The sequence below is a fragment of the Cibotium barometz genome, chromosome 38 (assembly GCF_041138505.1).
Source record: "Cibotium barometz isolate CiBa-2024 chromosome 38, ASM4113850v1, whole genome shotgun sequence".
In the NCBI taxonomy this organism is placed as follows: Eukaryota; Viridiplantae; Streptophyta; class Polypodiopsida; order Cyatheales; family Cibotiaceae; genus Cibotium; species Cibotium barometz.
This window is the reverse complement of record NC_141083.1, coordinates 22,463,067-22,594,362: the sequence shown is the minus strand read 5'-3', so window position 1 is coordinate 22,594,362 and position 131,296 is coordinate 22,463,067. Positions and strand designations below refer to the sequence as shown.

General features: G+C 43.3%; 1 protein-coding gene across 3 annotated transcripts; it reads right to left on the bottom strand.

Moving 5' to 3' along the window:
• Nucleotides 1-29,636: 29,636 nt before the first annotated feature.
• On the bottom strand, nucleotides 29,637-85,447 carry LOC147616489 (DNA repair protein RadA-like protein). 3 transcript variants are annotated; one of them, XM_086777563.1, is made up of 16 exons: nucleotides 84,669-85,447; nucleotides 73,932-73,987; nucleotides 73,688-73,746; nucleotides 73,213-73,284; nucleotides 72,335-72,418; nucleotides 42,201-42,308; nucleotides 33,557-33,619; nucleotides 33,384-33,464; nucleotides 33,211-33,276; nucleotides 32,950-33,105; nucleotides 31,644-31,727; nucleotides 31,279-31,317; nucleotides 30,905-30,987; nucleotides 30,671-30,743; nucleotides 30,353-30,563; nucleotides 29,637-30,180 (listed from the first exon to the last, which is right to left on the bottom strand). In XM_086777563.1, the coding sequence occupies exons 1-15, from the start codon at nucleotides 85,376-85,378 to the stop codon at nucleotides 30,357-30,359; spliced, it is 1,941 nt and encodes a 646-aa protein (XP_086633689.1). In that variant the 5' UTR covers nucleotides 85,379-85,447; the 3' UTR covers nucleotides 29,637-30,180; nucleotides 30,353-30,356. The 3 variants fall into 3 exon arrangements, with proteins under 3 accessions (XP_086633689.1, XP_086633688.1, XP_086633690.1); XM_086777562.1 differs by having other exon boundaries at nucleotides 29,637-30,563; nucleotides 84,669-85,446; XM_086777564.1 differs by having other exon boundaries at nucleotides 29,637-30,563; nucleotides 73,221-73,284; nucleotides 84,669-85,379.
• Between the last annotated feature and the right edge of the window lie 45,849 nt (nucleotides 85,448-131,296).

The window sequence follows — 131,296 nt, the reverse complement described above, 5'->3', positions numbered from 1 at the left end:
TGTAACCGCTCTCCGCGATTGAACTGAAAAACAAAAATACTTGTGGAACCCAATCACCTTAAGCTAAAGTTTCCCCAAGAAGACCATCTAGCAACATGGCTAGCCTTGTTAGTGGACAGCGAGCTAGTTTCATCTTGAAATATATGGACCTCATTAGGCCACTTGCCCCTTATACCTTCCACAATGACCATTACTTTGGTAAATAATTCCCAATCCATGACCATCGATTTTCTAAGGCGGAGTTTACTATTGGATCTAAGCCTGCATTGTGCAAGTTTTATATGACTCTCTTGCATGTATGATGAGAGAGAGCATCATCCTTGAAAGGAGATGGATTGCATCGTCAACTAGCGAAGAAGGACTGCATTACTCAAGCTCCCCTTTAGAATGGTTACCATACCTTTGGTGTGAGCAAGGTCACATTGTACCTATCAACATCCCAAGCCTTCTCCTCCTTCACATATAAGAGGCCACCACCTCAAATAATCTCTAACACTACATAACACTCTCGCCTAGTGCATGCCCCCTCCAACTCTATGGAAAAATAAAAGCTCTGGCAATAGAGACGAAGACCACCCCCAAAACCTTAACTTCATCAACTCTTCAGGGAAGGAGGTCACCAACAAGAAGGAATGGGTACCCAAGAGTACTATGGCTAGCTAGGGAAAGTATGATGCTCATATAAAGACCTCGCAACAACCACCATTTAACCCAAAGTCTCACCATAAAGTAGAAATCTTCCAAGCGAGAGTCCCTTGCAACAGAGTTCTATCCAAACCCTGAGCCCCGTTAGATCCTTGTCAAGCTATTAGAAGCCTAGAGGTAACATGTCCATTTGGGTCCTAAGAACCTTGCAATCTCAGTACAAAATATAAAGCCAAAAAGATGAAAATGATAGCCTTTGTACGTAGTACCACCCCAATGCTCGATACTTCATTAGATCTCAACTAAATTGCTAGAAGCACAAGGATTCTATGAGGAAAAACCCGCACATCAAAGAAACTCATGCCCCAAACCTCGATAAAAAATCGCCCTTGATGAGAACCTCAAAACCAAGTGGGTGTGGAGGCCTGTGGAGGCCCAAGGCCCTACCTCACCACCCCCAAAGTCTAAGTAGGAATGGAGAGCAATTGGCAGCACCCCCCATGTGAGTTCCAAAATCACCAATGAATTAGGTGGAAGAACTTTTGGTTGTGCCACCAAGCCTATACAGCACTGTGGTTGCACCCCAGATAGTTTTAATTTTTTATGAGCCACCTAGGATGCCACGTGCTTCACTGCGTCTCATAGATGCCCCCCAAAACCCAAAGGGGTCTACACAATCTTGCGACACCCATGTGCATCATGCCATAACATTAACTCGTTAGCTAGAAGAGCAAAGTTCAGCCAAGTGTGCACTAGCAAAGCCGATATTGGTAACATCTAAGATTTCTTCGGGGATAGGCAAGTAATTATATACCCTTGCTTACACGGTAAGCCTTGAACCCTAAGCCCTATGTGTACATATGTAGCTTAGCCCTCCTAACATCATGGTATATCTTAGAACATCCACACCTTCTACCTCAGCACAACATAGCAGCTTCACTACCGACTTGGGTGGTGCAAGGACACGATCACCATTAGGATGGGGGGATGTTAACCACTCTGTTGGTTAACATGGTTTTACTTGCATTAACCATTATGTTGGTTAACATGGTTTCACACGCTTGACTTACTGTAAGGCGCTTTGCCATCTTACCCACTCAAGAAAGCACTTATCTTTTGTAAGACGGAGCTAGAACATATAAAGCAACCTTACCAGTCAAATAGGGAAAGCCCACAGACTCCGTGTACATCATTTCTTAAGACTAGTAATAGAGGCATGACCGTTTTTAAGTTTGGTTAGCCTAGTGTTAAAACTAGTCATTTATATATATGTCATTTGTAGTCATGTCATTTTTAACAATAAACAATACACAATCATTCCCTTTGTAATAGTTTACTTCTGAGCTCTCCTCTTCCCTCTTCTTGCTTGCTTGTATGCCATTTAATCTTGCCTTCTTTTGATGGATAGGTTTGATTGTAGGTTATTATCTTGTATTAGCTTCCCCTTCATTCCCCACCTTTTATGAGAGAGAACCATCCATCTCTTCTTACCTCCATCTACGCATAGAGAGAGCTCTCTTCACTCCATTGGCAAAGAAGCATTCCAGTGTGATAATAAAGTGAGGACATGACATATGAGCTAGCACACCCACATAGGGAAGTTGCATGTTATGGCTCTAAAGCAAAGACCCGACGACACATGTTTTGAAAAGGCTAAGGTAAGCTCTTAACTTGAATATATTTTGCACCATTGTTTCTAGAGACTAGCTTAGAGCTTAAATCCATTTATCTATCCATTCCAAGTTATTAGGATTACCCAATATTGCCCAATGTTGATTAGGAGGTCACACTCTAAAAAAACATATGGTTTTGAAGCCATTGGATGTGTTTAGTTATGTGTTTGATTTTGATTTGAAGTTTATTACACTAGGGTATTCTATCTATTGGTAGGGCAAAACCCTAGTTCATTAGTGATTTTCATGAAATTGGAGCCCAAGAGGCTTAGATTTGATTGTTTTGAGTCAAGGATTAGCTTAGCAATTATGATTAGGAGTGGAATAAACTCCAAAAATATGAGCATTAAGCTCCATTAGGGTGAATTAGAGTGGGATTTATGAAATTGAAGTTTATTATATTAGGGTATTCTATTTTCATCTATTGGTAGGGCAAAACCCTAGTTCATTAGTGATTTTCATGAAATTGGAGCCCAAGAGGCTTAGATTTGATTGTTTTGAGTCAAGGATTAGCTTAGCAATTATGATTAGGAGTGGAATAAATTCCAAAAATATGAGCATTAAGCTCCATTAGGGTGAATTAGACTGGGATTTATGTTCATGCATTTCATAATCTTTTATATGTTGTGTTAAACTGGTAGAGTAGAAGCATGTAATACCGTCAAAAAATAGAGCCTAGATATAAGAGCCGTGTGTTTGGTAGAAGCATATATTGTGTTGAATTGATAGATGAGAAGCATGTAAATCCATTAAAAACTAGAGCCTATACATGTGAGGCATGCGTTTAGACATGAGAACTGTGAGTCTAAACACATGAGCTAGCAGATGTGAGTGTGAGGTAGGTATATCTAACATTGTATGGACCAATTATTTATGCTATTAAGACTTGTAGACATATCCACTCATGTTCTTAGAAGATTTTCCTATCATACAATTTGTACCAGCTATATAAATTCGAAGAAAAAATATTATCCTTCATAGTTATTAGGAAATTAGAGTATAATTATTACCTAATAAGTGCACACCAACCCTAATATAGGCCCCTAGTTTCTAGATTTACGTGCCTTAGGCAGGCTTATTTCATACAAGAGAAGCATATGAGCTTAGAAGTGTAAACCTAAACACGTGAGTCTAGAGGAGTGAGCTTGGACACATGAACCTACATACATGAATTTGTAGGCGTGAGCTTGGACACGTGAACCTACATACATGAATTTGTAGGCATGAGCCTAGACACATGAACCTACATACATAAATTTATAGGCGTGAGCCTATAGATGTGAATTTAGAGACATGAACCTAGACATGTGAGCCTATAGACATGAACCTATAGGTAGCATGAGCCTAGATGCACTACAAAAGAAAACTTGTATGAAATAATTTTTTGACTTGTACCTAAAACACCAAGGAATTTTAATATGAACCCAATCTAGACTAATTGTTAGAAGTGATAATATAATCAATTGTAGCACATCAAATCACATTGCCTCAAGCCCACCAAGCCTTTGATTTTAGCAAAAATGACTAACATAGTAGAATGCTCTAGAAGCTAAGACTCCTTAAGATCCACCATCTTTGGGAGAAAATGAGCCAATTGAACATAGACCCAAGTGGAGGAATAACTCCTAGAAACAGGAGCTGGCAATTGTGGTCCTCTAAACTCTAGGTTCCCTAACTGGCTCTATCACAAACAAAGACTCAAATTTTATGCAGAAGGCATTCAACTGCCCTATTTTTGGGTGTAGCTCTTGAGAAGGAGTGGGAGAAAGACTATGAACCTCGAGGCTCGCTCCTATAGGAAGCAGTTAAACCATGCAATCAAGCCATGTCCGAGACCATAATGTTTCAAACATTTGGTTTCTATTTTTAGCTGGGTTTATCCCAAGCAAGTCATGACTAGATGTGTCTCATTTTTTGCTTTACCTCCAGGGATAAGTGTTCCTCAATACACCCAACAACAGGTGCACACAATGCAAACACAAGTCCTACTCTCCACATAAGCCCATTATAGAAGTGCTTCTACCATGGAACCATGTTCCTATTCTTCTCTATTTGGAAGGGAAACATGGAACACATGGAAGGGTAAAGAGCCAATGTCCTAGGACTACCTCATCGTAGAGGGATCCATGCAAGCATTCACAAAACATGTCCTTAGCTGACGAGTGTTGTATCCTCAGCCGTTTGTAGCAAGCCTACAAACTCAAGGATAGGCTAGAGGAGGACAAATGCCATTGGAAACTATATAGGGCAAGAGATTTTGTACCCTAGAAGAGAGGGTTTCTTGAAACCACCTCGTTATGTTCCATCATCACGTGAATATATTGAAGACATGCTAAGGATGGCATTTGGGAAGAGGGTTGTGACCAACATAGCACCTAAAGGCTTAGAGTTGGGTAAAGCCAAGACAATCCACATCTATGATGACCAAATTTGATGGAACTAGAGATCTTATTTAGTACCTAGAGAAGTTCAATCAAATTTGTGAGGCCATGGGAAGGATTGATGATTCAACACAACTTGTATGTCACTAGATGTGACCAGAGTACATGTACATACACCCAAAATCAGCAATTCATGTGTGCAAACACTATCTACACTCCCAAATTCCAATGTTGCACTATAACAACTAGATTTCGTCGACTAGAGACACTTCTCAACCAAAACTTCTTGAAACTACCGAAAACACCTTGCAGAGACTGAACGGATATCGAAATGCACCCGAAACGCATTCTGGCCATAAAATTATAGTACAAAGTACTACACATCATAGGCACCTCCAAGCCTATGAAGACAGCTCCTCAATCGGAGATGTATAACTCTCGGAGCTACCCAGGGGGTGTTATACCTAAACAAGAAGGGAAAGAGATGATGATTATCTTACCCTTGTATTGCTTCCTTGCTTGCTTTGTCCTTGCCTCTTTCTTACCTCCTTAGCTCTCACATGAACCGGAGCTTTGATACCATAAAGAGAATGAGGGGGAGAGGGAGAGCTTGAGTTCCTTGTTGCAAAGCAAACACTTATACATAAGAGAGAGTAAGACACAAGAGAGAGATGGATGGCTGAATTTTCTTCTATCTTCTTCTCTTCTCTACAACCTTATAACTAAAAGCTAAGGGTATATACTATACAATAACATATAATGGTTGGTCTATAGTGTGAACTCGACTATATGAGCTAGCGCTATCAACCATAATCTCACCAACCATGCTAGTGGCATAAGTGTGGAAGTTATCAACCAAGTGGGTCATCAATGTCTGCATACATCACTAGTTGAGCTTGATATCTCAACAAAAGTCCATTAGAGTTTAGAGATTTGACTTATATATAGCTTACCTTATGGGCATTCACACTTGCCCACTACCCATAACTCACTTATTTCCTATTCTAGTCTCTAACTCCTTATTCTCTAAACTCCTAATTCAATAAATAAGGCTTAGGCACATCCTTGGGCGTCTAATATTAGAACTATCCATTTAAATAAAGCTCTAAAATGAAAATGGCTTTTGGTTATTCCATTGGGTCTCGATGCATTAGAAACCTATCTTTAGCCGATGTAGACCATCAATACATCTCTAATCAACATATTAAGCCTTGGTAATGGTGTTTTTTAATATGGGAACTTGTCTTGGGTGAACATTCATGATTTAAAGGCCATGCTCATGGGATATCTATATGCACAATGGAGTGACTACCTTTATATACCTTGTACATATGATGAGTATCTCTTGTGTGCTTCGATAATATATCTTGTACATATGATGAGTATCTCTTGTGTGGTGCTTGGATAATATATCTTGTACATGCCCTTGATTTGATTCCTTGGTTAATATATCTTTTACATGCCCTTGATTTGAGTCCTTGTGTTGACCTCTATACTATCCCTTAGTCTATTTTTGCATGCAATCCCTAATGGAGAGAACCAATTGATAGGTGAAACACATGCTAAGAAATGTGACCTCCAATTCTTGTTACTTCATCTCTTACTAATGCACATTTGTGAACCATTGATTAGTGAAACACATGATGTTAAGAAATGTGAACTACATCTCTTGTTATAAATTTTCCTTCATCTCTTGCTAACGCACATTTGTCTCCTTGTTAGAATGGCCGGTGCTACTTGGCTTTTGACTTTATTTAAGGTCCATATTTGAAGACCATTAAACCCTACACATACCTTTATTGGCATGTCGGAGTGGACCTTGTGACCTTTCATAGTAGGTGAGACCTTGTAACTTCAAGTGCCTTAAATTTCATCGCATTTTGTTGTACTAATGTGCCTTTCTTGTCTCATGACTTGAATAGATTAAACATAGATGACGATAATCCCTACATTCCTTTGGTTTCAAGTCCTCTCATGACTTGAATAGATTGAACATAACATAGATGACGATAATCCCTACATTCCTTTGGTTTCCCAAGTCCTCTAATTGATGAAGAAATCCACATGCAATGCATGCCTTGATGGTCGCTTGGATGGAAACATCTTTTATGGTTTATTCGAGGCGTAATCTATGCACCCAAGTGATAAGTCCCTTCAATATTTAGCTCCCATGTGCACTTGTGTAAGTCGATGGGAGATTTGGATAGTCAGGGGGAAATCTAATAACATATAGGCACTTTCCATATTTGGATCATCAAGAAATGGGAGATTTGGATACTCAGGGAGAAATCTAGTAACATACATGCACTTCCCATATTTGGATCATCAAGAAATGAACCTTGCGGTCTACTCTTTGTGATTTATAGAAATCTCAATTGGATCATTGACATGGTAAGTGGGTCAGATCAGGCGATTTATAGAAGTCTCAGTTGCATCGTTGACATGGTAAGTGGGTCAAATCGGGGGTGATCCGAATTGCAGCAATCCAAACTATGATGGTCTTAACTAAATGATCTAAAGCGATAAGTTTGGGATCGGCCTTCCAAATAGAGATGAACTGAACACTTGTATTTCCCTTTCACTTTATGTTGCTATTGGGTGAGCAACAACTTTTTATGTCCTATGACTCAATGTGTAGTTAAAAGCAACCTCTTTACTAATGAAGTTTCCACCCATGTAAGAATTGATGGCTTGAGCGTCTTGGCGCTTCCTTTGAATGAGGTTTTCTTATCAATAGGATGTTCTACTCCTACTATTAGCTGCAAGTAGGGGTTGCTGGGATCTAGTCCAAAGGAATCTTCTTGAGGCTAGAGGTCGATGGAAGTTCTTGGATTTTCTTTTGGAGTTGTTCCCTTTCTCCCACGGTCCAGGACTCCTCTACTGTGGCTTGTCCTTGTTGATTTGTTTAGGTACCTATACCCACTTTGATGAGGCATGTTGGTGTATCATCTTTGAGCACAATGGTAATTTTTTATGCATTGTGATTCTCGTACTCTATTGGTGGCACCCTTGAGCTGGCTTCATCTTTGGTACCCAAATTAGTCTCTATCCTTGGTAGTAGCCTTGGGCTTTAATGAGCGTTTTGTGGTTAACCTAACCTTCTATTTGGTTCATTCTTCAGTTTGTGGCTTCTCCATTTCTTTGGGATCCATATTAGCTTGTCATCCATTGTTGTAGGTTCAAAATATTAGCTATTGGGATCTATATCTAATTTAGCCTTTTGGCCTTGGTTTTTTGAGAAGTGGAGGATAAAGGCCTTGGGGATATTTTGTGTGGAGGTAATAGGGATTAGAGTGTCCTTAAAGGCTCTTTGGTTCCTCCTTGGTTTTGTCTTGGGCATCTCCTTTTGTGAGGTGGGGCACTTGGCTTGTTGGCCTTGGCTCTTGATGAACTTAGCGAGGCTTGGTTTGATGAGGCTTGAAGCTTGTGGATAACTAAATTTACTGGCTTGATAGGACTCATTTGTAATAAAGCAAGAAACTTTGAGATCTCTAAAGAGATTTATCTTGGTTCTCCTTCTATGAGAAGAATATTCATGGTTTATTGCTCAAAGTTGATGGTCATGGTCCTTACTCTCTAGTAGTCAATGATGTAGTCATGTTTGGAAATCCATCCTCTTCTAAGGATGATTTCTTCTGGCACTATTCTTGCAGTCATGACACAGAAACTATCTTCCATGGGATAAGAGTTTATGTGAAAATCAACCTTTACAAATCCTTCACATTTATTGTAAAGACTTTTTTAGGCTCCTCTAGGACTGGTTTTCCCAATGAGATCCAAGTCTCATAGGACATCAAGTTTCTACCTACCCCTATATCTAGCAAAGAAAGTTTAGCTATACTTTTTTCCTTTGTTTTAAAGTCTAAGCAAAGCCTTGCAGGATTCACTTCTTCTTTTTTGTCATCATTATCTACCATAGCCATGTGGAAAGGTAGGATGCATCTCCTTAGTTTTTCTTTTTCTTTGCAAGCCTTGGCTTCTTGTTAAGTATGTTTCTTCATTTTTGGTTTTCTTTTTTCTACTTTCCTTAGCTTGGTGGATGGCCTCGATTTTGTTCGAAAAGGGGTCCGTAAAGCTTTCTAAGTTTGCTCCCATTGATAAATCCTTCCATTTGGACTCCATCCAATGTTTCTAGGTGGTAGCACGGACAACTCCTCCCCATGGTCATTTTACAAATCTCGAAAAGAGCCATTTCCCTAAGCTTGAGTTTTCTTTTGTTTTTCTTGAGGTTGTAGGTTCTCTTTCTTAAGACTCTTGGTTTGGATATTCGAATCAAACCATCTTTTCTTTCTTTTATTTTCAACATACACCAAACTTAGAGTGTAACCTAGCCTCTTTTAGTTTTTTTAGGTTAATTAATCTTTCAAACAACTCATGGCCAATCCATTCAAATTGATTGGCTATAGTCAAAGTAAGGATCATGAATTCCATAGGGAGAATTACACCACTCTGAAGACCAAGTTGTAAGGTGTAGTCCTTGTTAAAGGTTTGTAACTTGTTCTATATGCCCACAATAAGTGTACGTTCCCAATCAGTCATAGAAGCATCTAGTGTTTTTGAGAGCACCGTGCATAAAAGTTTATTCGTGCTCTCTACTTGTCCATTCGTCTATGGATAGTAGGGGGAAGACATACAGTGGATAACCATATTTTCTTATAAAAGAAGCTTCACCACCTCATTTAAGGAATGAGTCCAATCACTAATGAGTTCAAGAGGACATCCAAACCTTGTGATGACATCCTTATAGAGAAACTTAGTAGTCATCCGAGCATTAAAGCCTTGATTGTGGCCTTAGCCTCAGCCCACTTTACTACATAATCCATAGCTACAATAATATATTGCACTTGTATGATTTTGGGTACAGGGCTAATGGGTCCAACAAAATCCATTTCTCATCAACAAATAATCTAAAAAACATTCTGGGTTGTAAAGGCATTCTATCTTTTTTTTTTGTGGTATCGTAAAGTGCTGGCACTTGGTACGTCTTTTAACGTATTCCATTGCATCTCCAGAGATTATCTGCCACCACCACAATTAGATGTAGAGGACTTTTTGGGTGGTGATTTTGGAGATCAAACTCAAGAAGAAACAATAGCCACCTAGTGATTCCCCCACGCTGCATGGTTTGCTCACAAGATGAAGTAATGGTCGTAGACATAAAACACAAACTTGTTTGCCAATAAATAATTCTTTTGTAGCTCAATAACGTCAATTATCTACAAGTAGGGTAGACTAGAAACTCCATGTTCTTTTTTCTTGGTTGAGCTAATATGCATCCTATGGCATAAGTCAATATGCCAATATGCACATGTTCTTTTCTCTTGGTTGAGCTAATATGCACATGTTCGTTTCTCTTGGTTGAGCTAATATGCATCCTATGGCATAAGTCAATATGCCAATATGCACATGTTCTTTTCTCTTGGTTGAGCTAATATGCATCCTATGGCATAAGTCAATGTGCCAATATGCACATGGAAAATGACATCCCACTTTGGGGCTCTCAAAATTGGAGCTGAGATCAAAGCTTGCTTTAGCTTATGGAATGCTTCCTTGCATTCTTCAGTCCACACAAAACACACCAATAACTAGGCATATAAAGATCTTGCAATCTCCGCATACTCATGAATATGAATACCTTGTGTGTCCCATAAATCTCTGGATAGCCTTCTGGCTTTCTCATCTTTTGAGTTCTATAATAACTTGGATCTTTCCTTTGTCTATGGCTACCCAATTTTTGGAACCACGTGTCCTAAGATCCTTCCATGCCTAACCATGAATTTACACTTGTCTAGATTCAAGCACAACCTATAGTATCTAGATCTTTCAAACACTTGCTAGATGTGAGATATTCTCTCTTCTCAACTTTGAGTTCACACAAAAGGCATCCATGAAGACCTCTTAGAATTTTTGTAGGATATCCTTGAAAGTGGTGAACATGGTGCGTTTACGAGTCCAAACAGTAGTGCTTGGTATGCAAATGTTCCCCACTCAGTTTGCGAATGCTATCTTATGTTGGTCTTTAGGATCTATGTGTTATGGCTCATTCACAACCTCTCCAAAACTCTACCATTCTAGAAAAAGTGGAATAAACAGCAACCATCATAGGGGACTTACCTTGCTTCCCACTTAGGGTTCATAGCCTTCAAGCTCCACCAGTGGTTGTTACTCCACCTCCTAGCAACAAGGACTCACCTCTCTCACTCACTCTCATACAATGAGCAAGAGGAACACGTACCAAGAATCACACACTCTACTCTCAAATCTCTCTCTCTCTCTCTCTCTCCACCATAAGATAAGAGCAAGTAGACATGCCCTAGTCAATCGGCACAAAGGGGGATTGTGTTTTTTCATTATGAGGAATTCACTTATATACAACTAGCTCTTATTCACACTTGGGTGCCCAAACTTAATCTTAATCTACTAAGCTTGGTCATTTTCCAACTTTTCTTATAATGTATAAACCTTTTTGAGTGTCTATTACATAACACTTATTTGGCTGCTCTCTTGTGTATAGTAGGGAGTGCTTTTGTTAAGTCTAGAATGGGGCTGACACTATGGTTACTTGATTGTATCTGTCTAAGAAGCTATAAGCTTCGTTTCTGCTACTCTTTCAAGCACATCTTTAGTGTATGGAAATGGATAATAATCTCGCATTTGCCTTTTTCATGTTCATGCATACACAGATCTTGCCATAATTCTTTGGTACTATGTGACCACCACTGGTGAGACCCAATGTGTGTGCTCCATCTCATATATGAAACCTTTTTCATGTTCATGCATACACAGATCTTGCCATTCTTATTTGGTACTATGTGACCACTGGTGACACCCAATGTGTGTAACCTGTAAAGATATTTCTATCAACTTCTTCCTTAATGGTTATGAAATAGGTTTCATTGTAACTGTATGGCCTCTATTTAATTGGCCTTGCACCATCCACAAGTGGAACCATATGTTGGCAAACTTTAGGAGGGACTCCTTTCATATCCGAATAGCTCTAATGAACACATCTTTGTATTTCTTGAGAATCTCTATTAATTTGGTCTCCTCCTTGAGATTTTAGGTTCTTCCCTAGGCTGGGCTAAGTCTATTTGTCTAGAATTATCAGGTCCATCATAAGATACACTCGGTTTCTTTGGTCTCTTCCATTTCAATCTAGGTGCACATAACTTTTTGTTTTCAACCTTGTAGTTCCTGAAATGTGAGGGGACTTGCCTCGAGACCTCTTCTTGGTGCTATCCTTAGAACTCACCTTTTGGGATTCTTCTTGGATTCGCTCCTCACAAATGGCTTTGTTTTGTCCTCTGTCCAGACTTGGATATTTTTTTAGAGTCAGCTGAGGCTACAGCCCTAGGATTCTGATACGCTAGGGCTTATGATAGGGCTTTATAAATCTCGGGATCTATTTTCAAGGTGCTTAAACTTGACTTCTTTATGAGATCCTTCCATAGAACTCCTTGGTGACTTTCAACACTTGAACGTACTGCAAATAGTGCTCTTTGTCATTCACTAAGGCTTGGGAGGCTTAGTGGGCCCCTAGTTCTAATCTCGATTAGTTTTTTTTTTTGTTTTTTAACGCGATATTCTCTTCTTTATGGACAATTCTTTGGAGAGTGCCTATTGGTATTTTACTGACATTTCATCATCCTTCTCATCATTGTCTACCTATCTCGAGGTATAGCTGGGTTGGAAGCCTACAATATAACCTCAGAATGACTTTGTAAGACATAACTTCTTCCTTTGTATCTATCATTACTCTACAGTTTTTAGGTGATGTAGTCCATTTTGGTTGTGAGACTACAAAAGAAAGTTATGATAGGAATGATGTCATTTCTATTTTCGTTTCACAGAACTGGGTTTTAATGATTCTTGGACATGTGTCCATTATAGCCAATAGAGGTATCCAATTTTCCTCTTTATCAAGGTTGAGCATTAAAGCAATGGAAGTTTCTTCCTCATGCTCACACCTTTTATAGCTATGTTCATTTACATAACACATGTTTACAATTTTTGAACGTGTTGTCGAATCAAACCCTAATTCATCAATAGTCATCCTAGTCACATCTTTGTAAGATTGATAATATCATCTTATTGGAGGTAGATGTAATATCTACCCCAATTTCGGATTAACATCAGTTGGCATATGAATGGGCATCTAAGAATCAAGTTATAAATTGTGGTCCTTTTCTTAAGTTGATAATAGGAAATGTATATTCATAAGTCAAGCCACACGATATTTCAAAATTCCTATGGGTGTTCCTAATTTGCCATCGGCTAATTTAAGGACAATCTTTGAAGGTTTGAGGGACTTGCTTCCCCATATTTGTGGATGGGAAGCCAGGTCCTCCACACTCCACCAAGAGCTTCCCACCATCACCGCCGGTGCCCTCCGACCGCTCCGACTGCCGTCACCATCGGTGCCCTCCCCGATGCCCTCCGACCACTGTCATCGTCGCTGATGCCCTTTTCTCGATGGAAGATCGTCCCCCCCCCCGACACTACATGATGAGGGTTGGGATTTCGAGGAGGAGGACACCAAAGGAGGAGATAAGGGGAGCACTCTCTCGACGCAAATTCCATATCAACAAGCAGGCACTCTCCTAACCTATCAGCCGTACCTCCCACCCATGCTGCTGGTCCCACAAACACCCCAAGTCTATCAAAACCCACTCCCGGTGGTCTATGCAGTAGCTTCTCTAGTACCTCCGATCGCTAACCACACGCATGGGGCCAGATCTAACCAAAGGTTTGCCAATCGCCATCCTCCCAACAACCACACCCGACCTCTCATATGCTACCGTTGTGGGGGGAGAGAGCGGCCATATGCAAGCTCAATGCACTGTACCAAAGGGCTCGCCCCCCCATGCTTCCATTGCTCAGAGAGCCGAGACCACTACACCTGGGATTGTGTTAGAACCCCATTAGTTAACATGGTGGAAGCAGTGGTGCCATCTCCCAAGGTTGACACTCTAGTAGTGGTAGTGGTGCCACCTCCCATTGTTGGCACTCCAATAGTGGCGGCCCGTCATTCGGTTCCAAGGAGCCCTAAAGACACCAAATCCTCCTCTTGATGGTGTAGTTTACCCATCCATTGTGGAACAAACTTATAAGGAGGCCGTGGAGGAGGAATTCATTCAAACACCACCCATGGAGAATGAAGCGGCACCTACCTTGGTCATTCCCCCAACCACCACACCTTCAACAAAGAATGAGGAGTCTACTCAACCCAAGGTTAGTAATATACGTTGGAAGTGTTGGCAGGGGCAAAGGTGGAAATCACCCTTCCTCAATTCTGTGGTTTGAGCCAGGAAATAGGGGAGCAACTACCAGGCTTGGTCCAACATTGGATGGATTCGAAGGCAACTAGGGGTGAAGCCACATCTAGTAGTAGTGGGCAACGGCTCGGGCAACAAACAATGGTATTCCTCACTACCCCAAGAGTGGTCAATCATAGAAGCCCGAGGGTGATAGTCTCCATTGGGAGGAACTCAAATTGCAGGGGCCATTGTGGATGGTGGTTCTGCTATTAACATCATGCTTGAAGCTACTAGGCAAGTCTTGGGTCTCTGAATTACCGAGTCAACTCCCTTCATCATCCGAGTGGTAAACCAAAGAGCTATGATGCCCTTGGGACTAGTCAGGCAAGTTTCGATCACTTTTGATGAGGGATTAGTATTTGAAATGAATTTTGTGGTGTTAGACCTCCCACCAGTTGGAGGGGCATACAACTTGCTCATCGGAAGGCCTTAGTTGAGGTGATCCATGATTGGGGCCGGAACAACTTGCATATCCCTAACTCGGAGGGGACGGTGACCTTGCCCTTGGAAAAAGGCCCCAATGAGAGTGCAAGGGGCACTGCCCTACATGACATGATTCCCATTTGGGAGGAAGGAGCCAGTGATGACAAGGAAAAGCAGGAGGAATGGCAAGGAGTATCAGTGGTGGATGAGGCCTAGGATCCATTCGACTTAGAAGGAGAGGTGGTAGAACCTATATGGAATTGGTTAAATTCCTATGAGGGGTTCCAATGCAATATGGTGGACATAGTGGCGTTGGACCCAGACCCCATTCAAGAGGTGTCCCAAGAAGAAGAGCTCTTAGAAGACACAGTAGTTTGGGATTGGACAGAATTCTTGCTCACTCTGGCCTCTTCCTCTGCACCAGTATCCCATCATGAAGCAATAGAGGTCATAGGTCTAGGGGAACCAGAGTTTTCTCAACAACCTAGAAAAGAGGTCTCTCAAGAGGACTCATTAGAGGTGCTATAACCCCTCCTAGTAGACGCACTTGTTGCAAGGAGAGGCACCTCAAGACTAGGGAGGAAGCCTTGCCAGTCAAACAGATACCCGCTGGCTGGACGACAGAGGAACGTATTGGTGACCTCCCTCTAGACATCACCCCAACCCATGACCCCTTATCTCTCCATCAAGCCACACTCGACACCGCTCCTCTTCCACCCACCACTTACCATGAGGAGGTGAGAGAGCTGAACTAGGACACATCAAAGTAGCCACACCCCATCTTGGTGGTAGCTTGGGTTTGGGAGGACCCTTCCCCTCTTTAGAGAATCACCAACTTTTTTAAAGAGCACCAAGATGTGATTGCATGGACCTACAAGAGGATCTCCAAGGGATAGACCCAACCATTTGCACTCACAGAATTCCACTAACAGAAGGCAGTCGGCCAGTTAAGGAAGGGCATCCACCGCGTGCATCCAAAATATTCCAAAAAGGGGAAGAAAGAGATGGACAAGATGGATGAGGTAGGTATCATCGTTCCCATTGAGCACTCCGAGTGGTTCACCTATAGTGGTGATTCCCAAAAAGAAGACCAACAAGATCAGGATATGTGTAAGACTTCAAACCCCTCAATTAGTGCACAATCAAGATGGGTTTCCCTTGCCTTTCATAGAGAGCGGGTTTTGGAAGATGTGGCCGGCCAAGGGTGGTGGTTCGAGCAGTGGAACACTTGCCTCACCTCACTTCGGTGTTCGTGAAGTGCCAGGTATTGGGTCTTTGTCTCTCAAAAAAAAAATCCCCCTCTGAGTAAATCTTTCCATTACACGTAAAAAAAAACAAAAAATGTTTCTCTCTCACACCTCACCCCTTTTGTTTTCTTTAGCTCACCAACCACCCCCCCCCCTCTCTCTCTCTCTCTCACACACACACACACACACACATGACCCCTCCCTTGCTCTCACTCCCCACCCCCTCTAACCGCCCAACCTCCCCCTCCTCGATTAAAAAAAAACCCTTAATGTTTTTTTCTTCTTTTTTCCAAAAAAACCCAAAAATCCCCTTTTAGTTTTTTTTCCCTTACAAAAAAAAAGCCAAAGGCCCCTTAGTATTTTTTTCCCATTACAAGAGAGAAAAAAACAAACAGAAAAAAAAAACGCAAAACTTCTCTCTCTCTCTCTCTCTCTTTCCCTCTCCACCGACCATCCTCTCACCCCTCTCTCTCCCTCACCCCACGACCACCCCGACCCTCCCTCTCTCCCTAACCACCGACCACCCTCTCACCCCTCTCTCCCCCCACCGACAAACCCCCCCTTCCCCCCTCATCGACCATCGCCTCCCTCTCTCACCCATGGGACTAAATGACACATTATGAATCAGGAGGGATCTAAGGCTGAAAATAGGCATCACGATCTTTCCTAATGTGGACCGTCGGATTCTTGTCAGGCAAGTGAACTAGGGGTGAACTCAGGGTGACCCCTCTCTCCCTACCTCTCTTACTATCACCCCCCCTTCTCTCGCTCGTTGACCCCAACTGCCCCTTCTCTCTCCTCGTCGTCACCCCTCCCCCCCTCTCGCTCGCCCCAACTGCCCCTTCTCTCTCCTCGTCGTCACCCCCCCCTCTCGCTCGCCCCAACCCCACCCCTTCTCTCTCTCTCGTGCGGCCAATTCATCGGCCCCCCCTGTGTGTAGCTCACCCCCCCTCGTCGCCTCACCGTCACCCCCTTATCTCTCTCCCCCCGTCGACCAAACCCTTCCCCTCATTCTCTCTCTCTCTCCCACCCCCTCACCGGCCAATCCCACCCCTCTCTTCCCCCACCCCATTGACCAACGCCCCCTTTCCCCCCCTCACCAACCATCGCCCTCCTCTTCCTCACCGCTCATCAACTCGCAAACTCACCCGCCCCCCTCCCCCCTTGCTCACTCACCCGCCCCCTTATCTCTTGTGACCCCACCACCCCCCCCCCCCTCTTCCTCACGTCAACTCACCCGACCTCGCTTGCTCTCACTCCCCACGCCCCACTCATTGCCCCCCCCATTGCAATCAAAAGGCTGTAGTCGTTTGGGATGTTCACTCTAGCCGCTCTTGTCGTTCTTCGTTCTCGCACCACTGGGAAGGTGCAGGGGTGTGGGCCGAAGGGCTGCTGGCTCTTCCAATATAGCTCAAAGCAACTAAGTCCTCTGTCTGGAGATTTTGTCGCATGCGCCAAGGGTTGTTTGTGGATTATGGCTAAATTTTGATATTGTGTGGAGATCCCATGTGCTTGTATATCCAATGTAGCTTTTAAGGCTCCCTTTGGTTTACAATTATGACTCTTCTTAGCCACGTGTAGCATAGCATTGTCACTGTTAGTTTGATGTATCTTTCAATAATTGAGGAGTTTTTTATTTCTATTTGGAAGAGAGGAACACAGCACAGAGTCTCCACCTCACACCCCCCCTTGCTTAACTCTCAACCAACCCCCCACCAAGGCCCCCTCACCAACCACTCCTGGTAGCCCTTGTTGTTGGTGGCTGTTATCCCATAAGAGAAAGGTGGTCATGGGATGGTCGTCAAAAGCACATTAGGCATAGAATTTGAGTGCAACATGTGGCCATCCCCGAGAGAAGAGGAGCAGAAGTCATCACATTGCATAGCAGAGAGTAGAGCCTAGGGGTCATCAAGAGAACAAAGCAACCTGAGCTTGGTGGTGGCCGTCGGAGAGGACATCAAAGCACGATAGAGCTGGTCACCGTGGCCATTCTCAAGAGTGCAACAGAGGCCATCGGTGCAGTGCTTGGTGGCTTTTGTCAAAGCAAAGACAAGAGGCTAGGGGTGTGAGAGCACAGTTCACGGTTGTAGCAGTGCTTAGCTGGAGTATAGTCATTAAGAAAGCAACATAGCTGCAAGTGTGTAGCAGAGCTAGATGGCCACATCTGTAGAAGAAGCTACAGTCACTAGTCACCAAGCATCTATAGCATCTCCCCATGGTAGTAGCTGTTGTCTTCAAACCATGCTCGCCAAGAAGAAAACATATTAAAATTTTTAAAGAATCCCTAACCATTAAGCCTTAGCCCCCCCTCCCCACGCGCCCCCTCTCTCTCACTGGTGCCACCCCCCTCTCTCCTCTCCACCATGCAGCTTCCCATTGCCAACCTGATGTGCTTTGGTTGCTTTTGGAGAATAAGGCTATGGTGGATGCAATGAATTGTCACAAACAGATGCCATTGATGTTTGCTTGCAACAACAAGCATGGAAGAGTATCTTGCATTGAGCTGTGGTGGAAGGGGGAGCTAATGTCCTCATATTTGATGCATCCCGTGGTGGGAGGACTTGCATGCAGTACACTATAAAAAGTGGGCACCTCCTCTGCCTTCAGATAATCTTGATGCAGCAAAAGTTCTCTTAGAGGCTTCCTTGGCACATGCTAATGATGTTTGGGAGACGTGGATCTTTTATGTACTAGCCATGGCCATGTTTCATTTTGTATCTTTGTATGCCTAGACTTTGTACTGGAAGTTTTGCCCAGACAAAGTGGCTAATGATTATTGTTTAGATTAGCTTTGTGTTTTTGTTGGTGTTAACCTTCTTGCCGGATGCTTTGCCCACAGGACGACAGTGGTAATACAGGTAGTGATGGCTTACTGGATGAAGTGCCTAGGAGCTCTCAGAAATGGCTTGCTAGATGAAGTAGCCAGGAGCTCTCAGTAGAAATGGCTTGCTGGATGAAGTTGCTCTCAGGAGCTCTCAGTTCGATCATTTTTTCCAGAGCTCGCTTGCTGGATAAAGTTGCCTAGAGCCTAGTTGAATCATTTTTATTATTTGTGTATCTCTCCAAAAGGTTTGCTTGGAATTATTATTGTATAAGGTATGCCTGGTAGCCCACTTGCCGGATGTTTTGCTCGGACTCTAGCTTGCAAGAGAACCACCTGTGTTTTTTCTATGCCATTCACTGGGACGACAGTGAATTGAGTAGTAGTGGGTAGCCTATGGATAGGAAGCCAGGTCCTCCACACTCCAAGAGCTTCCCACCATCATCGCCAGTGCCCTTCGATCGCTCTGATCGCCGCCGTCCTTCCCACCATCATCGCCAGTGCCCTTCGATCGCTCTGATCACTGCTGGTGTCCTTCAATGGCTCGGATCGCCGCCACAATCGGTGCCCTCCGATCACTCCGACCGCTGTCATCACTGCCGGTGCCCTTCGACATCTCCGACTGCCCGTCTCACTGCCACCAATGCCCTCCAAAATCTCTTACATACATGGCCAACTCCGATGGCACTCATGGAGGCAACACCCCTCTCCCTTTCCCAAGGCTAAACAAGATCCTCTTTGATATCCTCTTGAGCACCATCTCCCTTTTCTCGAGACGAAAGATTGCCTCTCTACACTACATGATCTCTTTTGGTTGTTTCTATTGTTCTACACCACCAACTTGCATCTCTCAATGTCGTTTGCAAGCTAGTTATTTGCTTTCCCTCAGAGATTAGTGGTAAGGAATAACCAGAGGGATTATTCATCTTGGCTATCACTTGCACCTTGTGGGGCAGAGGGTGTGACAACATGTAGTGGTGGTGGAGGTCCAAGCAAGAGTAAAGGACATGGCCCCGATGACTTTAACAAAAACTAGTATAGGAGACAGTAATGGAGTTAGCACTTTTTGGAGATCACACTGAAGATACCAAGCTATATGACAAGGACTTGGGTAAGCTACAAGCAAAATTGGCACCCACACTTGACAAAAGAAGATTGTCATGGTGGAGGAAAGAAGCACAAGTGGAGGCAGGCCAACCAACTAGTGACTATGATGCAATATTTCAGCTAAAAAAAGCTTATTTTTTGACTACTTTCCAAAGTATGGCTTTTCCTAGACAGTCAAAATTCTCAAGATTTTGAAAGGTGTGCCCTTCATGCTCAGCCCCTACTCACATGATTGATGACATTTTCATTTAATGAGGTGCTCTTTACACATATGAGCTTCTGCTTCTAGCTGATTACTATGTTGGCTAATAGGATCCTAGGTCATAAGGCTACCTTAAGTACTTTAATCCTATTGTTTATATGCTACCCTATCAAGGATTATCCTGGAGATTGGCCATGTCCATACAAAAGAGAAGGACCTTCCACGGTATTTTGAAATTGACGATGTTCCAGATTCCTCTTAAAATACCTTGGAAGGTCCCTTAGGGTCCTAGGTCATAAGGCTACCCTAAGTACTTTAATCCTATTGTTTACATGCTACCCTATCAAGGACTATCCTAGAGATTGGCCATGTCCATGTGTGCACATGACAGCCCACAAACTAAATCAATCAAGCCAAGGACTTCCAAGAGTCTTAAGGGAACAAAAGAAACAAAAGAGAAGGACCTAAGGGGCCTTCCAAGGCATTTTAAGATTGAGGATGTTCCAGATTCCTCTTAAAATACCTTGGAAGGTCCCTTAGGGTCCTTGGTCATACAACTACCCTAAGTACTTTAATCCTATTGTTTACATGCTACCCTATCAAGGATTATCTTAGAGATTGGCCATGTCCGTGAGAACAGCCCACAAACTAAATCAATCAAACCAAGGACTTCCCAGAGTCTTGAGGGAGTAAAAGAAACAAAAGAGAAGGACCTAAGGGATCTTCCAAGGTATTTTGAGATTGAGGATGTTCCAGATTCCTTTTAAAATACCCTGGAAGGTCCTAGGTCATAAGGTTGCCCTAATTACTTTAATCCTATTATTTACATGCTACCCTATTAAGGATTATCTTGGAGATTGGCCAAGTTCATGTGTGCACGTGCCAGCCCACAAACTAAATCAATCAAACCAAGGAATTCCTATAGTCTTGAGGGATCAATAAAAGAAAAAAAAGAAAAGGACCCAAGGTATCTTCCATTGTATTTTGAGATTAAGGATGTTCTAGATTCCTCCACTTAAATTACCTTCGATGATGAAGAACGTAAATTAGAAAACCTAGACGAGGTAATCCTATCTAACAAAACCAAAGAGTTTAGAGAGAGCCCAAAAAGCATCACAAGTTCATCAAGATGAGAGATGCTAACAAACCAAGAATCCAAGGGATGATCTAGGCTACATTGAAATTGAACATGTTACAAAACCTTTGAATCAAATCACTCTAGATGAATAACAAGGGATGGAAAGTTGTGATGGATCAATCCTGATGGATAGGACGAATGAACTTTAAAAAATGACCAAGAAAGTAGTGGAAGGATGATACACACCAAGACCTAAATACAAAGAAACCTTCCAAAGAAATTGCAAGAATATACCCTAACTCGATAGCAAGATTCCTGTGTCGAGACCTCTTGATCCAATCTCGAACTATCCCATGTGATAGTGTCTTAAGTCAAGAATTAAAAAAATATCAACTACTGATAGACCACTCACAACAACAAAGGTAAGCTCAAGAAGTGCTAGAAGAGCTTGGAAAAAACGAGGAAGAAATCCATATAGCCTAAAGATATGGAAAGCTTGAGAGTGTTACATGACCACATCTTGAGGGAGCAAGTGATTCAGGGGATTCATTAATGCTAGGAGAAAACATAGAAGGGAATGTCTATGAATGGGCATGGGTGTCACAACAATAAAAAAGAAACTCATTGTAGACCATACCTCTAAGCATTGGGTTAGATGACCAGTTCATGACCGTAACCAATGTGCTGAAATAAGGAGCTGAAATAAGAAGTGAGAGTCTTGAGAGAAATCCTTTTTGCCCTTATGACTATCACAATGATGGATTAATTAACAAGGAAACCAGAAGTCTAGAATGAATGGAAGCCTTGAGAGTAATATAATAATGGTTGGCCAGTGGTCCATGAAGGGGAGAGGTGTGTATTTTTTCATAGTATAGTTTGTGTAAATGCCCTTATAGTTTGGTGTTCATTGTATAAATTCCCTTAGTTTGGTGTGTGCAAGGAAGAGAGGTGAAAAGAAATCGAGGAGATATAGGAAAGAGATGAACTAGAAGCCACCATGACACGTGAAAGGGGATGCAGCCAAATAACAAGATATCCTTGCCATCTCCACTGTTTTGCAACGAAATATAGAAAATAGCCCTCTATTTTATGTAGGGTAAGCACAAGCGTGAGGGCTCTCAGCAGCATTTCGCCACCACAAAATACATATTACCAAAGACCTTCATTGAATTGATGTCCCTTTTGATCAAGCCTAGCCATCGTAAAGACGTAGGGGTTCCAAGAAACCAAAACCCCAGGCTTTTGCATGTCACATTGATCCTTGGGGAGCTCTCTGTGTATGTCTTGAGAAAAGAAATCTTGATTTGTTTTCACTATCTTCTATGCCAATTTGAGAGCATTTAGAGTAGGTTGGGTGATTTAATATTTCCAAAACGAGGGTTCATCTTAGGAGTTTTTTAAAACCCAAGGGGCGTGATTATATGTAGAACTAGAATAGATGGAATTTCAATTCTTTGTGATGGTTGAGCTTCAACCTTTGAATTTTTAAGCCTTGGCCTAGATTTGGCTAATGAATCCAACATGCCAATGGGGCAACGATGTTACGTTGCAGGGGAAGTTACCTTATCTTGCAAGTGACCTGGTTGAGTTGAGTGGTGCTCATGTGGATGTACTTTTCAAGGCAGTCGTTCAACATTTTGATGGGTGGATTGGTGGCCCAAGTGTCTCCAAGTTCTATTCGCCTCATCTCCCATGAGGGTGCTTGGTTAAGGATTTAGTATTTTGGGGGGGGGGAGGGAGGTCTATTAGTGATCCCCCATTGATGATGGCTTGATCGTGGTGCTCTACCTATGCTAGTTTCTCAAGCTAATACATTGGTCCTGCAATGGTCCTCACATGCTGCACAGGCACCAACACCAATGGGGTTTTCAACATACATGATGGCGTTGCCCTTGGTCATTAGGGTAATGTGCATGGGTGGTTCAAATGGAAGTACAACTTTGGATGTTTCATGAAGGGAGCGCTTGACAAGAGCTCATGTTAAACCATGGATTTGCATTATTAGTGGAATTGTGGTTCAAGGTCATTCAATGATCTTTGTAGAGGAGACATAGGAAAGAGACAAACTCAAAGCCACCATGATGCGTGGTAGGGGACGTGGCCAAGTAACAATATCCTTGCTATCTCCATTGTTTCACTAGCGAAACGTGTCTTACCCGGCATATGTTAAATTTCGGGGTGCCATGATACGTGGCACCCCACGGGCCCCAACACGGGCGGTCACCTAGCCGGTGACCGCCTCGGTCTAGACCGTGGTGCAAAAGAGGTATAGACACATGTCCGTGCATAGACACACACCCGTGCATTTGCTGGGATATTCGAACCCAAGTCCCTGCAAAGGGAGGCGAAGCATCTATCAACTGCACCGCGCGCACACTCATGATATGCACACATGTCCATAACATCTTATGGACACATGTCTAGACATGGGCCCATCACCGGCCACCATTGACCAGGCAGCCGTCTTACCCAAGACCTCAGTTGCATTGATGCTTTGAAGCTCTTCCTAAATCTTTGTTAAGCTTACTACTTTGTTATTGCATTTGTGCTGATGATCTACTTTGAAACTTGTCCCTTTTGACCAAGCCTAGCCCATTGTAAAGATGCAGGGCTTCTAAGAATCCAAAACCCCAATATGCACAGGTCCCTTATTACCTTCTGTGAGAACTGTCGAGACTCCCAGCTTTTGTCAAGGTGCTAGCCCCTGTAAGTGCATGGTTGTGAGATGCTGAGAGATTCATCCAAGTCCCACTTGGACTCACTTGGGCAAGACCAATATTAGCATGATCGAGGTGTAACAGCTTCCACCTATGTTGTTATGTGTAGTAGTTTCCTTTGTTGATGCCAAGATGCTTTAAGATTCTTGAGGTTTTGAATCTCTTGAGATCTCCAAGATGTCTCCTAATACCCGAGAAGCTTTTGAACACAAAAGATGCCCAAGATCTTCGAGGACAACCTTTTAAACCATCATTGGCCTGAGTTCTCGAGTCTTGGTATAATGACACTTACCCACATGGAGATCCTTAGTGCATGTGACAAATGCATCTTTAGGCAACATGGCATCTGAATAAACCCATCTATCAAAACAATTAGAAGTTGATCTTGCTTAGACTCATCCTCAATGAGAGTGTCTTTGGTTTACATTTTATAGACGTAAATCTCACAGTGTCATCTCGTATGACTCTATTGAGTTGTTTCTTTGTTGAAAGTACATGGTGAAATATTGATATGGTGACAATGCACTTATAGAGAGATCGTATGGAGATCTTGAGTGCATAAGAAATATTCATCTTTAGAAGCTCCCATCCGGATTTCTAGAAGCTCTTGGGAAGTTACAAGAGTGCCCCATGCAGAATGTATGTTTACATATGCTTTAGTGATATGGGGATGCTAAGGCAAGCCAAACCATGGTAAAGGAAGGGTAGGCAAGTTAAGCAAGTGGTGGTTTTACTTTAGGGATTCCCACACTACTTTAGGGATTTGTTACTCGATGGAAGTGATTTGTGGTGGTTGTTTTAGCTAAGGGTACTTGGTCTTTTTTTATAATGTTCATTTTTTAAGAGGGTTTTCTATTTTTATTGCAGTCACCTAGTTTGGGAGAGAGGAAGACCTCCCAGCCCAAGAAGGTTGGCAAGAAGAGAAGCGCACCTACACAAGCCAGTGAGGAGAGTGAGAAAAACTTATGTTAGTGGACAAGGTAGTCATTCACAAAAGGAGGTAAACTTAAAAGGAGAATTCAATGACATAGAAGAGGGGGGCCAGGAGGCTTATAATGAAAAAAATGACGAGGGTAGAAAGGAAAAAGATATTGACACCAAAGGCAAAGAGGAGGAGACAGAGGACAAAGATGTTGAGGAGATCATCCCACAAGCTGTGACCAAGCCTCAAGGCTATAAATTTCTTAATAGTTTGACAATAAACATGGGTAGTATTCCTCCAATGATTCCCTTATGCAGGTGTTTGGTGAATGAGAGAGTACGATACCTTAGAAAGGATATTTCTCTTCTCAAGATGGTGTTTGAACAAGAGGGGTACTTCATGAATGAAAGGCATGTTCATCTTATTAGTGAATCTTCCAGATGGCTCAACTAGAGATGTGGATGAGGACATAACAAAAACATGGGATAAGAATTGGCTCATTGTGAATAAAAACTTTGAAGATGAGCTCCAATCTAGTGTGAGCAGTGGTCTCTCTTGAGAGGGAAGATGTTTTATGTTTAGGAGGGCAACCACCAGATAGCGTCCTAGTTTTTAGAAAGCATAAGGGAGGCCTCATGTAATGATAAGAAAAAACATGTGAGGGTTTTAGCACAGTTTATTGTCCCTACACAATAGGAGTTGAAATTAATTGTTGCTCTACAAAGATTCAACTTGTAAGTATAGTCTTTGATTAGGGCTAGAGAGGCAAAAATGGGAAAGAGGGTCTAGTATCCTTTTACCCAAGCGATACTTGGTCCCATGCTCTATGGGGTATGCAACTCAACATTGTTGGGAAATATTCTTGGTATGGTAAGATTCTTTTTTGTTTTTGGAAACTGAAATATACATGTCAAAATGGTGTCTACAGAATAAATTGAAGTTTGATTTTGAGGCAGCATGTAAGAGGATACCTCCTGGGTTTTACAAAAGATAAGGACACTAAGGCTGAAAACCAAGCAAGGAAGAATGTATTGAAGTCTTACAATAGAAGAATGACTCGGGTGAGTGCTTTAGTGTTCCATACTAGAAACTTGAATTTCATATGAGCTAGTAATATATAAGAGACTTGTAGCAAGCTTGAATGCAAGACATTGTGCTTAGTTCATTGAGTTTTGGTATTCCAGAACCTTTTTGTGGTCAATCCTGCAAATGGTGAAGAATGGTTTAAAAAGTTATGGAAGCTACCATTTGATGAAGACTACAATAGAGAAGCTCTACTACATCTCAAGTGCTGCGTGTTCCCAAGAACTCAAGATAAAAATGTTAAGGTTGTTGGGATCAAATGGAAACTTTTGCTAGAGTTATGGGATGCATGTCGAGTGCTGCATATTCCCAAGAACTCAAGATAAAAATGTTAAGGCTGTTGGGATTAGTAGATGAATTTTTTTCCAAAGTTAGGGAATGCCCTTGGTGGATTGATATGAAGAAAGGTGACTGCGTGAAAGAGGAGAAGGAGCAAGGACGAAGGTGGAGGCCGAGTTGAAGAGAAAGAAAAGCAAGAGAGGCAAGCCCTAGGCAAGGATCGTGGCCATCCTACTACGGGCAAGGGAGGGGTGTCAATCATAGGTAAGTATGCTCTACTATTTCCATCAATGCTCTCTTGCCAAGGTTTAAGCGTCATAGTTTATGATTTTCATTTCACAAATTCATAGTTTGTTGTGCATTGAGTTATGGGAACACAATATTTTCTTGTATTTATAGACACAAGAGAGTTGGGAAGTCCTCTTGCACATAAGAATGTTTGGAAGGGAGCGTTTGTTCCCGATCTTCTTGCTAGTTTTCATTTCATTTAGAAGCATGGAGACATAAAGAAATCAAATGTGTGGACTTCTAATTACATTAAGCTTGGAAAGGAGTTCACATAAAGGAGCTTCAAGGATGATTTTGCGGTGATAAGGGAGTTCTATGTTAGCGTGGGTGGTGTTCCAAAGATACGAAATGCAAAGCCAAGTACTTCGGAGTACTGATCTTAGTGTCACTGTTCTTCCTACTCATAAGAGTATTCCAAATACACCTTCTTCACTATTTTATGTGTCCAATGGATAAGTTTACCTCTCTAATGTTTCATAGTCATGAGGAAAGTTTACTTGTAGGTGGGCATTTGAGCTTTCAAATGACCATGTAAAGTTTTCACTAGTAGTAGCATCTACATTGATGGATGACATGGGGTGGGTGCTTGTTCTTTGTCCTAGCACCTCCCTTATTCTTTTGGAGTGCATGGCCATGCATGCAAGCTTGGAGCTAAGATTTAGGTGGATTTTGGAGAGGTCTAAGTCATTTTCATCAACTTTTAGGGCACGGCCACATACTAAAGGTATGTGGCAACTAGCCCTAGTGAATCTTCTACCTTTTTTTAACAATTTTGAGTACACAAGACAAATAGGACGTATTAAGGGTAGATATTTTTTTAATGTATTTTATATAAATACCCATTTGCAAAAGCATGTCATGTACTATGTAGACACATCAATGTTTTTACTGTAAACTTACACGGACAATAAATATAAAGCAAAACATATCTAAACCAAATAATTTTAAAAAATAAAATAAGGTAGAGAATAAACCTCCAACCTTGCTTTACTTGATGAAAAAACTTTTTTTTATGAACTATAACTATGCTTACACAAACAATAAATGCTAATCAAAACATATCTATACCAAATCTAAAAAAGTTCAAAAACAAAAATTACAAAAAATATCTACATGATTGGATAGCTTGATCATCCTAGCCAACAAGAGCTTTGAGTGTCCCAAAAAAAACTCCTCACATAGTCTCAATAAAACTATAGACAAGCCAATTAGGCCATCCTTGTGTACTATGTGGACAAGCAACGATATCCACCAAATGCCTAGCGGCTCGCAAGACCATGTTTTAATTTTTATATAAAAAAAAGAGACTACTGAAATCATTGGCGTTACATTTTACGATAGGAGTGGTGCATTCACACCCTAACACCTAAAAGCATAGGCAAGCCCCTCCATGTGAGTTTAACAGCCTTCCCTATTTGAAACTCCCCAAAAGAGGATGGGGAGACATAATGTACACAAATGGGTATCACTAGAACACCATTTATTGATTATGATGGGCTAGAAACAACTTGACGTGGGGGAGACTTCTCCTTTTGAGCTCGGAACTCTTTTAAGACTGGATCCAAGCTCCATTAGTTGGTGCTAGCTTCTTCTCCTCCAAATCCCTCTCCTTCTCACCCCAAGGAGCTCTATGTGCACATACGTCTCACTCCTCTTACTCTTGCTCACACTCGCACAATAAACAAGAGACACATGCACCAAGAATCCTACACTCTACTCTCCCCATGACATGTTAAGGTGAGCATAGCTTAGTGTTTGAGCAATCTTGCAAAGGGTTGTGCAAGCCATAATATTGTGATTTGTTTTCCTCTCTTGAAACTGCTCCTCCAAGAAAGCACATTTACATGTATATACATTGAAATGAGTTTGCTCGAGTTTAAAAACACAATCTTGCCTTGACTTCTTGAAGGACCTTAAGGGCACCAAGATCTATGTTGGAGATGATTTTAGGAGCAATGGAAAAAGCAAAGATGGTACAAGTAATGGAGGCAAGGAAGCCAAGACATGGGCCACGTATTGGGTCTATGTGAGACCACAACTACATTGCTCATGGCTTTATAAAACTCTGATGTGTCACATGGTCGAACCCTTGAGAATTGGCATAGACATACATTAGATAGGATGTTACCTTCTACATAGAGACGCACCAAAGCTTTTTGAGAGGGCTACCTAAGATGTCAAGATATACATGGACTTCTAGGGCAGTGCGGGGTTTGTGGGTATCTGTCTTATTGTGGCCTCACTTGGGTACAGTGAGGATCCAATTAGCACCACCAAGAGGGAGGGTTATACACATCACGGTCTGTTACTTTCTACTTGAGACATCCATTTTTGCACATGATATGGGTAGTTCACCTTATCCCCACTATTTGAAGATTGTGGAGTTTTCCCAACAAAAAGAATTTCTCCTTTTGGGCAACTTCAATGCCAAGCCAGCTAGTACATAGGTATATATGTGGGTGGATCTACTAATCCTCTTAGAGATAGACGTGAACGAGGTGGAGAAACTGCACACGTCACTGGTGATGGTAGATACCTCCTGGAGTTACGCATGATTTGGTCATTTCAAATGAGATGTCATGATGGCCTTTTTCTTGTAAATTCACCTGCTTCCCACATGGAGGTTGTTTGAGCAATGTGGATTTATAGATGGGGTTTCTTGCCTTTATACAATGTATCTAGAACTCCACCTACCCCCCTTTCCCTTCCACTACCACCCATAGTCACTTCCATCATGACTTGGAACCTATACATGAGGACCACCTGTATCACCGTACCACCAATCTCGAACTTTCATCACCTGTGTCAACCCTCCACTCAAAGCGAGCGTCTTCTTTATGAATCCACACACAAGCCAGTTTTCCATTTGCCATTTGTTTCTCTACTAACAAATCCCTTATTGTCTTACACGCTCATAATGATTGGTATGATGATGAGTGGAAAGCCATACGGCTTTAGCCTCTTGTCGTAAAGGGCATGCGGTTGAATCTTATTAGCATGCATCTGGTATTTTTTGATGAGCCCTGTAGATCAGAACGTGACTGCAAAGCCAATCTTTACAACTGCCTCATCAGGATCCAAAAACAAACCATGACACCAAGGAAACATAGTAAACATTAGAATTACAAAAAGACAAGGGAGCGAAAAAGGACATTTCACCACCTCGTTAAGGGCATCCCATAGCCAAATCACAGATGTCTAGTGGAGAATGTTCTTAAGATACCTGATAAGCCCTGTACAGCAAACTGTGACAGCAAAGCCCATCTTTACAAATGCCTCATTAAGGTCCAAGAAGAAACCATGACACCAAAGAAACAAAGGTGAACATTAGACATTAGAATTACGAATGACAATGGGGATTGAAAAGAACAGGAAACAAGATCCGAACAACTTCAAAATTGACTGACAAAAGTGGTCCCTACATATAACCCTTCGGATGACAACAGACTCCAATGGTTAAAATAGCCTTTCTGATGCCTTGCTTGTATTTGTTTCAAAAGATTTATCAAATATGTACACAAAGTCCTCCTGACACTTGCCTCCGAAGGCTACCAAAAAGAACAACTTCCTAATTTTGTCTAAAGGTCCCAAAAACTATGCATTGAAAGTCTTGATTAGTCTCTCTCATGCACTCTATTGAAGTGTGTACAATTGAGATACCAGACCTATCCAGACCAATGTTGCCATTCTGTGGTGCAGCAGAAAAGCTGCAGACATGGATGGTACAAAATCTGCATCTATCAGAATCACAAGGCTCGGCAGATGCAACAGGGGTTTAGAATCAACTGAATAAAGCTGGCTTTAGGTGATGGTAATCTGGCACAGTACAGACAACATGGGGCATAAATGTATGTACAGAACTGCTTTAAGCTGGCATTGTCCCAGATTTACATTCACCAGAATCAAGATGGTCAGTGGCGTACTGATGCCTGCCAACCTCATGCAAGCTTCTAAGAATTGGCAGAATCCCTCTGATCATGTAGCACTAATGCTGCCTCTGAAAAATAACCAGCTATATGTGAGCACTTGCTATAATTAGCACTATTCCTCCAGTTGTCAAAGGAGTCATGCTGTACTAGGACCGTTCCTTAAACTTGCAGCATCACCTAATACCCAAGACTTTTAAGTAGCTCAGCAGACCTCATCAACACCCACGGCACTCCACTAACCTCTTCATGAGAGAGCAGAAAGAACTTCGGTTGATGTTGAAAAAGTAGCCAAAACTACTCTTTGTATTACTTCCTGAAGGGTTGCACAGGGTATAAGGGTGACGGCCTCCACAGTACAAGCTCTTAATGCCTTCTCTGCTATTTTTGGAATCACACACCTTTGGAAACCAAGCTTTCTTACTTCAAGAATTCGTCTATCCAGCTGCCTAACCTGGAAGGTAGTCACAGAGGTTCAGAGGGATGTGCAAGAGCAATGTTGAAGTCTTAGTTGACAAAAATGAGGTCTCATAATCCAGACTGGGGGTGAGGATAACATACAGGTCTTATCTCACCACCAAGGCCAATTTCCCCCACAAATGCCATATCAGCTGGAATCTGTTTGTCAAAATAACTGCATCACACGTAGAACCAGCTGCGATTAGATCAAATCATCCAGACCCTTGGAGAAATTATCCAACTAGCACAAACGTGCCACACAACATGACACCTCAAATACGAGCTTGATGGGAGAACTTTTGAGAGACACTACTGAGGCACATTACTGACACTAACCTGCTACAGATGGCAACTGCCACAGCTAGATCGACTGCTGGTTCCCGTACTTGTAGACCACCCACGACATTAATTATCACATTCTGAGTGGCAAAAAAAAAAACACAAACAGCAATAAGAACTGATATATTGCACACACAGGATAATCACAACAGAGTACTAATACAGAAACAAAACCCAATCCAATGGACATCAGGAGCCAATCCTTCCTATAAAAATATTGACGAAGTGCATTCAAACATAGAGCTTCTGAAGTGGCTACTAAACTGTCCATCACTATTAGATAATCATGATTGCCTAAATAAATGATTGCCATTTTCCATGCAAATCCTGAAATTGAACAAAGACAGTAAGCCAAAATCCAGAAAAGTCACCTGATTTTGAACCTTCACTCCAGTTAGTTTAGACAGTACCTGCAAAATGTTGTACATAATTTCACTTTATTGCCAACCCAGTTGGTAAAGGATTTGAGCACATTTCCTGAGCTCCATGAGAAGGAGGTGGTAATATAGCGTGTGCCATAAAGAATGTGCATTGTTGTAATCCTGACAATAACTAGAAAATGAATTGGACTGCTTGTCGCCGCATACCTGAAAGGCACTAAAGTCTTTACATGGACATGTACTAATGCACTGCTCACATTCTACCATATGATCAAGCATGTGTGCAGGAAACTTGAATTAAATTGATATTTATCTGCCTTCGAAAAAAAAACAATGGCATGTAGTTGGCTTATTACCGCCAGAATTAAATGCAGTCGTTGAGGATCCAATCCATTCACCGCATGCTTAATGGCCTGACCGCTGGTTCCTGAGCATAGTGCCTGCATTATGAAATAGATTTCTGTAAGAGGATACAACGTGCGGTGTATGCAAGAGAACACTCACAATAAGTAGGATCTTTCACAGCACAACTTTAAAACTTAAACTGCACAATAGAAAAGATGGAGAAGAAAATTATATTCCTAAAGTGATACAATAGATGGCAAAGCACCACATCCGTGTGCTCCTGTGAAGAGAGCTTTGATGGCTAATCCAGAACTGCTAAGACAGAGGCTGTATGCTAGTAGAAGCTAGGGAGTAAACTCATAGTGATAATTGACTGTGTAGAGAAGGGGATGTCTGTGTAAATATATAGGCTTGTATGAACAGGGCAGCCATGACATCACCGCTAGGTCCGCGAGCATAGTTGATGCCACTGTCCACAATGTAGACTTGGCCCATAAAGATATACCATGCACAGCCATCCCGGCTCATCTTGGGCCCTGTTCAGGCCCCACAATGTCAGGTTAGGGTGTCCAAGAGAAAAGTCACCTACTGGCGGTTTTTTCTTTCAAGGGTTTCGTGAGGTTTCAGAAGTATTTCAAGGGTAAAAACATTTCACAGGTTTCTAACCAGCAAAACACGATTCTTTTCTGTTTCTATAGTTAGAAAGAGGAAAGCTCATCATTGTGACAGAAGTCTTCTTGGTCCCCTGGAGAACCAGTAATCCTTGACCCACTCAAATGTCAGCTTCATAGATGAAGATAGTAGTAGCCAGGACAACACGTTACACAACTGTCCACAAGAACTCTCCATCAGATGCACCGAAAACTGAATTGCGATGGGAATCCAAGAAACCACCATAAATGCTCCTCAGTATTTCGATGAGGTGGAGGAGAAAAGTAACAATAGTAGCTGTGCAAGCACACAAGAGACTTCCTAATACATTGCAAAGCATGTCTTTACAGATCATTTCAGCGGAGACAGCTGGCAAGTTTCGTTTGTCGCTTGATTCATCATTTTTTTGAGCCAGTAGAGATGACCATGCATGAGGGTCCTATAGTCCACTGAAACACGGCAGATGGTCACACTTAAGTCTTAACGTGTGGAAAATATACAAGCTTGAAAGACGCAAATAGTAGTTGACAACAGTAGACCAGAAGTTCCATGCATTGGCCGTTGAAAGGTTGCGTAAGGCAAGAAGAGCCTCATTCTGACCAAAAGTTTCCAGAGTTCAATTTTCCAGAAAAATTGAAAGATGATGTTTTCTAACAAGGCCAATACCTGAATTTCCACTAGGAAAGGTCGAGAGCCTTCCATGGTCACAGCTATAGCGCCTGATACTGGACCATTCATTTCTTCCTCTCTCTGATTCAAAAACAACTGGCTTGGGTTTTCAACCGCTACCAAGCCATTCTCAACCATTTCAAACACACCCACCTGAGAGAGATATTTCCATGAGCATCTACCTGCCGATGAGGACAGCAAATCTTACAGCTCAACAAAAATAACGAGGTTTATCGGGCATACACATAGAAGTAATACCTCATCTGTAGAGCCAAAACGATTCTTTACAACCCTCAACACACGATGAGATAGCCGATTCTCACCCTTAAAGAAGCAAGGCATTTGTCATAATCACATAACGATAACCGATATTAGCTACATATGTCAATCACCCTGCATATCAAATACAATCCAAAGAAAAATAGCCAAACCTCCAAGTACAAGACAACATCAACTATATGCTCCAAAACACGAGGCCCGGCAATGTCTCCACTTCTTGTGACATGTCCCACCTGACCGCAATAACCATCACTGTTTTTAAAAGGGCAATGTGACAAATAATGTCTACAAAGGGCCGTGGTGAGTTAAGAAAATAATGCTTTACCAAAAAAATTGGGATTTGAGTTCTCTTTGCTGACCGTAGCAGAGCAGCTGCACACTCTCTTACCTGCAAGATTTTCAAGGCTTCGTATTTCAAATAAAATACTCACATAGAGATGTCCCAAAAGAGGAATCCAAAAAAGCTGAACAGTTTCACAGTATAATCAAAACCCTTTGAATGCTATCGAAAGAACTAACCACTCGAATTTACCCTCTACATGTACATTAGTACAGATATGAATACTAACAAACTACACATTGTGAAGATGAAGCCAATTCTTCATGACGGGATTGGTAGGCTTTTCAGAGGAAACATGGCTAGAGAGTCTGCATTCCAAACCATATCTTTGAAGGTGTTCTTAAAAGGAACGATGTAAGGCCCTTGCCTCGGCCCTCAGCACTGATTCTTAGTAGTTGCGTGTGTATATTAGTGCTCAGTCAGAAAAGCATAGAGTGATCCACAAGAGAGAACACCGGACGGACAAACGTTTGCTGCCATCAGAAGAACCAATACGAGAAACATGAGTAGCACCCTAAGAGTACATATGATGCAAGAACAGAGTAGGCTGCAATTTTAAACAGAAACGACACTCCTCATATGCCCTTGTTCCTTAACCAAAGGTCTCCTTCACCTTGTTCCCAAAGGGGCCATGACCATGATTAGAAGGACCATTACCCTCCTTGAAATGCCTTATGAACATATGGAAGTATCCATAGGGAGCCTCAAAAGGCCTTGTTGTGAAGAACAGGTGAGTGAGGTCGCTAATTGCTCTCCTTGGATAATTGCATTTTGCAGCAAAAATCAATCTTGCATTGCATGAATGCAATTCGTGTTGATATTTTGTAGGGAATTCAATGGATGGAAATTTTTGTCTTTAGAGGGATTTGTGGAGTTTAATAATGTGAACGGCCTTTTAAGTTATTTTAAAGATAAAGATTTCTTTATAATCCCCAACATTGAGTGCTAAGTTTGAGAAGGCATAAGATAAAGCTGGTCACAACTTCTTGAAGGTGACTTCGAACATATGGGTACTTTATTCTGGCCCCTTGTATTTCAAGTCCAATCACTAGAGACCTCCTTTGAATGCATGGCCAGATTGGACTTCTCTAAGAAGTTCTCATCAGTGGAGACAACATCAGCCAGTTCAATGAAAGCTGGGGCTTTCATTAACAAATGTATTTATTGAGTTTGTTATCCTCGTTGCCACCTCGTCATCTCTAAGCCGCTTGTTCTTTATCATTTGTCAAAGACGGTGTTGTTCTTTATCATTTGTCGAAGATGGCCCTGTTATAACTTAGAGACTACACTTTGTGACCACACATTAGGAACTCTACGACTTCACAATGAGATTCACTTTGTTGGGCAGGATGAGTAGTATTACGCCTAGAAGAAGCCTTCATCTCAATGCTCCACTTAAGTTCTCCTTCTGTAGGTCTTGGTGGTGGCGTCGGAGTCCCATTCTCATTCTTGCCCAACAGTCCTTGTGGAAAAAAAACGAGACATGACTAGGTCTACACCCGTATTCTCCGCACATAGCCTCTCTTTCTACCTAATGCCATGAGAGACAAGATGAATCCTCACCCTTAGTGGCAAATCCAGTTCTAAGGGCTTGAGAAAGGGGCTTGAGAAAGCTTCTAAACACATCCAATTTACAAAACATCTCAACCTTTTGGGATTCTTAGACAAAATTGACCAAAATGGAACTTTTTAGGTGATGGTTTCTAATTCCCGTAAAACTTAGCTCCATCTAAGTTGTGTGACAGCGCTCCTTAGCAAACTACTGCATTTCTTGCTACTCTTGTAAGAAACCCAAAGCTATTTGCATCCAAGTGGGTGCTCCCTAATATCATGCTTCATTTTTGCATCTATCAAGAAAATAAAGAACAGAAGGGAAAAAAAATGAGTTGCAATGACGCAAGGTGGTTAGAAACGTGTGGTTGTGGCCAATTTAAGTGTTTAATTGCAATAATGGTCAAGTGTTTTGTGAAACCCTTGCTCCCCACATGGAGTTACATTGGTATTCAAAGCGTTGGCTCGTTCACACTCTTGTGTGAAGACAATCCTATCACGGTATAAACACTGGCTATTAGTGTAGTTAAATACTGAGAGCCTTTCCACTTATGGAAGGAGACATGCATCCAAGCATGTGCAGCAAGATGTCTAGCTTATGGATATATGAGTTCACGTAATCTATTTTGGAAGCACAGACGCTCCTTTTGTACCTGGACCAGTTTATTGGTATTTGGGTTATTAGCAAGCTCCTTTGGAAGGGAGAACGAGAGTTGCGACAAGGGCTAGGCACAATGTAGACTTTGCTTTTATGAGAAGTTTCATGGATGTGGAAGAGCCATGTTGTTACGTACCTAGTACTAACCCTTGGGATTAGGGACTAATCCAACAGGGTTAGGAGAACCCTGGGACTAGGAAAAGCAAGAAGATTCAAGTGTCTAAGGTTCAAATTCAATAAATACAAGGTTATTGGCTACTTATGGCTGGACAATTATTTATAGTGGCGATAAGCACTATATAAGGGAGTCTTGCATTATTCTTGTTGAGGGCCCCCATGGGCAACCAATGGTGGTATGGGACGCCAGGGCTGATTGGCATGGACTCGTTCACTTGTGTTATGCATTTACAAGAACTATGGGGTTGTAACAATGGGTAAGGTTTGCACGCACGAAGCTGCAGTTGGGTGGTGAGCTTGCCTGCACCCCTTTTATTTGGTTAAACCTGATTTTGAAGATAGTTGATGCAGGCAGCTAGATTCTCCTTCATTTATTTCCAAAAGTGGAAATGTCCTAAGTGGGGAGGAGTGTTACGTACCTAGCACTAACCCTTGGGGTTAGGGACTAATCCAACAGGGTTAGGAGAGCCCTAGGATAGGAAAAGTAGGCAATTTTCAAGTGGCTAAGGTTCAAATTTAATAAATCCAAAGTTATTGGCTATTTATGATTGGATTGTTATTTATAGCAGCAATAAAAGTGAGTCTTGGGTTATTATTGATCCGTTGTGGTCTCAACCTAGACCAAGAGGCTTACTCTTGCCATGGACATGGCGGATCATGGGTAGCTTGGCCGAGAGCCCTTGTGGGCCAGCACTCGTGGTATGGGATGATAGAGCTAACTGGCATAGACTCGTAGGAGTGGAACTTAAGCCCTTGGCTCGCGAGAGGTTTGCAAACGTGAACCTACGGCTGGATGGTGAGCTTACCTGCACCCTTTTTATTTGGTTTCTCTAATCTTGTTTATGCCTTTGTGTATTAGGTGATCCTTGGGGAGACCTCCAAGCTCTCGCCAAAGTCGCCATCACTCAGAGGGTTACCTTGCAAGTGCCAAGGCCCAAGAGAGGAGAGCTTGAGAGCAATGAGAGCTTGAGCTTGAGAGGCTAGAGCTATGAGATCTTGAAACTTGTGATGGAGAGAAGGTTGGAAGATAGCTTTTTAAAGGGAGGCCAAAGAGTACAACACACCCACCCAAGGCCAAGGCCCAACTCTTGGAAGAAGGTCACGAAGAGTCAAGACACACAGAGAAGGAGGTAGTTGAGGAGAAGCCTTTGCTTCTTGTTGCCCTAACTAAGGAAGGTGCTCACCTCAACCCTCCAAATATGGAGAAGTAATCACAAGGATAGAGAGAACAAATCCTTTGCATCCACACCAAAAGTCAACATCCATAGATCCTTGGCTGCTAAGCTTAAAACAACACCAAAAGCAAGCAAGCCCCATAACATTCAAAAGCAACCATAAACGGCCATTTTTTCACCAAAAAAAGGGATCAAAACAACAACGGTCAAAAACAAAAAGAAGGGGGGGGGGAGGGGGAGGGGGGGAGGGAGGTCCATACGTATCATATGACTGTGTCGTATGGCGTACGAGAGCAACTATGTTCTCAGGAGAAGGAAATTGACTAAAATGAGACTAACTCACACATCAAAGATTACAACCGTAAGGGTGGTAATTGCTTTAGCAAACCATTATGGATGGGGTATGCATTAGTTGGACATAATTTATAAAGACTCCGTTTCTGAATGGCGAACTTCAAGAAGTTGTTTATATGCAGCAACCACCTAGATATGAGGTTGTAGGACACGAAAAGCAAGTGTGCACGTTAAGAAAGGCTCTTTATGGTTTGAAGCAAGCTCCTAGTGCTTGGTATAAGGAGATACATGCGCCATCTGAGCAGCTTGGGGTTTCAGAATAGTCTCTACATCCACATGTTATTGGTGGATGCCTAATTTATCTATGCAACACTAGACCAAAAATATCTTATGGTATTTCCCTGTTAAGCAAATTTATGCATAGCCCATGCACTTCACATTGGAAAGCTATGAAAAGGATCTTCAAGACACTAACACCTTGATTGTTTTATGCCATGAGTCTACACAACCCAACGTGGTGACATCCTCACGTGAACTTATGTACACAACAGTTTTCACCACCACGTTAGAATGCATATGGTTGAGGAGGTTGTAGGCAGACATGAGAAATGTAGAGAGTGGTACAACATCTATTCTCATAGAATAGTCAAAGTGCTATTACCCTTGCTTTTTCATGCACGGACAAAGCACATTAAGGATCATTATCAATATATTAGAGAGAGACTTCATATAGGTGACATCAACCTCGTCTATTATCCAACTCAGGCCACATGACAAATATCTTCACAAAGGAGCTTTTCTCGAAGATAAGTTTGAAGCTTTTCCCAAAGCTTTAAGCTTGGCACAATTCGTGATCTGATATAACTCTGTACATCCACATTTCCATTAAGGGAGGGGGTGGAGAGATTGTGACAGAAATGTTATTGGAAATGTGTACTACACAGAAGTATTAGTTTGGTGACGTTTCTCTTAGCAAAATGTCACATATATGTATTGTAGTATACCTTGCTACCTGGCAACACTAGGGTTTGTGACATCGGTTGTGTCATGGGTTCACTCTATAGCAGTAAGCCTCCAAGAGTTTTTGTTTGGCTAGGGAGACATGCGGCCACACTACTCCGCTCCATCACGCACTCATCATAGTTGCATGGTACAAAAATACGATAGCATACGGTACAGAATGGTATTGTACAAGAATTTTTGGTACGATGTGAAATTTTGGGATATCGTACGATAAAATATGGTTTTTCTTTAACAGTTGAAAGAGAGAAAGTGAAACTCGCGGCGGTGAGTGCCCGGGGAACTAGGGCCTTTGACACACTTGTTGATACCATCAATGCATATTAAAACATTTAAACATAGACACAGCCTTAACATATATCCATCATCATCACTTTGGATGAAACATAAAAGCTAGACAAAACATCCACAAATGCTGAAAGTGGAGCTTGCACGTGTGACACCGCATAGAGGCCGGAATGGGCCGACCCCCCCTCCCCCCCCTTGGAGTTATTTATTACCCAAGGAGAATAATTTCATGTACAAGCTTTGAGGGCCTTACTCTCCCCACGGGAGATGCCGGATTATCCATATACAAATGTCATAACATAGCCCAACCATAGTTACCACGGAACGTCGTTCCGCCTTCCTGGAACGCCGGAACGCCGTTCCCGGAACGTCAAGACGTTCCGCCAAAAAAAAAAAAAAAAAATTGGTGTTTTGCTTGCAGAAATGTATGTTCATGTCTTGGGGGAGCAAATATTATGAAGCATATTTGGCTATCCGTATACAAAAAGTTACATTTTTTTGTGTCATATGCTGACATGTCATATGACGTGGCGTTCCACGACGTTCCCGATCCGCTCCCATTCCCGTTCCCGCTCCCGTTCTAGCATCCGACGTTCCCGGAACGTTCCCGTTCCGCGGTAACTGTGAGCCCAACACGAGGCAACCGAGCCCGAACACAAGCTGTAGTAACGCCGAGCCAACAACATAATCCATATACCTCCGTGTGGGTATTGATTCTTCCCCAAAAACCACAGGTCTTCATGCAATAGAGCTGGTACAGCAAGTATAACTCTCCATTCAGCCAGTATAGCAGGTACAATGGCTTGTACAACCAGTACAGTGGCTGGTACAGCAAGTACAATGGTTGGTACGACCGGTACGGTGGCTGGTATAGCAAGTACAACAAGTACAAATGCTGATACAGCATGTACAATGACTAGTACAATAGGTACAGTGGCTGGTATAGCAAGTACAAAAGCTAGTGCAGCCGATACGATGGGTGGTACAACAAGTACAACAAGTACAAGGACTGGTACAACCAATACAATGGCCGGTACAACAAGTACAATGGCTAGAAATCATAATAAATGATTAAATACCCTTGCCTTCAATATTTCTTCGTGATGGAAGCCTCCAAAACAGTCCCCAACAGCCGGTATTCTTCATGGGCAGCCTTCAAGAGAGAGAGAAAGAGAGTAGCCATCATTAGGGCAACCTATAACGGTAGTAGAGGCTAGTGTGCAGCAAGAGAGCCTCTATTAATGAAGAGAGAGGACTCCAATTTATAGATTTGGGCCTCCCATGAGCTAAAATGGCAAGAGAAGGCTACAATGACAAGTGGAGAGCCACACAATAGCTGAAGTGACAAGTGTGAGGCCGCTTGTCTCACTTTGATCCACTTTATAACAAGTGTCAGGCCACTTATCTCACTTTGGTCCACTTTCTTGCCACATGTCCCAATCTAAGAGATGGGTCCTTCCATAATCTTTACCTCTAAAAAATATCCCAACTGGTAGACATTCATTCATAGGCACTTTGCCAACTCTTGGTATCTGCTCAATTCCAGATGTAATGACGCGAATAGAATTTCCATCAGAGTCGGGCCAAAAATAGCAACTCTCCTAAATTTTAGGAGTGTGGTCCATTGTATTCTAGGATAATCCCCCATTCCCAAAGCTTGTACTTTCCAAATATTTAGACATCCTTGAGTCCACCAGACCTGTTTCATACTGGGAAATGTCCAGGCTGGTGACAGAGAGAAAGAGAGAGGCTTGAGAAGTTGAGAGAGAGAGAGGGGGTGGGAGTCGAGAGAGAAAGAAAGAAAGAAAGAAAGATATATTAACGTCTGCAAAAGACCAAAATTGACCTATGAGACAAACAAGTAGTACAATGATGTTCCTTCAGTCATCAAGAGAGAGAAAGAGAGAGAGAGAGAAAGAGAGAAATGAAATGAAATGAAATGTTATATTAACGTCTTCAAAAGGCCAAAGTGACCTATGAGACCAAAAGGTTATATCATATCCATGAGGTACATCATCCTGGGTACAAAATAGTAATAAAGAAAGATAACAAAAATCTAGGTACATGAACAGAGAGTCTCATATCACCCTAATACATCCGTCATTGGCCGCTGTTACATGGTGCTCAAGGTGGTAAACTCAGCTGGCACGAGAAGGTCTTGCGATGATGGCCCGGATTCTCCTGTCGTGGTGTGGCCATGGGCAAGGGCCATGGGGTTTGGGGCGTCGAGCTTTGCGTAACTTAGAGCTTTGTCGAGTGTCACCTCTCCCGACCGAGCTCTTGCACTAGCCTGTGGTCTGGGTATGATGGGTGGATCCGCCCTCGGAGTGTTGGTATGGAAGAAGTCGGTGAGAGATGCCAATATTTGTGCCGTGTCTTGCCTATGGGACTGTCACTCCATAGGGAGGCTCGTGCCTGGATCTGTGTCTTACCTATGGGACTGTCACTGCATAGGAAGATCGGGATTTATGTTTTCTGTCTTGCCATTTTTGTACCCGACAGATGTTTTGTACTTGTTCCATGAACGGGAGATATGTCCATGATACTATTTGCACATGCATTCATGTTTTGCATGTTTGGAACTGTTTTCGCATGACTTGTATTTTTGTGTTTGCCTGTTTGACGTGCCACTTACTGAGCGGGGATGCCTGCCAGTGAGTCGTGAAGTTTGCTCTGTCTTTTGACGAGTTTTGTTGCGTGTGAACAGGTGGTAAGTGTATTGCACTTGTTTGTTTAATAGTTTTATTTCTAACCTTTAATTTTATAAGATTGTAAGTTCACATTCATTTAAAAGTGGGCACCCATTATGGGCACCTACGTGTGGGCCAAGGTGGGGAGGGAAACCCCACACTTAACCCTTTATGTGTGTGGGGGTGGGTGCATGGCCACCTACCCACACCACACCTTGAAACTGGCCGCCCCCATGCAAGCTTGGGGAGCCGGCCAGCTGTGGTCGTGTATTTCTCTCCAACACCTACAAAGAGGCGACCATCCTTTTGCCCACCAGGCAGGCGGTTGCAGCCAGGCGGTTTCTCCTCACCCTCAAACAATTGTGCGCTTCCTCCTCCTCAGGCTGCGCCTCCTCCACCTCCACAGCAGACGGCTGTTCATCTGGCGGCTGTACCCCTTTGCTATCGGCGGCTGCTGCCTCCACCCTGCAGGCGGCTGCATCCACGCTACTCCTGCAAGGCTACTCCTGCACTCCCAGGCGGCTACGCCACCTCACAAGCGGCTGCAGCCAGGTGTTTTCCTCTCCAGCAGGCGGCTGCGCCTCCACCTCCACAGCAGACGACTGTTCAGCAGGCTGCACCCTCCTCTACTTACATAGACTGAGTGCATTTAGTCCCAAGGACTCTCATCTGTTGTTTGTCAATGAGTTACTAAACAGATAATTATTAAGGAAACTATGGGTTTATAAATAATATTAATAGACACCACAGATAAATAAAAAACCATAAGATCTAACCTGAACCACACTGCCTGCACTGCCTACTGCCTCTGGCAAGTACACTGTTTGTATGGAGTCAATCACAACAGCACGAGGCCTTAGTTGATGGATAGCACTTAAGATGAGCTGGGAAAAAACAAGAAACCAAGATTAGGGGTAACACATGCAAATTATTTTTAGAAATAGCACAACAGCAAGCTAAACCACTTAGCTGGTAAAAGTGTCTGTAAAACTTTGCTTCTGATTCAGTCATTTAGAGACATTAACATAATAACATACTATTCTTAACATGATAAACGAAAGAGCTATATCTTCAAATTCAAAGACCTAAGCAGTTAGCTTGACACATCCTTAATGTGAGCTAATCTTGAGGATACAGAAAAAGATTGAAGCAACTAGCCTAACACATCTTAAAGCTATATCCAAGCAGGTGGGTGTGACTTATAAATCAGCAACAATGCATAAAGAGACATACCATCAGAACCAAAACACCTCTTCTTTAAAGCTATATCCAAGCAGGTGGGTGTGACTTATAAATCAGCAACAATGCATAAAGAGACATACCATCAGAACCAAAACACCTCTTCTTTAAATCCTCCTCTTTGAGAAGATAAAACCCCTGTAAATTAGAGGAAAACAGTCAAAAACACGGCAAACCTCTCTTCCAAATGAGTGAGAAAGTTAATATCTCCTTTCTATCACAATTGTCACCATTTGGCCACCCCAATGGCCCACCCTTGCTTGCTCACTATGTGTATGAATTGGACTGGCATCCATAGCTGTTGGTTTATGCTTATGCATGGAATTGACGCCTGTCATGTGATAGTGTGGACATAATCTTCCGTTGGGACTTGATGTGTTCATGCCCAGAATGTCATTGTTGGGATTAGATGTTCGGTTGGGACTTGTACTTGTGTGTACATGCCCGAAAACGCCTAGAGGATTGGCTTTCCATTGGGACTTATTCATGTATGTACATGCTCAGAATGCCTCGAGGAATGGCTTTCTAGTGGGCCTAGTATCTCGTTACTTGCCCGGAAATGTCCCTTGGGTATAGTCTCGTAAACGGGGATTGTCCATACCAATGTTGCATTGCATAGCATCTTTATGTGCTTGCCTGCTAATTGAATTTGCATGTTGTTTTCATGCTTGCTTGACCAATGTGTAGTTCCCAGTAAGGAGACACCCGCCGGCGAACCGTGCATGTGAAATTGTCTACTCACATGGTTATCGTGCATGTGGACAAGTGGTAAGTATTGGTCAAATTGCATTAATTTATCTCTGAGGACTTAGTGTTAAATTAAAGCTGAGTGTATTTACACGTTTATAAGGCTTGGATGACCAAAACTCACTTATAAATTATGACCAACACTATGTAGACACTCACTGAAGTCTCGAGGCGGTCACAACTCAGTGTCCAAGTGCCCAAGCCTTGTCCCTTTGACCAAAGTAAGTATCCAACCATGTGTCACCTCCACCTTTGTGATATGCAGCGGAAGTCTTTGTATTGGAAGATCCTGTCACACAAATGCTCACACCATCTTCTGTATCCTGAGTTTCGTGAGTTTCGCAATCCACTTTAATACTTCAAACTTTAAAGAGATATGAGAGAGAGATATGAGAACTGTACACCAGATTGGGTCACGAATTACCCACTGAAGGGCCCCCTATCCCGATAACGAGATACTATTTGCTTTATTTCTTTAGAGAGAATGACTGTGGACTGCAGATAAGAAAAACGCAAGATCTTGGAGGATCAGAGATTGGCTAAACTGTACACGGCTGTAGAAACACCTCGATGAACTGATCTCGAGTCTATGCACTCTTCCCAAGGGCATGAGGAAGGGCTGCACACCTGAGGCTGAGAAAAGGAGATGGTGGACTGTTCTAAGCTATGTTAGAATGCTGTAAATGCTTATGAATGCTGTGTTACCTTCACCAGAGGGCTGGTGTATGACTGGATGATGCTGAATACTGATGTAAACTGCTGTGGGGCTGAAAACGCATGAAAGGGGCTGCTGGAAATCTGCAAACGCAAGGCTGAATGGCTGTTTTCTGGCGTAGAACTGAGGCTGGACTGAAATGCTTGCTACAAGACCGTTCTAGACAGAAACGCTGAACTGGAGGTGCTGCGGATATGTAAACGCAGGCTGCCAGGAACGGGACTGTAGGCGGCTGATTCACATGCAGAAAACGCAGGTGTTTATGCTGACTTGGGGGCTGATCTGATGCGCTTATGGCTGGAGGGACTGCTGAAGATGCATGCGTTGGAGAATCAAGATTGGTTGAAGCAAACTCAAGCTCTCCCAGGGCTGGATGAGACTAGTCTAGTGCTGAAGGCAAGGGAACTCCTAGGGCTTAGGAGGAAAGCTCTTAGCACACTGAAGACTCAATGAGAAACTAAGCCCTGTGCAAGCCTATTTATACTAACTAGAGGCTGGTCAAGTCGACTGGTCATTTATTTAATAAAGTTTATATTTATAAATGACATTAAATGCTAAATAAATACTATAAAATATGAAAAAAATGCCAGATAAATCCTAGTAAATTCCCTAAGGCTTCTGGGATGTTCTAAATGATGCACAAGCATATGAATGCATATTATGCAGGATGCAGAGTGCTTTCTGATGCAAACCCTAAGGCTTCTACTCACTCTACATGCATGAATGATTCTCTCCAAGTGGATTAAGGGACTTGATTGATTGACTGACCCGCTAAGACTGAGGATGACCTACGTACCTCGTGCCTGACTTATCCTGGACTAAGGATGTACAATGGGGTCACGGCGTACGACAAATATCATCCTACTGGGTTCTAATATTGTACAACTGTTGCACTGCTGATGATGAGCCATCTTGTCACCATACACTGAGTGCAGAGTGCATGTGACATTCCCTCCTGCTTAGCTTGGCGGCAGGTTCATGGCTTCCAAGTAGTCCGCCAACAACTGGGGGTACTCCTGGAAGAACTCCTTGTCAAGCCATACGGCTTCGTGGGTGCCTCGATCTTGAAATTTCGTATAGAACTGACGTATCCGTCGATCGGAACCATGCTTCCATCGATGAAGAAGGATCTACTCAAGCTCAATAACTTATGCCTCGTCTACCACGTGTGGCTGGTGTTCATCTGAAACATCAAACACTTCTGGACCAACATATGGTTTTAGCCAAGAAACATGGAAAACATCATGCATTGTCCAACTGGTAGGCAATTTTAACTTCATGGAGACATCACTTAACTTTTTGACTATTGGAAAAGGGCCAAAACTACAGAATGAAAGCTTGGGACAATGTTTGCCCACTTGTTTCAATCTTTGTTTCATGATGCACTGAGAGACCCAATCCCATTCCTTGAAGTGGATATCTCGTCTAAACTTACATGCCTGTGTGTGAACTAAATGATGGCTAGGCTCAAAATTGAGGGCCATACTGGGTTGAGTACCAAACTCTGCAGAATCGACATACTGATCTTCTAAGTCTTTTCCAGAGATGTTGAGAATGGTAGACTCCTGACAGGTCGGGATGCTGGTCGTTCTACTGGGTTATGCTGACCTGGGATGTATTTGATTATTCCTCCAACTTGGTGGAAGAGCTAACCCTGTCTAGTGTGCTGAGCACTCCATTGGGCACTTGGCATCATTGGGAGCCACTTAAATGCTTGGTGGTCTGTGGTGACTGTGAAAATGTGTCCATAAGGAACATATTTCAAATGTTTGAGAACTGACTGCTGTTCTAGCTTGCCCTTGAAAGTCTTGGAAAGACAAGAGGGAAACTTGCTAGGAGGTTTTGCTAACTGTGGGATACTAGGTAGGAGATCATCCTTAAAAATGTCTAAATGAGAAAGGAGATCTGCTAACTGAGGGACTGAAGAAGATGAGACAGCGGTTATTGATGAGATAGAAGCTGTCTGAGCATAAATTAATGCTCCTACTGCTCCCTTGCACATAGCTCGTCGCGTCTGGAGATGAGAAATCATAGGAACGCCAAGAATGCTCCTATCTCCCCGAATCATGACAGGCTCAGGAAAACCTTTAGAGATAATAAAGGTGTCCTGTCCCCAATTGGGAATAGATTCATACTGACAAACCCACTGGATTTCTAAGATCATGTCACTGTCAGAATATGCAGCGGAAATGATAACCAAACTTGGGTAGACAAGAGCAAGTAGACTGCAGAAAATAAACAGCACAAGAAACACATGGGAGAGCAGTCGGCCAGCATAAAAGGTGCCCACCACTGCATAAATGTAGTTGGCCAGCAAGAAAATGCCCACGACTCATCTGTGTGCAATCGGCCAGCAACCCTAAAGCCCACGCATCACCTGTGTGCAATCGGCCAGCCACAGGACTGCTGTTGGCACAGTCGGCCAGCACAGCCGTTGCCACAGCCTCACCCCAAAGTGGACGAGGAAGATCACGATGCTCCAACATTGGCCAGTTCCCTTCTCATGCCATGATCTGCACAAAATCTGAAAAATACAGTCGAGAAGAATTCACCTCCTTTATTAGCCCTGAGAGTCTTAACCTGATATCCAGACTCTTTCTCCACCATCACGTGCCAATCCTTGAACCGAGCAAAAGCTTGGTCCTTCTGGGAAAGAAAGTAGACCCACGTGAATCTGGTACAACAATCCACAAGCAGCATAAAATAGAGAGATCCTCCCAAAGATGGTATCTGCTGAGGTCCACACAAGTCATGTGAATCAACTCCAATGGTTTCGAAGCCGGCCTGGAAGCCTGTTTCGGAAAGGATTCCCTGTGCTGCTTACCACATATGCAAGAACTGCAACGTCCTTGCCTACTACCAACATCTGGCAAGCCAACCACCATCTGGTCCCGGAAGGTGCGCCTCAAAGCATCCACATTTAAGTGGCCAAAACGAAAGTGCCACAGATCTCCGACCTGAGAACCTGTCAATGTGGAGAGTGTAGAGAGCTTGTAGATACCATTCTCCACACCGCCTTCCCAAACAACCTGGCCAGTCTCACGGTCCCTTAGAGCAAATGAATGCTCCTCAAATTCCACCCGAAAGCCAGTCTTGCATACCTCATGCAAGACTAGCCAGTCTCACGGTCCCTTAGAGCAAATGAATGCTCCTCAAATTCCACCCGAAAGCCAGTCTTGCATACCTCATGCACTGACAGAAGATGAAAACCCAAAGCATGGACATAAAGAACACGGGAAGCATGCTTGCCCCCCTTGCCGTCGGGAATAATCTCCATCCGGCCCTCACTATGTATCGGAATAGTGGAGTTATCGCCAATAAAGATGCGACCTGACTGCTGTTTCAGATCCAGAAAGAAGTCACGGGATGGAGTCATGTGCCTGGAAGCACCACTGTCGAGAATCCATTCCCGGGTATCCTTCGCGGTGAAGCCAACTGCCTCCTTGCTCGAAGATGATGAAGCATCGGAGTCCACCATCTCTAAGTGCACAAATGCCGGAGTCTGTGCAGCTGAGGCTGAGGAATCAGCACTCTTCCCTGTCCGCTTAGGGCACTTCCTCCAGTAGTGGCCTTTCTCACCACAGTCATTACAAGATCTTTCGGCCATCAGCTTCTCTCGTTCTGAATCAGGCTTCTTCTCAGAAGACTTCTCCGGTGAAGCCTTCCCTTTGCCCTTGTTGTTATTCCGGCCTTTCGTGTTGGAATTAGGATTACAGGAAGGCACACAAAGCTTGGAGAAGAAGAAGCAAGAATGCACACAACACAAAGTGTATTAGATTGTGTCAATGTACAAAAGATAAGTTAGCCCTAGTAGGATGGGCGTATATACAAAGGGGAGCAAGCCCAAAGCTTTGCGGAAAGCTTCGAACTTCTCACGAGGAAGTGCCTTTGTGAAAAGGTCGGCGAGGTTGTCCTGTGTTAGCACATAGGCCAAGCTGATCTCTCCTGCTGAGAGTCTCTCCCTGACATAGTGATAATGCACCTCAATGTGCTTTGTGCGAGCATGAAAAACTGGGTTTCTCGCAACTGCCAATGCGCTCTGACTGTCAGTGAAGATAGAGGTGGCAGACTCCTGTCCAACACCCAAGTCAGCCATAAGCCGTCTGAGCCACACACACTCAACCGTAGCTGTGAAAGCTGCCCTGTACTCAGCTTCACAACTAGAAGTGGCACAGTAGGTTGCTTCTTGCTCAACCAAGATATGCATGAGCTACCCACAACAGAAGCCCTGGTGTCTGATTAAGACAGGAGATGACTTCTAACAGGAACGGCACTCAAAAAATACTTTTTTTTTAAGTTTTTCTACTCTACACTTATTCTACTTTGGAAGTACATCAAAATGAGCACAAATTTACATAAAATGGTAAGCTTTTGAGTCATATTAACAAAATACACCAATCAAAGAGTGAAGGAATTGACGGTTGATTGTATTAATAATTAAGTAGACACAAAATGAGAGAGAGAGAGAGAGAGAGATGAAATGAAATGATATTTTAACGTCTCTAAGAGGCCATAATGGCCTATGAGACCAAAACTGAGAGTACATCTGAAGTTGGTGTCTCATCAAAGAGAACAAGACTCAAAAGTACAATAAACTGATTGTCCTACAGTTATAAGAACAGAACTGCAAGACTCCAAGATGATACTGAGTAGAAAATACTGAAAAATGCTGGAAATTGTATATCAGGTAGATCCACGTATGCTGATCAATTGAAGTGTTGCCCTCTCCTTAGATCAAGTATCTCCGCCATGGGGCTGTCTAGAATGGAGAGGTCGTAGAAGCGAGGTAGGCGCCTCCTGTTGGGGTAAAGGCAAGCCCACAAGTTATAGTACATAGTACACTTAGTACTTTTAATGTACTAAGTGCACTATGTGTACTAGTGCAAATATACATGTGTGATAGGGGAGTCACACACTCATACACTTGATGAGTTGACTTATCCCCACATATATGGCTCTCTCTCTCTCTCTCTCTCCCTTCTTCTCTGTGTATGTCTCCCACATGAAACCCTAATTCTCTGCTCCCTTCAACTGGTATCAGAGCTTTGGCAAACAGAACTGCAGAGACCTGCTGAGCACTTGCCTCTCGCTTTCAATAAACACTTTCATTGGTACTTGCTAGTCGTATTGGACTTGCTATACGCCAACTACTCGCATGGCTATACACAGTTTACTGGAACAAGTAAACCGGCCTACACACTGCTTGATTGCTTCAGAACGCTGCCCAAGCCCAATACCGGTTGGTGCGCAGCAACCTTTGTAGAGCAACACGCAGTCTGTGTGGAGAGTGGAGCAATTGCTACGCAGGCTGCAGCTAAGGCGGGCGACAGCAGCTGCACAAGTCGTTGGTCATCATCGCCACGAACGCGGCGTAGCAAGGAGTTGGGCGTTAGACGCCTGACCACAAGGCGTAAAACCAACAGGTGGCGCTCAGCTGGAGGAGTCGGGCGCCGTGCGGGAGGGGCGCCGTGTCACTGTTTCTACCGTCGCCTGTTTGTCGTGCACGGGCAAGGTCGTGGCGGGCTCTGTGGACCAGGATGGGCAGTCCTTCTTGGACGATTACCAACAGGCGGACGCCCGGCAAGAATAGGGCATTTCTCGCCCAGCCTCCTCGGCCACATCCGGTATGTAAGTGTCGCCCGGCACATCCAACACCAACTTGTACGCCTGCACCTGCCCGACTACAAAGGTTTGATGCAGCCCGACGTCACCTGCACGAATACAGCTGTCGAGCGCCTCCTTGGCTTGGCCTGCCTGTTGCAAAGTCACTCTCCCCAAGTATCGCTGCAACAGTACAACAGAAGTATACAGCAACAGCAGCATCAATACAGTAAATTCGACGCCCACCTGCACGATCCAGATACTGTACCTGCAATTGCAACAGAAATCAACTGATTTCAAAGGTATTTGCTTCAATTTTTTTTGGGATTTGCAACTGAGCAGGTACAATCATCAATTGGGCAGGTACAGGTGCCCAATTGCACAGCTTTTGAGCAAAATTGGCAAAATTGGGTGACATTGGTCACATTCCGGGTCAATTTGCAGGAAATTGGATGTCAAAATTTGGAGCTTTTGATGTAATTGTGCCATTGGGCATTCATACATGCTGCATGATGTGAGCAATCTCACATTCGAGCAAAATTGCAAGAAATTGGAGTGCAAATCAAAGGGCTTTTGTGCCGATTGGGTTGATTTGCATGCAGGCACTGGCATTTGATGCTTTGGGCAATGTGTTGATGCCTGTCAAGCACTCAATGTGCCTGTAAATCAAGTTGAAAGACTCAAGAGCCTTGAGGGAGAGGTGAGAGAGAGAAAGAACGAAAGAAAGAAAGAAAGATTTTATTAACGTCTTCCAAAAGACCGAACTCGGCCTATGAGACAAATCAGTGTACCTATATGGGGTATCCTCTGTCATCCCAACAAAATGAAAAAGTATTGAACTATAAAGCTGAATCTGGGTGTGCAATAAGTACAATGAGTGGGGGAGAGAGAGAGTTGCTTGAACTTTGAAAACTTTAAGGGGTGTGTGTGTGCTTGTAGCCTTGTAGCCATGTTCTTATATAGATATTAGATAGGCAAGAGAGAGAAGCAAGGGCCAAGCCTCAAGGGCCAAGGCCCAAGGCCCCAAGGCTCAAGCCGCCTAAAAGCCAAGCCTCAAGGCAAGAGAGAGGCAAGGCCCAAGCCTCAAAGGCTCAAGGCCTCCCCAAATGGCCAAGCCAAACGGCTAGAAACAACCAAGGCAAACGGCTAGAAACGGCCTCGCAAACAGCTAGAAACGGCCAAAAGAAACCAATCTGACTGCACAGCACGGTTCCCTACCGTCCCCCACAGCCATCCCCGTTCCTATTGGCGTCCCCTTCACCAGGGGGCGTCCGACCGTCGCCTGCCGTGCCCGTTCTTGAACCGTCCCGACTCGACGTCCCTCCGTTCCAACAGTCCGTCCCTTTTGTCCCCTATGACTATGACACACACACACACACATATAAAAGCATATATTCACACAAAGCCCTTCGTACAGTATCTGTCAAGCCTCCGTAGATGGAGGGCAAACTCAGCCATAATGAAGCCTAGCACTAAGGGAAGTAGCAACTAGAAAGAATTAGTACAACAAATAAGTAGTTGATAGGGCAAATGCACCGCTAAAGATAGAAAGAATAAGCACAATATCAACTGGCCGCAGCTCGGACGAAAACTTCACAATGTGAAATCTGCATGTCCGCTAATACAGCTAAATTATATACCTAGATGAATCCAAGAACATGCCAAATTCACCTTTTAGGAACATGCATGTTATATTTATAATATAAATAATAATAATATATATTATAAATGAATTACGAGTTTATAATTCACCTACAAGGTGGTTACGTATATGTAGGTGCAGGGCACGGATAGGAGACACGCTCGCTGAAGCTCCTGCCTCCCCCCTCTCTCCCTGCTCGCGATACTGCACTGCGCCTGTCGCCCCCCCCCTGCTTGCTCGCCCCCCCATCTTCCCCTCGCTCCTTCCCCCCTCCGCCTTCCCTGCATTGCCCGCCGCCAGTCCTTTTAGCCCCCCCCCCCCCCCCCCCCCCCCCCCGCCCCCCCACCTGCTTCCGCTGTTGCGCCCCCCCCCCTTTTTTTTTGTTCCGCTTGCTGCCGCCGCCTTGCTCTGCTCGCTTCCTCTCCTCGCGCCTCCCCCTTGTCTTCGCGCCCCCTCCCCTCTGCTGCGCCTCATCCCCCCCCCTCCGCCTGCTCGCTTCCTCCCTTCCCTCTTGAGCGCAGCCCCCACCTTCTCCCATTTTTAGGGTTTTTTTCCCTTTTTTCTCCTTCGCCTTCTCCCACCCCCCCCCTCCTTCCTTTTTATTGCTTCCGCCCCCCCTTGGGGTTTTGTTTTACTTTTTCGCTCCGTATCCCGCCTCTCTGTGTGCAGTTCGGTTCCATCAGGATCCCGCCTTCGCCTCGCCTTCGCCGCAGCTTCAGACTCTGATGGAGGCTCCTCCCGCCCCGCCTCAGAGGGACTCATCCGCAACCCCCTCGCCCGCCCCTGAGGTCACCCCCATCAGGCTTTCTCTTTCGTCGGAAGAGGAAGCGAGCCTCACCACAGAGGTGGAACGCCTCCAGGCTCATTCCACCATCTGCCGTATAGTCGGCACTCGCCCCAGCAGAGGGGAGATCAGGGATCTTCTTCAGGCCTGCCTTCTTGCAGATGTGGGCAAGATCCTGGATGTACAGCTTCTGGGCCGGGGACATTATCAGATCGAGTTCGAGACCGCCCAGAGCGTTGCCAAGGTCCTTGCCATGAGTCCCCTTGACATCATGGGTGCTCGGGCTTTCTTCAGACCTTGGCAGCATGGATTTGACCCAGCAGCGACGGAGCAGGGAGAGCGCCTCTTCCATGTTACAGTTTGTTTCCCTGGTCTCCGCCGGGAGTATCTTCCGCTCCTCTCCAGACTCGGAGCATTGGTGGGCTCGGTACTAGAGACGGGCCCCTCAGCAGCTTCAGTGGTGGCCAGAGCAGCTGGGCTACCTTCGGTCAGAGTGTTGGTGTCTGACATCTCCTCCCTTCCTAAGGTCATTCAGCTACCTAGGATGGGGGGGGGGGGGGGGGTGGATAGATCAGAGAGTGGAGTTTTCGGGGCTCCCGAACAAGTGCTTCATTTGCAGGCAGGTCGGTCTCGCAGGAGACCCTGACCCTCACCACAGCAGCAGGCTACTGATGGCCCGCCCACAGATTCGGCTCGGCAAGCTGCCTCCGGGACACCTGCTCAGGCCACAAAGACCTCGGAGTGGCAGCCTAGACAGGGGCACCGCCGAGGGAGACAGCCACAGCAGCACGCCATGATGAGCTATTGGGTGTGCTCAACATCTATGCGCCCAATCATGCTAGTGCCAGAGCAGAGTTCTGGACTCAGGTTACAGATGCATTGCCAGAGGCCACACATTAGTGTGTTGGGGGAGACTTCAACATGCTTGAGGACTCGGCAGATAGGGTGGGAGGCAGTCATGTTACAGTGCACGGCACGGAGCTTGCAGCTTGGGACCGGTTTTGCATGTCACTGAGGATCACCGATGCATGGCAGCATGGGGCTTTCTCCCGGTCTCAGGACAGTCTTAGTTTCTCTCGGTCGGATCGCCGGCAGGGAGGGACTAATCTATCACGGATTGATCGCTTTTATGTGGGCGACTGGTTAGGGGAGCGAGGGGCTCCGTCGGCATTCTCGCTGGCATCTCATTTTCAGATCATGCGCCAGTTATATTGACATTGGAGGAGGGGACACGGGAGCCCAGCCTGCAGTTGAGGATCCGAGAGAGGGTACTTACAGATCCCAGTCTCGCTGAGGACATTGAGAGGATCTAGCATGATAGTCAGTGCTCTGACCAGGATGCAGCGGGCCAGTGTGCCCAGGGACTCATTGATCTTAGCTCTTTTCTACACGCTGCAGCTTTGACACGACTAGGAGAGATTCGCGAGCGGAAGCAACGGCTGAGACGCAGCCTTGCTTCGCTACAGCGCCTTCAGGAGCAGCAGCCTGCATGTGAGTGGGTGGCGTCCCAGCTGAGCCAGGCACGCCAGGAGGTTAGAGAGATAGAGGAGCAGAGACATGAGTTTTACTATCGTCGTCAGGCCTCTCAGTGGACGCAGCTTGGTGATAGAGTGACTGGAGAGTTTTTTGAGATCACTGGACCCCGTCATGCGCGAGCAGGAGTCCCCGAGTTTTGAGCTGACCAGATCAGTCCGTCAGGGGTGTCCTCTCGCCCCTTTCCTTTTTCTCTTCTTTGCGGAGGCTATGAGTATGTATTTGACGACAGAAGAGGTTGGTTTGAGAGGACTGCAGCTCCCAGTCCGGGGGGAGGACCTGCTTGATGCTGAGTTTGCAGACGACACGGGCTTATTTTTGCATGGCCATGAGGCCAATCTTATTCAGGCTGAGCAGTCGCTCCAGGTTTTTAGTGCAGCTTCGGGAGCATTGATCAATTGGCGCAAGACAGTGGCCTTTTGGATCAGTAGTGCTCCCACTCCGGCATGGAGCCCGGACCCCGGTTTTAGATGGATTCCTCCAGGCACAGCAGTGCGGTATTTGGGATGCCAAATTGGCCTAGATTTGTCACCTGAGCAGCAGATTGCCCCGCTTCTTCTGAGCATTCGGAAGAAGCTATTGTATTGAGAGTACAGCTCGACTATCCTTGGCTGGGAGGGTGGTTGTGGCAAATCAAGTGCTGTTAGCGACCATGTGGTACATTACGTCTTGCTGGATTTTCTCGAGCTCTTGCATCAGCCAGGTACAGAGGCTGATCAGGAACTTTCTGTGGTCTGGGCGGGACGGTCAGCCAGCTCGGGCAAAGGTTGCATGGGCAGTTATTACACTTCCGCTGGCTCAGGGCGGTTTGGGCATTATAGATCCAGTCGATCAGAGTAGAGCTTTATTGGGGAAGCTCACCGCTGGCCGGCTTAAACATGCTCGCTCCCCTCGTCGTAGCTCCCTCTTCTCTGCTACGCATCAACCTAGGCTATGGCTGCCCTGTATGAGGTCGGTAGAATAAGAGGCCTCACATGTCTGTCTAACCATCTAACTAAGATCTCATAAACATAGTCCAAACAAGATTAGAGAAAACCAAATAAAAGGGGAGCAGGCAAGCTCACCACCCAACCGTAGGATAGTACTTTGATCCACCCCCAAGCCAGAGGCTAAGCTCCACTCCACATATACATGCCAGTCAACTATCGCATCCCATACCACCAGAGCCTTCCCACACGGACCCTACGCAAGATTACCCATGATCTGCCATGTCCACGACAAGAATAGAAACTCTCATCTAGGCACAGACCCATCAGAAGTGCACTGCATGACTGACAACACAACAATAAACCAAGGCAACACTTATACTATGATAAGTGCCACTATAAATAGCTAACTTAATAAAGATAGCTAGTCGCCTAGTTTTATTAATTATGAACCTTAGCCCTTTGCATCAGCCTGCTATCCCTAACCCTGTTGGATTAGGCCCACTAATCTGTGGATTAGCTCTAGGTAAATGTTGGAAATAAGTGCACACTAGGTGTACTCTTTTCCTAGTCTAGTATAAACTTTTGTCTTGAGTCTTGTGTGTCTGCCATGTGGCATCTTATTTGTCCCACTTATCAGCTTGGCTACTATCTCTTGTACTACACACCTATATATTGTGGGTGTCACATCATAAGAAGTATTCAGCTTGTGTCTTGTCTACACTCATCTCAAGGTTAACTCTTTGTCTTTTCAAGGTAACAAGAGGGGGGAAATGGGATCCAAGAGGGAGGGGGGGGAGCCTCGTGGAGGAGGGCTTTGGAGTTGGCAATGGCTGGCATCCTCACCATGCTAGGCTTGGCATTGGGAAGACACGTGTGTGGCGGGTTGTAGGGTCGAACCGGCCAAGGTCTCGGTTGTCGGGCTAAGGAGAGGGATGGACTGACTCCTTACCTCTTCTGCTCCTTGGGAGAGGAGACGCGGAAAGTCTTGATGAGAGGCTAAGGGGTGTCCTCTATGGGCCTAGCGACCAACGACAAGCTCTAGCCACATGCCCCATCTGTCTACAAATGAAACTTTGTCCGAGGAGGCCCCCCATCGTGATATGCAACGCTGATCCATTTTTTGCTCGATGGCACCATGGCCTCAACCCCCTTACAAGTGTATCTGACAATCTGCTTTCGAAGTCTCCGAAAGGAGTACCACCCCCTCATTCGGTTGATTGGACAAGTTTTGGAGTCCCCCCATACTTCTGTCGTAAGGGTAGCCAAGGCAACAAGGATTCCACCCATCTTGCTTCACGTCATTGTGCTCCTCAGCTTCCATGGGGTCCGGTTTATGCAACGGGTTGAGTATTCAGGCCGGTAAATCAATCTCCACTTGGGCGTAGCTCTGCCCAAGAAAATGAATCTCTCTTGATATTTATGCGCTTGCCAATGAGGGCTGCCTTGAGCAAATCCCGAATATGACCACATGTTGGGCGGCTCCCAACAATCTTGCAAACCAATGAAGAGGCCATGAAGGAGGAGATTGTAGATGCCAAGAGTTAGAGATCCTCTTCGGAGAATAGGAAAGCGAAAGCGGTCTCGGTCGAGGACGACAGAGCGACTGCCATGGAGCCCTTAATGTCACAAAATTCCTCACAGCTTCTGTTTTCCACTGTTCATGTATGGCATGCGGAGCCTGACATGACATACATGTGTGGTTGGTGGAGACTGACAATGGTGTGTCTATATGGCATATGGAGCCTGACATAAAAGTACATGTATGGCTCATGGAGCCTGACATGACAGTACATGTGTGGCTTGTGGGGCCTGACATGGTGTACATGCATGGCTCATGGAGCCTGACATTCCCTGGGACTAGCTATCTTAGAGATTTTCTATACTTATGTTCTAGGAAGGTTCCACAAGGATCATGAGCCCTGGCCATTTTATCTAATACAACTAAGCAGATGGGTATTTCTTCCGGTCTAGCTGCACTCATTTGTATGCATTACTTTGATTTTACCTTTGGATGACTTGTTTTGTTTGCCTAGACAATGCCTAGATTTTGTGTCTGTGTTTGTCCATGGGCTAGGGACACTAGGCACCCTATGGACATGTATGTGCACACCCATTTGGCATTGACAGGTGGTCTACATGAGTTTTGCAAGTGGTAAGTATCCCCAAAAACTCAATTTACAACTTTATGAGTTCACATGCTAATTGTTATTGGTGCAGGTTCACACTCACTTATAAGTGACTGGACAACTTATAAGTGAGTACACATTGGGCAAGACTTATTTAATACACGTGGCGGCCAAAAGCTGGGCATTCGACAATATTTGGGCCTTCTTAAAGCATGCGCCCCCTCCTCCATGGGTAAAGACCAAAGAAATTGACTCTTGCTGAAAGATCAACTACCCAAGCACTAGACCTACTGGGAAGAAAGCGGGAGAAGAGGAAGGGGGAGGGGCGCACGATACGGAGAGTAGCCACAAAGGGCGGAAGGGAGGAGATGAAGGGGAGCACAGAAGGCAAGGGGCGGGGGTCGACACAAGCTCAGAGTTGTAATTTGTGTACATTAATGCGCTTAGGACTATTCTTTAACAATTTCTCTTCTAAGAATTTAGGATATGGCTTTGCACTTGATTTGGTACTTAAGGTACTTCCAATACTCTAGATTTATGGAGAAATTTAGGACATTCTCTTCTAAAAATATGTTGTCCTTGAAAAAATTTCTCATACTTTTCCATGAATCTACCTTTGAAATCAAACCTATGGTCTTTTGACTAAACTTGCTCTTAATTCACCAATGCACATTTAATGCATGTAAACAAGTACTCTCTTTTTCTTTAAAATTTCTTTCTTTAGAATTCTAACCTTCCTTTATCAATTTCACCTTAATGTCTCCTATGAAAAAATCTATATACTTCCAATAAGCTTGGGTGATGCCCCATCTCTCTACTTTTTCTCTCTCTTCACTAGGAGTTATTCCTTCTCTCTTTACACGTGGGGTATCTCTAATTTAAAATTTGTATCTAATCTTCCGCATACTAACCTAGTATCTATGCTAGACTTAGATTTTACTTCCACATACTAATCCAATATCTATCCTAGACTTGGATTTTCCTTCCACATACTACATCTAATATCCATCCTAGACTTGGATTTTCCTTCCACGTACTACCAGTGTACCCTAGGCTAATTTCTCTCTCTAGGAATTATTTATCCTAAGGATAATTATAAATTTAATTAAATATTAAATTTCCCTAAGTATTGGGTTAACATATCCTAATCCTTGATTTTGTTATAATACTATGCAACAAGAAGGTTTCTTTAATTTATTAAGATACCATTCAATCTCAATGATTTTTGATTCCAATGAGGGACGCCTCCATTGCTTCCCCTCCATTCAACTTATCCTATTGAAGCTGGTTTTCCAAAGTCTCAATCCTTGATGGATTTGTGGTTGTTTTTGCAAAACAGCTAGGCTTCTCCAACTGAGGAGAGATGTTGAACCATGGCCAACACACTATCTTCCATGCTAGTACCAATGGCGTAGAGCAGCTATATCCCTTTGTTTCCAAGGCAAGACAACGTTGTCAACCCGTGGTACTTGATTTTCTTGTATATCCACCATTGATGTAGAATGAATAACAACACCAATGACAGTTCATAGGAGGACAAGATAGCATTTAGCTTGAACTTCCATAGAGGATAGTTGGTGCAATTGAGCTTTCCATCAGCACCAAATGGTGATGGGTGAAATCTAAAGGAAGAAGCCATTTCTCTTATTGTCCTCTAAACAACTAGCAAGAAGCTATTAACCAAACCGACCTTGATACCATGTAAGAAGATACAACATGCCATGTATGCACGCAACACTCACAAAAAGTAAACACTTCACAAATACAAAACTTAAAACTCAAATTACTCAATAATAGATATGAAGAACAATATTGTATCAAAGCCTCACACCCATGCACTCGTTTTAAACTGATAAGATGTGAGAATGCAGCTAGGGTGCAATAGACACTAAGATATATAACAAGTGATGAGTAGATGGGCTAGACTGTGACAGAGTAAAAGCATTTGTGAACCATCTACAATCTAGGCAGCCCTTCGCAATCACCATGTGGTACATGTAGATGCCATCGATATTATCATTCCACGTACACTAAGTAATTATACTAGTCACAAGTAATCTACGGTCTTGCTGCAAATTTTCAGCCAATCCATGCCCACAACCTTTGGACAAGATGTCCAAGGGTAAAGTCTACCGACACCAACATAACTTGATGTGTAACAAGTCGTGAGTGCGCTGCAACCCCCCCCCCCCTGCTGCGCCTGCCTGTCAGAATATGCAGTCGGCCAGCACTGGAGTGCTCCTGGTACCCTCTGGCAACCCTCCCCACCACTAGGAAAAATGGGAAAAAATAGGAAAAAATACGGGGAGTGTGGAAAAATGATAAAACACCTTATACAGGGCGGGCACACCCACAACAGAGGCCCTGGTGTATAAATATAGACAGGGGATGACTTCTAACACCCCCTCTCAGCTCCTGGCTGTGAAACCAACCCAAGGGAGCTGGAGTGCCGCCTGAGCGTAGCCTGAGGTAGAGACTTCGTGAAGAGGTCCGCCGCATTGTCCTCCGTCGAACAATAAAATAGCAAGATGTCACCAGCCAAGATCTTCTCACGTACAAAGTGATACTGAATCTCTATATGCTTGGTCCGGGCATGGAAAACCAAGTTCCGAGCAATAGCTATACAACTCTGGTTATCGCACTGGATGACTGTGGGCTCCCTCTGTGGAAACCCAATCTCGCCTAGCAGCCTCTGCAGCCATACAACCTCACAAGCAGCACCACAAGCAGCCCGATACTCTGCCTCTGTCGAAGAAAGGGCAATAGTTGGCTGCCTCTTGCTGCTCCAAGAAACTGCTCTTGAGCCGAGGGTAAAATTGTATCCTGAAGTAGATCTCCTCGTGTCTGGATCTCCTCCCCAATCTGAGTCACTCCATCCTTGGAGCTTGACTCCATTTCCTCCTATGTAAAAGAGTCCCAGATCCTTCGTACTCTGCAAATACCGCAAGATCCGCAATCCTGCGTCCCAATGAGACTTCAATGGCGTCTGCATAAAAGAGCTCAACAGCCCCACGGAGAAGCTCAAGTCCAATCTGGTGTTCAGCAACCAAATCAATGAACCAACCAACTTCCTGTACTGCGAGGCATCAACTGGCTCACAAGGATCTGTAACGGTTAACTTTGTGTTTGGGTCCATCGGCGAAGTGATAGGCTTGCAGTTCTCCATCCCAAAGGCCTCAAGCAACTCATGAACATACCACTGCTGAGAGACGAAAAACCCCCTCTGGGTCTGCCAGATCTCCAATCCCAAGAAGAAGTGGAGTAAGCCTAAGTCGGTCATCTCAAACTCCTTTGACAAGGCAACCTTCGTCACTCCAATGTGCTCCACATGACCGCCGGTGAGGATGAGATCATCCACATAAAGGATGATAAGTGTGACCATGCCGCGTTCCCGAAAGAGATACAGGTTCGGATCTGCAACCGATCTCTGAAATCCAGTCCAAATAAAGAAGGAATCAATCTTCTGATTCCGAGCCCTGGGAGCCTACTATACAAGGCCTTACGTAACCTGTAAACCATCCCTTCCGATCCTGGAACAATAAAGCCTGGAGGCTGCTCAACGTACACCTCCTCCTACAGGTCACCATTAAGGAACGCAGATTTTACATCCATCTGATACACGGGCCACCTCTGAGAAGAAGCAAGGGCAAGAACGGTCCGAATCGTGGACATCCGTGCTGTTGGTGCAAAGGTATCCTCGTAGTCGATGCCTGGCCGCTGAGCATAACCTTTAGCCACAAGCCTGGCTTTGTGTTTGTCCACCGACCCATCAGACGCGTATTTGGTCTTAAAGACCCATTGACACCAATGACTGACCGCTTCGACGGCCTCGGTACCAACCCCCAAGTGTTGTTCTTCTCGATGGCATCAAGTTCCACCTGCATGGCTTTCCTCCAAGTATCCTGTGAAAGGGCTTCCTTTACGGAAGTGGGCTCTTTATCCCGCATGATACGAGACATCAAAGCATAGTTCACCTGAAGAAGCTCCACCGTGTTGCTTTTATCTCGAACTCGATGTGATCTTCGAGGGCCGTCCTCTGTGGTCCACTCGGAGGGTAGCTCCGTGACACCCGACTCCCGAAGGGTGTCTAACAACCACCTAGGTACTCGAACAGATCGTGGAGCCTCCTGTGGTCGCGGGGGCTCTACTCCAGCTGCGGACTCAACCTCCTATGATGACTGAGGTGGATCAACTGGAATGATAGACTGGGAATCACCATCAGACTCATCTGGATCTCCAAGAAGTGGCGGCTCCTCGACAGAGGATGCTGGAACATGCTCGTCAAAGACCACATTCCGGCTGACAACAATCTCGTTCCTGTCTGGATCATACAACCTGTATCCTTTGGAAAGAGAGTTATACCCCACAAATACCAACTTGCGGGACTTGGAGTCAAGCTTCCCCCTCTGCTTCTTCGGAATATGTACATACGCATCACTCCCAAAGACACGGAAGTGCGAGACATCGGGTTTCCTACCAAAAAATGCCTCAAATGGAGTCATATGGGGTACTGAAGTCGTCGGAGAGCGGTTGATGGTATGGACAGCCGTTACCACAGCCTCACCCCAAAATGGACGAGGAAGATCACGATGCTCCAGCATGGTCCACGCCATCTCCACCACAGTCCTGTTCTTTCGTTCAACAACTCCATTCTCCGAAGCTGATCCGGTATTGGCCAATTCCCTTTTGATGCCATGGTCTGCACAAAACCTGAAAAATACAGTCGAGGAGAATTCACCTCCTTTATCAGCCCTGAGAGTCTTAACCTGATATCCAGACTCTTTCTCCACCATCACGTGCCAATCCTGAACCGAGCAAAAGCTTGGTCCTTTTGGGAAAGAAAGTAGACCCACGTGAATCTAGTACAATCATCAACAAGCAGCATAAAGTAGAGAGATCCTCCCAAAGATGGTATCTGCTGAGGTCCACACAAGTCAGTGTGAATCAACTCCAATGGTTTCGAAGCCCACCTGGAAGCCTGCTTCGGAAAGGATTCCCTATGCTGCTTACCACGTATGCAAGAACTGCAACGTCCTTGCCTACTACCAACATCTGGCAAGCCAACCACCATCTGGTCCCAGAAGGCGCGCCTCAAAGCATCCACATTTAAGTGGCCAAAACGAAAGTGCCACAAATCTCCGACCTGAGAACCTGTCAATGAGGAGAGTGCAGAGAGCTTGTAGATTCCATTCTCCACACCGCATTCGCAAACAACTTTGCCAGTCTCACGGTCCCTTAGAGCAACTGAATGCTCCTCAAATTCCACCCGAAAGCCAGTCTTGCATACCTCATGCACTGACAGAAGATGAAAACCCAGAGTAGAGACATAAAGAACACGGGAAGCATGCTTGCCCCCCTTGCCGTCGGGAATAATCTCCATCCGGCCCTCACTATGTATCGGAATAGTGGAGTTATCGCCAATAAAGATACGACCTGACTGCCGTTTCAGATCCAGAAAGAAGTCACGGGATGGAGTCATGTGCTTGGAAGCACCATTGTCGAGAATCCATTCCCGGGTATCCTTCGCGGTGAAGCCAACTGCCTCCTCGCTCGAAGATGATGAAGCATCGGAGTCCACCATCTCTAAGTGCACAAATGCCGGAGTCTTTGCAGCTGAGGCTGAGGAATCAGCACTCTTCCCTGTCCGCTTAGGGCACTTCCTCCAGTAGTGGCCTTTCTCGCCACAATCATTACAAGATCTTTCGGCCTTCAGCTTCTCTCGTTCTAAATCAGGCTTCTTCTCAGAAGACTTCTCCGGTGAAGCCTTCCCTTTGCCCTTGTTGTTATTCCGGCCTTTCGACCGTTGGCCAGTTAAGGCCTCCGAACCGCCGCCGTGGGGAGGGTTCGTGCAATGTTCCTCTTGGTCCAAGACCATTGGCACAAGCTCCTCCCAAGTAATGGTGCTGAGCCTGCCACTCGTGATCAACAAGGAAAAGAAAGCAGAATACTGACCAGGCAAGTGGGAAAGCAAAGTGATGGCCATATCTTCAGATGATATCTCTTTCCCAGCTTGTAGGACTTCCTGTTGAAGGGCCTGCAGCTTGTTGATGTGTTCCCGCATCGTCGAAGACTTCGCAGGGTTCATAACCCGCATCTGCACTTCCAAGGAGATCCGTTTCATGGGGAATACCCTGTTATACAAAGAAGCCAAGTGCTCCCATATGCCTCTCGCCAGCGTCGTGCTTCACATGATTGATCACTTGTGGTGTGCAATTGAGGAAAATAAACGACCGGACCCTGGCGTTGACACGATCCCACATGTGTGCCTGTGCCTCTCGGTCCTTCCTCGTCGATAGTAACTCCCCTTCCTCAGCTTCCAACCGTGGAACCCCGATGATAATAAAATCAGCAAGGTCATATGACTCCAACACCGACTCCATCATGACCTTCCAGATGCCGTAATTGGACCCGTCCAACTGACGATCCACTGGGAACGTGGGGAGAATCAGAATCTTCACGTGCTTCTCAACCATCTCTAGTAAATCTGCCATCGTGGAGAGTAACCTGAAAGGGTGGGTGGGTGGGGAAAAAAAATCTGTAAACCTGCAAGTGGCTGTCGAGCACCTTAGTCCGCCTTCCTCTTGCACCTTCTCTTCCCGTTCAGCCCAAAACAGTCCACCAATCAGCAGCCAAACGCTCCCCCTCTTGCTCAGAAAAACTCCCAAGATCTATCTCCAGCCTAGGGCTCTGATACCATGTCAGAATATGCAGCGGAAATGATAACCAAACTTGGGTAGACAAGAGCAAGTAGACTGCAGAAAATAAACAGCACAAGAAACACAGAGAGATGGTATGTAAACTCTTCTCTATACACAAGATCCCGAGAAAACTGAATGAATGAGTGGTGGGGGCAAGGGGCCTATATATACACCCCTGGGAGAAAAGTCGGCCAGCATAAAAGGTGCCCACGACTGCTGAAAATGTCCCACGACTGCATAAATGCAATCGGCCAACAGATAAGTGCCCACGACTGAGAAAGTGCAGTCGGCCAGCAGTCCAGTAGCCCACGACTCATCTGTATGCAGTCGGCCAGCACTGGAGTGCTCCTAGTACCCTCTGGCAACCCTCCCCACCACTAGGAAAAATGGAAAAAAATAGGGAAAAATACAGAGAGTGTGGAAAAATGATAAAACACCTTATACAGGGCGGACACACCCACAACAGAGGCCCTGGTGTATAAATAAAGACAGGAGATGACTTCTAACACTACCTACTATCCCTTCACCCCTTCCTGCTTGCCTTCTCCCCTCGCCCCTAGTTCAACTTCCCTCGTAGCTTCCTTGGATTATGCTCATATTACAAGAGGTTCATAAGGCATTTTGCCAAGATTGCCTTGCCATTACATGAGCTTACAAAGAAGAAAGCCACTTTCAAATGGACTCAGGATGAGCAGGATGCCTTCTACCAACTCAAGCATGCTATCATATGTGGGCGTGTATTGATCATTCCGGACTTACAAAAGCCATTCACGGTGGAATGTGATGCTTGTGGGAGTTGCATAGGGGCTATCCTAAATCAAGAGAGTCATGCAGTGGCCTATGAAAGCCGTAGATTGCAATATGCACATTTATGCAAAAAGAGCTTTTGGTTGTAATTCATGCCTTGAAAATATGGAAGCATTATCTTCTCAGGGCTGAATTTATAGTCAAAACTGATCACTTAAGTTTGAGGTATTTTTTCTCTCAAACAAAGCTCTCGGAGAAGCAAATGAGAATGGCAAATTTCCTTTCTATGTTCCATTTTCAGATTGTACATACTCCGGGAAATAAGAATGTAGTGGCAGATGCCTTGTCCAAGAGGCCATATGTGGCTGCCGTTTCAGTGGCCTCACATGGGGACTTAACTGCCATCCGTGATTTATACCATTTGGATGCTGATTTTTGCCATATTTGGGCTGATTTGATGGCTGGTTACACACATGCTACTTACGTGATCAAAGAGGGTTATCTCATGAAGGATAACTGCTTATGTGTGGTGAAGGACATGCATCCAAAGGTAATGTATGGAGGAATGTCACGCTCCTGTCAGAATACGCAGCGGAGATGATGACCAGATCTGGGAACACAAGAACAAAAACGCAGGCAGAAAAACAGCACAAGAGAGAGAGAGATGTAGGCGTGTAACTCTGCTCTATATACACAAGAAGATCCCGAGAAATGATACAAATAAGATATGGGGGCTGGGAGTCTATATATACATCCTTGGGAGGGCAGTCAGACAGCAGATAAAGTGCCCACGACTGCTAAATAGGTCCCACGTTTGCATAAATGCAATCGGCCAGCAGATAAATGCCTAGACTGAGGAAATCCAGTCGGCCAGCAGCCCAGTAGCCCACGACTGATGAACATACAGTCGGCCAGCACTGGAGTGCTCCTGGCATCCTCTGGCAACCCTCCCGAGCCTCAGAAAAATGGGAAAAAATACGGGGAGTGAGGAAAAATGATAAAACACCTCATAAGGGCGGGCACACCCACAACAAAGGCCCTAGTGTATAAATCTAGACAGGAGATGACTTCTAACTTCCTCTCTCAGCTCCTGGCTATGAAACCAACCACTGGGAGCTGGGGTGCCGCCTGAGCAAATCCTGAGAGAGCGACTTCGTGAAGAGGTCCACCGTACTGTCCTCCGTCGAACAGAACTCTAGCAAGATGTCATCAGCAACGATCTGTTCACGAACAAAGTGCCTCTGGATGACCATGGGTTCCTCCAGTGGAAGCCCAAACCTGCAATGTAACCTCCTGCTGCTCCGTAAAACTGCTCCTGGGCCATAAGTAGAACCCCTCGTGTCCGAATCTCCTCCCCAAACTAAGTCACTCCAGACGTGGAGTTGGACTCCATCCAACAATCCCCCTCCTGTGTACAAGAGTCCATGATCCTTCGCATGCCGCAGAAACCACAGGAAACGCAATCCTGCCTCCCAAAGAGACATCTGCAACCAAGAGCTCAACTGCCTCATCAGGAAGCTCCCGTCCAATCCGGTGTCCATCAACCAGATCAATGAACCATACAGCTTCTGAGTCACAGAGACATCACACTGCTCACAAGGATCAACACCTATTACGGTGCACAAATAAGTCCTGGAAACCTGATGAAACCTGTCAACCACCCCCTCTGAATCCGGAACCACAAAGCCTGGAGAAACCACCTCCTTCTGCAAGTAAGCACCTGCCACCTGCCTCGCTTTCCAAAAGGTCCCCGTGGAAAGAACATCCTCAACTACTGGAAGTTCTATGTCCCGAACACTACGAGACATCAGAGCATAAGTGACCTGTTCAGCTTCCTCTGACTCACGAACACAAGAACTACCAACCTCAGTACTAGAAAGTTCCTGCCAACTGCTGCCATCTACTGGCAAGCTATCCACCACCTGGTCTCGGAAAGCCCGCTCCTGCAGCGTATCCACACTTGAGTGGCCATTACCAGACTGCCACTCATCACAATCCTGAGGACCTGGGAGAGAGAGTGCTGAAAGCCTATAAACTCCATTCTCCACTCCGCCTTCCCAAACCACTTGGCCTGTTGCTTTGTCCCGGAGAGCAACAAAATGCTCATCAAACTCCACCCGTACGCCAGTCTTGCAAACCTGATGCACTGACAACAGATGAAAACCAAGTGCCGGAACATACAACACCTGGGAGGAATGCTTCTCCCCTCTGCCATCGGGAACTATCTCCATCCTGCCCTCACTGTGAACTAGGATAGTGGACGTATCCCCAGTAAGAATATGACCAGAACACCTGCAAAGATCCTGTAAACCGGAACGGGAAGGAGTCATGTGCCTGGAAGCACCACTATCGAGAATCCACTACCGAGTATCCGTTGCGGAGAGTCCTCCAATCTCCTCCCTGCTTGAAGAAAATGAAGCATCGGTGTCCATCACCTCCAGGTGCACAAAAGCCGGAGTCTTCATGATTGCTGCTGAGGAATCTTCACCCTTCTCGGTCTTCCGCTTGGGACACTGCCTCCAATAGTGGCCTTTCTCGCCACAATCATTACATGTCCTCTCTGCCTTCAGTTTCTCACGGTCAACGTCGGACTTCTTCTCAGAAGACTTCTCCGATGAAGCCTTCCCTTTGCCCGAGTTACGGCCTTTCGACCGTTGGCCAGTAAAGGCCTCCGAACCTCCACCCTGAGGAGGGTTCGTGAATCGTTCCTCCTGGTCCAAGACCATGGGCACAAGCTCTTCCTACGTGATGGTGCTGAGCCTGCCGCTGGTAATCAAAGACGAGTAAAATGCTGAGTACGAAGAGGGAAAATGTGACAGCAACGTGATGGCCATGTCCTCTGACGATATCTCCTTCCCAGCTTGAAGAACTTCCTGCTGAAGAGCCTGTAGCTTGTTAATATGCTCCCGCATCGTCGACGACTTTACAGGGCTCATAACCCGCATCTGTACTTCCAAGGAAATCCTCTTCATGGGCGATACCCTGTTGTAAAGTGAGGCCAAATGCTGCCATATACCTCTGGCTAGCGTCATGTGCTTTACATGATTGATTACCTGTGGTGTGCAGTTGAGGAAAATAAACGAACGGACCCTGGCGTTGACACGATCCCACATCTGTGTCTAGGCCTCCCGGTCCTTTCGGATCGACGGTAACTCCCCTTCCTCTACTTCCGGCCGTGGAACACCAACAACGACGAAATCGGTGAGGTCGTAGGACTCCAAAACAGATTCCATCATCACCTTCCATATGCCGTAGTTGCTCCCGTCCAACTGACGGTCCACCCGGAACGTGGGGAGTGTCGGGATCTTCACATGTCTCTCGGCCATCTCAAACAGATCTGCCATTGCGGGGATGTACTCTGAAAGGAGTGGGTGGGTGGGAACAAAGAAGAACTAATACCTGCAAGTGGCTGTCCAGCAAATCAGCCCGCCTTCCTCTTGCTTCTCCTCTTCCCGATCAGTCCAAAACAGTCCACCAATCAGCCACAAAACAGTCCCCCTCTTGCTCACACAAATCCCAAGACCTATCTAGAGCCTAGGGCTCGGATACCATGTCAGAATACGCAGCGGAGATGATGACCAGATCTGGGAACACAAGAACAAAAACGCAGGCAGAAAAACAGCACGAGAGAGAGAGAGATGTAGGCGTGTAACTCTGCTCTATATACACAAGAAGATCTCGAGAAATGATACAAATAAGGTATGGGGGCTGGGGGCCTATATATACATCCCCGGGAGGGCAGTCGGCCAACAGATAAAGTGCCCACGACTGCTGAATAGGTCCCACGACTGCATAAATGCAGTCGGCCAGCAGATGAATGCCCACGACTGAGGAAATCCAATCGGCCAGCAGCCCAGTAGCCCACGACTGATGAACATACAGTCGGCCAGCACTGGAGTGCTCCTGGCATCCTCTGGCAACCCTCCCAAGCCTCAGAAAAATGGGAAAAAATAGGGGAAAAATACAGGGAGTGAGGAAAAATGATAAAACACCTCATAAGAGCGGGCACACCCACAACAAAGGCCCTGGTGTATAAATCTAGACAGGAGATGACTTCTAACAGCTCCACCTTATGCTGGTCATAGAGATATTTTACCTATAACACGCATGATAGAGAGAGATTTATTTTGGCCAAGCATGTGCCAAGACATTGAGGCTTTGTATGCGCATGTATTACTTGCCAGAATGTGAAATTTGATCAGCAAAAGCTTCCAGGTTTGCTTCAACCTTTGCCTATTCTCTCGTAGCCATGGGAAAGCATTACTATGTACTTCATTATGGACTTGCCTAGATCCCTGCATGGAAATGATGCTATTTGGATCATTGTGGACAGGTTTAGCAAGCAAGCTCACTTCTTGCCCGTCAAGAAAACTATTAAAGCCGATCATATGGTGAAGCTTTTCCTTGCTCACATATTTAAGCATAATGGTATGCCTAAGTCCATTGTTGGGGACAGATCCCAAGACTACGAACCTCTTTTGGAGAGCTCTATTTAACATGGGCACTAAGCTTGAGTTCTCATCCACGCCACCATCCCGTGTGGATTCGAGTACATCAAGTGCCAAAACTGCTAAACCATGGCTACTCATCATGATGGGGGCCGTATATACATCAGCTTACGGTTTACCAGTGCCTCAACATTATTAGAATATGAAAATGGAGCACTAATATCCAACACTCAGCACAAAGAGCATGGTGAGGTGCATGTCACCACAATTCAACCAATATTTAGAATCAGACCTTATTAGTAAAGAAAATAATATACAAGCTTGAAACAACTTTACATATATTTGCAAATTTGGTCTAATACGCAGTCCAAGCTTTCCAACTAGCTGCTTGCTATTTGCTTTCTTGTGTTTCCTTGTAATAGCTTTTCTCGCTTTTTTGGGGACTCCACCATGCACAATGGGCTTCCCTACTAATAATCAAAATAGGACTTAATGAAAATCTTGCGAAACTATACTTTGTGATAGCTTGCCAAATCCATCAACACAATCCATAATTTTCAATTTCTACTGGGATGATTTTTCTAAGTTTTCAATCTCCAAAAAAGTAAATCCATCTCAAGTTTTAATGTCCAATTCTCACGTTTTCAATGTCCAACCAACATATTCTTTCTCAAGTTTTCAATCTCTATAAGGAGACAAATGGTTCATTCCAAAGACTTACTCCCAATGGAATCAGTTCACTCACCATGACACCGCACAACAAATGGCATATATTTAAGGATCAATTTGGTTACATCTCCCCTAGCTTCTTAAGAGTTGACCCCAGCTGGTCAAGGATAAGGAGTCACCATGTCCAAATCTCTTGATCGCCATTCTTGGCAACTCCAATTGAAATCGATCCCGTCAAGTGGGAGGAGACTCCGTTGGACACCCACACGCGTAATAGCACAACTTAAAATCACAATATGAATGGACAACTCAATAACAACTGAAAAAGTAAAGTGAAAGGAAATGATGATCAATGGACACCAGCACTGGGACCGGAACGGGCCGCCCCCCCCCCTCAATAAATAATATATTATTGGGAGTATTTAAGTGATACAATGCTCCATGGGTTCAATGAACTAGATGATGTCCATGTACAACTGAATGAATACAGTTACCAAACAAGAGACTTGAAGTAGACGTTCGAAGTAGAGCGATCCACTTGAAGAAGTCTAGTCTCTACGGTCCCGCGCCTTCACTGGAATCCGCAGAGAGCGCCCCACTGGTGTTCCAGGACCACGCACAAACAGGCGCTCCCGTACTAAAGCCTGGCTCTCCCGATCTCGGCACCCACGGACTGTGGTTCTCCAAAAGCTTGGACTACCCGTAGCAGCAATGAATATCCCTCGAATGTTTTACACCAAGGACCTTTGCTTGAATCCCTTTCAATAAATAAGCTTTGCAAAAACCTTTGGTATCAACAGAGTATAAGCTGGCCAATATGTGTGAGTTCGTGGTACTATACCCGGGCTGCAGCATCAAGTATTGAGAGACCTGAATATGGGACTGTTTTGGGTCTGAATCGGGCTGCCACACACACACGACTGGAGCTTACGTTTGATGGAGAGATGGGATGCTGCAGACTGTTGTTGATCGGCTGTGCTTGCACGGAAGAAAGCCCTGAACAGCAGCCCAATAGCCAGCAAGAGAGAGAACCGCCTGGTTGCTGCCCGCCAGCCAGCAAGAGAGTGAGAGTGTCGCCTGTTGCAGCCGCTTGCGGGGTTAGTGAGGAAGAGTCGCCTGGGTGCAGCCCGCTTGTGAGCAAGAGAAGGAAGAGTCGCCTGGGTGCAGCCCACTTGTGTGCAAGAGAGAAGGTCGCCTGTGAGTAGCCTGCTTGTGCACAAGCAAGAGAGAGGCGCCAAGCGATGGTGAGGGCCCCTCGTGCAGCTGGCCGGCCTACTCTTTGCATGGGGGCGGCCAGTTCAAAGGTACCCAAGGGGGGGTGGGTAGGTGGCCATGCACCCACCCCCACACACACACGATTACAGGATTAAGGGAGGGCTTCCCTCCCCACCATGGCCCATGTGTGGGTGCCCATAATGGGTGCCCACCCTACAAAGGGCACCAATAAAATATTGAGGAGGCCGCCCACTCATTAATGAGTGTGAACCTGCAACCTTATAAAAAACAAAGGTTAGAAATAATGCTATAAAATAAACAAATGCAATACACTTACCACCTGTTCACACGCAACAAAACTCGTCAGAAGACAGAACAAACTTCACGACTCACTGGCAGGCGTCCCTGCTCAGTAAGTGGCACGTCAGGCAGGCAAACACAAGAGTACAAGTCACGCGAAAACAATTCCAGACATGCAAACATGAATGCATGTGCAAACAGTATCATGGACATATCTCCCGTTCATGGAACAAGTACTAAACATTCATGTCAGGCACAGTGATGGCACGACACAAAGTATAAATCCCGGTCTTCCTATGGAGTAACAGTCCCATAGGTAAGACACAGCTCCAAGCACGAGCCTCCCTATGGAGTGACAGTCCCATAGGCAAGACACGGCACAAATACTGGCTCTTCCATGGCATAACAATCCCATGGATAGAACACAGTCCAGGTCATACACGGGTAGCACCAGTTTGGCTCCCGTCCATACGACACCATCCTGCTAACACACGGGTGGCACCAGTCTGGCTCCCGTCCATGTTATGCAAAAATACTGACCCCTTCACATGAGACACCAGCCTGACCTCAAGTGAACGAGACACAAATCTGGAGATGGACCAAATGGTCGGCCAATTGGTGACACCAATCTTGTCTCGGAAAAGCACACACTACTCCCTCTATTGGTAAGGAAGCATAAGTTGTCCTTGTTTCCATGCGTTAGAAGCCCACTTGATGCACCACAATATTTTTGCTCTTGATTGGCACTATACAATTTCCATTATTGCTTGGCCCTAAACACACACCAAAACTTCTTCTATACTTGCTTGGCTCTGTATCTGTACTAAGTCTATTTTCTGTTCTTGCTTGGCCTTTTACATGCAGCAAGTCTTTTCCAGTTCTTGTTTGGCGGCCCTACAGGGGCATAGCAACATTTTTTCTCTTGTTTGTCCACATAGCCTGCTTTTGTTGTTTGAACCTACACAAGCACCATGGCTTGTCTATTGCTTGGCATGATCCAGGCACCAAGGATTTTTTGTGTTGCTTGGCCCTATACATGCACACCAAGAGTTTTTCTATCACCTCACCATTTAAAAGCACCAAGGCTTTGGTCCTCTTGCTTGGAGCACTAAATGTTCTCAGATCCACAAAGTTTCCTCTTGTCCAAATCAATTCTTGACTCTACAGAGTCTTCGCGCTATTTTAATGCCTATTTCACACTCAATGAAGAATTAGAAATCAATGAAGTATGACTGTCAAACACAATGCACCTTGCAAGTTGCAATCCACTGCCAAGCGATTTCCATCATCCTTTTTTCTGACCAGTTTATCCACTTGCTGTAATGCACTCAGCTTAATTTCAAGATTGCATGAACTAGATTGCAACAGAGGGCTTTCCTGACAACAGTGTCCGGCTGATTTGAAATCATTCCAGGTCAATGGGGACAGAAGCACCAACAAAGGCATCAAGTAAGGATGCCAAAAAGTAGAGTATTGGATGAATGTTCAAACCATTAGTATGTTGGGGCAAACTGAACCTCAAGATCAGTAGCTGAGTATAAGTAAAGTTCGTGCGATGTGATGTGTATGCGATCAGCTCTGCTACTTATTTGCTCCTCGCTCTGCCAACAAAAGCACAACATACAAAATATCAGCGCAATGTCTGGCTTGTCAAGATGCCTAGAGAGAGCTTGAACCCAAGCTAGAATCTTAAGTGTGGAAAAAAAGCTCATGCCAACACATGAAAGGGTGTAAATGATGATCCATTAGCAAAATGAGGAAACCCCTAAGACAATAATGTAGCACAAGCACAGGTAACTAGACCAGGCTCAAGAGTAGTCACCCTATGCAACAAAGCATCATGAAAATAACCTACGATCTACACTAAAAACCCTAAAGTTAAAACCCTCTGTGTGCTTTAGGAGCTGGAAGTCTTAGCATCTATGACTTTGTATATGCTTGATCAGATGGGGTAAGATTTAAAAGATGTGGGTATGTGTGACTTGTACATTTGTACACTGTATTTGATAACACAAGGTTGCCAACACGCATAGTATCAATGATTGTTAGCGTCACTTGGTAACAAGTTGAGACTGCAACGTGCATAGAAAATTACCATGCATGCAAACATGCTTGGTGTGTGACTGGGTTTCTTGAGCAAGTGAACACATTTGAAACCTAAATAGCCTTTCCAATTTTACATAAAATCCAATATTTGCATCATACATGCTTCATTAGACTCCAAAAATAAGGACCATAGACTAGCTAGGCTAAAGTAACTTTTCCCAACACCTAGCCTTAGGACACAATTCCAAGGATAATTAAGGTAGCACTCAAAAAGAAAGATTTTTTAAGAACGAGACACACATTCAAAATTCAAAGCAAATCGTTTGCTCTTGCTGTTAATCAATTTTACCTCTTCACCTGACACATAAAGGACTGGTGCTGGCTTGTAAAATTCACATCCCTCAGCAAGAATGCTACAAAGCTGGTCATAAACAGTAACATTACAAAATTAAGATAATAGAAGAAACCCTCTTTGGTCTTTATCATCAAACACATTTATAAACAGTGTTTGAACCCTATATGTTTCATCTTCACAAGTCGATCAGTACGATCCAAAGTTGTCTAAAACACCATCTCTACAAGTTTTATAATACTAGGCATTATAGCAATGAAAACATGTTCAGAATTGTGTCTGCAAGCATACGTGCATCACTAGGGATACACATGTTAAGATAGTGATCGTGCTCTTAGCAGAACCCATGAATAGGCTGCCCACCTAGTTCAGAATTTAGAAAATCCTGGACTACATGGATTCCTAGAGCAAATAATCATAAATTGAAAACGTGAAATGTGCATGTGTGTGTAAGTATGCATGGGTTGTGCACCTGCAAAAGAAGTGTGCTTTTGCCAACACCAGGATCACCTCCAAGAAGTACAAGGGACCCTGCAATAAACACGCTCATCAATCTTTACCCTTGAAAGCTAAGTGCATGAAATGCAATCCCCACAGGCATGTGCAGCCAGAGGTAGAGCTTTACAGATCTAAATTGTTTGTCTTACTGTTCTTAAAAGAATAACATTCGACCTACATATTGTGAAGAGAAAAATATCTAAGCAAAGCCCGCATACCTGGTACAAGGCCCCCACCCAGAACCCTTGCCATTTCCATGCCAGTTGTTCCAAGTCTACCAAGCCAAGCAGACATAAAAGAAACACCACCCACTTCTTCATTTCAGAAGCCAAAACAAACGTTCAAGGCATGAAAAACTTGAGAGTTTTCATGATATTTTTCTAAAGAGATTGTTTACAACATGATTCGGTACCCTCAACTCGTAACACATGTAAATTACCATGCATACATGTTTTTCATGCAAGTGGAACCCATTGAAACATAAAGACATACACAGAGTTGGGTTTGGAGGATAAATTTGCAAACACCATGTTGAAGGAGTTGATTTTCTCCTAGGCATGAGATGTCTCCAAAAAAAAAAGACCTTGGATAAGGGCAGTAACATCCGGAAGCTTTGAGGTAGAGACTTATAAATAGCCCACTTCTTCCCTCGTAATTCCTTCTTGCAATTGGAGCTTTCGTTCACCTTAGCCAACCTTCCCCATGCCCAGAGTAACCAGGAGCAGTAGATTTCAGCCCCACGACTTCAGCAGCATCTATTTTCAGCCAACATTTGCTTGCAGAAAGAAGCTCTCATGCAACTTGGGTTGTTACTAGTTAGGGAGATGTTCTTGGTAGTGCCTAGTTTTCCTTTAAAATTCTCAGCCTTGAGTCACTTGACACACTTTGTACATAGAGGGTTTTCCCAAGATACAATCTAAAAATAAAAGTTGTTGGTTAGTGGTGTGTGCTTGTGTTTCTATGAGGCCTTTCATTGGGAACAGTAGCTTTACATTCGGTATCAAAGCTTAGGGCTTCTACCCGAAAAAGATCTTCCCAAGGCTATTCCTTGCTTGATTAGGGTCAACTCTTAGTGTCAGGAGAGCACAATGTGTGGGGACAAATCTTCCTTTCCCACCTTGTCTCACTTCTAGTTCTCACCATTTGCTCTCCACTCATGGCCTCGAATGAGTAGAAGGAAGCGTTGACCCTTTTGTTGTTTGTGTCAAGATAAGTAACCTAATTACCCGACTCAATAGTCAGATGGCAACCTTACAATAAGAGTTCCAAGCTCAAGGAACTCTAGCTTCAACTCTAAAAATGCTCACAGCTCCTAGAACATAGAAGATGAGCACGAGGAGAAAGTGGAGCAAGTTGCAACCGAGGTACTCTAATCATCGCTCCCAATCTCATGAGAGCCACCGATCGAAACTATGGTCAACATTTGGATGGGCGCAATCCTCCCCATTATGGGAAATTCTTTTGCGAGGAACTCAACACATACCAGGTCATCAGATTTTGAGACACTATATAAGCATAGATATCGAGCAGATCCAGAAGGTGTTGGACTAGCCAATTCCTCAAACTCAAAGGCAACTTCAGGCATTTCTATTATTCACTCAAGAAGTTAGTGCAAGGCTATTCAAATCTAACTATTTCTTTCTTAGGTCTCCTATAGGTTGGACCATGACATGAGGTGGAGGTTTAGTTGCATCAAGACCAAGATTGAAGAAGGATTAATCACCCTGACTCAACCTTAGGTCAATTAGCAGTTTTAAGCAAAAATTGGAAGTGTGAATCTTGAGTTTAGGTTGTGGTTGACACATTTAGTTATTTTTGGCACTCAGAACACATCATTGCTTGTATTACACTCAAAACTCTTAGATCGTGTCAATGCCCATGTGCATTCTTTCATCTTCCTTAATTGCACACCACAAGTGATTAATCATATCAAACATATGACGCTGGCCAGAGGGATTTGGCAGCATTTGGCTTCTCTGTATATAACAGGGTATCACCCATGAAGCGGATTCCCTTGGAAGTGCAGATGCGGGTGATGAATCCTGCAAAGTCTTCGATGATGTGGGAGCACATCAAAGCTCTTCAACATCGGAAGGAGATATCTTCAAAGGACATGGCCATCACGTTGCTATCTCATCTAACCTCTCAGTATTCAGCTTTCTACTCCTCTTTGATAACCAATGGGAGGCTCAACACCATGACATGGGAGGAGCTTGCACCTATGGTCTTGGACCAGGAAGAGTGTCGTACGAACCCTCCACAGGGCGGAGGTTTTGAAGCCTTGACTGGCCAACGGTCGAAAGGCCGTAACAACACCACCAATAAGGGCAAAGGAAAGTCTTCATCGGAGAGGTCTTCTGAGGAGAAGCCCAATTCAGAGTGTGATGCTTTGAAGGCCGAGCGGACCAGTAACAATTGTGGCAAGAAAGGCCACTATTGGAGGAAATGTCCTAAGCGGAGTACGGAAAAGAGTGCTAATTCTTCAGCTGCAACAACTGCCAAGACTCCAGCTTTTGTGCACTTGGAGATTATGGACAGAGATGCTTCATCTTCTTCGAGAAGGGAGGCAGTGGGTTTCACCACCAGGGATACTCGGGAGTGGATTCTCGATAGTGGTGCTTCCAAGCACATGACTCCTTCTCGAGAGTTATTACAAGATCTTAAACGACAGTCACGTCGCATTTTTATTGGCGACAATTCCACTATCCCGATTCATAGTGAGGGCAAGATAGAGATTATTCCCGATCGCAAAGAGGGGAAGCATTCCTCTCATGTTCTTTACATCCCAGCACTTTATTTTCATCTTTTTTTAGTGCATGAGGTTTGCAAGACTGGCTTCCGACGGGTGGAGTTTGATGAGCATTTTGTTGCGCTATGGGACAAAGCAACAGGCCAGGTTGTATGGGAAGGTGGAGTGGAGAATGGTATCGACAAACTTTGAGCACTCTCTTCTCTGACAGGCACTCAGATCGGTGACTTGTGGCATTTCCGTTTTGGCCACTTGAATGTGGATGCGCTGCAGCAGGCTTTTCGGGCCCAAGTGATGGATGGCTTGCCAGATGTTGGCAGCAAGTAGGGACACTGTAGTTCTTGCATTCGTGGTAAGCAACACAGGGAATCTTTTCCGAAGCAGGCTACTAAGCGGGCTTTGAAACCTTTGGAGTTGGTACACATTAACTTGTGTGGACCTATGCAAACCCCATCCTTGGGAGATTCTTTGTACATCATGCTGCTTGTTGATGATTGTTGCAAATTTACATGGGTTTATTTCCTTTCCCAGAAGGACCAAGCCTTTGCTCAGTTCAAGGAGTCGCATGTTATGGTGGAGAAGGAGTCTGGATTGCAAGTGAAGACTCTTCACGCTGACAAAGGAGGAGAAGTCTCTTCTAATGCTTTTGTGCGGTTTTGTGCGGAACATGGCATCAAGCAGGAGCAGGCCAATACAGGTTCGCCTTCAAAGAATGGAGTAGTTGAGCGTAAGAACCGGACTGTGGCGGAGATGGCGAGGACGATGTTGGAGCATCGTGATCTTCCTCGTCCACTTTGGGGAGAGGCTGTGGCTACGGCTGTCCATATCCTCAACCGATCTCCGACGACTTCAGTACCAACGATGACTCCACTTGAGGCTTACTTTGGCAGGAAACCAGATGTCTCCCATTTCCATGTGTTTGGGAGTGATGCCTATGTTCACATTCCAAAGAAGCAGAGGGGGAAGCTTGACTCGAAGTTCCAGAAGCTTGTATTTGTGGGATATAACTACAGGTTATATGTCATGTGCAAGCATTGCCATGAACATTCTCAGTAGCTAGTCTAGGAGGGGCAGCCAAAAAAAGAGCATTAGAACCAGTACTTGGAGCATGATGTGCTGTTTTGGCCAGTGTGGACTAGGAGAAGGGGACAAGGATGTCCTGTCGGCTGCAAGAGGGGTACTGTCGGCTGCAAGAAGGGCTGTCGGCTGTACCAGAGCAAAGCAGGGGATGTCAGCTGAAACAAAAGGCTGTCAGCTGAACCAAAACAAAGGCGGCTACAGGCGCATAAATGATTATGCTTTCAAAGACCAGTCGGCTGGCCAACTGCTGCATACCAAGTGTCCAAGAGACTATAAATCGCACATGAGCTCATTGAGTAGATCATTCAACTCCTTATGAGTTGGGTCCAAGTTTAGGACAGATTTTGGTGTGTTTCACCTTTTATGTAAGGCAGCCTATGGCTGTAGATTAGGGTACCTTTTTGTACCATATGAATATACTGAATTTCCAGCTTATCTCTCTCTCTCTCTCTACTCTCCCTTCTGTCTGCGTTTTTGCATCAGCATGTTCTAGATGGTGTTTAGGGCTGAAAGAAGACCCCCGGAGCTTCCACGTGTTACATTATATGACCTAGAGCAGAAAGAGGTGGTTGTCAACAGAGATGTTGTCTTTGATGAGCATGTTACAGCTTCCACTGTTGATGAGCCACCACTTCTTGGAGAACCAGATGAGTATGAGAATGATTCCCAGTCTATTGTTCCAGCTAGACAGCCTCAGTCAGTTGTAGAGGTTGAGCCCGAGACTGGAGATGAGCAGCAGGAGGCTCCGCGTTCTGTTCGAGTACCAAAGTGGTTGTTAGACACCATTCGGGAGTCAAGTGTTACGGAGCTTCCCTCCGAGTGGACCACAGAGGATGGATCTCGAAGATCGCCCAAAGTTAGTGAGAAAAGTCATTCAAAGAAGCTGTTATTATAGGTGAACTATGCTTTGATGTCTGGAACAAAGAGCCCACTTCCTGCCGTGAAGGAAGCTCTTTCTCAAGAGACTTGGAGGAACGCCATGCAAGTGGAACCGGATGCCATAGAGAAGAATAAAACTTGGGAGTTGGTTCCGAGGCTGTCAAAACGGTTAGTCATTGGTGTTAAGTGGGTCTTTAAGACCAAGTAAGTATACATCCGATGGGTCGGTGGACAAGCACAAGGCCAAACTTGTGGCTAAGGGCTATGCTCAGCGGCCTGGCATCGACTACGAGGATACCTTTGCACCAACGACAACGAGGATGACCCAATTCGAACAGTTCTTGCCCTTGCCTCTTCTCAACGGTGGCCCGCATATCAGATGGATGTAAAATCTATGTTCCTTAATGGTGACTTGCAAGAGGAGGTGTATGTTGATCAACCTCCAAGCTTTGAGGTTCCAAGATCAAAGGGGATGGTTTACAGGTTGCGGAAGGCCTTGTATGGTCTTAAGCAAGCTCCCAGGCTTGGAATCAGAAGATTGATTCCTTCTTTCTACGAACAAGTTTTCAGAGTTCAATTGCATATCCTAACTTGTATCTCTTTCGGGAACGCAATTTGGTCACGTTGATTATCCTTTGTGTGGATAATCTCATTCTCACTGGTGATCATGTGGAGCACATAGCAGTGACGAAGGCTGCCTTGTCAAAGGAGTTTGAGATGACCGACTTAGGCTTACTTCATTTCTTCTTGGGATTGGAGATTTGGCAAACCCAGAGGGGGTTCTTTGTTTCTCAGCAACTTTTGTTCATGAGTTGCTGGAGCCTGGAAACCTTTGGGATGGAGAAGTGCAAGCCTATTACTTCACCGATGGACCCGAACACCAAACTTACAATGAATGATCCTTGTAAGCAGGTTTCTCTGTATCGGAAGCTTCTTTGTTCATGCAGACACCTTTGAAGACTCACTGGGACGCAGGATTGCGGAACTTGCGGTATCTGCACGGTACGAAGGATCTTGGACTCTTCTATGACACTAGAGAGGGAACGACAGAACGAGTCAGACTTCAGGGTTGGAGTGACTCAGATTGGGAAAGGAAGAGTTCCAGACACGAGGAGATCTACATCAGGCTACGGTTTTACCCTTGGCTCGGGAGCTATTTTATGGAGCAACAAGAGCCAGCCAACCATTGCCTTGTCTTCTACAGAGGCAGAGTACCAGGCTCCTTGTGGTGCTGCTTGCAAGGTTGTGTGGCTGCGGAGGTTAGCTATTGCTCGGAACCCGGTCTTCCATGCCCGGACCAAGCACATAGAGATATACAATATCACTTTGTTCGTGAGAAGATTTTAGCTTCTTGCTTGTTTATTGTTCAACAAAGGACAATGCGGCATACCTCTTTACAAAATCTCTAGCTCAGGCTATGCTCCGGCAACACTCCAGCTCAATGGGGTTGGTTCCACATCCAGGAGCTGAGAGGGGGTGTTGGCAGTCATCTCCTATCTGTATAGTGAGGGCCTTTGTTGTGGGTGTGCCTGCCCAGGAGCTTTTCTCATTTTTCCATGTTTTCCCAATTTTTTTTTGGTCTTGGGACAGTCTTGTGCTGGCCGACTCTTATTGTACTGGCCGACTGGTGATTCTTCCTAGCCGACTGCATTTTTTGCTAGTCGTGGGCATATCTGCTGATGTTGGCTGCTTTTAGCTGGCCAACCAGCACTGGAGGGTGGTATAAATACTACCCTTGGTCTCTCACTTCCTCTTGTATCAGATTCTTGGGTATGTAGCAGAGTTCATACAGCTTCTATCTCTCTTCTGCATTTTATTCTCCACAACATTCGTCTCATTTTTCCGTTGTGCATTCTAACAGCACCCTGCACAGCTCGTCAGCGAGCTGCAAGGTTGCGCAAAGGGTCCACTAGTAGGCATGAGTGCGCATGTAAGTAACCAAGAGGGAAAGAGTGCGTAGGCCAGTCTCTAAAAAAAACTCGCGCACATGGAAACCAAAAGGAGTTAAGTCCTAGGGTTAGGAGCACAGAGACTATGTAGGGTCAAAGAACTCCATGGCTTATGTGTGTGTGTATGTGGGGGAGAGAGAGAGAGATAAGGATTGCACGACTCAATGATGTGTCTCTTGTATTAGTTTCAATACAGCACAATGCTTTTGTAGCCTTAGAGGCTTATCTTGTGACTCAATCAAACACACTAGGTAAGTGACACATAGCATGACCATTGACATCATTGCTTACTTCACACACATAATATCTTATCCACCTAAGGGTGGGTTCACACATAAGTGAGTGTTCACAACCCCTTTAGGGACTGTTCACACACACATGTAGGATTTCAGCCCTGCTATGGTGGTTGGCACATAAACATGGCTATGGTTGTTGCATTGCACACATCAAAGAAAGGAGGAGAGAGAAGACAAGTTCAATACTAGAGAGAGGTGAAGTACACGACTCAAATTGCATAGTCACAGGGGACGAAGGGGACGGACCCTTGGAACGGGGGGACGCCGTCCCGAGAACACTTTGGGACAGGAACGGACGGACCTCCCCAACTGGGCGTCCCTCATAAGGGACGGCGTTCCGGATCTAGGAGGGGACGGTTGTGGGGGACGGCTGCATGGGAACGCCCCAAGTTACCCTTAGGCAATGGTCACATTTTTGACCTTTTTTTCTGGCCGTTTGGGAGGGGCTTTTCGTGGGCCTTTAGCCTTTGCCCATAGGCCTTGAGCCTTTGAGGTTTTGGGCCTTGGCTGCTTGGCCTCTCCCTTGCCTCCCTCCCTATAAGAGACACACACACACACTCCCTCTCACACTTCAAGCTTAAGCTTCACACACACACTCTCTCTCTCTCTCATGCGGCAAGCCTCAAGGGCCAAGGTCTCAAGTTTCAAGCTCTCACACAAGCAAGCTATGGCCTCTCAAGACACTCTCTCGGTCACACACACACACACACCCACCCACCCACCCTCACACTCAAGTTCTCCCTCAACTTTCAAGGCTCAAGCCTCACTCACTCTTGCTCTCTCTCAATCTATCAAGTGACGAGGAGGCATCCATCATCCATGGCACCCTCCTCGTGGAGGCGGCACTTCAAGTTCCAACTTCCCGTAGAAGGACGACGGGATGGACATGGTGGGATGAGGTCAACCACACCCCATCCCCTCATGGAGGTGGTGCACGGGGACGAGGGAAGGAATGGCACTTAAAAATTACTTTGTCAGCACCACCCACGGCCATGCCCATATAGGCGAGTGGGTGGTGCTGACAAAGTAATTTTTAAGTGCCATTCCTACCCCCGTCCCCGTTCCCTACATTCGGCCGTCCCTCGTCCCCCATCCCTTGTGACTGTCAAATTGATACACTTGCTTGATTATTTCAATGAAAGTACAAGTACCTTTATAGGTTACAAAGATTGCCTCCTGACACCACTGCTTATGTCACTCACACAAATATCTAAATATTATTTGATACCCCTCTAGAAGTTGGTTCACACACATACATACTTCCTCACTCTAGGAGTGGGTTCACACACAGGTAAGTCCTTGATTCCCAACAATCCCCCTCCCCCTCTCAAGGGATTACCTCATACTGTGTCAAGGATAAATCTTAGACTCATGTTCTAGTTTCTCATGCCAATTATGGGGTCACAAACACAACTGAACAACACACAACTAATCACAACACACACCTTTGGACTCTGAAAGGCCCAATCATCATGGCAGTAATTTCCTTTCTCTATGGAAAGCTCTTTCTCCTTAATGATGATGGCATCTGCTTTTTTATGATAGCAATACTTTTCATTGTGGTTGTTTTTTCAACAATGTTTGCATGGCTTCTTTGAATAGCAATCTTTTTCTATATGATTGTTCCTAGCACAAAGGGAACATTTCGTACCTTTGAAGTTCTTTGTGAAGGAGGAGTTGTCCCCTCCTATTCCCTTATTCTTGAACTTCTCCTTTTAAGGAGTTGATGACTTCTTCCAAGGTGAGATTTGGAAGATTTTTTAGTGTGGTGATGAGGTTTCCGTAGGGATCTTCAGGTATTGACATTGACTTGATAAGAACAGCTACGACCACATCTTCATCCACCTTGGATTTAAGTGCAGCAAGCTGGTTGATCAGGGATTTCATCTTGTTCACATGAGCGTTAAAGTTCTCACATGACTGCATCATTAGGCCATAGAACTCTATCTGCAAAGAGACCTTGGAGTTCCTTCCTTGTGCTCCAAAGAGCTTATCCAGCATCTCATAGGCTTCTTTGGAAGAGTCGGGAGCTCAGCACCATGGTGTATGAAGTTGTCGAGCAAGCCAAGGGCTATGAAACCAAAGGCTTTCTAATCCCGGAGCTTCCAAGCTCTCTGGGCTTCATCTTCTGCTTCAGGCATTTTTTCCTCCCCCTCAATGAAAGGCCATAAACCCTCTCTCATGAGACTAAATTCCAGTTTAGTTTGCTAGGTATGAAAATTATTTCCATTAAATTTTTCAATGAATAGATGAGAGTCATAATATGAGAAGGGGGTCTTAGCTTTTATAATGTTTGAGCCAGTGTCTACCCTTTTACAGATAATTCAAGGTTTTTCAAAAATTAGGGTTTTAAAAAATAAGGATTATTTAATAGAACTTATTTTTTCTAGAGTCACTTCTTGACCTTAATCCTACTTGCATAGAGGGTCTCTTCTTTAACATTAAGCACATGGTAAGGCTGCTATATATGCTCCAACACTATCTTACAAAAGATAAGTGCCTGTTCAAGCAGGTAAGATGACAAAGCGCCTTTCGATAGGTCAGGTAGGTGAAACTATATTAACCAACAAAGTGGTTAACAACCTTGGGTGCGAGCCATTTTGAATTTGTCAAATCTTTTGTTTTGGAAGTTGTTCAACTGAGAACAATAGTAGTCTTCAAAGAGGAAAATGATACACCTCAATATGGCCTACCCGCAACAACCATGTGGGTAGAAGACAAGGCCCCACAAGCGCAGTGAAAAGTGGTGCAAATGGGCAAAAAAGGTGCTAAAAGTGTCTTCACCATAGTACATGGTTGGGCTAAGAGAGAAAAAAGATTAAAAAGGAACCAAACCAAGTACAAGTAAGTTTGTCTTCTAAAAACATTCAGCTCCTATAAATAGCCCACTTCCTCCCTCATTCTTCAATCTTGCAATTGGAGATTTCCATTCACCTAAGCCACCCTATTCCCATACCTAAGAGTAGCCACAAGGTACATATTTCCACCCCATAACTTCAGCCATTAGTTTTTGCTTGCAGGTAGATATTCTCATTCAGCTTGGGTTGTCAAGGAGTTGTTCTTAAGTAGAGAATAGGTATTCTCTTTAAAAGTCACTTGACAAGCTTTGTGTGGAGCATTTGCTCAAGACATTTAAAAAACATAGTAGTAGTTGTAGGTTATTGGTGAATGCTTGAATTTTTGCAAAGTCTTCCATTGTGTTCAACATCTTTGTTAACACTTGCACTGCACTAGTATCCGAACATTTTTCCTTATTACAAGATATCCAGCATGTCATATTGATTTGTATTCTGTCCACATATTTGCAATGCAGCGTGTTGACCTTGCCAGACCACATCAAAAGTTGCCTCATTCGCTTCCTTGCCATAGAACTTGTTGACCTTGCTAGACCACATCGAATTTTTGTGCTCCCGAGAGAATTCCATTCAACACTAAAATGTGGGTACTGCAAGGGGAAGGTGCAGCCATTACGATTGGCTGACACTCCTTAAGCACAAATATTACAGTGACATTATTCGGGGATTAAGGCCATTTATAGACCCATCGAATGGGTAGGGATTGACTGCCTGGAGATCACTCATCCAAGAGTCAAGATAAACCTGCCAGCTAGAATGCAAGCATGTCTCTGAGTGGCCTGAGTTTTGCAAAAGAACACTTTCAGCAAAGCAGCGCAGCAATCACTTAATTTTAATATTCTTGACCGTGGCCACTAGAGCAACACAACACTCCAAATCCGCATAGCCATGATTAACTAGTTTAGTACTTACCACAGCTTCTTACTTCTGGATTTCTCGAAACACACATGGTTAACTTGCTTCTTTAGCCATCCATACTTGATTAGCTTGCTATTAACAAGATATACATGATTAACTTAATTATTTAGCCATGATTAATAAGAGATACATGATTAACCTGTTCCTTTAGCGCTCTTTAACTTGTTTGTAGTCCCAATTATTAAACCTAAAACCCTTGAAAGAAATGTAACAAAAGCTTTACACTTACAAGGGAAGCCTCCAGTGAGACTCTGAGGTGCCTCTAATAACATCGGTGAGGCGCTGTGGACCTACGACAGAGCCCATCTTCAACCAAGCCCTTGTTGTAAAAGGCGTCTCTTTTACTGCCGGGGCATCCTGCTCAGCCTGGGGCTCTTCTGCTGGCTTTTTCTGAGAAATCTCTAGCCCCTGAGAAGGCCCTAAACCGTGCCCTTGAGAGAACCCTGACACTAGCCCTTCTGCAGCTCTTACACCAGCCCCTCCACCCCCGCCTTCATCTGCCAGCCTCTGCGAGAACTTCTTCAGGCTGCCTTGCATCTTACAGCTGTTACACTTCCCCCACCATTGGCCGTAGGACTCCCCGCAGTTCTCACAAACGTAGAAGGTCCGGACCTTGGCCGGCTTCTTTCTCAGAGGGCCGTTGCTGATGCTGTTGTTGTTGCCCTCGTCTACGAAGCTGCAGAAACAGCGGGAAGGTCCGGCCCGCCAGCGATAGCAGAGATGGTGGAAAGGGGCATGTCCATGAGGCAGCGACGCAGGAAAAGATGAGTTCTGAGGCTCGAAGCAACGAGGAGAAGGAAAACAGGACGAAGGTTTCACAGCAGTACTAATGAAGCGAGAAAACGCGTGTTTTGTGAGGAGAGGCTCGCAATAGCACGATGGGGAGGGAGTGATTAGGGTTTGCAGAGCGTGCGGTAGTGAGAGCAACCGAGCGTTCATGGTGGTGGTGAGGTGAAGCTCTTGATTGAAGTTTAAAAAGTGGTATCTATTACATACAATCAGGTCACCACGGCTGTGCAGTGTGTGTGTTTGGGGTAAGGTCTCTATTGGTGAAGTGTGTGTGTGTTTGGGGTAAGGTCTGACGATAGAGTCTTACTTCCAGCTCTCGTTCGTAAGGACACTGCATGTTACAAACAAAAATCTCGCATTATAAAAAAAAGAGAGGAGAGAAAGAAATCTTAGATTTCTAAAATAAGAGGAAAGAATTCCTTCGATTGACCCTTTGTATTCCGATTGACCCTTTGTATTCTGATTGACTCTTTGTATTCCAGCTTCCATTCCTACATTTCACTTCTTAATATTTTTACATACTGCAACAGCAACGCGCTGGTTGAGTACTAGTATACATTACAGGGCTTTGCTTTACTAGAAGACACGTGGTGAAGTTTTAGTTCTTAGTAGACTAGCCTTAAGAATTCAAATTTTGAATTAAAACTTTATTTCATCAGTGGCAGTCAAGAGATGACAAAGAGACGGTGGCCAATTTGATTCTTCTTCCCGCACACGTCCCCACATTCGCACACAGCTGGGTTTCGAGTGACAGGTGTGGTTACATGGGGTGCAGGCTGGGCTGGACTATAAGGAGGAGCCTGCACGTTGGCTGGGCCTAAATTTAGGCCCTAACTCTCCGGCGTGCTCTTTGGAAATGGGAGAGATAACCAACTCTTTAGGGGGGGAAGCTTGAGCTTCATCTGCATTTGATACTTTCCCCACATCAACAAACTACGTAGAGCTTCTTTTTATTCCATCGGTTGCGGTTGCTTCAGAGAGCTTAAGGAACTGTTTTGCCTTAACTAGGCTATGGCTCCTAATCCGGCTTCTTTATCTGCCATGGTGCCACCAACTGACTCTAATAGAGCCGAAGCTACTCACTCAAAGCCAACGTGCCTTCCTTCCACGAGGAGACCTCTTTCGTTGTGGACCTCAAGGAGCCCGAGAGAAGGCCCTCCACGACTTCAAGATGCGTATTAAGAAGGCCATCTAAAGCAAGGAGTTACTCGAGCATGAGATCTTGAGCCAAAGTAAAGTTTGTGAAGGTGTGCCTTCAAATGGTGGAAAGTTCGTACTAGTAGCCGATGGGCGAAAGGGCGAGTCAAAAAAGAAAGTAGCAGTGGAGGGCAAGCCGGAGACCATGGTGGAGGACATGGAAGGCAAAGAAGGTGTTGAAGAGACCACGATCTTGGAAGAGATCAACTTATGGGGAGCTCCGACAAATGTGCTATTGTTATAGTTCCTAAGACCAAGAGACTTCAAGGTGGGGGAAGCCTATGCAATGCTAATGAACACTCTACTATGGTAAAAGAGCTTCAATGCAGACAAGCTGATTTTTGAAGAGGAGGACGAGCAATTAAGACAGGTGGGGTTCATGTGGGGGCAAGACCAGCAGGGGGACCCCGTGTGCTACAACGTGTATGGCATGTTGCAGGACGTCGAGCTCTATAGCCAAGCCTTTGGTGACGAGTCCTGCATCGCCAATTTCTTGCGCTAGAGGGTGTGCCTCATAAAGGGTCGCATTCAACAGCAGCTGGATTTCAGACCTGGTAGCGTACCTGCGCTCTTCCAAATCACCGAACGTGGCAGGCCCCACCCGGAAAGAGCTGCAATCCGAGAGCTGCGATCCGGCCTCCTAGCAAGCGCTTTCCTTAAGAATATCTCTTGCCCGTTGGAAACGGGTCATGCCATAGTAAATACAACTGTAGCTTTGACATCAATCTTCTAATGTGTAGCGCATTTTAAACATTGTGGATTTTTGTTGGAGAAAGGTGCCACTCAACTTATTTGTGGGTAGATTTTTTGGCAAGAAAGAAAATAAATAAATAAATATAATGATAAGATTTTTAAAAAAGGAAGGATGAATAAGGAGAAATAAAAAAGGAACAAGGGGTAAAAAAATAAAAAGACAAAAGAAAAAGGAGGAGGGAAAGAAAAAGAAGGAGTTGCTTTTTAAAAAAAAGTTAATGAAGAGAAAGAGAGAAATAGGGGCAATGGGCCTTTGTGCACGTGAAAATGTCTGGGGTTTAGTGTGTATGCGAGTGGGCGAGAATGTGTAGGAGCAAATGAGTGGGTGGGGTGCACGTGCGAGTATGAGCATGTGTTTATAGATGCACACACGCGAGTATGAGCATGTGTTTATAGATGCACACATGCGAGTGAGTGTGCACACACGGGGTGTAGGTCCATGGGTTTATGGATGCACGCATGTGAGTGAGTGTGCACACACGAGGTGTAGGTCCATGCACGTGCGAGTGTGTAAACATACAAGTGGATGCATGTGCATGGGTAGAGATGCAAATATGCATGCAAACAGGGTGCATGTTATTAACATTAGTGGCTGCCAGAGGTGAATAAGTGGCTGCCAGAAGGTACAATGCAAGCCACTTCAAGTTTATACAATATATCATGTAGAACCACAAAAACTGATGGGTAGACCAAGAAGATGGTGGGAAGATGATTTCCACCAATCTGATGAGGAGTCCACAAGTATATGCTCATGAAGAATCTCATCCATGGGCACTCAAATGTGCTACCGTCTGTGTCGATGTGTAACAACCTGCTTCTGCTCCATGTGTTTGGGAAGTCAGCTTCATCTCTGAAAGTCCACAAGGTGAGACCTCCCTTGGGTCTTGAAATTATAACATCCAACAAGTAACTACATTCTAGAAATCAATACATCATTTTCTTATGCTTTTAATGTTTCTATTTTGGTTTTTGTTTGTTCCTTTTCCTTACAGACAACTTGGTAGGGACCTCAGTGAACCTTTTATCCGGACCTCATGCCTTCTCACTGAATCTTACGAGCGTCTCGACAAGTATCTCACTGAGCTTTCCCCGTCGACTTTCATGCCTCTTTATCTGGGACTTAGAGGTAACTCAGTGGGGATCTTTAACTGGGCTTCCTATGGTCCTCATGCCTTCTCACTAGGTCTTATAGCAGGCGACTCGGTAGTATCCTCAGGGCAAGACTTTTTCCTCTCGCCCTCGTGCCTTGTTTTAGGACTTACAGGTGACGCCGCGGAAAGGATCTCGCATGGGCTTCCTTCAAACCTCACGCCTTCTCATTGGGACTTATAGGCAAATAGCATCTGCTCCGGCCATTTCATGCCTCATTCTTTCAATATTCATATCGCGGCGAGACCTCGCATGGGCTTCCTCCAGACCTCATGCCTTCTCACTATGACTTACAAGCATCTCGGTAGTATCCCAACTAAGCGTCTCCACGGTCGAGACCTCGCATGGGCTTCCTCCGGACCTCATGCCTTCTGACTTGGACTTATAAGCGTCTCGGTAGTATCCCACCTAAGCGTCTCCTTGACCCTCTCATGCTTCATTCTTTCAATATTATTATTATTTTTCCATTGATAATATATTTCAAGACAATACTTCAACAATTGATGTAGTTATTTTGTTCCATTACTTACCATTCAAGATCATCAGGTCGTCCACCCCGAGTTTCCAACGGAGATGAAGGTTGCATTCCATGTACTCCATATAGTAGGCAAAATGCGCTGGATCATCAAAGCCAACATGTCATATGCCATATGTGTGCCTTTTTTTTCTCCCCATTTTTAGTGTTAGATTTGATCTAAGTCCCCGCAACAACTAGTGCACCACACACTAGCGCAAGACCAATTGTACTCTCAACAAGTAGAGCTTGGTGCAATACCAAGGTTCTTGTTGTTCACACACAAGGCTGCAAGTGATCTTATCTTTTATTGTTCATTTGTATTTCCCGTGCTTATGTGTCTATGCTCCCAAACACTCTTGAGGTAGAGTTTAAAAACTTTCTTCATAATTCGCGGAGTGCCCTGACACGTGACCCGGCAAATGAAGATGTAGAGTTTAAAAACTCTCTTTTGGGCTTTTAGGTTGGCTGAACAAGTGCACGAGAGTTAAAAGACTCTTTTTGAGGTTTTATAATGGCCAGGCAAGATGATTTGTTAGGACCAAGTCCCACTCTCGTGAGTTTGGCATTATTCATGCATTGCACAATAAAGGCTCCGATACAGGGTGGGAGGGTCTATGGGTTTTAGTTCCTTTTTGCCATAATTGCCATAGCCGGTGCCAGCACTTGGGCCACCATCCCGTAGAATCTAGATGCTCTTGCATGGAAATATCTTCCTTGTTGCTGAGAGGCTCTATTTCCATGGCTTCATGTACAGTTGAGGAGCTCGATTTCACATTCTGTCCATAATGGTCTCCTCTCGCCATAGCATTCCCAAGCTCGCTCATTTCTACTGTGGCAAGAGGTGTTACCAAGCTTGACGAAGGAACTGTATTACCTTGCTCCTCAAGTGCACTGCTTTTATGATGAGCGTATAGATTTGTCAAGCTAGCCACCATTGTTCACCTGGTGGTGCAGAACAGAAGCAACGATCGAAGCTCAGGAACTTTGCAAAAGCCTCCTCTGTTGACTGTGCAATGATCAGAGCTCGTTCACTTTGCAAAGCCTTCTTGTTGGCTGGCAAACCCTAGCTTTTTACAGAGGTAACACAGAAGGTCTTCTTCTACATTTGCAAAATTTGGCTATGTCAGAGGTGAGATAGCAGGCCGCCTTCTAAGTTTGCAAGGTGTAGTTATGCCCAGATCACTGGTAGCAGGCCTTGCACAGAAGGCCAAGAGCATAAAAATCTTCAAGAGTTTTCCCAGCAATGGCCTCAGATTGTGCAGTCACAACCTGTCTCACAGGAGATAGCCTCTTGTGGTCTTTCTGGTTACCATGGTGTTGTTGCATACCCTGCCAGCATGTTAGATGACCTATCTTTCCCACTGCTCTATGATTGCCGGCCCCCGGGTATGTGCTGTGTCAGTCAGTACATGTCGTTCTACGTTGGCCAGAACTGTGTGGTGGTGCACACAAGCCGCGTCTGTGTAAAAACGGTAGACCACATGAGGCCACCGGTGAAGAACGTTGTAATACTGGCTGACAAAGGCATGTCCGACCAGTTGTGCAGTCACAGGGACTGCGGACGCCATGGAAGGGAAGCTGAGAGTGTTAGCCATCAATTTCACTTGCATCTTAGAGTAGAGGAGCAAGTGACAAGGAAAAAAAAATTTCTAATCTGTCAAGGGTTCTTGGGCAATGCTTCGGTGGACATGCATATCAAATGAAATGCTTGCAACAACAGCAGCACAACTGCTTCATGGACTACAAATTAAGGCCTGCTTCCATGGTATACATTCTTCCCTATCCATGATTTGTGGTTGTTACCCAAGTTTTTTTCCATTCGTCCTCTTGTTTATCATTGAAAATATGGAGTAATGCATGAAATAGATGTGCATTGCATGTATAAATATATGCGAGATGTAGGCATTCAGCCATGAGCTGCAGGAGATTGGGTGGTTGTCGTGGATTTTGAGGATTTGGATTAGAACGAATGGTACTAATTGTTCTGGTAAAAAGAAAGTCAAAACATGTTAGTTGTAAAATGAATATGAAATAATGCTACCTTAATAAAACCTTTAAAATCCTCATGCTGGTTGTAGCCCTTTTGATGCTTAATTTTGTAAACGTTTAGAACTTTGGTTGTACCCCTTTTTATATATATATATATATTATTGGGCAAAAAGAAAAGACCTTGTGGAAGCTTGAGAATGGAAAGCTTTTAAAGTCTATAGAGTAAAAAGCTTTTAAAGCTTTTGAAGATTTGAAATGTAAAGCTTTTGAACTTTATTTAGCTAAGCTATACGTTAGATTTAGCTTGCCTTACCATAAAGTAAGGCGGGCCAGCGGGTGATAGTGCATCAACAAAAAGAAGGGGGGGTTGCCGGGCGGCAACACATAACACACACACACACACATAGAAAGAGAGAGAGAGAGTAATTAAAAAAATTAAAACTTTTAAATCTTTTAATCTAAAGCTTCCAAGCTTTATAAAGCAAAGGTTACAAAAGGATGACAATCACATAGCGTGCAAACGAAAATAAAAAGTAACTTAGGATATTGCTGAGAGCACCGTTGAGGAGAAGGTTGAGATGAAATTCAACCAGAGAGCAGGGGTCTAAGGCCTCTAGGGTGGGAGAAATTTATCGGTGGTGGCCAATTGGAAAGAGGGTTTGAAATTAAAAAAATCGCTTTAAGATTTTCGATGGTTTTTACATGTGGTATTAAAATTGGACAAGTGGTTTTCCACCTTGAAAGAACTTTTGGGTAAAAGATTATGGGTTTTTGTTACCCAATGTACAAAAGCATGCCTTTTTTATAAACCATAGTCTTTCTATGCTTTGTATTTAAAAATTTACCTTTGGCCAAGCTCTTCCACTTCTTTGTCCACTAGCTGTTCATTGCTTTCAATTAATTGCAATCACTCTTGGCTCTGATACCACTGTTGTGGGAGGTTGACATGAACCCAAAGTAGTGATTTTAATAAATAAAATATTAGAATAAATAGGAGACAATATTGGGTCCAATTTGTCCCCACACAAGAGTGAGCCCATGCTTTCTCTTAGTGTACTTAAATATATTTCTTGGAATAGCTTTTGGGACTCAAAATAGTCTGCTTTACAAATATGTCGACTTCTTCAAGAATAGCTTGCTTCAAAAGTAGCTTACTTTAAAAATAGCTTTCTTGAGTGTGCAGGCTATAGACTTCTTTAAAAATAGATGTGAGCCTTGAACCTTGTAAGAGTGTACATATCTTGAAAAATCAAATATGCACAAGGGAGTTTTCACATGTCCCAAATAATATATATACATTGCTAATAAATATGAATGGCACCCAAGATAAATTAATAACACTTGTTGTCAAAAAATCAAATATTATTCATCGACATTCAAAATCGATCATCTCAAGATATTCCTGACCAACACCAGGTCACCTCCATGATCTACACTTGCATTATCTAAGCCAATCCATTAATAAATTAATTGATTAAAAATAAACAACCATATGAAACTTCATATCAACAAGACAATGCAACCAATACCCCCATGCATGTATGGATTCACCTGCGTACGTGTAAAGTAAGCTAAGATCACCCAAATTTAAAAAGACGTCCCAATATAAACCCGTTTAGGAGAATTCATAAAAGTGGGGAACATGGGAATATATATTCCATGGATTGACTCCAATCCATAAATAATAGAAAACATGGGAATATATATTCCATGAATTTACTCCTTATAATAGTCCAAGAGTAAAGTCAACCTACTACATGTGTAGATCATAATGAGATAGAAAGCTAGCATAGCATCTGGCCTATTTGACAGCGTGGCAAATCTAATCCAAGCTATGTCTAAACCATTTAGCCTCCTAGGCCACCTTTTTGTGAATACGAGGATGTCAAGCGTGTAGAGCTGCTCAACCGTGGCTACTCCTTGTAATGGGGGCCGTACAAACATGAGTTGGCCGGTGCCTAAATATATAATATGAGGGTGGAGCATTGATATCCACTCCCCCTTTCTCTCTCTCATACTAGATTGTGTCTTGTTGTGTGTGTGTGTGTGTGTGAAGGGTGCAATAGGTTCTCTTGTTTTAAGACTCAAATCTATTTCTCTATGGTTGAAGCTATTGGGCTTCATAGCTATGACAAGGAGAATGGCCTCACCATCAATGGCGGTAGGTGAAGGGAGGTGGACAAGCATAAGAGACGAGGCCACATGCTCGTGCAAAGTATAAACATTAGGTTAAATAATACCAAAGTATTATACCTTAATTAATTCGAAGATTAGTTTAAAAAATACTAAAGGTTTATATCTTACTTTAATTAAATGGCCGCATCTTATATCCTAACAAAACTACAGTCATCGAAGGACCCTATTTCTAGTAACAATGCTGAATTAAAAATGGTCTTTCTTAGCATTCATAGCGCATTCTTGATAAAAAGAGAATGTGTTCTTTGCTTCCATCCATGACCTTGGTTAAGAGCAAGCAAGAGCTTCTCATTTACTAGAACAATGTGAACGTGATACATAGGTAAACCCATGAAAAGCTCTTCTTGGATATTGGAGATGAGTGAACACTATGTAACTTTTTCACGATGATGAATGTAGGCTTATACTACGAATAAACAAAAAATAAATTGTTGCATAAAATATCTAAATCAATATTTTGGTTTGTTATTAGAGTGATACTGATAAAAAGAACCAATTATTATTTTTAATTTATTGATAAACATCGGTATCTACCTTTCCATTTATTTGTATGAATATGTTGGGTTGTATAGGCAAAGCCAAGAACCTTTCTCCTAGGAAGGAGGAAGACATTAATAAGCATGTTCCATTAAAGTCTGCTAATATCTCTTAAATCCATAGTTTTTTGGTCCCCCTACATTGTCTTCATTAATAAGGATGTCTTAATGTGGCATAAGCTTTTCCTTGCTTTAGCTTCTACATTCCCACTTCAGAGATAACTATAAAAATTTTATAATAATTTATGCATGCCAATCAGCATTCCAAAGGTGTCCTTTCATCTACCTGTCGTTCGGGAAGCAATTAGTCATAAGAATTCGAGAGAGGGAGCAATTAGTCATAAGAGTTATAGAGAGGGAGATATGTTAACATCACCACACGATAGATTGTGGTATGGGGATGCTATTCAAGGTCATCCAAAAGTTGAGTAGCTTTGCAAGAGTCTAGTTCCTTTGCTTCTATTCTGGCACAAATTGAAGTTCTTTTTAGAAGATGGAATAAGGGTATAACAAGATTAATTTGAAACGTTTGGAGTCACTTTCTAAGTGCTAGAACAAGTATGGAACATTGTCATTGATTGATTAAGTTTGAAAGGTTTATGGATCTTAAGGAGTACAAATATCCGATAAACATCTAGAAATTTGAAAGGTTTATGGATCTTAGGGAGTACAAATATCTTATAAACATCTATAAATTATAATTTAGCAATTGACCGATATCGAGTCATAGCATTAGAAGACGGAATAGCTAATGTTTTTCACTCGAGGAGCTTATTACACTACCACTTGCATAATGGATGAACTGTGTAGTAAAGAGATAAAATTTCTATGAGCCTATTATACTAGGAATGATGAAAGCATCTCTTAATACTACTAGTTTTTTATCTCAGAGGTGAGTGTCTAAGAAACTACTAAAATACCAGCTAAAGTTGCTCTTCAAGGTTGAATCAATCGGTTAAAGGGAATGCTATTCATGGTGCCATCGTCCCCATTGAAATAGGTAGTAAGAGATCATTAGTCTGTTAAAGCTTGAGGATCCAATCTCCCATGGAGATGGTAATAAGCTAAGCTAAGCTAGGGTGGATGATACCTAAGAACAATCATAATGATGAATAAACTAAACTAATTAGGCTTTAGACTCAAGCACAATTAGGCTACAAGATTAAGACTTGTACTCATAAGAGGCTTGAGAGCTTTCTTGATTTCATTGATTGAAAGTGACCCCTTATATATGTGGAAGATACAACAAGGCTTTGATAGCTCATGGGAGATAAATTTGACTAGGTGACTTGGCACTCTAGCATCACTCATTTTAACACTCCCCCTTGATGCTAGATTGGGTATAATTTTTAGGCTTTCACCTTCTTCTCGTTCCCCTTGTGCTAGGCTACTTTGGCCCTTATGCTACTTTGGCTATGAAAAATTCAGCTTAAGTGCATCGTATGGCCTCAAAAGCTAATAACCTCACACTTTTTGTAGAGACAAGATGGGTGAAGTATACAATAGTTTTTTCTTTAGAAGAGTGCATCTTCTCCTAGAGCATCTTTGACCTCAATACAATTTTCTTGCTTCTTTTTGTGATAGCAATCTTCTTTGAGGTGACCAATTTTTCCATATAGTAGTCACAAACAAGCTTTAGTTTATCTTCCGACATTCATTCTTTGTGTGACCAAGTTTTCCATAGTGAAGATAACATCTTGGAAGTTGAGGCATTGATTGTTTTGTCTCCTTTGAAATCTCCCATCCTTTACCTATGAGTGCTTCCTCACTTGAATGTGATTTGAATGGTTCTTTATCCTTGAATTTTAATTCATGTTTTGTCTCCTTTGAAATCTCCCATCCTTTACCTATGAGTGCTTCCTCACTTGAATGTGATTTGAATGGTTCTTTATCCTTGAATTTTAATTCATGTTCAAGAAAAGATGATTCTATGTCTTAAATTTCAATGTTGGGCACATTTTTAAGTGTAGCAACAAGTGATTCATGTCTCTTTGTCAACACTCTTTAGCAGCATAACAATAGATTCATCGTCTTCAATAACTTTCTTCAAAGCACTAAGTTATTGCTTGATACCTTTGAACTTGCGGGGTCTTACCTTAAGCCTTGATTTTAGTACTCATGCAGTGTCTATCCCTTTTACAAGTGGCAGTGCAATGGATGAATTCAAGACTAGGGTGGATGATACCTAAGAACAATCATAATGACGAATAAACTAAGCTAATTAAGCTTTAGACTCAAGTACAATTAGGTTACAAGATTAAGACTTGTACTCATCATAAAGAGGCTTGAGAGGTTGCTTGATTCCATTAATTGAAAGCGGCCCTTTTTATATATAAGGGAAGTATAACAAGGCTTTGATAGCTCATGTGGGATAACTTTGACTAGGTGACTTGGCACTCTAGCATCACTCATTTCAATATAGTCAAACAAAAGTGAAGAAACAAAAAGAATTTCATTCAACTATAAGTAGTAGTAAGAATCCTAAATGGGGAATAAAAAATACTCTCTATTTATTAAGGGGAACCAAGACTCCATCATAAATTAGGGATTTAATCGAGTTTCCTCTTGGCTTAATAGCAACAAATGCTAGAAGGGTTAGTGAATAATAAAATGTTTTGTGTGTCTCAATCAAAAATATTGATCAGTGAATTGTAATAATTTATCAAATCTAGCTAGAATAATGGAATAAATTCATAGTTTCTTATACTTGAGGGGAAGATGTAATAGAAAAATCAAAATGTTGACTTGAAAGGTATGATGGGGTGGGAGTTAATTTTGGTCATCGGGCCTAGAAATCGAATCCCATGATATCACCTTATATATTTACGGAATGAAAGGTTGTTCATATTCTTGATCTAACTCAATGCTCGTCTTTCATCTGAAGCCTATGATTCAATATTTGATGCAATGAAAGGGTGTTATATTCTTGATCTACCTCAAATCACTCGTCTTTGATCTGAAGCCTCTGATTCAATATTTGATGCAACAAATTGCAAAGGGAAAATAATTCTCAATGGTAGGCACAAAATATCAAGTGGCTAATCTACTAGCATTAGCACAACAAGATCTTGACGTCACTATGTGTGAATGAAAAATGGCTTGGTGGTATGTTAACAAATCAATCCACTACGGAAACGCATCTTTATAGGTTTTAATACTTATAAAATGGAGAAGAGGCAAGTGGGTTTGACTGACTCCCAAAGAAAGAGATAGAGATTTGGAAGAGATAATTACTTAGATTGAAAAAATATCTAGGTGGAATTCAGTATATGTCAAATTTACCTGATATTGTGATAATTCCTGATGATCAACATAAATAATCTATCGCTTTGTGAGGGGTGTATTATTTTAGGTATTCCCACAATTTGTGTTGTTGATACGAATCGTAATCGAGATCTCACAGATATTTCGATTCTTGGTAATGATAATGCATGATCTTCTATCCAACTGATATTGGATAAATCAACATTAACTATTCATGAGGGCCATTCAAACTTAAAGGTCTCGAAATCGACAGGTTGTAGGGTTGGTAATTATCCCGACGATTCAAAATAGAGTGGCAAAATATTTATATCATAACTGGGAGTATTGTATACTTTATTAGAGAAATAATTTTAAGGATATTTGTATTATGATAATTTTGAATATTTATACAAAAATTCCTATCTCCCCCATTTTTTATTTAAAAAATGGGGGAGGGTTAATACACATATTGAGCAACTGTAAATTGATTAAATTGATGATCCATACCAAGTATTGGGCAAATAAGAGACTTCCAAGTTTATGCACAAGTTCTTGTAACTTCATTTGTAGTATTGTTGGCTTTACCCATTGGGAATCTGCAAACCATACTAATAGCCAAAATTTCATTGAGTATGTTCTTGAATGTATTAGGGATAGGAACCAGATGGGGGAAGAAGACTATCATCCTTGGATTCCATTTATTGGAGCTATGTTTCTATCCATTTCTGTTTCCAATTGGTTAGGTGCTTTGTTTTTAGTAACCCCATCAGAAGTTGGCCATGCCTACAAATGATATCAATACTAATGTTACATTAGCTTTGCTTACATGAGTAGCATATTTCTATGTAGGTTCACACAAATAGGGGTCTTAGTTATTTTGGTAAGAATATCCAGTCACTCGGCTCGGTATACTACTGCCTATTACTATTTTAGAAGATTCTACTACACCTTACCACTTAGTCTTCGACTGTTTGGAAACATCTTGGTAGACGAGTTGGTAGTGGCTATTCCTATCTCTTCAGTACCTTCAATCATTCTTGTACCTATGATGCTATTAGGATTATTCACAAGCATCATACAAGCTTTGACTTTTGATACTCTACAAGTTGCACTGGTGAATCTACAGATATCCTATTTCATTAATAGTTTTGATCAGATTTATAAAGAATCAATATGTCAATAAGTATTCACTAGAGAGTACTTATTGAAGAATCAACATTCCAATAAGTATTCATTAATAGTTTTGATCACATTGATAAAGAATCAATATGTCAATAAGTATTCACTAGAGAGTACTTATTGAAGAATCAATATTCCAATAAGTATTCAGTAATAGTTTTGATCAAATTTATGAAGAATCAATATTTTAATAAGTTTTTACTAAAGAATCTTCATCATGCGAGATTAATTAACATAAATCTAAATGGGACAAGATTAATTAACGTAAATCAAATAGGAGGAGACCATAAAATACTCCATTATTATTTTTACTCGGATGTAATGAATCAAGACATTCTATTTCATTAATAGTGTTGATCATATTTATGTAGAGTTAACATTTCAATAAGTATTCTCTAGAGGATCTTTGTCATGTCGTGACTAATTGACATAAATCTAATTGGACGAGGTTGATTAATGTAAATATAGTAGGAGGAGACTAATACGAACCCCTTGATTCTTGTTGCTTTTGTTATTTCTATTGGATTAGCCATGTTTCAAATCAAATTTTCCTTGAATAATTCATAATCATTCAATATGAGTACTAATTGTTAACTTCTTAAGGAATCCTTCATCATTTTTTTAGATTACCCATCAATAGTTTCGTTTCCAATTCTTTCTTGTTATTTGTTCCTATTCATTTTGCTATGGAAATTTTTTCCATAGGACAAAGAGTGAATGGATTAAAAAGAACATACTTTTCATTTTGCTATGGAAATTCTTTTCATAGAACAAAGAGTGAATGGGTTAAAAAGAACGTACTTTCGGTGGACGAGATAAATTACAATTTTTTCGTTCCCTTAATAAATGTAACAATTGTATCTTGGGGTGATTTTGTAAGGTTCCACCCTTCTAAAATGGGAGAAACACTTAAGATAGTCCGCTAAGTCTTATCTTGGGAAAAATTTCCTATTCATCGATACCTTGACCCTGCAGAGATTCAAGGATACGATTTATAGGTATGACCTAGCTCTATCCCGCAGGGGGAGCGTGATTTTCTAAACATCAAATCACCCATAGGGTAATTGATCATAAATTGGGCAACTACTAGACTTGATTTCTAGGGACAACGCTTTTGTCCTCATCTTATGTAAGGCACAGCCGCTGGCCTAGTCTTCTAGAATAGAGTTGCCCAGGAACCTAACTTCTAGCGTAGGGCTTTCACTTAATCTGTTGGAAAGCTACCCGACTAATCGGGTCCACCCGTTCGTAGGATGGTGCCGTGAGGGCATTCCATCCTCCCACTTTCCACCCTACTCACGCATCAATTTGTTTTCTAATTAATCCTACCACACTGTTTGATATAAATAAACATATTCCTTAATTAAGGTCCTTTTTCACAAGGTTCATTAAAATAGCCTTCTTACACAATGCAATCATACCAAAGACAAGATGTAATTATATAAAAAGTCTATACATGAACCAATTCCATACAAGCCAAACTGGCTCTCTTATTCTTATTCTGCCGATAATCTAGAATTCGGCCTTCCAGCCTCTACATGCTGGGCAAAACCCTACGGGACCATACACCTCATCGTCGGCTGCTGGCGAGGACTCAAGCTGGCCTGTCGCCCTCTCAGGCTCCATCGCTCGATCCTCCCGTCCCTCAGAGGGATGTCTGCATACTAGGGTGGGCTTATTTACTGCACTAGCCTGGGCCCTCAGAACTAGGTAGCCTCATAATCTCTCGCCTCAATCGGTGATCCTTATTCTCCCAAAGGTATGAGGGATACCTTGGGCCATTCCCGGGCTTTGCTAACGACGTCGCCCGGCTACACAAGCACGGAACGGAGTTAGCGTTAGATAACAACTTCAATGCAATTTATTAAATATAGCATTCACAATTCATGAAGATAACAATTTCAACGTAATTTATCGAATACATCACATAATTCATAACTTCATACAATTTTTATGTCGTCATTTTAAAAGGAAAAGATACCATTCATTAACACTAATTTAAGGAAAATCTCTTCTTTTAAAAATTAACCAAGCTAACCTGGCCATCGTTTCCTTGAGGAGCTTGAAAAAGGAGGGCTGCGTTGGGGGCATCTTCCCCCATCTCGTCGTTACGTGCTCCTCTTGAGGTAATATTTTATTGTCTTCGAGAAGAGGCCATCTTAGGCATCGCCTTGTAGAGCTCGCTGTTGCGATCGAAACGCTTCAGTCGGATCTGAATTCTGAGCTCGTTTGCTTATCGTATGAGCAAAAGAGTATGACGCACGAACCCTTTCTTAAGGCAAAAACCCCTTATTAAAGTCTACACAAATGGGGGGGGGGAATTGTGAGATGTCCTTAAGGGTAAAAACGTGGAGAGGGCTGAGAGGGGCTGCTATAAGTCTCTTCACACGGGGGGAGAAGAGTTAAGGACACTGGCTCCTAGCAAGAGGGGGATGGAGGAAAATTGGCTTATCTGAAAAGAGCCAAATGAGGGGGTGTGAGAAGGGTGGTTGCAAGGGCGGCTGTACTGCAGCAAGTACGCTACACAGGGAACGGACGGCGATACAACAGGGCATACGCTACACAGAAATGCGTGTTGCCTGTGGAGCACCTCGGGGGTTTATATAGCTGAGGGGTATGGGTACGGGCGCTGCACAAAGCAAGGACGAAAGGACGGTGTACCTTCAAAGGCTATGGATCAATGGCCTGCATGGGTCTAGGGAAAAGGTACGGTGTCGGTTGTCCGGGAAAGGAGTGGTACGCATGTACCTTATCTGGTCTGGGGCAACATGGGTGTCCACGTAAGGGTACGTGTGGACCATACAGTGGACGGCCGTCCTTTGGTTCTTGGGCGGCCATCGTACGGGCACCCTAGTTAGTGTGTACGGCGTAAATTTTGGGGCGGGGTATCCAAATTTGCGGCGCTCGTCTCGATTTGCGTGTCGGACCGCGCCGGGGGATGAATTTTTTTTTTTGGTCCGAGAGGTTCTCCTGGTCGTAGGGGTTCAGACCGTTCGTCAATCGAACGCCCGGTCGTGCATTTATTAAGGTTTAAAGATCGCCGTTTTTAACTAAAATGACTGAAATTTGCGTCTAGGCTTTGATCCGGTGTCCGTTTTAGATGCTGTAAAATCTTATATTAGGGTAAAATCGCACGCAGATTTCAAATTTGGGCTCAAAATTTGAAGATTCTAAGTAGAAATGACTCAAATAATAAAATCATTGATTTTTATACCATAAAAACTCATAATTACATGGACATTTCTTTATTAGTGAAGGATGGGTATGTTACATCCTCCCCCCCTTAAAGAAATCAAGATGTCCTCATCTCGTCATAAATTGGGGATAATCCTTTAAGAGTGTAGCTTCATCTTCCCAAGTTGCATCCTCTTCAAGGTAATCTTTCCACTCTACTAGATGTTCTACAAGAGTTCTATTTCGGAGTTGCCTCCCCCTAGAATCTATGATGCTACTGGGCTGTAATTCAAGGACTCCTTGAGTAGGGATTACAACTTGTTCATCATCAAGAATATGATCGAGACTGGGGACATATGGTTTTAACAAACTTACATGAAATACATTATGGACTTTGATATGGGCTGGGAGTTGGAGTTTATAGGCACTTTTACCTAGACACTTGATAACTATATAGGGACCACAATACCTAGGGCTGAGCTTCTTATATTTCCCAAGTGATAGAGAACTTCGTTTGGGTCGCACTCGTAGAAGAACTCTGTCTCCTTCCTTGAAGATCCTTTCAGACCTCTTGTTGTCAGCATAATGGTTTTGTCGATCTTGGGCAGCTTTCATATCCTTTTGGATTGCCTTGGTTTGTTCCTCCATCTCTTCGAGCATTTTCCTGGATGCCTCGACTCTTATGGTTGGATCAGAGAAATTTAGAGGAGACAAGCATTCTTGCCCATAGAGTGCTTTGAACGGTGACATTCCTATGCTTTGATGATAAGATGTATTGTAGGCAAATTTTAGCAGAGAGGAAGGTATTGAATCCACCTTCTGGGTTCCCGTCCACAGTATGCTCTGAGAATGTCTTCAATTACTTGATTGACTCTCTCAGTTTGGCCATCGGTCTCTCGATGATAAGCTGTGCTAAAGCAAAGTTGAGTTCCCAGAGCTTGAAATAAAGACTGCCAGAATTTTGAAGTGAAGTCAGAATCCCGATCACTTACTATCCTTTTTGGGAGACCATGAAGTTTGAGGACTTCCTTGAGCAACATCAGAAGCTTTGAAGGTCTTCTTTGCTGGTATAAGCTGAGCTACTTTGGTAAGCAAGTCCACTACTACTAGAATGGAGTCATATCCTCCTTGAACAGTGGGGAGACTTGTGACAAAATCCATACTAATGCACTCCCACTTCATTTGGGGTATATCTAAGGGTTGAAGTTTTCCAGGCCTCTTGACCCTTTCAGCTTTGATCCTTTGGCATGAGAGACATTGCTTCAAGTACCGAAGCACATCATTTTTCAAGCCTGCCCAATGAAAGCTCCTTCTTACAGCATTTAATGTTTTTGCATAGGTTGGGTGTCCTACAGCAGCAGGGCTATCATGAGCTTCATGTAGGATTAGTCTCTTTAAAGCAGGATCCTTAGGGATACATAGCCTGCCTAATGAAAGCTCCTTCTTACAGCATTTAATGTTTTTGCATAGCCTGGGTGTCCTGCAGGGCTATCATGAGCTTCATGGAGGATTAGTTTCTTTAAAGCAGGATCCTTAGGGATACATAGCCTGTGATTGAAGTAGAGGCTTCCTTCATGAGTGGAGTATCCCTTGATTAGATTCTTCTCTTTCTCTGAATGTCCCCCTTCTTCTACTAACTTTATCATCCTCTGATAATCTGGATCATGAGATGAGACTTCTTCCACCTTGACCAGTATGGGATTATTTGGCATTGAAATTGCACTCAAGAAAGATTTGCGGCTAAGTGCATCTGCTACCACATTATCTTTCCCAGGGCGGAATTTAATGTCGAAATCATATTCTTGTAGAATTTCAATCCATCTCCTTTGCCGCATGTTGAGGTTAGGTTGGGTGAAGATCCACTTTAGACTTTTGTGGTCAGTTACAAGCTGGAATTTGCCCCCTAAGAGATAATGTCTCCATAATTTGAGGCAATGAACAACAGCTAAGAGCTCCAAATCATGGGTGGCATAATTTGCTTCATATTGCTTCAGCTTGCGGGAAGTATAAGCGACTGGTCTTCCTTCTTAGCCTAAAACACCACCAAGTGCTAGACTACTAGCATCGGTAACTACAAATTCCGTGGCGAAATCAGGAAGTTTCAGGACTGGGACAGAAGTGATAATGACCTTGAGCTGATCAAAACTGTTTTGATGGATTGGCAGCCACACTATTTTGCAATCCTTCTTAAGAAGATCCGTTAAAGGTGCAGCCACCAAGGCATAATCTTTGATAAAAATCCTATACCAACCCGTGATTCCCAAAAACCCACGAACTTCACGAACTGATTTAGGGGGTGGCCATTCTAGAATATCCTTGACCTTGACGGGGTCTACTGAGATGCCATCTTTGGAGACGATGAATCCAAGATACTCAATTTGATGAGTAAAGAAGGTACATTTGCTTTTCTTGGCATAGAGTTTGTGTCTGTGCAGCAATTGCAGAACTCTACGCACATGCTCCTCATGCTCTTCCATTGATTTGGAGTAGATTAAGATGTCATCAAAGAAAACAAGCACAAATTCATCCAAGGACGGAATATATCTTGCATTAGGCGGTTGAAGGTTAAAGGAGGATTGGTTAACCCGAATGACATTACAGTAAACTCATAGTGGCCATAACGGGTATTGAAGGCTGTTTTGGGTATATCTGCTTCCTTGACTTTGATCTGATAGTAACCAGACCTCAAATCTATTTTTGAGAAGACTTTGGTCCCATGAAGCCTATCAAGAAGTTCGTCGATGCTAGGGATAGGATACTTATTCTTGACAGTGACTTGATTTAGCCCTCGATAATCTATGCAGAGGCGGAGAGTCCCATCCTTCTTTTTTTGGAAAAGAACAGGTGCTCCCCAAGGAGGGCTACTGGGGCGTACAAATCCTTGTTCAATGAGTTGGGAAAGTTGCTCCTTAAGTTCAATGGCTTCAGGAAGGGGCATTTTATAGGGAGTTTCTGAGATGGGTTGAGCTCCAGGGATCACCTCGAATCTAGGTTCAAAGACAAGCCAAAGTGTAACTACGGCAACAAGTTTAAGCACAAAGAAGAAGATTGCAGATTGAAGAAAAGAGAAGGAAACTTTATGGGGACTACTTTAACCACCAAGTACGAGGAGATCCCTAGAGATCATCACTTCTAAAGAGAAAGGAGGCAAACACCACCACTACCCTAGCCATCTATTGTAAAAGAGGGGTCACCATATGAGTAGACACTCATTTCATCTTGTTTGTTGTATGTATCTACCCGACCACCTGAGAGTAGCCAGTTGAGCACCCAGGGGGGTAATGATTGCACATCCGACCACCTTGAGTAGCCTAGAGATATGGCACTAAGGGTGGGTGTTGAGAAGTGTGGTGCCATAGAGCACATATAGAGACAAGGAGTGAGTAGGTAAGGATGAAGCCATATGGCAAAAGTGGATTATCCCACATGTATGGACCAAGCAAAGATGTACTCTACCCATATAAAAGGGATCATTTTCAAGCAATGGAAGTACCAACACTTGCACACATCTCAAGTCTCTCTATGAGTCCAAGCTAATCTATCTTGAAACCTAATTGATTTGAGTCTATTGCACATTCGCATCGCCATGCATGAAATTAGGCATCATCCACCTTAGCTTAGGTAATCTCTCATCATTAGTATGTGATTAGCTTAATCCACTTACATTAGTAAAGGTACCATGAATTTCAACACATGGGTGTGATCAGCTCAAGGTATGAGTGCATGAATGGATAACGGATGGACCACGGGTTAGGAAGGACAATCTAGTCCTATGTGCTTAAGTGCTAGTGTGGCAAATGGATGTGAGTGAAGAGGATTGACTACAAACTAAAAATTTTCAAGGGTTTGGTTAGAAGTGGAAACATGTTCGGGTTTTGGTGGTAGTGGGATTTTCTTTGGGGTTTATGGGGAGTTTGGCAATTGGGCTATCTGATAATGTACCTGCAAACAATCCTAGCTATACTAGATTGACCCTTCGTGTGGGAAGCACTCTACCCACTCAGTGGTGGGGAGTTTGGCAATTGGGTTATCTGACAATGTACCTGCAAAACAATCCTAGCTATGCTAGCTTGACCCTTTGTGGGGAGCGCTCTACTCACTTATTAGTGGGGAGCCAAATAATCAGCAAAAGGAGGGTAAAGAGGTAACCTATACTTATTAGTTTGTTAGGTAGAATGGTGGCATCGGCATTGTGTGGATCACTGCTTTTAGGAATGCCGCTAAAGGCCAGGTGTGGTCTTGTTCACGCTAGTTATTTGCACTAGTAGCTTCTTATGGCAATGAGTTTGCCTTGTTGTTAGCCTCGACGTTTATATATCAAGTGGTGGCTTATGGTTGCATCATTTTGAGGTTGATGAGCTGATGCCTCGGTCTCTTTACCACTGTAGGCTTAGAGCTTTGCCAAAGGCTTGGCAAACATACTAATGGTGGGTTTGTCAGTGCCTTAAAGCTGAAGAGGCAAGGGGGGCTAATGTTGATGAAGAGTCTAAGGTGGATAGGGTCTTGTGGCTCTCTTGGGGTAGCAATGAGGACATACTTTCTGTCGCTCCCAATCTCTCTCACAAACACACACACACACACACACACACACACATGCCTATTCATAAAATACGATAAGGAAGCTAGCTACGCATAATGGGCTAAAACATTAGAAGGAAACATAACTTGCCCTCTTGACACACATACCCTTTTCCTCTCTTCTTGAGCTCTCAAACTCCTATACTTTGCTCAAGTCAACACTAATTGCATGTAGGCCAATAAAGAGACCATGTCATAAGGTTTCAGAGATAAGGCCCGTTGAGTGGGTAGGGCCCAAGAGGGAATGCATACAAGGTGGTTTAGGATGCCCCCTTTGTGAGTTCAGGGCACTCGACAGAGGCTGAATTGGTGCTAGATCATGCCCTTGAAGAAACTTTGCACCATCAGGAGAAGTGCAGCATAAGGGTGTAGATATACAAAGGAATATGAGCCGAGTTTCTAAGGTTTACTTTTTTTGTAGCGAGAAGAGCATGATACCCCCCTTTCCATTTCAACTGCCATCCTTAGTATATCTTCTACATATTCACATGGTGGCAGTGGAACGTAAAGAGGTTGTTGCAAGAGACCCTCTATTTTTGGGTACGGGATCTCTTGCCCTATGGGTTTGGGTGCTCCATGGTTTCCAATGGCACTTGTCCTCCATCGTCTTAACTTTGCTCTGACCGAGGACACATTCTGTGAATGCCCTTGTGGCGATCCCTTTGTGAGATGGGGTAATCCCTGACATTGGGTCTTTACCCTTCCCCACGCTCCCTGTTCCTCATCCAAAATGGACAAGAACTTGATCTGTGGTGAAGGCACTTCTATATAGTGGGCTCCTATGGATAGCATGACATAGCTAGTTTGGAGTAGTTTTTTGTGGTTTTGTGATTTTTGGACTTGATGGGGTATGCTAGTGTTCTTAATCCTAATTAAGATTTGTGATGCAACTAATTAAGTGTTTTTTGATTGGTTTTGAATGTTTTTGCATGCTTCTCCTCTAGCAATTCCACAATGAATGAACAAACTATGAAATGCATGAAACTTCGCTCTAATTCAACCTAGTGGAGCTCAATGCTTATGTTTTGCAAAGTGGCTTCCACTTCTAAATCACAATTACTGAGCTAATTCTTGGATCAAAGTAATGAAATCTAAACTTCTTAGGCTTCAATTTTCTTGCAAATCACCAAAAATCAAGGTTTTGCTCTACTAATAAATGAAATAAAATCATCTAATGCAAAATAAACTTCAAATCAAAATCAAAATCAACAAACAAACACATGTAAGGCTTCAAAACTATATGTTTTTCGAAGTGTGACATCTTAATTAACACAATAGCATGCAAGTAGAGGTTACACAGCTGCATCTATTGATGAGTGCAACCTTGGATTCTGGAAATGGACCTAAAGGCAAGCGTAGCGAAAGGCTTCCCTGAAGGAAGCCTGAGCGAAGCGAGTCCCTGCAAATAGTCCCTCAGGTCGTTCAATCACCCGGAGGTATGGTTTGGGCTTTGTTTGTTTCTTGTGACCACATTTGTTGGTTTGAGGAGTGTAAATCCTACGTTAGATCACCCGATTTTGGGTCTTTTTTCAGTACTTCCCATGGAAAACCACACACATATGAGATAGTAGCATCACTTCTCCACTTTGACTTGTGAGATCTCGACACCCTAAAGGCAGGCCTACGAACCAACCTATGTCTAGTTGACCAAAAAGGTAATCGCGATAGAGGAGGAAATGGGATTCAAACCCATGACACAATCTTCTTGTATGTTGATTTAGCAAACCAATGTGTTAAGAAGAGGGAAGAAGGAGAGCTCATAAAAAAACTATTACAAGGGAATGATTGTGTATTGCTTATTGTAAAAAATGATGCATATACAAGTGACTAGTTTTCAAACTAGGCCAGCCAAACTTAAAAATGATCTAGCCTCCATTACTAGTCTTAAGCAACTATTTACACTAAGTTTATAAACTTTCCCTATTTAACATTAAGCTCATGGTAAGGCTTATTCATATGTTAAGTCCTGTCTTACAAAAGATAAGTGCATGTTCGCACACAAGTAAGATGGCAAAGTGCCTATAATTGGTTAAACTCATCAACTTTGCTTGGTTGTTGGGTGCATGGTGAGAATCAAACTAGCGAAAGTAGCTCCCAGGTAGACATAGGATGTGACTATCTCCATAGAATCACATGTATATGTTTAAGGTTTAGCCCACCTAAATTTAGAACCAAATTGATGTGAGAGACACTTACAGAGTAGTGGTCCCTCAAATTTGAATGGTGACCCCAAAATAGGGCTTGTATGAAACCGAGCCAACTTCAGTAAAGAGATGGACTTAAAACAAAGTAGGGGGTCCCTTGAATTGGAATGGTGATCCCAAAATAGGGCTCGTATATATACCAAACCTCCAACTTCTAATAAAGAAATAGAAATGATTTGGAATAATAATTCAATCTTTCCCAGTCTGATTCCCTAGTTTCAAAAAATGTTATCTTTGTGCCTTACCATAAAGCCCAAATAGTTAAAGGATTAAAGTCCCTATGAGACATCCTAGTTCCAAAAAATGTTGTCTTTGTCCATTGTTAACAACTTTAGTAAAGGGATAGCAAGGATTTGGGATAGTAATTCAACCTTTCCCACTTTGATACCTTGTCTTTGTCCCTTTCCATAAAACCCAAATAGTTGGCGCTATTTTGTGTCAATCCCTTTCTGATTTGGCCGTAATGAAGATTCTTGGCCGCCTTAACCCAAAGATAACCACAAGAGTTTTCAAATTTGGTGGCATCTAAATCCCAGCCATACATGATCTAGTATTAAAGGAGCTTTGCTCTTTTCTTCACCATAGGTTTATGACCCAGGGACCAAGCCACCTATATCTTGAAGGAATTATTGGATGCGGCATTACGAGTTTGAGATGGTAAAGTGCTAAATACGCTGCTTTCCTTCTTTCTAAAATAAAGTTTCAATTTAAGAAGTTGAGAATGGAAACATCTCTCTCTCTCTCTCTCTCTCTCTCTCTCTACTCATGTAGGCAGCAGCATGTAGATGCAGATGAAAAGAATGTTACTTTGGAGCCGTCAAACAATCAAGTAATAATGCTGAAGTGGAATCGGAGCTATTTGTGGAAATTGAAGAAATATGTGTAAAGACACAACATTCTACACATCACTCGATGGTTCGTTGATAATCAATTAGAGCCTCTCAACATAGTCATGAGATGATTGGTATAGCTCCCTACATCCAATAAGGGATTCCATCCTAGAATGATGGCAAATATCTAGAAAAAGGCACATGTACCATCTCTTTTGTGTAAAATATTACAAAATCCAATAGGGAGGGGGAGCCTGAACCTCCCTCTCTCCCTCTTAGCACAAAAGTAGCATAAGGGGGGAGAGTGTCCCTCCTCTCTATCTTTATCTTTTGACCTTCATGAGAAAGAGGAGCTATCTTTCTCTATCTCCACCCTTTCCTCTATCTTTCTCTCTCAACTCTTTGTCCAAAGAAGGGGTACACAGGGAATACTCTCTCCATCACTCTTCTCTTCTAGATTGGGGAACTCTCTTTGTATCCCTTGGCTCTTTTTGCAACCCAGGCTTAAACTCTCTCTGCTCTTGGGGCTATCTTGCATGTAGACAAAACCTTCCTCTCTCTCTCTCTCTCTCTCTCTCTCTCTCTCTCATGTAAGAGAATATAACATGCAGTGTATACAAGAGAACACTCACAAAATTAAGATCTTCAATAGAACAAGACTTTAAAACTCAAATTGCACAATAATAACAAAGATAGAGAAGAATACTTTATAAGTGATACAATAAATGGAAAAGCCTCATACCTCTGTGCTTGAGTTTTGATGGATGATCTAGAATTTCTAAGTTGGAGGATGTACGCTAGTAGAAGCTAGGGAGTGAAAACTCACGATGGTGTCTAATGAATTGTGTGAAGGGATTGGCCATGTATCTTTATATACTTGTATATGTGAGGTGACCATGACATGATTGTTTGGGTCCACTGTTTGGGTCCACAGTCATAGTTGATGCCATGTACTCACTTCCTCTTGGTGTACTTAAATATATTTCTTGGGATAGCTTTTAGGGCTCAAAAAAGTGTGCTTTACAAATATGTCGACTTCTTCAAGAATAGCTTGCTTCAAAAGTAGCTTGCTTTAAAAATAGCTTTCTTAAGTGTACAAGCTATAGACTTCTTTAAAAATAGATGTGAGCCTTATAAGAGTGTACATATCTTAAAAAAACAAATATGCATAAGGGAACTTTCACATGTCCCAAATAATATATACACGTTGCTAATAAATATGAATGGTGCCCAAGATAAATTAATGGCACTTGTCAAAAAATCGAATATTATTAATCAACATTCATAATCAGTCATCTCAAGATATTCCTGTGACCAACACTAGCTCGCCTCTATTATCTGGTCCAATTATCTACACTTGCATCAACTAAGCCAATCATTAATAAATTAATTGATTAAAAATAAACAACAATACAAAACTTCATATCAACAAGATGATGTAACCAATACTCCTACAAATGTACAAATTCACCCACGTACACGTAAAGTAAGCTATGATCGCCTGGATTTAAAAAGGCATCCTAATTTAAACCCGTTGAGGAGAATTCATAAAAGTTAGAAACATGGTAATATATATTCCATGGATTAACTCTAATCCATAAATAATATAAACATGGGAATATATGTTCCGTGAATTTACTCCTCATAACATGCCCCGAGGATAACAAGCAATTCTCCTCTTGTCACAAAATTATCAATAATCATTATGGGCTAGGCTAGTATCCCTCTAAGCTGCAATCAAGGTGATGTGAGCAGGTAGCCATTGAGAATCTTCGATGGAGTGTTTTTTATAGTTGACTAAATATTTATGGATGGTAAACATTGCCAATACATGAATATATTTAAAAAGTTACCAATACATAAATATGTTGAATAAAGAATTGACAGTGTTATAAATTAATTTGTTGGTAGAGTGAATATGAATAAAAAGTTGAGTAAAAAGTGATCATGTTGCATGGGTTATGAGTGACAAATAAGGGTGTAATTTTATAATCCTCTAAGGACATGTGTTTCCATGGTGACGAAGATCTTTTCAAGAGGTAGGAGAGGGACTATAGAAAACGTAAGATCTTTTTAGGGGGTAGGAGGGACTATAGGAAATGTAAGTGAGCAAGAAAGCGTTCGTGCCATATGGTGGTATCATCTTCTATTCTATACGAGTGGCGGACTAGTATGTATAACTACCGTTAAGATGTTAATACCAAGATGCGGCCATTTAATTAATATAAGGTATAAACCTTTGGTATTATTAAACCTAAAGTTTATGCCTTAAATTTAATTAAAGTATAAACCTTTCATATAATTTAACCTATGGTTTATAGTGGCAGTCTCTTTTGTGCTTGTCCACCTCCCTCCACCTACTCCCATTGATGGTGGCCACTCTTCTTTTCATTATTAGACTGAATCTAACCAAATGTGTATCAAATTATTATCCAGCGTCGCATCTCACTATTAGGTTATACTTCAAGAGTTCAAATTAGGAACAAAAAAAGTCCGAGTTGAGCCACAGAAGGTCTTTCAATCCTCGCTCTGAAAGTTGCAATTTCACTTCTAGTTAAATTTATGAAAAAAGATAATTTTCATGATAGTATCAAGCGTCCAGTTGGTAAACTAGCTTGTACTACATCAAGATAATGATATTTTAAATAGATTCATACAAACTTGGAGGATATTTTCTCTTTATCATAGTGGGTTAAAAATTTGAGATGGATTGCATAGGTTGAGATATATACTACGATTTCATGCCATAATATATCAGCTTGTAAACACAAAAGTACAACACGTTAATTAATCAAAGAGTTTGACATTTGAGCGTAACCCAACTTGTCTTATCAACAGTCGGTGCATTAGGAATATAACTTTATAATCTATCTATTTGTATAGATAGATCTATGTTCTCTCCATCTATTGCCCCCCCTCCCTCCCCAAGTTTCATTCATCAAATACAAAATATTGTGGTGTCGCAATTTATAGAGATACAAAAGTACCTAAAACATTTGTTGAACCCTTCAATTGGATGTGCCACAAAATCTTCCATCTTCAAATATTACCTTGGTTTTTATTACGAATAATATTGATTCTTTCTACTCGCTTGGTAATTTGCCAAATTTTCCTCAATATATTTTGCTTCTCTGTTTAATCACAATTATTGTCATTGATTTGTCACATAAAGGGAAAGATGTACTTTTGCTTCATAGAATTTCACTAATATCTCAGTTAACTAGTATGGTTTTTTACTGTGCCAATGGGAAGTAAAATTTGTTCCAATTGCTCTTGAAAGTCATTCCTAGCAATAAATTTGGATTATTTCACTACTATCTGTTTTGTTATTGGTTGATTACATACAATGCACAAAACCCGCTTTGGCAATAGTTTCATTATTTACTACAAGTTTAAGGAGAATGCTTCTCCATAGCAACGAATGAGTTGGCAACAATTTATGTAGCCTCAGAGTGGTTAAGCTTATCTTTCTCCCTTTTATTCAAATATGCTAAAAAGGATATAAGATTTAATGAAGCAACTATGAAATTTTTATTGATGGGTGAAGCAAGTTCGTCCTTTTTAGTATATGGTTTTTCTCTACTATATAGACTTTTTAGCAGAGAGATTTTTCTTAATAAAGTAGTTGATGGACTCCTATCTACTAAGATGTGTGATTCTATTGCAAGTTTGTTACATAGACTCAATTGTTTCTTGAATGAATCATACTCCTTCATAATTATCTAGAGTCCATTGATGAAATGGAACGAGTGGGGAACAAAAGTACACGTTAATAACTTACTCTTGCTGTACTGCAATCCATGGGAATGGCCTAAGTAATCTTACACAAGTGAAATAGAGTGGAAGAAAATAAAAGATAAAATCTAGCATATCTAGTAGATAGTATTTACCTGCCCATGAATATTTTATCGCTTTCTTACACCAACTTTTGGTAAATTTTAAGGGTAGGTCCAACAAAGAATAGCGGGCTATGTAGATGTAGTAGGAGAGTTACCTTGTTTACATGTACTTTTCCCTCTTCTTGTTGAAAGAAATTTGACTAGTTCAATCCTTCAGGGACTTTGGAAATATTCTTTCAATCGAAAAATCTGTAACATATCCATCTTCACTAATAAAGAAATGTCCATGTAATTATGAGTTTTTATGGTATAAAAATCAATGATTTTATTATTTGAGTCATTTCTACTTAGAATCTTCAAATTCTGAGCCCAAATTTGGAATCTGCGCGCGATTTTAACCTAATATAGGATTTTACAGCATCCAAAAAAACGGACACCGGATCAAGCCTATACACAAATTTCAATCATTTTAGTTAAAAAACGACGACCTTTAAACCTTAATAAATGCACGATCGGGCGTCCGATTGACGAACGGTCTGAACCCCTACGACCAAGAGAACCTCCCGAACAAAAAAAAAATCGCCCCCCGGGGCGGTCCGACACGCAAATCGAGGTGGACGTCCCAAATTTGGGTATCCTGCTCCAAAATTTGGGCCGTACACACTAACTAGGGTGCCCGTACGATGGCCACCCAAGAACCAAAGGACGGTCGCCCATTGTATGGTCCACATGTACCCTTACGTGGACACCCATGGTGTCCACGACCAGATAAGGTACATGCGTACCACTCCTTTCCCGGACAACCGACACCGTACCTTTCCCCTAGACCCATGCAGGCCACTGATCCATAGCCTTTGAAGATACATCGTCCTTTCGTCCTTGCTCTGTGCAGCGCCCGTACCTATACCCCTCAGCTATATAAACCCCCGGGGTGCTCCACAGGCAGCACACATTTCTGTGTAGCGTATGCCCTGTTGTACCGCCGTCCGTCCCTGTGTAGCGTACTTGCTGCAGTACAGTCGCCCTTGCAGCCACCCCTCTCACACCTCATTTGGCTCTATAGATAAGCCAATTTTCCTCCATCCCCCTCTTGCTAGGAGCCAGTGTCCTTAACTCTTCTCCCCCATCATGTGAAGAGACTTACAGCAGCCCCACTCAGCCCTCTCCACGTTTTTACCCTTAAGGACATCTCACAATTCCCCCCCCCCATTTGTGTAGACTTTAATAAGGGTTTTTTGCCTTAAGAAAGGGTTCGTGTGTCATACTCTTTTGCTCATACGGTGAGCAAACGAGCTCAGAATTCAGATCCGACTGAAGCATTTCGATCGCAGCAGCAAGCTCTACAAGGCGACCCCTAAGATGGCCTCTTCTCGAAGACGACAAAATATTGCCTCAAGAGGAGCACGTAACGACGAGATGAGGGAAGATGCCCCCAACGCGGCTCTAGCCCTCCCTTTTCAAGCTCCTCAAGGAAACGGTGGCCAGGTTAGCTTGGTTAATTTTTAAAAGAAGAGATTTTTCTTAAATTAGTGTTAATGAATGGTATCTTTTCCTTTTAAAATGACGACATAAAAATTGTATGAAGTTATGAATTATGTGATGTTGTATTCGACAAATTGCGTTGAAATTGTTATCTTCATGAATTGTGAATGCTATATTTAATAAATTGCATTGAAGTTGTTATCTAACGCTAACTCCGTTTCGTGCTTGTGTAGCCAGGCGCGGCGTCGTTAGCAAAGCCCGAGAATGGCCCAAGGTATCTCTCATACCTTTGAGAGAATAAGGATCGCCGATTGAGGCGAGAGATTATGAGGCTGCCTAGTTCTGAGGGCCCAGGCTAGTATTGGCCTGTCGCCCTCTCAGGCTCCATCGCTCGATCCTCCCGCCCCTCAGAGGGATGTCTGCACACTAGGGTGGGCTCGCTTATACTTCCCGCAAGCTGAAGCAATATGAAGCAAATTATGCCACCCATGATTTGGAGCTCTTAGCAGTTGTTCATTGCCTCAAATTATGGAGACATTATCTCTTAGGGGGCAAATTCCAGCTTGTAACTGACCACAAAAGTCTAAAGTGGATCTTCACCCAGCCTAACCTCAACATGCGGCAAAGGAGATGGATTGAAATTCTACAAGAATATGATTTCGACATCAAATTCCGCCCTGGGAAAGATAATGTGGTAGCAGATGCACTTAGCCGCAAATCTTTCTTGAGTGCAATTTCAATGCCAAATAATCCCATACTAGTCAAGGTGGAAGAAGTCTCATCTCATGATCCAGATTATCAGAGGATGATAAAGTTAGTAGAAGAAGGGGAACATTCAGAGAAAGAGAAGAATCTAATCAAGGGATACTCCACTCATGAAGGAAGCCTCTACTTCAATCACAGGCTATGTATCCCTAAGGATCCTGCTTTAAAGAAACTAATCCTCCATGAAGCTCATGATAGCCCTGCTGCTGCAGGACACCCAGGCTATGCAAAAACATTAAATGCTGTAAGAAGGAGCTTTCATTGGGCAGGCTTGAAAAAATGATGTGCTTCGATACTTGAAGCAATGTCTCTCATGCCAAAGGATCAAAGCTGAAAGGGTCAAGATGCCTGGAAAACTTCAACCCTTAGATATTCCCCAAATGAAGTGGGAGTGCATTAGTATGGATTTTGTCACAAGTCTCCCCACTGTTCAAGGAGGATATGACTCCATTCTAGTAGTAGTGGACTTACTTACCAAAGTAGCTCACCTTATACCAGCAAAGAAGACCTTCAAAGCTTCTGATGTTGCTCAAATATTTATCACAAGGAAGTCCTCAAACTTTATGGTCTCCCAAAAAGGATAGTAAGTGATCGGGATTCTGACTTCACTTCAAAATTCTGGCAGTCTTTATTTCAAGCTCTGGGAACTCAACTTTGCTTTAGCATAGCTTATCATCCAGAGACTAATGGCCAAACTGAGAGAGTCAATCAAGTAATTGAAGACATTCTCAGAGCATACTGTGGACGGGAACCCAGAAGGTGGATTCAATACCTTCCTCTGGTGGAATTTGCCTACAATACATCTTATCATCAAAGCATAGGAATGTCACTGTTCAAAGCACTCTAAGGGCAAGAATGCTTGTCTCCTCTAAATTTCTCTGATCCAACTATAAGAGTCGAGGCATCCAGGAAAATGCTCGAAGAGATGGAGGAACAAACCAAGGCAATCCAAAAGGATATTAAAGCTGCCCAAGATCGACAAAACCATTATACTGACAACAAGAGGTCTGAAAGGATCTTCAAGGAAGGAAACAGAGTTCTTCTACGAGTGCGACCCAAACAAAGTTCTCTATCACTTGGAAAATATAAGAAGCTCAGCCCTAGGTATTGTGGTCCCTATATAGTTATCAAGTGTCGAGGTAAAAGTGCCTATAAACTCTAACTCCCAGTCCATATCAAAGTCCATAATGTATTTCATGTAAGTTTGTTAAAACCATATGTCCCCAGTCTCGATCATATTCTTAATGATGAACAAGTTGTAATCCCTACTCAAGGAGTCCTTGCATTACAGCCCAGTAGCATCATAGATTCTAGGGAGAGACAACTTCGAAATAGAACTCTTGTAGAACATCTAGTACAGTGGAAAGATTACCCTGAAGAGGATGCAACTTGGGAAGATGAAGCTACACTCTTAAAGGATTATCCCCAATTCATGATGAGATGAGGACATCTCGATTTCTTTAACGGGGGAAGGATGTAACATACCCATCCTTCACTAATAAAGAAATGTCCATGTAATTATGAGTTTTTATGGTATAAAAATCAATGATTTTATTATTTGAGTCATTTCTACTTAGAATCTTCAAATTTTGAGCCCAAATTTGAAATTTCTGTGCGATTTTACCCTAATATAGGATTTTACAGCATCCAAAACGGACACGGGATCAAGCCTATACGTAAATTTCAGTCATTTTAGTTAAAAAACGGCGACCTTTCAACCTTAATAAATGCACGACCGGGCGTCCGATTGACGAACGGTCTGAACCCCTACGACCAGGAGAACCTCGCGAGGAAAAAAAAATTCGCCCCCCGAGGCAGTCCGACACGCAAATCGAGGCGAGCGTCCCAAATTTGGGTACCCCGTCCCAAAATTTGAGCCGTACACACTAACTAGGGTGCCCGTACGATGGCCGCCCAAGAACCAAAGGATGGCCGCCCACACTGTATGGTCCACATGTATCCTTACGTGGACACCCATGCTGCCCCAGACCAGATAAGGTACATGCGTACCACTCCTTTCCCGGACAACCGACACCGTACCTTTCCCCTAGACCCATGCAGGCCACTGATCCATAGCCTTTGAAGGTACACCATCCTTTCGTCCTTGCTTTGTGCAGTGCGCGTACCCATACCCCTCAGCTATATAAACCCCCGGGGTGCTCCAGAGAGGCAACATGCATTTCTGTGTAGCGTATGCCCTGTTGTACCGCCGTCCGTCCCTGTGTAGCATACTTGCTGCAGTACAGCCACCCCTCTCACACCCCCTCATTTGGCTCTTTTCAGATAAGCCAATTTTCCTCCATCCTCCTCTTGCTAGGAGAGCCAGTGTCCTTAACTCTTCTCTCCCCTCCCCCCGTGTGAAGAGACTTACAGCAGCCCCTCTCAGCCCTCTCCACGTTTTTACCCTTAAGGACATCTCACAATCCCCCCCCATTTGCGTAGACTTTAATAAGGGTTTTTTGTCTTAAGAAAGGGTTCGTGCATCATACTCTTTTGCTCATACGGTGAGCAAACAAGCTCAGAATTCAGATCCGACTGAAGCGTTTCGATCGCAACAGCGAGATCTACAAGGTGACGCCTAAGATGGCCTCTTCTCGAAGATGACAAAATATTGCCTCAAGAGGAGCACGTAACGACGAGATGGGGGAAGATGCCCCCAACGCGGCTCTAGCCCTCCCTTTTCAAGCTCCTCAAGGAAACGGTGGCCAGGTTAGCTTGGTTAATTTTAAAAGAAGAGATTTTTCTTAAATTAGTGTTAATGAATGGTATCTTTTCCTTTTAAAATGATGACATAAAAATTGTATGAAGTTATGAATTATGTGATTTTGTATTCGACAAATTGCGTTGAAATTGTTATCTTCATGAATTGTGAATGCTATATTTAATAAATTGCATTGAAGTTGTTATCTAACGCTAACTCCGTTCCGTGCTTGTGTAGCCGGGCGGCGTCGTTAGCAAAGCCCGGGAATGGCCCAAGGTATCCCTCATACCTTTGGGAGAATAAGGATCGCCGATTGAGATGAGAGATTATGAGGCTGCCTAGTTCTGAGGGCCTAGGCTAGTGCGGTAAATAAGCCCACCCTAGTGTGCAGACATCCCTCTGAGGGGCGGGAGGATCGAGCGATGGAGCCTGAGAGGGCGACAGGCCGGCTTGAGTCCTCGCCAGCGGGGCCGATGAGGTGTATGGTCCCATAGGGTTTTGCCCAGCATGTAGAGGTTGGAAGGCCGAATTCTAGATCATCGACAGAATAAGAATAAGAGAGCTAGTTTGGCTTGTATGGAATTGGTTCATGTATAGACTTTTTATATAATTACATCTTGTCTTTGGTATGATTGCATTGTGTAAGAAGGCTGTTTTAATGAAGCTTGTGAAAAAGGACCTTAATTAAGGAATATGTTTATTTATGTCAAACAGTGTGGTAGGATTAATTAGAAAACAAATTGATGCGTGAGTAGGGTAGAAAGTGGGAGGATGGAATGTCCTAACGGCACTATCCTACGGGCGGGTGGACCTGATTAGTCGGGTAGCTTTCCAACAGATTAAGTGAAAGCCCTACGCTAGATAGTTAGGTTCCTGGGCAACTCTATTCTAGAAGACTAGGCCAGCGGCGGCGGCTGTGCCTTGCATAAGATGAGGAAAAAAGCGTTGTCCCTAGAAATCAAGTCTAGTAGTTGCCCAATTTATGATCAATTACCCTATGGGTGATTTGATGTTTAGAAAATCACGCTCCACCTGCGGGATAGAGCTAGGTTATACCTATAAATCGTATCCTTGAATCTCTGCAGGGTCAAGGTGTCGATCAATAGGAAATTTTTCCCAAGATAAGACTTAGCGGACTATCTTAAGTGTTTCTCCCATTTTAGAAGGGAGGAACCTTACAATTGGTATCAGAGCAAGTTTAGCTCCTAGGAATTGCCATTTAAGGACTGTTTTGTAATAAATGTTTTACCTAACATAATGCTAACTAGTAAAAACATCCTACTAAAACAAATAAGTTGAATTGATGTTGAATGATTGTAGGAAGAGGAAGATGCCTACTCCAAGTTTCTAGTTTTCCAATGCATCTTCGAGACTGCTAGTCACTCCTCGAATTTCGAGTTCCGCGACACCATGGTGCATATATTAGAGAAGATATCCCTCTTTCATTTCTCTCGTATTCAAAGAGGATGGGGTAGAGATTTCTGGAGTCGTGGGCCGAGATACTTCTTCATCCGAGCAGATCAAATTGGGAACCTCACCACTGACCTTAAGCAGATTCGTTGGATTGAGAAGCTGAAGATGATCCGCTTATTTTGGTTCGTCTCGCGGTACCCCCAGGGCCGACACCGCTGTGACTATAGATGGGGTTCGCATACCTCAGGATAGCTGGGTGTATGACAAAGTGATGCAGGTCTTACCTGCTGATAGAGTAGCGGTGTTGGGATCTACCCCAATCCAGAGTTTACCACCCTTACCATCAGTTCTTAGAGTCTTAGAAACTACAGCGGAACCCCCATATTTCACCTATGTGGACCGCTCTACCCTTATGTCATAGTCAAGCCTAGGAATTTCCCTTGATGTCAAATAAGACTAATTATATTAGTCTCAAATCTTTGTAATAAATATTTAAAAATAAAATAATTTCAATGTTTTTCTCTCCAAAAATAAGCGTTCTGCAAATATGAATCTTGTAATCTTAAAATTGTTTTTGCAATGATGGCCAGGACGACCACCCTCCACTTCCCAATGTGCTTTACACCGATACCCAGGAGAAGAAGCTCCTGCTCAAGCAAATGCAACCTCCCTCCTTTAAAGGAGAAGGTTCAAAGGTTGAGAAGGATGCTGAAGTCTGGATTGAGGCGATGGACGATTATTTCTCTGCTGCCGGTACTGGAGTAGCAAATCAGTCTATGCACGCACGATTTCGCCTCATTGGAGATGCTAAACTCTGGTGGAAACAGTGGTGCCGTGACAAGGAAGTCACCGAGCATTCTCAAACGTGGGAAGACATCAAGCAGGCAGTGAAGGAAAGATATCTTCCTCCATCCCATGAATCCATAAAGATGAATGAGTTTTTTAGTCTTAGGCAGTGCAGCTTAACTCTTGAGGACTACTATTCCAAATTTATCACCCTTCGGAAGTATGCCCCAGCTATGACTACTTCCCAGCAAGTGGCTCGTTTCTGCCAAGGGCTAAATGAACCCTTAGATTCCTGCCTTGAAGCAATGAGGCCAAGCACATTACAGGATGCTCTCATATGAGCAAAACCCCTTGTGAAAAAAATGAAGGCTAACAAACCGAAGAATCAAAAGAGATCTTACCCTGAGGCAAATCTTAAAGATCAACCCTACAAGAAACCTCAACAGAATTTACCCTACTACAATAGAGGATGACAAGGCAACTCTTCTATCCCCCGCTCGTATGCTACTTCTTCCAGAGAAGGCCCTCTGTGTTTTGAGTGCAATGAGCCGGGACACTTTAGAGCCAACTGTCCCAAGATGGCAACATCATTTCCCCAAGGTAGCAGAGGAAATCAAGGCCGTGGAACCCCTATCCACCAAGGTGCAAGAGGCAGTGGCTGTGGCAGAGGCTGCGGAGGAGGAGTTGCTAGGATTGCCTGTGTTATAAGTGAAGAACCAACCTTGGAAACGGGTAAAGAAGAGCGCGCCACCGTCCATGCGACAGTAGAACACCAAGGTCCGAATAAACAATTTGGTGTAATCCAAACCCCCGCCACTCATCACGGTAAGCCATTTCAGCTTTTGATTGATTGTGGTAGTACCCATTTATTCCTTTCTCCTAGGTGCTTGCAAAAATTAAACTTGAGTCAAAAAACAGCTAGAAGAATGATTGTAGAGTTAGCCAGTGGGAAAGAAGTAGTATCTCGCCACTCTATAGGGAACCTTGATTTTGAGCTGGGTAATGAGCAAACTCATGGCCACTTTAGAGTCTTGCCACACTAGGAATTTATGATGGAATCCTTGGGATGGATTGGTTAATTGCAAACAAAGCTAGCATTCATTGTAACCAAGGGAGTATCACTTTTGAAAATGAGCATGGCCAAGTAATATCTGTTCAGGGGATCACAGGGAAACCTAAATCTAGGGTAGTCAAGGCAAAACATCTTCTCAAGGGAACACGTAAGAGTCAGCAAGTTTTCTTAGTCAAACTCAACAAAGTCATTGAACCTAGTATAGAGACAGAACCCTCTTGGCTCCAAGAATTCTCTGACATCTTCCCTGACGAGCTTACAGGGTTACCGCCTCCTCGATAAGTCGACCATGAAATCGAGGTGATCCCTGGAGCTCAACCCGTCTCAAAAACTCCCTATAAAATGCCCCTTCCTAAAGCCATTGAACTTAAGGAGCAACTTTTCCAACTCATTGAACAAGGATTTGTACGCCCCAGTAGCTCTCCTTGGGGAGCACCTGTTCTTTTCCAAAAAAAGAAGGACGGGACTCTCCGCCTCTGCATAGATTATCGAGGGCTAAATCAAGTCACTGTCAAGAATAAGTATCCTATCCCTCGCATCGACGAACTTCTTGACAGGCTTCATGGGACCAAAGTCTTCTCAAAAATAGATTTGAGGTCTGGTTACTATCAGATCAAAGTCAAGGAAGCAGATATACCCAAAACAGCCTTCAATACCCGTTATGGCCACTATGAGTTTACTGTAATGTCATTCGGGTTAACCAATGCTCCTGCAACCTTCAACCGCCTAATGCAAGATATATTCCGTCCTTACTTGGATGAATTTGTGCTTGTTTTCTTTGACGACATCTTAATCTACTCCAAATCAATGGAAGAGCATGAGGAGCATGTGCGTAGAGTTCTGCAATTGCTGCGCAGACACAAACTCTATGCCAAGAAAAGCAAATGTACCTTCTTTACTCATCAAATTAAGTATCTTGAATTCATCGTCTCTAAAGATGGCATCTCAGTAGACTCCGCCAAGGTCAAGGATATTCTAGAATGGCCACCCCCTAAATCAGTTTGTGAAGTTCGTGGGTTTTTGGGAATCACGGGTTGGTATAGGATTTTTATCAAAGATTATGCCTTGGTAGCTGCACCTTTGACGGATCCTCTTAAGAAAGATTGCAAAATAGTGTGGCTGCCAATCCATCAAAACAGTTTTGATCAGCTCAAGGTCATTATCACTTCTATCCCAGTCCTGAAACTTCCTGATTTCGCCAAGGAATTTGAAGTAGTTACTGATGCTAGTAGTCTAGCACTTGGTGGTGTCTTAGGCCAAGAAGGAAGACCAGTCACTTATACTTCCCACAAGATGAAGCAATATGAAGCAAATTATGCTACCCATGATTTGGAGCACTTAGCAGTTGTTCATTGCCTCAAATTATGGAGACATTATCTCTTAGGGGACAAATTCCAGCTTGTAACTGACCACAAAAGTCTAAAGTAGATCTTCACCCAGCCTAACCTCAACATGCGACAAAGGAGATGGATTGAAATTCTACAAGAATATGATTTCGACATCAAATTCTGCCCTGGGAAAGATAATGTGGTAGCAGATGCACTTAGCCGCAAATCTTTCTTGAGTGCAATTTCAATGCCAAATAATCCCATACTAGTCAAGGTGGAAGAAGTCTCATCTCATGATCCAGATTATCAGAGGATGATAAAGTTAGTAGAAGAAGGGGGACATTAAGAGAAAGAGAAGAATCTAATCAAGGGATACTCCACTCATGAAGGAAGCCTCTACTTCAATCACAGGCTATGTATCCCTAAGGATCCTGCTTTAAAGAAACTAATCCTCCATGAAGCTCATGATAGCCCTGCTGCTGCAGGACACCCAGCCTATGCAAAAACATTAAATGCTGTAAGAAGGAGCTTTCATTGGGCAGGCTTGAAAAATGATGTGCTTCGATACTTGAAGCAATGTCTCTCATGCCAAAGGATCAAAGGTGAAAGGGTCAAGATGCCTGGAAAACTTCAACCCTTAGATATTCCCCAAATGAAGTGGGAGTGCATTAGTATGGATTTTGTCACAAGTCTCCCCACTGTTCAAGGAGGATATGACTCCATTCTAGTAGTAGTGGACTTACTTACCAAAGTAGCTCACCTTATACTAGCAAAGAAGACCTTCAAAGCTTCTGATGTTGCTCGAATATTCATCAAGGAAGTCCTCAAACTTCATGGTCTCCCAAAAAGGATAGTAAGTGATCGGGATTTTGACTTCACTTCAAAATTCTGGCAGTCTTTATTTCAAGCTCTGGGAACTCAACTTTGCTTAAGCACAGCTTATCATGGCTAAACTGAGAGAGTCAATCAAGTAATTGAAGACATTCTCAGAGCATACTGTGGACGGGAACCTAGAAGGTGGATTCAATACCTTCCTCTGGTAGAATTTGCCTACAATACATCTTATCATCAAAGCACTCTATGGGCAAGAATGCTTGTCTCCTCTAAATTTCTCTGATCCAACCATAAGAGTCGAGGCATCCAGGAAAATGCTCGAAGAGATGGAGGAACAAACCAAGGGAATCCAAAAGGATATTAAAGCTGCCCAAGATCGACAAAAGCATTATGCTGACAATAAGAGGTCTGAAAGGATCTTCAAGAAAGGAAACAGAGTTCTTCTACGAGTGCGACCCAAACGAAGTTCTCTATCACTTGGGAAATATAAGAAGCTCAGCCCTAGGTATTGTGGTCCCTATATAGTTATCAACTGTCTAGGTAAAAGTGCCTATAAACTCCAACTCCCAGTCCATATCAAAGTCCATAATGTATTTCATGTAAGTTTGTTAAAACCATATGTCCCCAGGCTTGATCATATTCTTGATGATGAACAAGTTGTAATCCCTACTCAAGGAGTCCTTGAATTACAGCCCAGTAGCATCATAGATTCTAGGGAGAGGCAACTCCGAAATAGAACTCTTGTAGAACATCTAGTACAGTGGAAAGATTACCCTGAAGAGGATGCAACTTGGGAAGATGAAGCTACACTCTTAAAGGATTATCCCCAATTCATGACGAGATGAGGACATCTCGATTTCTTTAAGGGGGGGATGATGTAACATACCCATCCTTCACTAATAAAGAAATGTCCATGTAATTATGAGTTTTTATGGTATAAAAATCAATGATTTTATTATTTGAGTCATTTCTACTTAGAATCTTCAAATTCTGAGCCCAAATTTGGAATTTGCGCACGATTTTACCCTAATATAGGATTTTACAGCATCCAAAACGGACACCGGATCAAGCCTATACGCAAATTTCAGTCATTTTAGTTAAAAAACGGCGACCTTTAAACCTTAATAAATGCACGACCGGGCGTCCGATTGACGAATGGTATGAACCCCTACGACCAGGAGAACCTCGCGGACCAAAAAAAAATTTCGCCCCCCGAGGCGGTCCGATACGCAAATCGAGGCCGGACGCCCTAAATTTGGGTATCCCGCCCCAAAATTTGGGCCGTACATACTAACTAGGGTGCCCGTACGATGGCCGCAAAAGAACCAAAGGACGGTCGCCCACTGTATGGTCCACACGTACCCTTACGTGGACACCCATGCTGCCCCAGACCAGATAAGGTACATGCGTACCACTCCTTTCCCGAACAACCGACACCGTACCTTTCCCCTAGACCCATGCAGGCCACTGATCCATAGCCTTTGAAGGTACACCATCCTTTCGTCCTTGCTTTGTGAAGCGCTCGTACCCATACCCCTCAGCTATATAAACCCCCGGGGTGCTCCATAGGTAACAGGCATTTCTGTGTAGCGTATGCCCTGTTGTACCGCCGTCCGTCCTCCCTGTGTAGCATACTTGCTGAAGTACAGTCACCCCTCTCACACCCCCTCATTTGGCTCTTTTCAGATAAGCCAATTTTCCTCCATCCTCCTCTTGCTAGGAGAGCCAGTGTCCTTAGCTCTTCTCCCCTCCTCCCCCCCGTGTGAAGAGACTTACAGCAGCCCCTCTCAGCCCTCTCCACATTTTTACCCTTAAGGACATCTCACAATCCCCCCCATTTGCGTAGACTTTAATAAGGGTTTTTTGCCTTAAGAAAGGGTTCGTGCATCATACTCTTTTGCTCATACGGTGAGTAAACGAGCTCAGAATTCAGATCCAACTAAAGCGTTTCGATCGCAGCAGCAGCCAGCTCTACAAGGCGACCCCTAAGATGGCCTCTTCTCGAAGACGACAAAATATTGCCTCAAGAGGAGCACGTAACGACGAGATGGGGGAAGATGCCCCCAACGCGGCTCTAGCCCTCCCTTTTCAAGCTCCTCAAGGAAACGGTGGCCAGGTTAGCTTGGTTAATTTTTAAAAGAAGAGATTTTTCTTAAATTAGTGTTAATGAATGGTATCTTTTCCTTTTAAAATGACGACATAAAAATTGTATGAAGTTATGAATTATGTGATTTTGTATTCGACAAATTGCGTTGAAATTGTTATCTTCATGAATTGTGAATGCTATATTTAATAAATTGCATTGAAGTTGTTATCTAACGCTAACTCCGTTCCATGCTTGTGTAGCCGGGCGGCGTCGTTAGCAAAGCCCGGGAATGGCCCAAGGTATCCCTCATACCTTTGGGAGAATAAGGATCGCCGATTGAGATGAGAGATTATGAGGCTGCCTAGTTCTGAGGGCCTAGGCTAGTGCGGTAAATAAGCCCACCCTAGTGTGCAGACATCCCTCTCAGGGGCGAGAGGATCGAGCGATGGAGCCTGAGAGGGCGACAGGCCGGCTTGAGTCCTTGCCAGCGGCGGCCGATGAGGTGTATGGTCCCATAGGGTTTTGCCCAGCATGTAGAGGTTGGAAGGCTGAATTCTAGATCATCGACAGAATAAGAATAAGAGAGCTAGTTTGGCTTGTATGGATTGGTTCATGTATAGACTTTTTATATAATTACATCTTGTCTTTGGTATGATTGCATTGTGTAAGAAGGCTGTTTTAATGAAGCTTGTGAAAAAGGACCTTAATTAAGGAATATGTTTATTTATGTTAAACAGTGTGGTAGGATTAATTAGAAAACAAATTGATGCGTGAGTAGGGTGGAAAGTGGGAGGATGGAATGCCCTCACGGCACCATCCTACGGACGGGTGGACCCGATTAGTCAGGTAGCTTTCCAACAGATTAAGTGAAAGCCCTATGCTAGATAGTTAGGTTCCTGGGCAACTCTATTCTAGAAATCTAGGCCAGCGGTGGATGTGCCTTGCATAAGATGAGGAAAAAAGCGTTGTCCCTAGAAATCAAGTCTAGTAGGTTCCCAATTTATGATCAATTACCCTATGGGTGATTTGATGTTTAGAAAATCACGCTCCCCCTGCGGGATAGAGCTAGGTCATACCTATAAATCGTATCCTTGAATCTCTGTAGGGTCAAGGTGTCGATGAATAGAAAATTTTTCCTAAGATAAGACTTAGCAGACTATCTTAAGTGTTTCTCCCATTTTAAAAGGGAGGAACCTTACAATTGGTATCAGAGCGAGTTTAGCTCCTAGGAATTGCCATTTATGTACTGTTTTGTAATAAATGTTTTACCTAACATAATGCTAACTAGTAAAAACATCCTACTAAAACAAATAAGTTGAATTGATGTTGAATGATTATAGGAAGAGGAAGATGCCTACTCCAAGTTTCTAGTTTTCCAATGCATCTTCGAGACTGCTAGTCACTCCTCGAATTTCGAGTTCCGCGACACCATGGTGCAGATATTAGAGAAGATATCCCTCTTTCATTTCTCTCGTATTCAAAGAGGATGGGGTAGAGATTTCTGGAGTCGTGGGCCGAGATACTTCTTCATCCGAGCAGATCAAATTGAGAACCACACCACCGACCTTAAGCGGATTCGTTGGATTGAGAAGCTGAAGATGATCCACTTATTTTGGTTCATCGCGGTACCCCCAGGGCCGACACCGCTGTGACTATAAATGGGGTTCGCATATCTCAGGATCGCTGGGTGTATGACAAAGTGATGCAGGTCTTACCTGCTGATAGAGTAGCGGTGTTGGGATCTACCCCAATCTAGAGTTTACCACCCTTACCATCAGTTTTTAGAGTCTTAAAAACTATAGCGGAACCCCCATATTTCACCTATGTGGACCGCTCTACCCTTATGTCATAGTCAAGCCTAGGAATTTCCCTTGATGTCAAATGAGACTAATTATATTAGTCTCAGATCTTTGTAATAAAACTTGTCCTTATAAATATTTGAAAATAAAATAATTTCAATGTTTTACTCTCCAAAAATAAGCGTTGTGCAAATATGAATCTTGTAATCTTAAAATTGTTTTTGCAATGATGGCCAGGACGACCACCCTCCACTTCCCAATGCGCTTTACACCAATACCCAGGAGAAGAAGCTCCTGCTCAAGTAAATGCAACCTCCCTCCTTTAAAGGAGAAGGTTCAAAGGTTGAGAAAGATGCTGAAGTCTGGATTGAGGCGATGGACGATTACACTTTCCATGCTGCCTCGACAAAGGGCTACCCAAAGCTACCCATCACCTTGCCCTCCTATCATTTGTCTATGGATCGGTCCCGAACTAACCACTTAACCTTGGTCTGCCACCTCCATGGCGTATCCTGGAACATCCACACCATCCACTTCTTGACAACAACTTCACCACCAACTTGGATGGCGTGAGGATGTGGGCACCATTTAGAAGAAGGGTATGTTAACCACTCTGTTAATTAAACATGGTTTTGTTCGCCTGACCGACCTACTGAAGGTGCTTTGCCATCTTACCTGCACCACATGAACGTGTATTTATCTTTTGTAAGATGGTGTTGGAACATCGTAGGCAACCTTACCATGAGCTTAATGTGAAATAGAGAAAGTCTACGGACTTCTTGTACATAGCTGCTTTTAAGACTAGTAATAAAGGCCGTACCATTTTTAAGTTTGGCTAGCCTAGTGTGAAAAATAGTCACTTATATATAAGTCATTTTTAACAATAAGTAATACACAATCATTCCCTTGAAATAATTTTCTTGTAAGCTCTACTTCTTCCCTCTTCTTGCTTGCATGCTATTGTGTTCTTACTTGCTTGGATGGATGCTTGTTTGGATAGGTGTGATTGTAGGTTTCCCTCTTGCATTAGCTCCTTCTTTTCTTGCCTTTTGTGAGAGAGAACCATCGTAAAGGATCGTCTCTTCTTGCCTCCATCTCAAGGCAGTGAAATCTCTCCCTTTATCTATTCAGCAAAGGAGCATTCTGGTGTGACAATGGAGTGAGGATGCAAGGATGAGCTAGCGCACCCATATGGGAAGTTGCAAATTGCGGCTCTAAGAAGACAAGACCCAATGATGCATGCTTTGACAAGGCTAAGGTAAGCTCTTGACTTGAATAGTAGGTGTTTAAATATATTCAAGGTCACCTATACCTCACATAGCAGACAAGACCTTAGCTTGAGATTGTGACTCAGATTGGGCCACGATATTAAGAAATCAATTTCTCATATCATCACTTGGGTCTAGAGATACCTCTGGATTAGTAATAAGAAATAGCCTATAGAGGCTATTTCTTCTACAGATGTTGAGGTAGCTTGCTATGCTTAACGTGAAGCTACCTCTAGTTGAACTTTAGGAATCAAAGTTGCATGGCAACTGTGAATAACCCGATGTTCCATGCTTGCATGAAGCACATTGAGATACACTATTAATTTATCCACGAGCTGATCATGGATGGAGAGGTCAAGTAAGGTTGTTGTTGATAATGGAGAATCGTATGGATATCTTTACAAAGGCTCTTGGGAGAGATCTATTAAAGTAGCATTCGACTTGACATTAGATCAAAGAGATAGTTCACCTATTGGGAACTTTGACGGGGGATGTTGGAAATAAATGCTCCACCCTCATCACTATCATTGTGTGTAGTGAGGGGTTTCTCTATTTTGGTAATGCTCTATGATGAGGAGTAGTCATTTTATTGCAATTCCTAGTCTAGATACTAATGGCCATATGTGGATGAATGGTTTATTTAGATTAAGCACCATGCCAAGTCTGATTAACTAGATCCTTGGGTAGAAGGAGATCTTAGTCCTTAGATTAAGGGGCCCAAACGGGCCCCCATACAACCTTGGATAGGTCTTAAAGTTATGCCAAGGTCGTAGGTGTTCTTTTTAGCCTAATATGATTTCAGTCGGGTGATGTGGTCATATGGTCCATCTGGACCAGTCGTAAGGTGACCGATATGGATAGACCTATGATATGACCAACCCTAAGTAGTATATATAGACGTGTGGCAACCTCCTTAATCATATTGATATCATTGTGATTAGATCTATCTCTTCACTATATTGTGCATCCTTGTTAGTGCGTCTAGAGTCTACCTAGATCGCCATCAAAGCTTCTTGTGGTAGCACACAGGTGGGCAGATGCCATCACTCTTTAACTTTGGTTTTTACAATATTAATATTCAATATTATTCTCCATCTCTCTTGCACATCAAGCTCTTTGTTTATGCAAATTGTATTTTCTTACATCCCCACATATGGCACTGTATGAATAAAATAAGTGCCACTTAGTTCTATGTGTGGGGACCTAATGGTGTGGACGCCTTCCACCCTTATCCATTCATCAATCTTATTGATTATTTTTTGATTATGGTATATATATAAGACCACAATAATCACACGTAAATCAAGACAACTAAGTGTGGACACATACCACCGAGGATGAAATCTTCTCCTCATTAGGGCCTATGAGCAGCATGACATCAACGTATAAAACAATGACCAATGAACTATGGCATGTATATGACTCCATCGATATCCTTAAAGAATAGAAGGAAGAGGATGGATGGAAGGTGATGACTAGATCTTCCATACATATGAACTATCCTCCTAAACCAGCTCAAGTCAAGCCTATTAAATTTCACTACAAAATCAAACTTATCTCTGGGTAAAGCTTTAATGAAGATATTGACAACCTCTTTTCCTATTTGTATGTATCTCATGTCAATCTCGCCTACCAAAACCTACTCTACGTCTTTTGTCAAGGTATGGAACATTGGGTTATTACTAAGCTAAGAGTACTTGTGTTGTAATGCTTCATGAAAATTGAGTTTGTGACAAGCTAAAGAGTACTTGTGTTGTAATGCTTCATGAAAATTGAGTTTGTGACAAGCTAAAGAGTACTTGTGTTGTAATGCTTCATGAAAATTGAGTTTGTGACAAGCTAGATATCTCAACTTTGTGAGTTAAATGCATAACCAAATCGACTCACATGCTATTATGGTTGCCTTTGTACCTAGCCTTTCTCAAAGATAAAACAATTGTGTGGATGCTTCTTTGATGATGAGCATGTGATAGCTGATGTGATACTTGCAACCAAGGTTGAATAAAAGTTCTAATAAAGACACGGGATTCTAGGCATTAGGTGACAAACCTACATACTCAATTAATTGACTTGCTAAGCGACTTGCATAATTGTGCTTTAATCAAGCGATTGTGAGCTAGATAACGTTGCCAACCATTTGCCTATACATGTTAAAAGAAGATATGCTACATCTGCTCTCAAATTTGCATTCCGATCGAATGGCATTGAGATGAGCCATCATCCCATAACATATCAATGTAGTATATTACCTTTGAAGCATCCATATATCGTGTCCATCCTTTCTCCCAATACCAATAAATTTCTTGAGTTCTCTCAACAAGCCTTTCATGTCAAAATTTATTTGTAACTATCTCTTCAAATCCTATATGAGCATGTCATTGCTTTGTGCAAGAAAGGTCCTCACACAAAGAGCCATCCAGGGGTTAGAAATGTAAATTTTGTGGTAAACCTAACCATGAAGAAAAGGATTTTGCTAGTTCAAAAAGAAATGTAACTTTTGTGGAAAAATGAACCATGAAGAAAACCACATAATTGTCAGGATGAGGATGATTGGTTTGAAGAATTGGCAAGTGGCTACTACAGTTGGGTCAAGAACCTTGGTGTAGTATAGGCCATTTCTTTATGTGAAAGGCGTGGCATCTCTGTTTTGTAAAAAGTGGTGTGGGCCGGTCAAAGTAAGAAAATTTGTAGAAGGGACAGGCCCTTACAAGAACTTACACTAGGATCACGTTCCTTTGATTCGTATGGACATATTAGGGCAAGTCCGAGCTTTCCTTGGTGCGGTTGTGTATTCTTCCCATATCTCATAATTGTTTGAGAGACAGGGCTTCCCCACATCTAATAATTGGTGCGGATGTGTACTCTTTCTACAGCTCATAATTGGTATGGATGTGTACTCTTTCTACATCTCATAATTGTTTAAGAGATAGGGATTCTGCTTCCCACTTGGCTTGCACTCCCATACTATTTGAACCCATCCTGAGTTCATTCCTTTGTTATCTCGTCCTTAAAAGGTACGTCTCTTACAGCACATAGTGGTATCTTATGCCAAGGAAACCAGGTTCTTGATGATAACGGACATTGCACCTTAATCAAGAGGTGAGTTGAAGGAATACCTACCTACCTCTCTCTCTCTCTCCCCCCTTTGAA

What these genes read in the sequence shown, in the direction of transcription:
- LOC147616489 (XM_086777563.1), bottom strand. Translation starts at nt 85,378, where the DNA reads ATGAACGCTCGGTTGCTCTCACTACCGCACGCTCTGCAAACCCTAATC. An exon ending in ATGTTGTCTTGTACTTGGAG is followed by an intron (nt 33,277 to 33,383) that starts GTTTGGCTATTT and finishes TGCTTCTTTAAG; the next exon opens with GGTGAGAATCGGCTATCTCA. An exon ending in GACTGCATTTAATTCTGGCG is followed by an intron (nt 31,318 to 31,643) that starts GTAATAAGCCAA and finishes AACATTTTGCAG; the next exon opens with GTACTGTCTAAACTAACTGG.